The sequence below is a fragment of the Muscardinus avellanarius genome, assembly GCF_963383645.1.
Source record: "Muscardinus avellanarius genome assembly, chromosome: 2".
NCBI lineage: Eukaryota > Metazoa > Chordata > Mammalia > Rodentia > Gliridae > Muscardinus > Muscardinus avellanarius.
In genome coordinates, this window is record NC_137787.1 from 119,723,981 (window position 1) to 119,868,159 (window position 144,179).

Here is a 144,179-nt window from a genome sequence, read left to right on the forward strand (position 1 = left end):
CCAGTGTGCAGGAGAAGGCCCGTGGTGGTTGGTCTTTGAGTGCCAGGGGTGGGACCTGCTCTCATTCCCAGACTCTGCTGCAAATGAGCCTGAGCGCCGGCCCATGCTGCGGCGGTGTGTCTGCGCGCCCTCTCTGTGAGGACATGACTGATGCATCTCTCAGGTAAACAGCCAAGGACACGTGTGGATGGGAGAAAAGACACCTCACAAGTGGCTTGGTCTTGACTGGAGGACTTAATTAGACTTGGCGCAAATGCAGACTTCTATTCTCTGTACTTCTCCAAAACAAACACTGTTGGGTAAGAGGGCCTTCCCTCAATACCTTGAGGCTCAGCTCCCCTTTTCTTCCTTTTCAGGGAGGTCTGGGAAGCAGCCATCAGGGTGGTTGGTCCTGGCAAACACATCACCAGGTCAGCAACGCAGACAGCTTGGCCACCCAGGGCAAGGGCCAGATGGTAGGTTCAGATATGAGAGAAGACATTAGGAAACTCAGCAGTTTCCTCAGGTCACTCTCCTCAGCCCAGGGGAAAAGGAAGAGAAGGCAGCTGAGCCTGCTTGCTAATATTATAACAAAATACCCGAGGCTTGGTAAGTTATAGAGAAAAAAGTTTTGTTTGCTCAAAATAGCTCCGAGACTCAAGAGCATGGTGCTAGCATCTGGCGAGGGCTTCAGGGTGGACGAAATGATGTATGTGCACCCCTTGCAGAAGAGCTGGTATGATAGAGGCGAGAGGAGGTGCCTGGCTCACTGCGCCCCTGGTTTCAATCCCCAGAACCAAAAAACAAAACAAAACAAATCAAAAACACACATTAAGATCTGGGTGTGTTGGGGCACACCTATAATCCCAGTACTTGGGAGGCTGAGTTAAGAGAATCACAGGTTTGAGGCCAGCCTCAGAAACTTAGTGACCTTCAATCCTCCTATTTCAGCCTCTCAAGTACTGGGATTATAGCCTTGAACCAACTAACCTAGCAAAATGCATACATTTGAAGCATTTTAAGGTGGAAGAGGAGGAGGCACTCAGTGCATTGCATTAGAGTTGAGTATGTTGAAAAATTTCTTCAGTTTACACGGCATGCCATCAGCTGGTTAGAAACATCTTTCAAAAAGGAAAAAGTAGCTAGATATGGTGGGACACACCTGAAATACCAGTACTTGGGAGGCTGAGTCAGGAGGATCACAGGTTTGAAGCCAGCCTCAGCTACTTAGCGAGGCCCTCTGCAACTTAGTGAGACCCTGTTTCAAAATAAAGAATAAAAATAATAGAGCTGGAGGTATAGCTTGGAGGTAGAATGTTCCTCGGTTCAATCCCCAGTTCCACACAGACACAAAAGAAAAGACCCTGTTTCAAAATAAAAACATAATAGATCTGGGGATGTATCTCAGCCTCTGGGTTCAATCCTCAGTACCACCAGATAGGTAATAATAATAATAATAATAATAATAATAATAATAATAATAAATGATGATAGATAGATAGATAGATAGATGATAGATGATAGATAGATGATTGATGATGATGATAGATAGACAGACAGACAGATTCAGGGCATGCTCGCCAGGGAGCTCAGCATACTACCCCCTCACCCTGCCCTTTCACCACTAAGCAGAGAGCTGGCTCGTCCAGAAAGGGCGCCACGTGTTTCTTAAATCAAACTCACTTTATTTGCTCATCCACCAACCCTCACAGGCCGCTCCTAAAGTCAACACGGGGAGGAATCACGGAAAGGTAATTGCGCACAGGTAAACACCCAGCTGGCCTCGGCGACAGTCGCAGTGGCCGTGGCTCCGTCCCGGCACCTGCCTTGCTCCACGACAGCTGTGAGCAGTGCGGACAGGGACACTCTTTCCTCTTCCAGCCGCTGCCTCTTACCAGGAGCCCACAGGCAAGGGGACCGTGGGTTCACATTCCAACAGACAGGTGAGGCTCAGGAAATGTGATGTCAGTCATGGGAAAGACAGGCTAGAGATCACGTGCTCAGGTTCTTATTGGGGATTTCAAATCAAAACAATGCCCTTGCTTACCACACAGTGACACATTCCCCACAGATACTCATGCCCACCATTCAGATACATTGCAGAAGGTCCCCAACAATATGGACCCAGGTGTGTGTTTTTTTAAGTTCCTATCTATTGACCAACTCCTGCCTCTTCTAGTCATCTATCCTAAGTACATAATTAGAGATTTACTTAGCTTCACTTATAAAATAATTCATGTAAAATAATTTACAGTAACCCTGGCACAGTGGGAAAGCTCTATAATCCCAATACTAAGAGGACTGAGATATGAGGATTGTAGGTTTGAGGCCAGCCTCAGCAATTTAGAGAAAACCTCAGCAACTTAGTGAGACCCTGTTTCTAAATAAAAAAAAATAAAAAGGGCTGGGATATAGCTTAGAGGTAGAATGCCCTGGGTTCAATCTCTAGTACCAAAAGAGAGAGAGAGAGAGAGAGAGAGAGAGAGAGAGAGAGAGAGAGCGCAAGCGAGCGAGGGGGGGTCAGACAGACAGACAGACAGACAGACAGACTGAGAAGACAATAGAAAAACATGATGAATGATGAGGGAAAACACAAAATCAGTGTTAAACTTCTCTTTGACTCTCAGCTCATTTGTAAACCTCACATGTATATAAGGAGATGTCCAGGCGTCCAGCAGAAAGCAGACACCCGCGGGCCAAGAAACTGCATGGTGGCTGTATAGAGCACTTGGTTCTGAGTTCAAGTCGATCTTAGGATCTGGCAGACACTAGAGGCTTTTCCTGAAAAACTAGACCGATCACATCTTTGGAGAAAGAGCCAAATCCCTAGACTAAAGGCGTTGGCCCAGGATTAGGCAAAAAGCCAAAGGGCAAGGCACCGTCCCAGTTATGGCAGAGCTCAGAGGTCCATGGTAAGTCAAGAGCTTTGCAGAACAAAGCTACATGTTCAAGTCTCCACAACTCCCCAAAACATACTTTAAACAAGAAAGACAATGGACAGGCAAAAGCCAAACAGAAACAGGAATTAGACCCCAAATCAAGATAACAGAAACAGACCTACGGATAATTCACCTAGAGGTGAATTTAGCAGACAAGAAATTTAAGGCAGCAATTATAAATAGGTTAGGGGGCTTTACACAGGCGCAGTGTTCACGCCTGGAATCTCAGGACTTGGGAGACTAAGACAGGAGCATTGCAGGTTTGAGGCCAGCCTCAGACACTTAGAAAGACCCTCAAAAACTTAGCAAAACCCTGTTTAAGAACATGGGTTGGGGTGTACAGTGGAGGTAGAACATGTCTGTGTTCAATCCCCAGTACCAAAACCAACAAAAATAAATACATTAGGGAACTTACAAGGGGTGGGAAGAAGTAAGGAGAGAGGATTTCAACGGAAAAAAAGAAATGTTAAAAAATGGAAATTCTAGAACAGAAAAATACAGCACTGGAACTAAAAGTTCATTGGCTAAGCCTCACAAAAGACTACACAGCAGGCAAAAAGGACCGCACACTTGAAAACATGTCAAAAGTCTTTTTCTGAAGCAGAAATTTAAAAGAAAAAAATTATTATTTTTGTGGGTCTGGGGATGGAACCCAGGGGCATTCGACCTCCGAGCTACACCCCCTGCCCTATGTTTTATTTTGAAACTGGGTCTCACTGAGTTGCAGAGGGCCTCACTAAGTAGCTGAGGCTGTCCGTGAACAGCGATCCTCCAGTCTCAGCCTCCCAAATGCTGGGATTACAAGCGTATGCCACCACGCCCGGTTAAAAGAAAAAATTTTTAAAGCTGAGCAGGACATTTAAGTCCTGTGGAATAGCAAAGAGTTGGTCTAATGCATGCAGGCACACTGGACACCAGAGGAGAGGGCAACGAGGGTGGAGTGGAGGAAGTAGTGGTTGACAGAGTGGCCACTGTCCCCAAAACTGAGGCACAGCTCCCACAGCCGGCCGCAGCTGTGCTGAGGACTCAACCCAGGAGCCGTCTACCTTCCACACACCAGCGGCACTTTTTATTTTGAAACAGGACCTTTCGGCCGGGCGTGGTGGCGCACGCTTGTAATCCCTGCCCTTGGGAGGCAGAGACAGGAGGATCGCACAGGTTCGAAGCCAGCCGCGCTGGCGTAAGAGACCCTGTTTCCAAATTTTAAAAAGTATAAAAACTGAGTCTGGGGGTGTAGTCTGGAGGTAGAAGGGCTTCCAGGAACCCCAGTACCACCAAAAAGAAAGAAAGAAGAAAGGAAGAAAGAAAAAAAGAAGGGAGGGAGGGAGGGAGGGAGGGAGGGAGGGAAGGAAGGAAGGAAGGAAGGAAGGAAGGAAGGCAGGCAGGCAGGCAGGCAGGCAGGCAGGCCTTTCTAGTTTGCTAAGGGTCTTGCTAAGTTGCTGAGGCTGATCTGGAACCCAGATCCTCCTGTTTCAGCCTCCCAAGTATTAGGATTACAGGTGTGTGCCATTGTGCCCAGCTCTGGATAAATACCTTTCATTACTGAAAAAAGAAATTAATGCCAGTTTAGAATTCCACTTTTAAAAGCCGAGTGTGGAGGTGCAAGCTTGTAATCCTGGTACTTGGAAGGCTGAGACAGGAGAATCGCAGGTTTGCAGCCAGCCTCAGCTACTTAATGAGACTCTCTGCACCTTAGTGAGACCCTGTTTCAAAATAAGGAATAAAAAATAGGGCTGGGGGTGTAGATCAGAGGTAGACTGTCCCTGGGTTCAATCCCCAGTACTGCAAAAAAAAAAAAAAATCCACTTTTTTTTTTTTTTTTTTTTTTTTTTTTTTTTTTGGTGGTACTGGGGTTCCTGGAAGCCCTTCTACCTCCGGGCTACACTCCCAGACCTATTTTTACATTTTTTTTTGGAAACAGGGTCTCCTAAGCCAGCGCGCACGGCTGGCTTCGAACCTGCGCGATCCTCCTGTCTCCGCCTCCCAAGCGCGGGGATTACAAGCGTGCGCCACCACGCCCGGCAAAAAAAATCCACTTTTAAAAATAAAACTGCTTTGAACATAGTGTTTATTTAGGCTGTCAAGTGAATGGATTGCAAAAATTCATTGTAATGAATCGATTACAACAATGTGGTCTATGCACACAGTGTAATTTTGCTCAGCCATAAAGAAGCCCAAGATTTGCAGAAAAATGGACGGAGCTGGAGAGTGTTCTGCTGGTGAGATCAGCCAGTCTCATAAAGCCAGGGCTCATATGTTTTTTCTCATATGGGATGCTAGAGAGAAAGTAGAAGACAAAAGGGATTTCAGATCAATGGGGAGAGACCAGGAGAAGAGTGGCAGGGCTGGGGAGGGAGGTGGGGGAGGGAGAACTGAGGAAGGGAGCAGTTCAGTACTGCTGTGTCCAGACACGAAGGCATCGCCACCAACCACACGACGTGTGCGGTGGGGAGGGGAGCCGCCGGGCCAGGAAAGCACACCGTGTGCTGTGTGTTTGCACCACATTTAACCTGGCTGTTATGCACAAGCACGGCGTACCTATAAAAGTACAATGCAAAGGGAAAATATATTTTTTTCTCTATTATCCAATCTACCCAAGAAAAGACTTCCTAAGTCGAGGTGACCCAGGCGGATGCACCTTGTCTCTGCAGAGATTTCTGGAAGAGTATTACATGGATGTTGGACTAGAGCATTTTCTGGCTGCATGCTAACATTTTCAGGAATGCTTGTTTTATTTATTTATTATTATTATTATTATTATTATTATTATTATTATTATTATTATTATTATTTTGGTGGTACTGGGGTTCCTGGAAGCCCTTCTACCTCCAGGCTACACTCCCAGACCTATTTTATATTTTTATTTGGAAACAGGGTCTCCTAAGCCAGTGCTCACGGCTGGCTTGGAACCTGAGTGATCCTCCTGTCTCTGCCTCCCAAGCGCAAGGATTACAAGCGTGCGCCACCACGCCCGGCAGGAGTGCTTGTTTTAAATACAAATTTCTAGCCGCTGGCTGGCGCAGGCCTGTAATTCCAGTACTTGGGACGCTGAGACAGGAGGATCACAGGTTGGAGGCCAGCCTCAGCAGTTCTGTAAGACCCTCAGCAACTTAGTGAGTCCCTGTTTCAAAATAAAAAATAAAAAATAAAAAACAAGGGCTGAGGGTGTATCTTGTAAGCAGGACACCCTGGGCTTAGTCCCAAGCACCCTCCAGAAAGCCACATTGGGGGAACCGGCCCTGGTGGTTCCGTGGAAGAGGGCTGGGAAACAGGAACGCTTTTCACTAGTACCAGGCGGATGTGGCTCCTGCCAGAGTCGGTTTCTAGCAGCTGCATTTTGTCTCCACCTTTGCAGATGTGAGTTCCCACTGGCGGAAGGGCTGGGAGAGTGCGGTACTGAGGCTGGCTGCCAGGAGCTCCTCGCTGCCGAGACAAGGGCACAGGCCTGGTGGAAGACCCCACCCAGGACAGCAGAATGGGCGCCATGGAGCTGTCAGCGAGGCCAGGAATCTGGGCATGGCCTCTCAGTGCCAGCTTGGTGGCGAAGCTTTAGCCACAGAGCCAACGATGGAAATAACAGCCCTGACTCATAGCCTTTGCTAAAGCCTGGAGGGCCCGTAAAGCACACGCAGCATAGCACATATCATGACTGATCTGGCACGCACTCGTCCGTTCTTCCTTCCTTCCTTTCTTCCTTCCTTATCTTTTTTTTAATACTAGAGATTGAACCCAGGAATGTCCTGCTTCCAACCCTTTTTATTTATTTTTATTTATTTATTTTTATTTATTTATTTTTATTTATTTATTTTTTTTGTGTGTGTGGTACTGGGGTTCCTGGAAGCCCTTCTACCTCCGGGCTACACTCCCAGACACCTATTTTGTATTTTTATTTGGAAACAGGGACTCTTAAGCCAGCACACGCGCCTGGCTTCGAACCTGCGCGATCCTCCTGTCTCTGCCTCCCAAGCGCGGGGATTACAAGCGTGCGCCACCACGCCTGGCTTTATTTTTGTTTTGAAACAAGCCTCACTAAGTTGCTAAGGCTGGTCCCAAATCTGGAATCCTCCTGTCTCAGCCTCCCAAATACTGAAATTACATAAATTATCTGGTCTCTGGTATTTTGTTATAGCAACAGAAAGCAGGATGAGATAGTGAAGAGTTGTATGTGTTGGTGTTCTAATGTTAACCAGCCTTACCTCTATGGTACAATGCCAACTTGGTGCTGATGTCTTACTCTGTTCATGAAGCATTGGCTGAGTTTGCTAATATTTTTGTTCTGAGATTGGTAAAAAATTTTTATTTTCACAGTTTTTTTTTATCAACTTTTGCTATAAATTTAGTTATAAAATTCCTCCAAAATTAAAAATAATAATTTCAGAAGTATTGATACAATTCCCCAGGAAGGCCAACTGGGCTTGGTGTTTCTAATTTAGAAAAACTTTTGATGGCTCGATACAGTTATTTTTAATGGTTAGAAAGCAATTTAAGTTTTAAAATTTTGTCTTTTAGAATGAATTTTGATTAAATTTATCTTGATTTGATTTTCCTAGAAAACTATTTTATTCCCCAAGCATTCCAGGTAGGTGACATATATAAGTTGTTCATAATATTGGCTTCTTTTTTTCTTTTTTCTTTTGTGATGATAGGGATTGAACCCAGGGGCATTCTACCTCTGAGCTATACCCACAGCCCATTTTATTCTTTTATTTTGAAACAGGATCTTGCTAAGTTTCTGACACTGACTTTAAACCTATGATCCTTGGCTGGAAGGGTCATAGATTTGTCGCCTTGGGGACTCCATCTGTCCTTGGTCCCCTTGTCTCTTCCCTCTGCTCCTGGCTGCTCAGAGCAGGCTTCCTCTGCCCCATCCTGCTGCCATCCTGGGAGCCAGCCAAATATGGACTGCACCTCTGAAATGCTGGGCCAAATAAACTTTTTTTCCTCTAAGTTGATCTTGTCATGAATTTGGAAAAGACTGACTAATACAAGAACCTACTTCATGCTGGGGAGAATAAGAATGCATTCAGTTCTAGCAGAATTTCAAAGGCACTAGCAGAAACAAGGTGAGCTTCCAGAAGGAGGTGACCGTGGGAAGCTAGGAAGGGCTCAGAGGAGCCGAGATGGGACAGCAGCCCCTTCTTCCCTTCGGCGGTACTTAGATCCACTTACCAGATGAGGCTAGGAACGCCCTAAGCTCTGAACGAACCCCCCTCAAGCCATCCCAAATGAGAGACAGCCTCAGAAAGGGTGTGGGCCTCACGTTCCAAGCAGAACAACAGTAACAAGAGCAGCAGCAACAACAACAAAACAACCAGGAAAGGTAGCATGTTCATCAGAGGACACAAAACTAAAGGACAATTTTTCTAAAAAAAAAAAAAAAAAAGGTTAAGGGATCACTTCGGAGCCTGTGGGGAGGGAGGAGAACACCAGGGCTGAGCTGGGCGTGGGCAGGAGCCTGGGCTCCTGTGGGCCTGGCTGGCTGGAACCTCCCTCTGTGGCCCAGGGTGCAGCTGCAGGAGCTGCAGGGCCACAGGGCACCATGGGGCAGGCAGAGCTGGGATTCTACGTAGGAAGATGAATTCCATGTCCGTGTGTGTGTGTGTGTGTGTGTGTGTGTGTGTTGGAGTGGGGGGACTCAAAATGCTCTGGCCTCGGGGTCTCAAAAATGCAGAAATGCTAAGGCCAAAGTACAGGAATAGGAGGCTGACCACTGCCAGGTGCAGATGACTCTGAGACCTCTGCTCAGGGGGTCACTTTTCCCCCAGGGAAGAAAACAGAGGGGTCAGGCATGGTGGCTCACACCTGTAACCCAGGTGCTTGGGGAGCTGAGACAGGAGAATTACAAGTTTGAGGCCAGCCTCAGCAACTCAGGAAGGACTTCCGCAATTAGGAAGACCCTGTTTCAAATTAAAAATAAAAAATGGCTGAGGTTGTAATTCAGAGGTAGAATGATCCTGGATTCAATCCCCAGCACCACATGGAAAAAACAAAACAAAACAAAAAAAAACAAACAAAGGGGAGAAGCTCGGCAAGATGGCAGTGGCCGCAGTTGCAGTGGCGATTGCAGCTGCTGAAAAGAACATGCATTCCTCGAAGAGGCCCTGGACATGAGAGTTTGGTTTAATATCTGATTGGGACAACTTAAGGAGACATTTCCAGCCATGACTTCCTATCTAGAATTTGAGAGAACGGTGGAATTAGAAGCAAGATGACAAGGAGGTGCATGCCACGCAAGAAAAGTGATTTTTGGAAGAACACCCCAGAAAAGATTAGAGAAAAGACCGCTTCAGCCACGCATGCTGGGGACTCTTAACAACATACCTTGTAAGAAAAATGACCCGGGCAGGGTGGAGTGAGCTGAGCAGTGCCAGGCAGGAAGCTGAGCCGTGTGTTCCGGGTAGCTCAGTGCCTCTAGGCTGCGCTGGGGCCTGTGGTGCACTCGGAACAGCAGATCCTGCTCTATGTGGTGAGGCTGTGGGCCTCTGCTCTTGGAAGGGAGATAAAATTCATTGCTGCTGAATGCTCGATCCCACAACCTCTTCAAAACACATATACTACTATCTTCTCTTATTAAAGAAGAAGAAGAAGAAGAAGAAGAAGAAGAAGAAGAAGAAGAAGAAGAAGAAGAAGAAGACGACGGGCATGATGGCGCACGCTTGTAATCCCCGCGCTTGGGAGGCAGAGACAGGAGGATCACACAGGTTCGAAGCCAGCCATGTGCACTGCTTAGGAGACCCTGTTTCCAAATAAAAATATAAAAATAGGTCTGGGAGTGTAGCCCGGAGGTAGAAGGGCTTCCAGGAACCCCAGTACCATATATATATATATATATATATATATATATGTATATGTATATGTATATGTATATGTATATGTATATGTGTGTATATGTATATGTATATGTATGTATATGTATATATGTATATATGTATATATACATATATATGTATGTATACATATACGTATGTATGTATATACGTATATACGTATATATACATACACATATACACATATACACATACAAACACACACACACACACACACACACACACACACACACACACATATATATATATATATATATATTGGAGAGGGGTTAAGATGGCCGCGGCGGCAGTCAGGATTCAGGAGATGCAGACAAATCCTATCCAATTAACCTGGAACTTTTGGGAAAGGGTTTAGGGGGTTTCAGAGGGAGCCCAACATGGCTGGGATGGGCCACCTTGCTGTGTGATCTTGGAGTCATCAGTCCTCATGGCTGCTGTGCTCCTCTGCGCAGCAGAGCCTGCTCTCCAAAGTGAAGCTGTGGACCTCTGCCTTTGGAGGGAAGACAAAATTCATTGCCACTAGTTATTTGGGGTCCCAGCTTTCACAAAGACATGTACTGCTCTCTCATATTAAAAAAAAAAAAAAAATTGAAGAACGCCAGGCATGGTGGCACAAACTTGTAATCCCTGTACTTGGGAGGTGGAGACAGGAGGATTGCACAGGTTCAAGACCAGCCTTGCTGGCTTGAGAGACCCTGGTTCCAAATTAAAAAAAAAAAAAAAAAGTGGGTCCCTGGGAGTAGAGTCTGGAGGTGGAAGGGTTTCCAGGAACCCTAGTACCACCAAAACTAAATAAATAAATAAAATAAAGAAAGAAAAAAAAAGGGAACATCTGTAGGCTCATAGTAGCAGAGAACAGAGCCCAATGGACAGCAAGACAGCAAGGTCCATGCTGGGGCCTCTGAGACAAGGATAGGAGCCTGCCGGATGGCTAGGCTGGTGCCGGGGCCAGTGTGAGGCCAGGATCAGAGCCTGCCATGAGGCAAGGCCAGTGCTGGGGCCTCCAAGGCCGGGATTAGAGCCTTCTGAGGGGTGAGGCCAGTGTTGGGGCTAGCAAGGCGAGGATTGGAGCCTGCCGTGAGGCAGGGCTGGTGCTTGGGCCTCCGAGGCCAGGATTGGAGCCTTCTGAGGGGTGAGGCCAGTGTTGGGGCTAGTGAGGCCAGGATTGGAGCCTGCCAAGAGGCAGGACCGGTGCTTGGGCCTCCAAGGCCAGGATCAGAGCCTGCCAAGGGGTGAGGCTGGTGCCAGGGTCAGCGAAGCTGGAATAGGAGTCGGCCATGAAGCAAGGCCAGTGCTGGGGCATTGGAGGCTGGGATCAGAGCCTGCCAAGGGGTGAGGCTGGTGTCAGGGCCAGCGAGGCCGGGATCAGAGCTTGCCATAAGGCATGACGGGCTGGGGCCTCCGAGGCTGGGATCAGAGCCTGCCAAGGGGTGAGGCTGGTGCCGGGCACAGCGAAGCCAAGATCAGAGTTGGCCATGAGGCAAGGCCGGGGCTGGGGCCTTGGAGGCCGGGATCGGAACCTGCCAAGGGGTAAGGCTGGTTGGTGTCAGGGCCAGCGAGGCTGGAATCGGAATCTGCTGTGAGGCAAGGCCAGTGTTGGGGCCTCCGAGGCCAGGATCAAAGCCTACCGAGGGGTGAGGCCGGTGCCAGGGCCAGCAAGGCTGGGATCAGAGCCTACAGTGAGGCATGGACAGGGCTGGGGCCTCCAAGGCCAGGATCAGAGCCTGCCGAGGGGTGAGGCTGGTGTCAGGGCCAGCAAGGCCAGGGTCAGAGCCTTCCATGAGGCAAGGCCGGTGCTGGGGCCTCCAAGGCCGGTATTGGAGCCTGTCAAGGGGTGAGGCCAGTGCCGGGGTCAGCAAGGATGGGGTCAGAGCCTGCCATGAGGCAAGGCCATCGTTGGGGCCTCCAAGACTGGGATCGGAGCCTTCTGTGAGGCAAGGCCGGGGCTGGGGCCTCTGAGGCTGGGATCAGAGCCTGCTGAGGCGGGAGGCTGGTGCCAGGGCCAAGGAGGCCAGGATTGGAGTCTGCCATGCAGCGAGGCCGGTGCTGGGGTCAGTAAGGCTAGGATAGGTGCCTGCCATTTGATGAAGCCATAGCTGGAGCCAGCGAGACCAGGATAGGAGCTTTCCTAAAGGCAAGGCCAGTGTTGGGGACTCCGAGGCCGGGATCGGAGTCTGCCACAAGGCAAGGCTGGTGTTGGAGCCAGTGAGACCGGGATCAGAGTCTACTGGGTGGCCAGGCCGGTGCTGGGGCCTTCAAGAGTGGGATCGGATCTTGCAATGTGGCATACACAGAGAAATATCACAGCAAGTAAAAAAATCTGATGCTCTCCCTAATATGTAAAAACTAGGAAGAAATGGGTAATAGGAGGGAATCTAGTAGAAGAAGGGGCCCTATGGAGGAGCAATTAAGGTGACCAATCAGAGGGGGTGAGATGGGAGAAGATGGAATCTCTTTAAAACACATGATGTATGTAAACAAATATATCAATGTTAAACACTAAATCAAGTATGGGCTTGAGGGAGGGGGAGGGTGTGGGATGGGGATTGGATAAAGGCTAATTGGATGATGTGTACTTGGATATCCTCACAAGTCTTGTTTGTATTCCATTGTGATGTTTGACTACAATGAACCAATAATATTAAAAAAAAAAAAAAAAAAAACAAAGGGGTTGCCACCATGAATGTAAGGGTGGCCAGCCACAACCACTACACGGTTGCTGGAGATTGAACCCAGGAGCACTCAGCCTCTGAGATATACCCCCAGATGTATTTTATTTTTCATGTTGAAACAGGGACTCACTAAGTTGCCAAGGTCCTCACTAAGTTGCTGAGGCTGGCCTCAAATCTATGCTCCTCCTCTCTCAGCCTCCCAGCTATTGGGATTACCAGTTTGGGCCACCACACCTGGTTTTGCTGCTGTTCTTTAAAGTACAGGAAGGCTTCTGAGGCAGTGCTCTAGGGTCTTTGGGACACTGGGAGTTCTACTTGCTCAGAGCCACCTGGACAGGGTAACGTGTAAGGGGGCATGAAAGTTTTCCATTTGCTTTAATGCAAAGGTAGGGCATTTGTAAACTTGGTTAATTCTTTTTCTGTACTGGGGTTGAACCCAGAGGCATTCTACCTCTGAGCTACACCCCCATCCCTATATTTTATTTTTTATTTTGAAACAGGGTCTCACTAAGTTTTAGAAGGCCTAAGTAGCCAAGGCTGGCTGGGAACTCACGATCCTCCTGTCTCAGCCTTCCAAATACAGGAATTATAAGTGTGCGCCACCACACCCAGCAAACCTGGTTAAATTTAACCCTAGAAAATCCTGACATCCTGCCCCCAGATCTATGAGAAATAAATACTGATTAGGTCTCCCAGTGTGAAGTGTTTTGGTGTAACAGCTCACGCTAGCTGAGACAACAGGCAAAACCATAATCAAGACTTCCTTCAAAGCTGGGCACAGTGGCCCATACCTGTAATCCCCTTTAACCCCCTGTAATCTTGTGGAGACTGTGGCAGGAGGATCCTTAACAACCTAGCACAACTCTGTCTTAAAATTAAAAAATAAAGCCGGGCGTGGTGGCGCACACTTGTAATCCCTGCGCTTGGGAGGCTGAGACAGGAGGATCGCACGGGTTCGAAGCCAGCCTCAGCTACTTAGTGAGGCTCTCAGCAACTTAGCGAGACCTTGTTTCCAAATAAAATATAAAAAAGCTCTGGGAGTATAGCCCGGAGGTAGAAAATCCCTGGGTTCCACCCCTAGTACCACAAAATAAATAAATAGGGCTGGGGGTGTAGCTCGGTGGTAGAAAGCCTCTGTGTTGAATTCCCAGCACCAAAAATGTTGCGGGGGTGAAATGCGTGGTGTGTGTGTGGGGAGAAGTAATTCCCCCCCCCACCACCACACAGACAGACAAACAGAAAAACCGTGGATTCTTGTCCTAAGCTAAGAATAAGTATTCATCGCTTGGACCGTTGCTGAAGATTTAAAGGAGTTTATTAGAAAGATAGAAATACAGAAATAGAAATACAGCCCCATGCCAAGATGGCATGAGGGGATGACTCGAATGAGTACACCAAAGGGCTTACACATGGAGTTGGCCTTTTATACCCATGACCTCCATCTTGTTTGCGTGACTCTGACTTAGTGAACGTCCCTGTAAGGTACCTCCCCTAGCAAGGTGTGGTGAGGTGTCTCCTTTCATGAAGGGCAAGGTCAAACCCTGCCTCATCCTCCCTAGATCATCATGTAGATCTGTCTTTAGAAAGAGGAGGCCCTCGCTCTCCTCTATGCTCTCCTCTATTGACTTGCTAATTACTTTGAGCTAGGTTGATTTACATTGTAATAGCTGCCTGTTTTAGGCAGAAACCAAGTCCTTTCTTTATCATGTCTGCCGCCATTTTGACACAACTATTTTGAAATATACCAATTATTTTCTTTTGAAATATATTAATAATCAGAGCTTTCCCAAATCTTCCTAGGCCATTCCAAATACGGGCACAGAAAAGAAAAAAGAAAAGAGCAAAAGAACTTCTCTTCCTTTATTATCTAGGGTCCAGCCCACCAGGCAGCACCGTAGATGGCATGGCCCCTGCCTGGGTCTTGCTCAGTCTTCAGCACCATTAGTGGAGCTCTGAGGGGCCTGAAGGGTGCGGTGCTTCACGGGGGAGCCCTGCCGCAGGGACGGGGTGGGGCAGCAGGCCTCCTCTATCATTTCTCAGGGTGGCAGATGCTCACACCCAGGCCCCGCATGGTCTCAGGCCTCTTGCCGCACTGCGGCGCTCACTCTGCTTAGGCTATCCCCTGTCCAGGGCTGCCGCTTACCAGGTGTTGGTCATGAGCCAGACAATGCAGCAAAGACCCGGTTGCCATGTCAGGGGGGCTGATCCCTCAACTCGGGAACTCGGGGTTTGGGAGGGCCCTCCACTTCCGTGGCAGAAAAGAATTTCAGCACGTACCTGTCAGAGACAAAGACAGAAGTTTATTTAGGGAAGTGGGGGACACGTGTTCAAAGAAGAATGTGGGCCATCCTAAGAGGAAGAGAGGCCCTTGGGGGTCTCACAGTTCTTCTTTTATAGGGCAGCTGTGTGAGGGTGGATAGGGGCACACAGCAGAGATGGGGTCTGGCTTTTTTCTTTTAGAATTCTCAGGTTCCTAACATCCTGCTGGTGGGTGTTGGGTGCTGGGTGATGCCTGGGCTTCATCAAAGGTCAGACCAATTTTTAGAGATCCTTTGTTTACCAAATAGCTGAGGAATTTTAGCTGATAGATGAGCCACTGGGATCAGAGATGCGGCCTTTGGGGTATGCTTGCCTGTGAAAGAACAGACCCTGGAGGGTGAAGACAAGGATCCCCGGGAGTTTCTAGATTTAAAGCTGGTCTTTCTCTTCTTCCCTGTCTCCTTTCTACCTAGTACTTTTATTTCTCTTATTCTTCCTCAACCGGATCACTTCAACACAGGGTGCCGAGATCACAGGGGGTTGGGGGGAGCAGAGAGGTGGGGTAACTCCCCCAAAGGCGCAAGGTGAGGGCCTCCCCAACCCCTGGCTCTGGGCTTCCTGTGTGTTTTGTCTCCTCAGAGCTGCAGGATGCTTCTTTCCAACCTGTGGACATGCTGCGGCGCTCTCCTGTCCCTGGGCCAGCAGCCCTCTCCTGCTGTCTCAGAGGGGGACTGGTTGGACCCTGGCCTCGCATCAGAGCTGACGGCCGGCTGGCCGTGAGAAGAGAGGGCGGGACGTGCCCGAGCCCAGTGACCAGCCCCAGCCTGTCTGCGTGACGTGCAGTCTGCATATGAGGTGATGGAAATGCTCACCTGTCCCTAAGGCCAAGGCGCTCAGGGGCACCTCACCCTCTTTCCTCACTTGGGGGGAGCCAGTGACACCCCGGCTGCCTCTGCTTCTGTTTGGGACCCTCTGCACCCCTCCCCAGCCCACCCAGTTCCAGCCTGGGTCACCTCAAGCCTCATCCTCCTCCCTGGCCCGATCCAGTCCGTCACACCTGCTGCCTGCCTTGGTGCATCTGGAGCTAAGAATGGGCTTTGCAAAGTGGTTGGGGAAAGTCAAGTGCTGTGTTAAACGCCTATAACCCAGTACTGGGTTAGGTTGAGACAGCAGGATCCCAGGTTGGAGGACAGCCTCAGCAACCCAGGGAGACCCTGTTTCAAAATAAAAAAATAAAAAGGGCTAAGAGTGTAGCTCGGAGGTGGAATGCCCCTGGGTTTGAATCCAGAACCACCGTACGTACATGCATATGTAAATAAAATAAAGAGTTGGGGAAATATCAAAAGGGCATTTCATGACATATGGACATTGTATGAGCCTGGGGTCCCACTGTTCATAAGCAGCACCCCTGGACACAGCGCGCTCTTTCCCAGGTATCACCTTGGCGTTGGGTTTGACAGACTCTCAGGAACACAGTGTGGCCCACAAAGCCTGACTTGTTTACCATGTGGACTTTTACAGGAAACCTTTGCTGCCTCTCCACAGCAGAGGAATCAATAAGATTATGTCACTCGCACGGCTTCCCTCTGCATTCAAATTAAATTCTGCCAAATCTTACAAAAGCCAGTGTGACCTGGCCCCACCCCCCCTCTAACCTTCCCTCTGTCCATTTCATGCCCCAGCTTCACGTTGCCTTCTGGCTGCTGCAGGGCCAGCAAGGCTCCCTCCCTTCCCAGCCTGGGCTCTAGCTGCAGTGTCTGCCTGAGAGGCACCTGCCCAGAGTGGCACAGAGTTCGGTCCTCCTGATCATTCACAACCCAGAGTTGTCTTCCCAACTGTGCTAGTTGGCTTTTGTCACTGAGACAAAATACCCCTGAATAAGAACTTAGAGGAGGAAAGACTTATTTTGCTCATGAGTAAGTTTCAGAGGTCAGTCCATGGCCAGCCAGCTCCACTGCTCCAGCCTCAGGTGAGGCAGGAAAGCTACTCAGTTCATGACAGCTGGGATGCAGAGAGAGAGGAAGGTACTGGGGACAAGACATAGCCTCCAGGGCATGTCCAGGACCCCCTCCAACTAGGTCCCACCACCATGGTTTCCACCCCCTCCCAGTAGTCCCTTCAGCCTGGATCTCAGAAGGGATTCATCCACTGGTAAGGCCAGAGCCCTCACAATCTGGTCTCCTCCTAGAATCTCCACCTCTGAACACTCTGTCCTGAGAGCCACGCATCCCACACATGGACCTCAGGGACATCCCAGCATGGAGGCGACATCTGTCACTGTGCTTCCTCACACTCCACTGCGTCCCTGATCAGTGCTCTTCACTCGCTGCTGTGTGTCTTTTTAGTTGTTCTTTTTACTGTCTCCCTGCTTTAGAGCATGAGTTCCACTGAAATGGGGATGCAATGCTGTTCGATGCAGTATCCCTGGGAACAAGGATGGCAGAACCTTGGTAACTGTTGGAAAGCAGGTGGTGGTGGTGGTAGTGGTGATGATGGTGGTGGTGGTAGTGGTGGTGAAGATGATGGTGGTGGTGATGGTGAAGATGATGGTGATGGTAGTGGTAGTGGTGATGGTGATGACGGTAATGGTGGTGGTGGAGATGATGATGTGGTGATGGAAGTGATGATGAAGGTATTGATAATGATGATGGTGGAGGCGGTGATGGTAGTGGTGGTGGTGGTGGTAGTGGTGATGGTGGTGGTGATGATGGTGGTGTTGGTGGTGATTGTGGTGGTGGTGATGATGGTGGTGGTGGTGGTGGTGATGGTGGTGTTGGTGTTGGTGATGGTGATGATGGTGGTGGTGATGGCGGTGACTGTGGTGATGGTGATGGTAGTGGTGGTGATGATGGTGGTGGTGGTGATGATAGTGGTGGTAATGGTGGTGGTGATGGTGGTAGTGGTAGTGGTGGTGGTACTGGTAATGATAGTGGTGGTGATGGTGGTGGTGGTGGTGGTGAGGATGATGATTGTGGTGATGGTGATGTTGGTGATGGTGATGGTAATGGTGGTGGTGGTGGTGATGGTGGTGTTATTGTTGGTGTTGTTTATGGTGGTAATGTTGATGGTGGGGGCAATAGTGGTGATGGTGATGGCTGCTGATGGTGAAGGTGGTATTAATGCTGTTGCTGATGGTAGTGGTAGTGATGATGGTGGTAATGTGGTGGTAGTAATGATGGTAGTGTTGATGGTAGTGGGGGTGATGGTGGGGTTTGGATGGTAGACATGGGATGGTTAGTTAGCAGATGTACAGTCAGATCTTGGGAGGGTATCCTGCACTCTGTGCAGTGGAAGCATGCACTGTGCACCAAGATGCTTGGGCTCTCCACAACACACAACTAGCTCCAGCTCTACTGGATCACTGCACAATTACAAATCCTGAATTCTGTCAAACACATGAAGCTAGTTGGCAGAAGATTTCAGAAGTCATCTACTCCATACTCTAGTCTCCAGAGCCACCCAGAAATCACAGCAAAGAATTCAATGTTAACAGAATAAAGATTTTTATTTAAAAATAACATATGCTTATGGTGAATACCAGAAATAAAAACTCATAAAGAAGAAAATTAAAACCATGTCTAAACAAACATTGTAATATACTTTCCTCCAGGTGTCTGCTATGTAAGTATCCAGATGCGAGCTAACAGTCCATTGTCCTTACTTCCTAGATTATATAGATCCATATTGACCTATTTTAAAGGTCTGGGGAGAACAGCCTATAATCCCAGTACTTGGGAGGAGGAGACAAGAGGATTGTATGTTCAAAGCCAGCCTCAGCAACTTAGTGAGATCCTGTTTCAAAATAAAAAGGGCTGGGAGTATAGCTCAGAGGTAGAATGACCCTGTGTCCAGTCCCCAGTACCACACAAAGAAAAATAACAAAAAGAAAGAAGAAAAGGAAGGGAAGGAAATTCAGCCCAGGAGATGGATACATCTCTTCCTCTACTAAGGGCTCTTGAGTTACCACCTTTTACCACTTGAAAACTCCTTCCTGTATGATGCAGCCTGTGTGTACAGTTCAAGCCTCTGTAGTACTGCAGGTGGGAGGTGCCCTACTGTGCTCACCAAGCTTGGCAGAGGACACGCATCAGGACGCCCATGCCAAGAGGACAGCAGCAGACTCATCCCTTAGTCAGACTTCCTGATACTAGAGGCCCAGAGTTTGGAGGTTGCCTGGTCTTTTCTAGACATCTTTGCTAGATAAATATGTATCACCAATACATATTTTTGGTGCTTTTTTTGGTACTTGGGATTGAATACAGGAATATTCTACCTCCAAGCTATACCACAACCCTGTTTTATCTATTTTTAATTAGTTAATTAATTAATTAATTAATTAATCCTGGTACTAGAGATTGAAACCAGTGATATTCTACCTCTGAGCCATACCCCCGTCTCTATTTTATTTTTTTAAACAGGGTCTAAGTTGTTGAGATCATCTTGCTAAGTTACAAAGGCTGGTCTCAAACCTGATTCTATCTCAGCCTCCCAAATAGTGGGATTACAGATGTGCGCTACCATGCATGGCACCAACAGTGCCATTTTGCACCATATTTACAGATGTAATTAAACTTGCTAAGTTGCCCTCTCACTTTAAAATTTTTTTTGGAACCCAGGGGTGTTCTCCCTCCAAGTTATCCCCAACCTTTTATGTATGTGTGTATGTGTGCATGTACTTACTTGCACATTTTGAAGCAGGGTCTCACTAAGTTGCTGAGGCTGGCCTTCAACCTGTGATTCTCCTGTCTTAGGCTCCAAGTATCGGACTATAGACATGCACCTCAGCACCCACCTCTGTTTTATTCTTTTACAACAAAGTTCCCTCCTGAAAGGCAGGAGGGACCAGCACAGTGGCTCTGGGTGTGTTGAGAGAACAGGGGAGTGTGGAAATTGAGTCTGTCACACGGGCGAAAACGACTGCTGCGTCGGGGACGTGATTGCACCACGAGCCTGGCTGGGAGAGCGGCAGCTCTCTCCCGGGTGACACTGGGACACGTCACAGGGCACTGCAAGGCTGGTGCACTGCCAGGGCTGGGGCTGCAGGCGGCCCCACGGGGGCATTCAGTGATCAAAGTTCCCGTGTCGCCTGTGGCCTTGCCGGGGTGGGGAGGGAGTCTGTGCATTAGTATGTCACAGAATGTTCCAGAAATTAATGCTAGGAAAGACCCATTTGGAAGATGATGATGGAATGATAGGTTCAGGTTAAACAGGTTTTTTCCTGCAGTACTCTATAGCCTTTGATTGCTACAGACATGGGAGTCCCAGGGTCTGGGTGGCCCATGCTCCCCAAATACATCTGACCCAAGAGCCACGTGGTCCCAGGGAGACTTTAGACAACACCGGCCCAAACTAGTGCATATTTTATTTTTGGTACTGGGGACAGAAGCCAAAGTGTTCTACCTCTGAGCCACAACTCCAGCACTATTTATTAAGTTAAGTATTGGGGATTGAACCCAGGTGTGTTCTACTTCCGAGTTATTCCCCAGCCCTTTTTATTCTGAAACAGGGTCTTGCTACATTGCTGAGATTCTTGCTAGGTTGCTGAGGATGCCCTTGAACTTGGGATTCTCCTGTACTGGGAGCCTCCCAAGTACTGGGATTAGAGATGTGTACCACCACATTGGCTCCTTTTTTGGTTTTGTTTTGTTTTTTTTGAAACAGGGTCTTATTAAATTGCTGAGTCTTGCTAAGCTCTGAGGCTGTCCTTGAACCTGTGATCCTCCTGCCTCAGCCTCCCACGTACTGGGATCACAGACATTAGCCCCGTGCAGGACTAAACTGGTGGGTCTTGACAATATGACAGGGCCCCGAACAAAGTCCTTGCTTACTTTTCATTAATCGTGGCCACTGCAAGAATATGTCATCGGGATTGAACACTGTTGTTTTCAGAAAGACTGGGAGAAAAGGAACCTTTTTTATGGAATCATGAAATTTTTATTCAGAATAAACATTAGCAACATGAAGGCAATTGCCTCCTAAGGGCAGGGACACAGTGCTCAGAAAGGATTAGAAAAGAATCACAAACATATTTATGATGTAGATTGAAATAACAGGTAACCACAATCATTGGCTGTAAAAAGCAGCCATAACATGATTGAAATGAAGAGAAATCTTTGGACCAGGTGGCGGGGAACCCACGCCTCAGAACCCAAGCGCCACAGGGCATCCCGCCTGGGGTCACTAGCACAGAGGCAGAAGACGCTGGGCCCCACCTGCGCCTGTGTGGAGCGAGCCACGCGCCTCAGCCAGCACCTGGGCTGCTTGGTGCTCTAGAGACCAGGTCAAGTGCTTCTGATTTTCCCAGCTAGGACTTGCGAAGCGGGGTGCAGCGGCGCGGCCGGCGCTCACTGGGGCTGCAGCTGCCTCTTGAGCTTGGACAGCCTCATCAGGCACTGGTCCCTCCACTCCCTTCTGGCCGCCAGATGCCCTGGGTCGTCAGGAACCTTCGTGCACATGGCCTGGGGGGAAGAAGAGGGTGGAGAGAAGTGGTGTGCGAGGAAATCATTTGCCAGGAGCACAAATGTTTGTCCCACACAGGCAAACAGTGCAGACCAACTTCAAAGATCCAAGAAGGTAGAAACCCCCGATAACACACGTTTCGCCAGTCTTGAGAGAACAGAAACAAGTCAAATGCGCTCTGAGGTCACTGGCTACCTGCTCTCACTGTCTTCTGGACACCAGGACAAAACTCTGAGCAAAGTCAAGGAAAAGGCGCATCACCATTGAAAGCCCAGGCCTGCACGGTGTGCACACCTGCAGTCACGGTATTTGGGAGACTGAGACAGGAGGATCATGGGTTCAAGGACAGCTTCTTCAAGTAGTGAGACTCTCATCAACCTAGTGAGACCCTGTTTCCAAATAAAAATAAAATAGGGCTGAGGGTGTGGTGTGGAGGTAGAATGCCCCTCGGTTCCATCCCTAGGACTAAATAACTCAATAAAAAACCTGAAAGCCAGGCATGATGGCAAATGCTTGTAATCCCAGCATTTGGGAGGCTGAGACTGGAGAGGGTCGCGGTTTGTGGACAGCCTCAGCTACTTAGTGAGGCCCTCTGTAAATTAGTAAGACCCTGTTTCAAAATAAAGAATAAAAAAATAGGGCAGGGGATATAGCTTGGAGGTCAAATGCCCTGGGTTCCATCCCCAAGCCTGCAAAGAAAAAAAAAAACAAAAAACAACATGAAAAGGGTGCTCGTCACAGGGCACAGGAGCTTCCTGATCCTAGTGCTTGGGAGACTAAACAGGAGGGTTGAAGGTTTGAAGTTAGCCTCAGTAGCTTAGTGAGGCCCTGTTTCAAAATTAAAAAATTTAAAAGAGCTGGGCTATAACTCAGAGGTAGAATGCCTCTGGGTTCAATTCCTAGTACAACAAAACAAAACATATAGAACTGTTTGGAACATGGACGAGAGCCAGGCTTGGTGGCACACACCCGTACTGTCATTATTTGGGAGATTGAGACTGGAGGGTTGCAGGTTTAAGGCTGGCCGGGACAATTTAGTGAGACACTTTCAAAATAAAAAATAAAATAGGGCTAGGGGTGTAGCTCAAAGGTAGAATACTCCCAGGTTCAATCCCCAGTATCAAAACAATAAAAAAGCCGGGCGTGGTGGCGCACGCTTGTAATCCCAGCATTCGGGAGGCTGAGACCTGGAGGATCGCGGTTCGCGGACAGCCTCAGCTACTTAGTGAGGCCCTCTGCAACTCAGTGAGACCCGGTTTCAAAATAAAGAATAAAATATAGGGCAGGGGGTGTAGCTCGGAGGTCAAATGCCTCTGGGTTCCATCCCCGGACCTGCCAAAAAATAAAAAATAAATTTAACCCCTCCCACACACACACACACACAGCAAGGGCCAAGATTCCCAGTACAGATAAAGCCACGCAAGAGGGGAGGTGGACATGCTTCTCTCTCACAGTGAGTGCAAGTACCTGATGAACTTTCTCCACTGTGGCACCTGAAAACTCTGGAATGGGCCCAAAGGTCTTCAGGACACGCTTCATGCCTTCGCTGTATCTGTCGCAGTAGCTAATCATACCTGAGACGGAGTGAAAGCAAAAAACCATAGCGTCAGCAAAAGCACTCCGTGACTCCAAATTTCAACATGAATGCAGGGTTTGCCCTGAGGACAGAGTAGCTCTGTCTCCCCTGGGAGGTGCACGGCACCTGCTGGCCCTGGGTGACACGCCCCATCGGTCACTACCTGTGACCGCTCCTGGACCTGAAAACCCTACAGATGCTCAGCTACTCTCCCTCCAGGAGGCTCGGCGGCCAGCATCTGCGCCCCGACTTGTGGCGCACCCCAGCTTATCCTCATCTCTCAGGCAGCATCTCCCTCAACAAGGGATGGCTGAGGTCACCTGTGTGTGGGGATCTATGAACCACAGATCTTACACTCAAGTTAATCCCTTACTCATCTTGCTATGAATCCTTTGGCTTCCGTCCCACTTAATTGGGCATTAACGCGGTGGTGGGTGCTCGCGTATAGGTTGTAGTGGTAGGGGTTAAACCCAGGGGGATTCTGCCTTCAAGTACACCCCAGCCCTGTCTTATTTCTCATTTTGAAATAGAGTCTCACTCAGTTGCTTTAAGTAGGGAGAAGCGCAATTGCTGTGGTTCCAGGTGGACTGAAGCCAAGACTGGATTTAGAGCCAGACAGGCACATTTGATGGCGGGAGCCTGGTCCAGCCCCAGCCACCCCGTGTGCAGCAGCCTGCCGCCTGCCTGGCCCGCGCGGTGCCCTTCCCTGCCACACAGGGGCCTGTGTGAGAACACAGTCAGAAGCTCAGCCTAGGACCGTGGAGATGCAGATAACTCACAGAGGTAGAACTCCCCTGGGTTCAACCCCCAGTACAAATAAATAAATAAATAAATAAATAAATAAATAAATAAATAAAACATTCCACCTACAGGTAAAAGCCCTGCCCACTGTTCCACCTTTGGCCTGTTTCTTTTTTTCTTTTCTTGTAGTGTTGGGAATCAAACCCAGAGTCTTGTGGATGCTAAACTGAGTTCTACTGAGCTACACCCTCAAGCCCTTTTCCAACATCTTCCCAACCACAAAGCCTCACAGTGGTCACCTAGCAAATGTGTACAGACCCCAGGGCTTGGTTGTCACCTCCACGAAAACTGTGTATGATTGGAAATAAAAATGGTCAAGACCAAAAAATAATAATAATAAAATAAAATAAAATCTAAAAATGGTCAAGACCAGGCATGGTGATACATGCCTGTAATCCTAGTACTTGAGAGGCTGAGATAGGAGGATTGCAGGTAAAGGCCAGCCTCAGCAACTTAGTGAGTCCCCATTTCCAAATAAAAAATAAAAAAGAGCTGGGAATATAGCTCAGAGGCAGAGGGCCTCTGGGTTCAATCCCCAGGACCCCACAAAAATTATTTGGATAATTTCAAATGTTTTTTCCAACCAGACATTATAAGTGACGCACACATTCTAGCACTTGAAATATATACACACTGCTTGATAACCACCATATTTTCGTTTCTTTTTTCTCAAGAAAAATAAGATAATTGAGGTATCATGAGAAATTGATAGAAGAGAACTAAGAAAACCTTTGAGCCTCAATCAAATAGAAACAGGAGCCCATGACATCAGAAACTCAAGAATCGAGCGAGGCAGACAGAAAGGGGACCTGCAGCGACTTTTCAAAGGAAGCCGGTACGATAAGAAAGCCAAAGTGGCCGAACGTGATAGCGGGAGAGTCGATGCAGTGTTCAACTTCAGAGCACTCCAGAGCCCAGCCTCAGATGCCCACGATCTGGCCAAGACCCAGGGGCAAGGCGCTCTTCTTCACGGGCTACCGGGATACATCGAGATTGGAGTGGGAGGAGCTTCTGGGTTTTGTTGATACTGTTTCTCAGGTTATGGGGAGTTCTTGGTCTTAAAAGCTACCATTTATCTAGAATGCGTGTAAATATTTTAGGATTTGTTTTTAATCTAATAAGATAGTACCTGAAAAATAAGCTTTTTTTCATTCTTTATCTTTTTTTTTTTTTAGTTTGGCGATGGCACTCAGGGACAGTCTACTTCTGAGCTATACCCCCTTTTTATTTTTATTTTATTAATTAAAAAAATTTAAAATAGAGGCCTGCTAAGTTGCTTTGGGTCTCTATAAATTGCCAACGTTAGACTGGGCCCTGTGATCTTCCTATCTCAACCTCCCAAATACTGGAATTACAGGCTTATACCACCATATCTGATTTGCTCTCCTATTTAGATACAGTTTTTTGGTACTCGGGAAGGAACCCAGGAGTTGTTCTACCTCTGAACTATATCCCTAGCCCTTTTGTTTTTTTTTATTTTCAAACAGGGCCTTGATAAGTTGCTGATGCTGTCCTCAAACCTGTGATCCTCCTGTCTTAGCCTCTCATGTACTGGGATTCCAGGTATGTGCCACCATACCTGGCTTACTTTGCCTTTGTGGCTACTTTTTAAAGGCATATGCAAAAGACAAGCTCTCAGAACAGCAACTCTGGCCTGAGGAGCCCACCAGCTGGGTATGATCTTGGGTAGGTTTAACTCAGTGCACCTCAGTTTTATCACCTGTAAAATGGAAATAGACAGTAACCAACTTGCAGGCAGGGGTGGTATAATGTAAGAATCACACCAGACAGAAGCACTTAGTTGGTGGCTGGCACACATTAGGTCCTTTGTTTTTTTTGTACTAGGATGAAACCCAGAGCCCTTTTTATTTTGAAACAAGGTCTCACTAACTTGCTGAGGCTGCCATCCTCCCCACCTGGCTACATTAGATCCTTGATAAATGTCTTTATACAATTTTATTTAATTTACTACTTATTCAGTATTTTTTTTAGTGTGCGTGTGTGTGTGTGTGTGTGTGTGTGTGTGTGTGTGTGTGTGTGTGTGCTGGGAATTGAACACAGAAGCATTCTACTGCTAAGCTATATCCCCCAACCTAATTTATTATTTCTTTTGAAGCAGGGTTGCTGAGGCTGGCTGCAAACCTGTGATCCTCCTGTCTTGGCCTCCCAAGAGCTGAGATTATAGGTGAAAGCCACCATGTCTGGCTTTAGTGTTTGTTTTTTTTTTTAATTCCTTTAAAGATTTACACCCCCGTCCCCATGAGGACTAGACGCTGAACCCAGGTGGGCGCGTTCGCCAGTTGCCTAGTCTGGCTTGTTTTTCTGCAGAGCCCGGCTGTCCCATTGCCCCAGTGGCTATTTGGTCTGTCCTGTGTTTTCTTCTCTCCCTGAAATGACGTTATTTCAGAATCTGGCACCCTTTGGAATTCTCCAGGTGGAATGTGTGTTTACCATTTTGCTCACAAATTTCTTTTTCTTTTTTTCTCTCTCTTCTTCTCCTTCTCCTTCTCCTTCTCCTTCTCTCTCTCCCTCCCTCCCTCCCCCCCTCCCCCCCTCTTTCTCTCTTTCTCTCCCCCCCCCTTTTGGTACCAAGGATAGAACCCAGGGCAATTCTACCTCTGAACCATATCCCCAACCATTTTGAAACTAAGTTGCCAAGGGTCTCAGTAAGTTTCTGAGGCTGGCCCTCAAACCTATGATTCTTCTGTCTCAGCCCACTTGCAATGCCCAGTTGAAACCTTTTCTTTTTAAGAATTATCTACCAGTTAGGGGTTTTTCCCTCTCGGGGACCCCCTCCCCTTTGGAGAACGTTTCTCTCTCTCTCACAGGTCGTGTTAGCCTTGAGAGAAGGTGGAGTGTAACTGAGGGCACGTGGCTCGGACAACTCTCAGGTAGTGACCTGAAGGCCTCTGCTGGACATCAAGGCCGACCAGGGCCCCTAGGGGTGACCTGCACCTCCTTTCTGGTCAATCACGTAGACTCTGGAAGAAAGCAGCCTGTAATTGAAGGCATTTGGCTTGGGCTACTCTCAAGTATTGTCCTGAAGGCAGCTGCTGGACCCCAGAGTTCCGACAGCCCTTTTGGGGTGTTCAGCTATCTTTCCTTATTCCCTGCTGCTTCCAATAAACCATTTACTCCCCTTCAAAAAAATAAAAAATGAATAAAATAAATAAAAATTATCTACCAGTTAGTTGCAGGTGGTAATGTCAGAAAAATTGGTTGTTTAAATATTCTAGGGTTCAAAACAATGAATTTTCTCAGGGATTTTTAGCACAGTGAGAGAGAAGAAGATCTAGTGAAATTAGCCGGCCATGGTGGTGCATGCTTGTAATCCCAGTACTTGGGAGGCTGAGACAGGAGGATCGCGCAAGTCCGAAGCCAGCCTCAGCTATTTAGTGAGGCTCTCAGCAACTTAGTGAGACCCTGTTTCCAAATAAAATATAAAATAGGTCTAGGAGTATAGCCCATCCCTAGTTACACACACACACACACACACACACACACACAAATCCAGTGAAGTTAGGTTACCCATAAGTATAGATCAATCAAAACTAAAACAAAAAGGAGATGTTTCTTGTCTTTTTCTAGCACTGATATGTGTGTGTGTGTGTGTGTGTGTGTGTGTGTGTGTGTGTGTGTGGTACTTGGGACTGAATCCTGGAGGGTTCTACCCCTGGACTACACCCCCAGCCCTATTTTTTATATATTTTGAAACAGGTCTCACTAGGTTGCCGGGGTCTTGGTAAGGTGCTGAGCTGTCCACATGCCTGCGATGATCGGCCTGTCTCAGCCTCACACAATGGGATCTAAGGCGTGCAGCCCCACACCCGGCGACCCGAGACAAAGTGCACACTGCTCCCCTGCTCGCCTTCCGCTTGCGGTGGGGGCGTCTCCACACTGTCCCCGTGTGCGCTGGGCCTAGGAGCGGGCCAGCCGTTCTTCCCTTCAGCGGCTTTTGGCAACGTTGCCGACTTTAGGAAAAGCCGACGGCAGTTCCTGGCAGGAGTTTGTAGGGTCCGCACGCCAGTGCACGCACAAAACCATCAAGTGCACCTGCTGTGTACAAAACGTCGAGGAAAACTGCCTCCAGGTAGTCACTGGGAGGTACACGCCATTAACTGCTGTGCTGAGAACTGAGCTAGGGGCAAAGCGAAGCAGGACTTTAGGACCCAAGTGAAACCGACTCAGGAGGCCGCCGCCCCACCATACTGTGCAGCCCCCTGGACGGCAGCTCCAGGACCCAGCACCGCCCACCCGCCTGCCATTTCCAGTCTTTATTTATTTCCAGCTCTATACCCTACACACACACACACACACACACACACACACACACACACACACACACCTTTCTCTGGATAAGCCCCTCTCTCATTATTCTTTGTTAAAACTAGGCCGTGCAGATCCAGCATGTACATATGAAAGCAGCACTGGGGATGGGTTTTTATTAATTTCTACTGGGAGTTGAACCCAGAGGGCATTCTACGCCCAAGCTAGACCTGCAACTTTTTTTATTTTATTTTGAAACATGGTCTTGCTAGGTTGCTCAAAGCCTTACTAAGTAGCTGAGGCTAACCTCAAGCCCACAGTCCTCCTGTCTCAGCCTCCCAAATGCTGGGATTACAGGCGTGCACCACCATGCCTGGCTTCAGTCCAGTTTTGGTCTGCATTTCCTTGATTGCTCAAGATGTTGGATATTTTTCATACATTTCTTGGCCATTTGTATTTTTTTTTAGAAGTGTCTATCCAATTTAATCAGAGGAATAGGGGAACAGGGTGAGGAGTAGGGGAATTTAATTTAATCAGAGGAATAGGGGAACAGGGTGAGGAGTAGGGGAATTTAATTTAATCAGAGGAATAGGGGACAGAGGGAAATACACCGCCTGTTTTGTGGATACATAAATGTGTCACTTTGACTTTCATTGTGACGGGTAAGTACAAGCAACCAATAAAATTATTTTTAAAGAGAAAAATGTAGAAGATCCTAAGAATCTTTCTGTTCTGTCCCGGCCTACCTTCGGCATTGAGGTGCATGGTTTCCAAGGGTCCAATGAAGGCGTAGCGCATGCCTAGCCCTTCTGACATGACGAGGTCCAGGTCGCCAGGGGACACCACTCCTTCCTGCTCAGGAAAAGGGGCGGCACACAGTGAGTCCTCTAGAAAGGCAACCTCGTTATCAATATCTGATCTCACTTTGTGTGAGAGAGAGAGAGTGTGTGTGTGTGTTGCTAGGGATTGAACACAATGGCATCCTACCTTCGAGCTATACCCCCAGCCCTTTTTTATTTTTTATTTTGAAATGGGGTCTCGCTAAGTTGCTGAGGCTGGCCTCAAACCTGTGATCCCCCTGGCTCAGCCTCTAAGACTGGGATTACAGGTATGCCCCACCATGCCTAGTCCCATCCTAACTCAGGACAATATTCCAACTCTCCAATACACTATGATATTGTTTTGATGGAATTTTACACATCAAAGTTATCATATAAGCCAGACATGATGGCACACACCTGTATTCCCAGTACTTTGGAGGCTGAGACAGGAGGATCGCAAGTTTAAGGCCAGCCTCAGCAACTTAGTGAGGCCCTCTGCAACTTTGTGAGACCCAGTTTCAAAATTAAAAAATAAAAGAGGGCTGGGAGTGTAGCTCAAAGGTAGAATGCCCCTGGGTTCAATCTCAATCCCCAGTATCACACACACACACAAAGAAAACAAAATTTTTAAAAAACTAGCATATCTATCTATCTATCTATCTATATATCCATATATATCAGGATGGATATATACACACAATATATATCAATATCGTGTGTGTGTGTGTCTATCCTGAAAAGAGACTGTGGTGTGAAATGGTCAAATCCCATTCTCCTTTTTCACGCCTGCATCCCCCTCCCCACAATTCCGCCCTGCAGCCTGAGACAGGAGAGGACCCGGGGCAGGGAGGAGCGCCTCCGCCTAGCCTCCGCCTCGCCTCGTTTTGGAGGGAGTGGGGGTCTTTCTGGCTCTTTGCTGGGGGGCGGGTGGGGAACTGGAAGGCGCTCTCAGACTCAGCGCCTGCAGGTCTAAGCCTTGTTCTGCGTTTAATAGGTTTGTAAGAACTGCCGCTCTTGAATGAAATACCACTTAAGAACCATGGGCCTGTGTACCATGGAGGGGCTCTAGAATCTTCTGCAAATCTGAACGGCAAAGCAAGAGGCAAGCCCTGTGTGCTTAGCTGGCGGCTGATGCCACCACCTGTGTTTCTGGGCCTGTCCTATTGTTTATTGTTGTTTTTTACTTTTTTGTACTGGTGATTAAATCCGGGAGCCTTCAACCTCCAAGCTACAAACCTTTTTCTTTTTAATTTTGAAACAAGTTCTTGCTAAGTTGCTGAGGCTGGCCTCAAACCTGAGACCCTCCTGTCTCAGCCTCTCAATGTTGCAATTACAGGCACGAGCCCCCACGCCCACCTGTCTTCTATTACAACCACGTCTTGGCTTTTGAGACTGGCCATCTATGTTTGTATCCTCTCCAGAAGTTTCCTTCTTGCTGGTTTTAATCTTCTATCGGGTAGACTCACATACTGCACATTTTGATGTGACCTGCTTCTGTCTCTCAGTATTGTGTTTCTGTGATGCTCCCGGAGCCGGGGTGCAGCTCAGTGGCGGGGCACCTGCCCGGCATGTTGAGGATCCCACATTACAGAAACAAAAAAGCTGCCCCTATGTTGTGTGTGGCTACAGCCTGTCCATTCTGTTGGTGCATAAAAATCACACGTAGCTCACTGGTAAATTCCACGGCTCTAGTGTGCAGCTCCTGTACACAGGGAGACAGAATGTCCCCAGCAGGCAGCTGAGCAGACATGCGGCCTCCAGGAGGCCGTCCTCTACCTTCTGCTTTATTAGAAAATGCCCAGCTGCCCCCAAAGCCCTGCAAGGTGTCCCTGGCCTCAGACACCGTGTCGGAGGCCTCTAGGGCTCCCAGCAGCGTGCCCTTCCCAGTCATCGCGCCTGCGAGTGCCTGCTAACCTGGCAGCTGACCTGGCAGCGTGCAGTGGCCTCCTACTGGCTCCCCGTGAGTTCTCAGTCACCCTGTGCACTTGGACGGCTGAGGGCAAGCTACTGCTGCAGGTCAGATGCCAGCAGGCACCATCATCTCCTGTCCCTGTTTTTTGCACTGGGGACTGAGCCCAGGGGTGGTCTACCTCTGAGTGACACCCCCAGTCCTGTTGATTTTTCATTTTGAAACAGAGCCTCCTTAAGTTGTTGAGGGTCGAAGTTTCTGAGGCTGGCTGGAAACCTGTGATCCTGTCTCAGCCTCCCAAGCACGGGATTCCCTGCATCAGCCAGGTTTCCTTCACTCCTTCACGTGTGTGTGTGTGTGTGTACGCACGCGCGCGCGCACGGTACTGGGATTGGAAGCCAGGGGCTTTTCTATCTCTGGGCTATACTCCAAGACCCTTTTTATACTTTATTTCGAAACAGGATCTCACTAAATTGCTGAGAGCCTCACTCAGTAACTGAGGCTGGCTTCGAACCCGTGTGATCCTCCTGTCTCAGCCTCCCAAGCGCTGGGATTACAAGAGTGTGCCACCACGCCCGGCTCTTCCTTCACTTCCGAAAAGAAAGCTATGAGGACGTGGGGCATCCAAGCAGGAGGAAACTTTCACAGAGGCCCACACAACGCCCAGAACCACTGAGAAGCCCATTGGGTGTGGAACTGTCCCTCCCGCCGCACCTCCAGGCTCCGCAGCTCTGGAGGAGAGGCTGCGCTGGGCCGCCCGCCCCGCCGCCCTAGCTCTGGGTTCCTGCACCCTGTTGGCTCTGGAATGCTCTGGAAGGGAGCCAGGCAGGCCCAGGACACTCCCTTAGCAGTGTTTCTACATCAACATTCCAAAAAGCCTTAAGTTTCCATTCTAGCTTTCAAACTGTGAAGGATGCACATATGGCAGCCACCCCACACTGGCGGTGCTGTTTGGCTTGGCTCTTTCTTCTACAACTGAGCTTAGAGCTGATTTTAAAAGGATTTCAAAATACACAAGAAGGGAGCCACCCTGGGTGGCTCCATTTGTTTTAGCTGGGGGATCAAGCCCAGGGCCGCAGGCCCTCACACACGCGCGCACGCACGCACGCACGCACTCACGCACGCACGCACAGGCATACATGCACACATGCAGGCAGGCTGCCCTTCCCCTGGCAAGCTCCATCCCAGGCCTTGAGCGGCCAAGCGCTGACTCACACCTGCACCCCAGCTAAGCCAGGGGTGGACTGTGCTCAGCACCCGCAGAGCTGCACGCCCGCCAGCTCCCAGGCTCCCCTTCCTTCCCATCACCTATGCTTAGTCACTCTACACCAGGAGAACAGGTCTTAACGGGAAGAGCCTCCCCGTCCCTTCCCTCTCCCACTCCCTGTTGCCCTGTTTGCAATTTCTAAAGAAGCTTTGCTAAGCTGATGTTTACCCAGAAGCAAAATTCAGAGAAGGGAAATGACCACAGGTAATTCTCTCTAGTCCTTGCTGGCTGAACCTTTGTGATGCGGAGAGCAACGTTTGCTTTCTCCTTCTGCGTTCAGCGTTAAAGTAGATCTTCATTTCACTCAGAGCTCGATTCCACCCCAAACCTGTGACATCCGTGACCTAAACTTAGCATGCCAGGTGCAATAAGCAACTCAGATGCAGGAGAGGCAGAAACCAGTGCTTACTGTGCACCAGATGCGCCGCACCCCGCACTGATTTAGCTCAGCACTAGGCTGCACCACCGCACGATGAGCAACGCGCGCCACACCCGACCTCAGCCAGCTTTAACACTCACAACAGCGCTCAGCATCTCCGTTTCTCAGTAAAACTGTCAAGTCACATGTACAGAGGAATATCCCAAGTGCTTAACAGAGTCCTAAAAACTCCTACAGAGCAACGGACAGTAAGATCACTGTTGGCTCAAACCCTGGCTCTGTACCAGATCCTGAGGAGTCAGGGACCCAGGCAGAGCGGTGAGGAGCGCCCTTTGTCCAAAAGCTGCTTCCCCAGCTGGGCAGTGCGCATGCCTGTCATCCTGGTACTTTGGGAGGCGGAGATAGGAGGATTGCGCAAGTTCGAAGCCAGCCATGCTGGTTTAAGAGACCCTGTTTAAAAAAAAAAAAAAAAAAAAAAAAATATATATATATATATATATATATATATATATATATATATATATATGTCTGTCTGTCTGGGAGTGTAGCCTGGAGGTAGAAGGGTTTCCAGGAACCCCAGTTCCACCAAAAAAAAAAATGTGTGGCATAGTAATTGGGCACTTAATTTACTAACATGTATCTTGTTAACCCCCTACCCTGGCATTTATCCCCAGCACACCAGGTACAAAGCACATCTTGGGGCCATGCCTAGATGCTCGTGGATTGTGGCGATTCTCAAATGTTAAATAAAGAAAGTAGGAGCCAGGGTTGTGCACACCTGTAATACTAGTACTTGGGAGGCTGAGACAGGAGGATTTCAGGTTAGAGGCCAGCCTCAGCAACTCGACAACACCTTGCTTCAGAATCAAAAACAAAAAAAGCCCCTGGGCTTAATCTCCAGCACCAATGAATGAATGAATGAATGGGCAGGACGAGGACAGCTACTGGTGCAGACAGCACTGGCGCGGGGTGGGCACTGCACTGCTGCCTCGGCCATGCTCCTCGCTGAGTTCTTGTCAACAGCCTGGGGGGGCAGAGTGGCGGCGGTGGCCCAGGTCCCAGGGCCTGCGGGGCGGGCGAGCCAGTCCCCGCGGGCACCTCCCAGGGCACTGTCTGCTCCTCCCGGAGTCCACAGCTGGCAGCGGGGCGGGGCGGGGCGGGGGGATGGCGAGGGGATGGCGAGGGGATGGCGAGGGGATGGCCCCGCGTGCGCGTCCGCACACCAGCTCCCATCACAGGAAGAACCAGGCGGCCAAGCGCCGCCTGCGGGCTCGGGACGCAGTGACTGCCGTGGAGTCGGCTACCCCGGGGAGAGCTGATGGTTGCCATGTTTAAGTGATACTACCAAGTCCTAGACCAAGTTCACAAAACACCTGCCCAGCTCAGGGCCTCGGAGAGCACCCAGGGAGCCAGAGCTCGGGAAGGAGATGAGAAATGCGGGGGGCCCTACGGCCAGGCTGTGGGGAGACCCCGAGCGGCAGGGTGGTGGGGCTCGCCAGGAGTTGAGGCTAAAAACTCCCCTCTCTGAGAGGACAGCCTGCTCCTGGGAACCATCCCATGAAAGACTCCAGAGGAAGAGCGGACAGGGCCGTCACTGCAGGGCCACACTTGAAGGCTGAAGTGGGAGGACCCGAGGCTCCAGGCCAGCTTCACACCTACAGAGACCTTCGGCAACCCAGGGAGACCCAGTGTCAAAATAAAAGGGGCTCAGGATGTAGCTTGAGAATAGAATGCTACTGGATACAAACCTTAGTACCAATAAGTAAGTACAAAAAAATAAATAGGGAAGACAAATAAATAAATAAATAAATAAATAGGCAAGCCAGGCAGCCCCAAAAGCCGTGCAGCTGAGGGTACCGTGTGGCAGGCGGGGGCCTGGGCTTTCTTAGCTCCTCTGACTTCCCCTCCCTCTACATGACTCCCCTTGCCAGGCACACAGATGGGTGCCGCCAATGTCTACGCCGTAATACTTAACTCGAGCCTCAACTCTCCCCCAGCAGGCACATTCCTGGTGAGCCCCAGAGCCGAACCTACCCCCCCCCCCCCGTTTCCAGAGTTTTCTCCACAGAAGTTCCTAGCACAACCGCACCTTCCACAGCTTTCAAGCCGCTGCCCGCAGCAAGCTTTCTCTCATCAAGCCGCAAGACCCTCCCAAGGCTGGGAAACAAGGCGTTTGGCCTGAATCTCCTACTGTCTCCCCAGGAGGCCCTGCTCCGCACCGCTGCTCTTCCAGAGAGAGCTGAGTCACAGCATGAGGGCGCCTCGCTCCATCATCGCAGGGCGCCTGTCCAACTGGCTCATGGGAAAGACAGCGGGGATGTGCGGCATGGTGGCGCACTCCTGAAGTCCTGGGACTTGGGAGGCGGAGGCAGGAGGATGGCAGGTTCAAGGCCAGCCTCAGCAACTTAGCAAGACCCTCCATAACTTAGTGAGAACTTGTTTCAAAATAAAAAATAAAATAGGGCTGGGGGTGGAGTTCAGAGGTAGAATGTCCCTGGGCTCAATCTCTAGTGCCATAATAATAATAATAACAATAATAATAACAACAACAACAACAACAACAACAACAGCTTAGCCTAGAATAGATGAAACCCCACAGGCCAAGACTTTGAGGCCCAGGCCTCAGGGAAGGCCAATCACCAGGGCCTCTCAACCTTCAAGTGCAGAGCACCTCCTGGCTTGTTGGAGTGCAGACCATGCCCTGTGGTGGGCCCACGCTGCCCTGGGGACACCGCTGTGCAGACAGGCCGCGAGCACTTCAGCTCAGAGCATCATCTATGACGTGGTCGCACACAGGGAGAACTACAGGTGCGGAAGTCAACACCTGCCCAGTGGATGTCCCCAGAGCCTGACGACAGCAGGCCCGGCGTCACCTCTGCTTCATGAATGGGGACAGTACAAGAGAGAAGGGGCGCAGGCCTGAACTTTTACCACCCTGCAGAGTGCGGCCGGACCCTCACCGGCTCGCCCTTACCCCTTCCTTCCTTCCTTCCTTCCTTCCTTCCTTCCTTCCTTCCTTCCTTCTTCTTTTGGTGGTACTGGGAATTGAAGCCAGGGGTATTCTACGTCCAAGCTGCATCCCCTAGCCCTTTTATTTTTTATTTTTAAAATGGGGCCTCACTAAGTTGCTGCGAGGTCTCACCAAGCTGCTGAGGCTGGCCTCAAATCCGTTATCCTCCTGTCTCACTCAGCCTCCCAAGCACTGGGATCGCAGGCACGCGCCACCAGGCCCAGGTTCTTGGGTGGCTCCTGAATGCACAGAGGGAAAACATCAATGTGTCTCTCCGGGTCTTGAGGAGATTTAAAAATACCTGAAAATCACGTGAAAGTATCTGGCTGGAAAAATGTGGAAATCCCGTGGAATGGAAGGGGGCCCATGCGACTGAGGTGACCAGGAGGAGCAGGCTGTTCCCCGCAGGCCCCCGCGGCACCCTCTCCTACCCAGGAAGAAGTTTCCAGAAACAGCTTCATTTGACCACATGATCTGTGTGCGTGTGTGTGGTACTGGGGATGGAAGCCAGGGTATTCATTCTACCTCTTAGCTCCACCTCCAGTCCTTTTCATTATATATATATATATATATATATATATATATATTTATTTATATATATTTATATATTTATATATTTATATATTTATATATTTATTTATTTATTTTTGGTGGTACTGGGGGTGGAACCCAGAGGCTTTCTACCTCCAGGCTATACTCCCAGATCCATTTATATTTTATTTGGAAACAGGGTCTCACTGAGTTGCTGAGAGCCTCACTAAGTAGCTGAGGGTGGCTTCGAACCTGTGCGATCCTCCTATCTCAGCCTCCCAAGCGCGGGGATTACAAGCGTGCGCCACCACGCCCGGCCAGTCCTTTCCATTTTGAAGCAGGGTCTTGCTAGGTTGCTGAGGGTCATTGCTGAGGGTGACCTACAGCCTGTGCTCCTCCGGCCTCAGCCTCCACAGCACTGGATTCCAGGGAGGTGCTGCTGAGCCTGTCTTAGGGGTCACTGGATCCCACTACGCTGTGTAAGAAGGGCTCATGCTCACACTAACTTCCTGGCTTCTTGGGTTCTCGCTGTCCTGCGGTCTTGATGGTGTCAACACATCTGCCGGTCTTGGCTCCCGTCACCCCGCTACCATCAGCCCATCCAGTAAACCTACCCAGGGCAAGGTGGAAGTTGCCCCATAGAGCTCTGGGAACAGAGAACCCTCTCAGGAATTACTTCACTCTGAAGGATGGATAAAAACCGGAGGAAAGCGATGTCCAAACACGCCAGCGGTGGGAACGCGCCCGTGGCTTCGGCTCCAGGCCCGCCGCCCACCCTGCCAGCGGTAAGGACTGCTGGGCAACACACTCGGCAGCTATGCAGCCTCGGGCGTGAGCCTGAAATCCCAGCACGTTCCGTCACCCTCTGACGTGGCCTGGAAGGAAGCACTGCAGCATGGCCAGGCACGTCTGCTGGCAGCTCCCAGTTCCCCAGGATGCGCCCCCTACCATCTGAAGTCACGCGGAAGAATCGGTGAGCTCCTGGGACAGCACCCAGCAGCCCGGCCCGAGCGCCGCGTGCCCACAGGCTGTGCAGGCAGCTCAGACGCGGCAGGACAGGACAGCGCCGCCTGCACCCAGCACTTCTACTGGCCTGGAAATGAGGCGGCAGTCTGACTTCCTGGGTTCTTGTCCTCGATGTCCTGCGGTCCCAAGCCCACGGTGGACGTGCTTTCTAGGGCCGCCCTCTTGCCCTCTCGCCCTGCTCCTGCCTTTCCTGGGATTTCTCTTGGACTGTTGCCTGCGAGTATTCAAATATACCCTTGGGAGCTAGCAACTGAGATTAAACCCAGGAAAAAGGTAGAGAAAAATCAGTGAAACAAAAAAGGTTTTGCTGTCGGGTGTGGTGGCTCACACTTGTAATCCCAGCATTCGGGAGGCAGAGACCAGAGGATCGCAGTTTGCTCTGAACAGCCTCAGCTACTTAGCGAGGCCCTTTGCAACTCAGTGAGACCCTGTTTCAGAAATTAAAAGACTAAAAAGGAGGGCTGGGGGTGTGTTGCTCGAAGATACAATGCCCCTGGGTTCCATCTCCGCAAAAAAAAAAAAAAAAGTTTTGCTATAGTTTGGAGCTAAAAATACCACAAAGGCCTGTGTGGTAAAAGACTTAGTTCCCAGCTTGGCACAACTGGGAAAGTGGAAGAATCTATAAGAGGCAGAGAAGGAAGGATGGAAGGGCAGGAGGGAGAAAGAAAGGCAGGCAGGAAGGGAACAGACAAGCTGAGTGGCTCCACGACCAAGGAGCTGAACTGCTGAATCATTTCAGTGGTACTGGGGATGGAGCCCAGGGGCATCTGACCTCTGAGCTCTGCCCTCAGCCCTATGTTTTATTCTGAATTTGAGTCTGTAGCACCAACCTTACTATTATTCTAGGCAAGGCTGGCTTGACACGAACCAGCCAACTTTCCCGCTGGCATTGGGTAGCATCATGCTGAGGATAAACAGGCCCTGGTTCTGGCCAGGCCCACACAGACCCCAGGCTGGGGTCAGTGGCACAGCGCTCGCCTCCACACTTGAGGGGCCAGGTTCCAGCCCCGTGGCAAAAACCAAACAAACAACAATAACAACAAAAGCTCTGTCAGGCCCATGTTTCTCCTAGATATTCTAAACTTAACATGTGTACCAGGCTTTGGTCTTAGTGTAAAACGCGCCCCGGTTCTGCTCCTAAGCATCTTGAGGTTCACTTGGACTGCCTCCAATCTAAGTTCAAGTTCAACTGTCGAAACACCCAGAAATGTACGTTCAAGTTCAACTGGCTTTGAAGCTGTGAATCAGAAAGGAGTCACTACTAAACCTCACCTGGACCCCGGGCAACAGCAGCTGCAGAGTTACAGCAGGAAGGCAGGCCTGGACACACACTCTCTCTCTCTCTCTATCTTCTCTTCTCTCTTCTTTTCTTCTCTTTCTCTCAATCTCTCTCTCTCTCTCTCTCTCTCTCTCTCTCTCTCTCTCTCTCTCTCCCTCCCTCCCTCCCTCCCTCCCTCCCTCCCTCCTTCCCTCTTGCCCTTCCCCCCCTTTTGTTGTACTGAGGATGGAATCCAGGGGCATCTATCTCTGAGCTACGCACCGGCCCTTTTAATTTTTTTTGTTCTGAAACAGGGTCTCAGTAGGTTGCAGAGGGCCTTGTACTGGCCTCATACCCGCGATCCTCCCATATCTGCCTCCCAAGTTCTGGGATTACAGCTGTGCCCCACTGCGCCTGCTCTGCCATGTTTCTCTAACGTGAGCTGACTTACAGTATCTAGAGAGGAAATGGATCCTAAGCTGAGTGGATTTTCAGGCAAGAAATTCATATAGTCATCAAGTGCCCTTAGACCGATCTCTGTGAAGGGTCCAGCGCTGGGCAGCTGCAGCCTCAGCTCAAGGTGGCCAGGGCAGGAGTATCCGGGAGCTCTGTCCCCGGCCCCACGTGCTCCAGGTCCCGGTGGCCAAGCACAGAGCCGCCACCGAGCAGAGGCAGTGGAGTAATCCAACAACACAGCCTGACATCCTCCACCCAGAGACACCTGCCGGTGTTTAGATCTGCCCCATCCTAACTGTCACAGATCACCTTTGTGGTTTCTTTGTTTGGTTTGGTTTGGAGCCGGGAATTGAACTCAGAGGCATTCTATCTCATACCTCTTCCTTTTTCCTTTTTTATTTTGAGGCAGGATCTCACTAAGTTGCTGAGATTCTCGAAAGTTGTTGAGGCTGGCCTCAAACCTGAAAACCTCTTGTTTCAGCCCCCAAAGTGCTGGGATTATAGGTATGTGCCACCATGCCTGGCCTGTTTTGTTTTGTTGGTACTAGAGATTTGACCCAAGGCCATTTTACCTCTGACTTATACCCTCAGGCCTATTTTATTTTATATTTGGAGACAGGATCTTGCTAAGTTGCTGAGGCTGTCCTGGAACCCATGAACCTCCTGTCTCTGCATACCAAGTACTGGGATTACAGGTGTGCACCACCATACTCAGATCACCTTTGTCTTTGAACATAGATTATTCCTAAAAGGCCTTGAGACATACGTGGTAGTGCACACCTGTAATCCTAGTACTTGGGAAGCTAAGACAGGAGGATTGCAGGTTCAAGGCCAGCCTCAGCAACTTAATGTGACTATGTTTTAAAATAAAAAATATCAAATGGGCTGGGGTGAGGCTCAGAGGTCAAATGCCCCTGGGTTCAATCCACAATGTGTTTATGTATGTATGTACATACGTACATACATACGTACATATGTACATATAAATAAATAAATGGCAAGCCTTTGGGTCTTAATCACACTTCCTTAATCTCCCAACTTCTGCCGGCTTCTTCACATTTGGCGCCCACTGCATCCTGCTGGGTTTTCTTAGGAGATATATTATCCTTAAAGCCAAGAGTTCTCCAGAACATTCCAACAGCAACAACTGACTCCTGATCTACCATGAACCCAAGGACACAAGACAACCCAAAGGAAGTCTGGTAAATCGAGCTGGTAAGAGCACCCACAGCAACAGGCTTGACAAGCCCCCGGCTGTGAAGGGAGCCATCGCCGCCTTGCCTGGGCTTTCCAGACTGCAGCCAGGCCCACTGCGGTCGACAAAAAGATGCCGTCTCACCGCAGAGTCTCCAGATTCTTCTCAAGTTGGCTCACAGCCTCCAGACTGCAGGAGGGGACGCTGCATTAAGAGCACTATAATATCTACAACTAAAAATGTTAAAGCTGCCAGCCACGCACAGCGGCACACCTGTAATCCTAGTACTTGGGGAGAGGATCGCAGGTGTGAAGCCAGTCTCAGCAATTTAACAAGACACTTGGCTACTTAGCAAGACACTGTCTCAAAGTAAAAAACACACACATAAACATGCAGGGCTGAGGGTAGAGCTCAGAGGCAGACCCCCCCCCCCCCGCTTCAATCTCTAGTACAAAAAAAAAAAAAAAATTGCCAGTGGGTGATGCATACCTGTAATCCCAGCACTTGGGAAGAGGAGAGCGGAGGATCATAGCTTAACAAGATTCTCAGCAGCTTAGTGAGAATCTACTTCAAAATAAAAAATAAACCAGGGCTGGGGCAGAGCCGGAGTAGAGCTTCCCGGGTTCAGGTGACAGTCCCTTGCCACACTTTCCCCCACTGTCCTCCTGCGGTGTTGAGCTCTTGCCATCTATTAAACTGTGTTGCCTATTCTAGATAACTGGAAACATTTTAAGTAGATTTCAAAGGCGGTATGTGAGGTTCAGTGTTTCTTTAAAATGCCCCGACACTGACTGAAACTTGAAAGCACCCCAGGAGTCCTGAGAACCCGAAGCTCCCAGCATGTAGGGGCGCCCCGGCACGCCCGGCAGGCGTGGGGCGCTGGGTGAGCGGGCTGTGAGCTGCAGCACTGGGCCTGGGACACCGGGGCCAGGAACCCGAGGGTCACGTCTGCCACGCACACCTGCGGGTTAGGGGGCCACGCCCAGGCCCACGGGGCTGAGGCCCGGCAGCTTCCTTTGGCTTCCTTCGGGCTTGTTCCGGGCAGGCGGGTGGGGGAGGCTGCTGTGCGGCTGGCCGGCATGCCCAGGCCAGGTGAGGCGCTTGGAGCCGGCGCCACCCTGTGCTCTGCGTGGGCGCCCTGCTGCCTGACCCCAACAGAAGCTGGGCAAGAGTTAGGCAGGCTTACCCAGCCTCGCTCCATGTCCCAGCCACCTGACCGCTCTCCTGATGGGGACAGCTGTGAATAGGAACGTACCAGCCGGGTGTGTGTGAGCCCACACGTAAAATCCTTGAATTACAAGGTGAGGCTGGGTGCAAGCAGACCTCAGCAGCCATGGGGGCTGGCGCTAGGACCTCTGAAGACACCTAAGTTCATGGGTGCTCAAATCCCTTACGTACAGTGGCACAGTATCTGTAGGAGTCCATGCACGTCTTCCTGTTTCTATTTGTTTTTGGTACTAGGGATGAACCCAGGTCATTTTAACTATAAGCCACACCCCCAGCCCTTTTTATTTTTTATCTTGAGACGGTCTCACTAAGGCGCTGAAGCTGGCTTGAATGTGTAATCCTCCTGTCTCAGCCTCCCAAGTATTGAGATTACAGGCATGCACCACTGCACCAGGCTCCTCCTATTTAATGTAAATCACCTCCAAATGATTTATAACACAATGTAAATGCTATGTAAAGAGCTGTTTACCGTATCATTTAGGAAATAATGATCAAGAGTCTGTATGTTTTCATTACAAACACATTTTTAAAATATAGATATCTCTTGTGGTACTGGGATTGACCCCAGGGGTTCTCTAATTCTGAGCTACACACCAGCCCTATTTTATTATTTTTATTTTGAGGTAGGGCCATGCTGAGTTGCCAAGGCTGGCCTCATCTGCAATCCTCCTGTCTCGGCCTAAGTAGTGAGTACGGGCATACAGTACTGAACCAGTTTTCTGGTTTTGTTTTTGTTTTGTTTTGTTTTTGGTGGAACTAGGGTTCCTGGAAGCCCTTCTACCTCTGGGCTACACTCCCAGACCTATTTTTTTGTTTTTTGGAAACAGGGTCTCTTAAGCCAGCGCAGCTGGCTTCAAACCTGCGCGACCCTCCTGTCTCCGCCTCCCAAGCGCGGGGATTACAAGTGTGCGCCACCACGCCCGGCAGCTGTACCAGTTTTTAAAAGTATGTTTGATCCACAGTTTGCTGAAGCCAGGAAGTTAGAACCAATGGACACGGATGGTCAACTATGTATAAGAGCGGGAAAATGGGCAGAGCTAGAGGACACTGCGAAGGGAGATCGGCCTGTCTCAGAAATCCAAGGGCCGCGTGTTCTTTCTCACAGTGGAAGCTTGACAGAAATAGGAAGCAAAAGGGACTTTAGCTAGATGAGAGGAGGGGCCAGCAGAAGAGCGGAAGGCGTGGGGGAGGGAGGCTCGAGGGAGGACACAGTTCAAGTCCTGCTGTGCCCATATATGAGGTATCACTACCAACTCACTACCGTGTACAAGACAGGAGGGGAGCGGGGTGGGACGCAGAGAGAAACACACCAAGTGTGTGTGCGTGTGTGTTCGTATCATTTTTAATCTCACCATGATGTACAATTACGATGTACCAGCTAAAGTGTAATACACACACTTCCTATTTGTATGTAAGGCAAGCCTATTACTAACAAGTTTAATGTTTATTCATTATTTCTTCTCCCCAAATCTTGAAATGAGTTGGCTTCCTTCAGGGAATACAGGTTTGCTTTATGTAAAATATAAAATTTGTAGTTGGGCGTGGTGGCACACCCTTGCAATCTCTGTACTTGGGAAAGCTGAGACAGGAGAGGCCTCAGCAACTTAGTAAGGCCCTGTTTCAAAATAAGGAATAAATAAATAGGGCTGTGGGTATAACTCAGAGGTAGAATGCCCCTGGGTTCAACTCACAGTCACACACACACACACACACACACACACACACAGAAACATTCTCCTCCTGAAAAATGTTCACACTGGGGAGGGGACACTTGAGCCGGTGTCACACCCAGGCAGCTACGGGGAACTGCTCCGAGGGGGGCAGGGGTCTGCCCTGGAGTCCCGCTGCCAAGGGTGAGCCTCAGGAGAACCTCTCCGACAGACAACCATCGTGGCATTCCGTTTCCAAAGCTCAGTGCCCCTGCCTTCCCGGCTCCCAGGCGCCAGGGAAGTGACCTCACTGTTCCTCCTCTGCAGGGCACACACCTCCACCAGCCTCCAGGCCTCGCTGATGATGGCGTACTGCAGACGGTTGAGCACGAAGCCGTCCACCTCCCGCAGGACTCGCACTGGGGACTGGCCGATCTTCCTCATCAGGCAGTGGGTCCTGTCCACCGTCGCTGGGGCCGTCTCCGGGTGAGGGACCAGCTCGACCAGTGGGACGTAATAGGGCGGATTCACCTTAGAAGGAGAGGGGAGGAGGTCACAGAGCTGGCTCTGGGATGTGGTGCTCTGGTCTGGCCCACCTGGCCCACCTATCCCAGGTGATTGGGTTAGGTGAGGTGGGAGGCACCCACACTCCCTGGCTCTTTTGACTTTGGTGGGGGAGTATTGGAGGTTAGACCCGGGCATTCTACCTCTGAGCTACACCCCCTGCCCTATTTTTTATTCTTTATTTTGAAACAGGATCTCACTAAGTTGCAGAGGGCCTCACTAAGTAGCTGAGGCTGTCCGCGAACCACGATCCTCCGGTCTCAGCCTCCCAAATGCTGGGATTACAAGTGTGAGCAACTACACCCAGCTCTTTTTTTTTATTATTTTGAAACAGAGTCTTACTAAGTTGCAGAGGGCCTCACTAAGTTACTGAAGCTGGCTGTGAAACTTCATCCTCCTGTCTCTCCCTCCCAACTACTGGGATTACAAGTGTGCACTCCCATGCTTGGCAGTGCTGGGGATTGAAGCCAGGGGCATTCTACCTCTGAGCATATCCCAGCCCTATTTTCATTTTTTATTTTGAAACCAGGTCTTACTAAATTGCCGAGGATCTTGCTAAGTTGCTAAGACTGGCTTTGAACCTGCGATCCTGTCTCAGCTTCCCAAGTACTGGGATTACAAACTTGCTCCACCATGCCCAGCTCTTTTGACTTTTTTAAAATTCAGGATTATAGGGCCGGAGTGGTGGCGCACGCTTGTAATCCCTGCGCTTGGGAGGCAGAGACAGGAGGATCGCTCAGGTTCGAAGTCAGCCTCGCTGGCTTAAGAGACCCTGTTTCCAAATAAAAATAATAAAAAATAGGTCTGGGAGTGTAGCCCAGAGGTAGAAGGGCTTCCAGGAACCCCAGGACCACACACACAAAAAAGTCAGATTATAAAAACTAGAGGCATGCCTGCCTATAGGATGACCTCTGTACACAGGGATGCGGGGCTCGGGGTCTTCTCAACATGGTGAGCATCACAGGAGCAAAACTAGATAACACAAAAGCAAAGGTGAGGCCCTGAGCCGAAGCATGTGTTTGAGCACCAGGCTGTCCCGGCCTGGGCATCGCAGAGCCGAGTGGAGTAGAGTGGAGGGAACAGATGCAAACCAAGATGCCATGTTGTCGCCAGGCAACACGATCTCAGGGGAATAGCATAGGATATGCATGGGAATCGCATAAAGTGCATTTTTATGCCCGGTGCAATGGCACACACCTGTAACCCCAGGACTTGGGAAGCTCAGACAGGAGGGTCAAAGGTTTGAGGCCAGCCTCAGCAACTTAGCAAGACCCTGTTTCAAAATGAAAAGATAAAATAGGGTAGGGATATAGATTAGTGGTAAAATGCCCTTGGGTTCAATTCCCAATAAAAGAGAAAGAGAGTGAGAGAGAAAAGAGAGGAGAGAGAAAAGGAAGATAGGAAAGGGAGGGAAGGAGAAGAAAAAGAAAAAGGTAGTGGACAGCAAAGGTGACCTTAAATTTCAGGCTGCAGAGATTGAACATGAGGTAGGATAGAAGAAATAAAATGTTAGGTAGAAAGGAGACAAACTGGGAAGAAAAGGAAAAATATAGTTTCTTTTTTTGTTTATTTTATTTTGTTTGTTTGTTTGTTTGTTTTGGTGGGTTTTTTTGGTGGTGGTACTGGGGTTCGTGGAAGCCCTTCTATCTCTGGGCTACACTCCCAGACCTATTTTATACTTTTTATTTGGAAACAGGGTCTCTTAAGCCAGTACGGCTGGCTTTGAACTTGCGCAATCCTCCTGTCTCCGCCTCCCAAGTGCAGGGATTACAAGCGCGCGCCACCACGCCCAGTGAAAAATATAGTTTTAAGATCTAGAAACTTCATAATCCTTAACATCACCTTATGGGAGCTGCTCTTTCTTAGGTGAAAGCCCTTAACAGGCCACACTTGTAATCATAATGGCCCCTCTGGCCAGTCCTTTTCCTTAGGCAAAGGCCCTCAATAGGCCTATATTTTTAAATCATAATGGACTATCTTCACTCCAAAACAAGCTGGGATGCTTGGAAAACAAAATTCCCAAAGGAAGTCTCACCATTTGTCAAGCCCAGGCATCACTTGGCACCCACCAATGAAATGGTGAGACCCTACGGATGCAAAGTAAGTGACGGTCACCTGCTCACCCCATCCTTCCATGCGTCCCTAGCCACCCCCTCTCGGGGTCCCCTGTAGAGGAGGACTGGAAAGACTCCAGGCACTCTCCCTCTGGAGATGGCCCATGTTCTTTCTCCCTTGAATGTGTAGCCCCCAATTTCCCAAATAAACCTCTGTCTTTGTCTCTGACAGGTAATTCTTTTCTACCATGGAAGCCAAGCCCCCCCCCCCCGAACTCAGAGTTCTGGAGGTGAACACTGAACCTGTCCAGCCCCTGACTGACAGACAGACCAGCCAAGGAAACCCTGCGTGACAGGCTGACGGACCCGAGCAAGCAGCGAGGCGGGATGGCGCTCGCTCCCAGGGCAGGCTCTGCGGGAGCTGGGAGCCGGGCTGGCCCCGCACAAGAGGAACATTCTTCCTCCCCTCGGGGATCTGAACTGGAGCAGGGCATGTGATCCATGCAGATAGCACAGTGGCCAACAGAGGCGGCCTTCACCTCTGCGGGCAGATGGAACCAGGCAGCCCCACTGGGAGGTGGCCAGCCGTCCCAGGAGACAGCGGGCCATTGGCAATTCATCCCACACTGCACAGGGGCGGCTCCTCTTCCCCTTCCCCGAGGAAGGGTGGAGAGGATTGAATAACTCTGTGAGCTTTTTGTTGTTTTTATTCTGTTTTGTTTTTGTGGTACTGGGGACTGAACCCAGGGGTGTGTTCTACCTCTGAGGTGCACCCCAGCCCTTTTTATTCCTAGTGCTGGGGACTTACTCTATCACTGAGCTACACTCCCGGCCCTTTTAATTTTAATGTTTATTTTTATTTATTTGTTTAATATTTTTGTGGTACTAAGGCTGAACCCAGGGGCATTCTACCTTCCAGCTACACCCAGTCCTATTTATTTTTATTTTGAAACAGAGTTTCGCTGAGTCTCACTACTTGCTGAGGCTGTCCTTGAACCTGCAATCCTCTTGTCTCATCCTCCTAAGTACTGGGTGACAGACCTGCAGTGCCCCCAGTGTGAGAACGAGCATTCGACTTTGTACATGGTGCTCCAGGCTCCTCTTCCGGGCATGTGAAATCTGCAAGCAGGCCCCTGCCCATGCTCAGAAGAGGAGCTGCCCTGTTCTCAGTCCCAGCATGGCCGCTCCCATTGCGCTTCGCTCCACTTCGAGGACTGCCTGTGTCCTGTGCCGTGGCTGTGCCCTGTCTGGCCTGCTGCCCTCCCGAAGCAGCCTTCTGGCCACACCTGCTGTACTGGACACCGAAGCCGTCCTGACTCTTCCAAGTCTATCTCATGATTCTCCACAGCCCGGCGAGGGCAAGTATCCTTGCCGGTGACTGCAAGTCTGCAATGGCTTGAAAATGGCGTGGTGCTGAAGTTTTGCTTTCTAATGTGTTTCTGATTTTGGACTGTTTTGAATTAGGGATGTCCAACCAGAAGTCACGCAATATCCCCAAATCCAAAAAACTCCAACCTCCGGAACACTGCTGGTCCTGAGCATTTCGGATGAGGGATTCTCAGCCTGTACACCTGAGCCTCCCGACCTTCTCCTAGTGCTCCCCAAAGCACAGGGGCTCTGCGGCCCCTTTGCTCCCACCCCGTCAGGGTCTTGGCTGATGCCCTTCTCAGCCTCAAACCCAGGTCCCATTACCAGCCCAACCGGATCCCTCAAGGCTGGCCCACCATCCCTGGCTTCTTCCGAACCCTAACCTCTGATGACCCTGGAGGCCCAGGGTCACCACTGCATCCCGACATCTCTATCTTGGTGAGTTCACGTCCCTGTCCCCACAGGCTGTGCTGCTCCCTGAGGTCAGGCTGAGTCCACAGTCACTCAACTGTCCTTCAGGGAGAGATCAGTGGACCTCTGCTCTCGCCCTCCTCTCCCCTCATTAACATGTTAACCTCGAGAGGGTTCACCCAGCGCCCGCGTCAATGGGAACTGTTACCCTGCCTGCCTCGTGACGCAGTTCCCAAAAGGAGCCCTGCCCGGTTAACCACACTGGCTGGGTGGGAGGGAATGGAGAGCAGGTTCACAGCCAAACCTCCTAAATCTTAGTCTCACACGTAGAACTGGAGCCGGGTGCTCTGTTCTGGTATTGCAACTATAATAGAAACATATAGAAGTATAATAGAAATGTAAAAAATGAGGATGCTAAATCTGAAAAAAAAAAAAAAGAAGCAGAGATAGAGAATGCCTTTGAGTCAGTGGGGTGATACAGCACACCTATACTCCCAGTACTTGGGAGGCTGAGACAGGAGGATCGCCAGTTCATGTCCAGCCTCAGTAGCTTGGTGAGGCCCTCAGCAATGTAGGAGACCCTGTTTAAGAATAAAATAATGAGAAAAGGCTGGAGATGAAACCAAGAGGTATCCAAAGTGGAGAAAAAGCCAGGCATGGTGGCGCACGCTTGTAATCCCCGCGCTTGGGAGGCGGAGACAGGAGGATCGCGCTGGTTCGGAGCCAGCCTCGCTGGCTTAAGAGACCCTGTTTCCAGCCGGGCGTGGTGGCACACGCTTGTAATCCCCGCGCTTGGGAGGCAGAGACAGGAGGATCGCGCAGGTTCGAAGCCAGCCACGCGCGCTGGCTCAGGAGACCCTGTTTCCAAATAAAAATGTAAAAATAGGTCTGGGAGTGTAGCCCGGAGGTAGAAGGGCTTCCAGGAACCCCAGTACCACTAAAAAAAAAAAAAGTGTGTGTGTGGGGGGGACTGGAGCCAGGCGTGGTACCACACGCCTGTAATCCTAGTACTTGAAAGGCTGAGACAGGAGGATCTCAGGTTTGAGGACAGCCTCAGCAAGTAGTGAAACTCTCATCAACCTAGTGAGACCCAGTTTCAAACTAAAAATAAATAAGTAAATAAAATAGGCATGATGCTGCCTGCTTATAATCCCAGTTCTTGTAGGCTGAGACAGGAGGATCACAGGTTAGTAGCCAGCCTGAGTATATTAGGGAGATTATCTGCAACTTGGTGAGACCCTGTTTCAAAATAAAAGAATAAAACAGGGCTGGGGTGTAGCTCAGAGGTAGAAGCCCCTGGGTTCCATCCCACACACACATACAGAAAGAGTGGAGCCAGGACCTATAATTTAACACCGCGGAGCCTGCTCCGCCTGGCGCTCAGGAAACCACCCGGGACAAAGGACGCAGCTACAAACTCCTCAGGGCAGACCATTTTTATTTTTATTTTTTTGTACTGGGATTTAACCCAGTGGTGATCCATCTCTGCCCTATACTCCCAGTCCTATTCAATTATGAAACAGATCTTACTAAGTTTCTAAGGATCTCCCTAAGTGGACAAAGGTGATCTTACACCTGTAATCATCTTGTCTCAGCCTCCCACATAGTGGGATTACAGGTGTGTGCTACCACATCTGGCTAGTGTGCGTGTGTGTGTGTGTGTGTGCGCGCGCGTGCGTGTGTGTGTGTAACTGGGGATTGAACCCAGGACATTCTACCTCCAAGTTCCACTTCCAGTCCTGTTTTTTATTCTTTATTTTGAAACAGGGTCTCAGTAAGTTTCAGAAGACCTCACTAAATTGCTGAGGCTAGCCGCAAATCTGCAATCCTCCTGCCTCAGCCTCCAAAATCCAGGGATTACAAGTATGTGCCGCCATGCCCAGCAGTAGGGTGCATGTTTTTAACATAGTGGTTTTGCCTGTGTGGCAGAAGTTCTTGTTTCAGAGTCATCTCCTTGGATACAAGATGAGCTGCCCAAGGGCCAAAACCTCAAACGCTGCTCACTGCGTGCCCTGATGCCTTGGTGCGCATCCTACCTCCAAGCCACATCCCAGTCCTATTTTATTTATATTTTGACACGGGGTTTTGCTAAGTTACTGAGGATCTCACAAAATCACCCAGGCTGGTCTTGAGCTTGTGATTTTCCTGGTTCAGACTCCCAAGTACTGGGACTACAGGCATGCATCACCACACCTAGCTTATTTATTTTACTTCCTTGGTACTGGGGATTGAAGTCAATGGAATTCTACTTTCTAGGTACACTCTTAGACCTTTTTAGTTTTTATTTTGAAACAGGTTCTTGCTGAATTGTTGCAGGTTTTGCTAAATTGCTCAGGCTGGCCTCGAACTTGTGATCCTCCTGTTTCAACCTCTCATGTACTGGGATTACAGGTGTGTGGCACCATGCCAGGCAGGATCTCTTTTTTTTTTTTCCTAAAAAGTGCCAGTTTTGCACTATTCTAATACACTAAAAACTGTGGAATTGTATAATTTCAATTGGCAATCATGTGGTATGTGTATTATATCCCAATGAGCCCATTTAAAATGCTAGTGGAAGCCAGGCATGGCGGTGTATGCTTGTAATCCCAGCATTTGGGAGGCTAAGACAGGACAATTGCAGTTTGCAGATAGCCTCAGCTCCTTTGTGAGGCCCTTTGCAACCCATGAGACCCTATTTCTTAAACTAAAGAATAAAAAAAAATAGGGCTGGGGGTGTAGCTTGTAGGTAGAATGCCCCTGGGTTTCATCCTCAGTACTGCAAAAAAATAAAATGAAATAAAGTGCTAGTGGAATTTATAAACTTTTTGTGTTTGTTTTTGAGGCAAGATCTTGCTTGAACTTGTGAACTCATACAATCCCCCTGTCTCAGTCTCTCTAGAGGCTGGGCTACAGCCTGAGCCTCCACAGTGGCTCCCCAGCACGGTCCTCACCGGGTGGGCCACGATGCACTGCTTCACATGGCTCAGACCCGAGAACAGCCTAGAGGGCAACAGGCAGGAGCTGGAGCTGCTCAAGATGACTCTGTCGTCCACTATGCGGTCCAGCTGAGCGAAAATCTTCTTCTTCAGGTCTAGGTTTTCTGGAACACATTCCTAGAAAAGACACACTGATGTGACTACTCACGACCACTACACAGCCTTGCTGGTCATGTCTCGCGTGCCTGCTTCCTGTAGTGAGCCAATCCGGGAAACTATGGTGTTCAAGACACACACCCAATGTCTGGCATCTTGGCATTTGAGAAAGGGGCGTCACCCTGACTCTTCCACCACTCTTCCCAGAAGCAGGCTGTCAAAAAAGCTCTCTGCTGCAAGGTGTGGTGGCACACACCTACAATCCTAGCAGCTGGAAGACTAAGACAGGAGGATTGCAGCTTCAAGCCAGCCTCAGCAACTTAGCAAGACCCTGTTTCAAAATAAGAAATAAGATAGGGCTAGGGTTGTGGCTCAGAGGTTGAATGCCCCTAGGTTCAATCCTTAGTACCACAAGAAAATAAAATTAAAAAATAAATATGAAAAGGGCTTGGGGTATAGCCTGAAGATAAAATGCCCCTGGGTTCAGTCTCCAGTATCCTCCCACCAAAAGTTCTTTGCTTATACCTGAAGCAAGTCCTAAGCCTATCATTCTGTAAGTACAACTGAGACTCTCAGCAAATAAGCTAGACCCTGTTTCAAAATAAAAAAGAAAGAAAGAAAGAAATGAGTGGAGCATAGCTTGGAGACAGAATGTCCCTAGATTCAATCCCCAGTTAAATAAATAAATAAATAAATAAATAAATAAAATGAGTGAACAAGGCTCCTGGGAACACAGGAGAAACCTTGAAAACTCTGAAGAAGAAATGACAAAGGGGCAGGAGCCTGCTGTACTTCCTGGTGTTGTGCAGGTCTGAGAATTCTCGTTGTAAGAAAGCGTGATAGAGGGCCGGGGTGTAGCTCATTGACAGAACATTTGCCTGGCATGTAGGAAGTCCTGGGTCAGATCCCCAGGAAGAAAAAAGAAACCAGCCTGTCAACTGAACATCCTCACTGAAAAAGGTCTGTCAGTAACACGGGCAGCCAGCAACAGAAGCCACAGCAGTACTCAGCCGTGCCCCGCCAGCAGCGTCCTCACCACCCTCTTCCCGTCTGTTCTGATCATCAGCTCAACTCATCTTCAAAGGAAAACCCACCTTCACAAGATGCACAAACGTGCTGACACCTACACTCCCAGAAAGTCTTTTGAGCACTCGTTTCTAATTTTGAAAAAGACCTTGTTCTTAAGGATTGAAAATTACTGTAATGGGGCAGGGGAGGGGGCAGAGAAGTCGATTTGGATTAATTACCACAGATAACAACTGGCTCTGGAAGTCTAATTACAAAGCTGGGTGAGAGTGAGATGAGATCCTCAGATAGCCTCCTGGTGGCCTGCAGGTGAGGTGTGTCCCTGGGGCCTGGAAGAAGAGGGGGCTGCCACCCTGCCCTGGGGGGCAGTGCAATAGGAGGGGCATATTCAAGCTGTTTGGACACCTTAGAAATCCTGGAGCTCTTCCTCCAGCACCTCTCGGGATCACACCAGCAGTCACTCCTACATAGTGGGTCCCTGCTCACCTATACGCAACAGGTGCTCTAAGGGAGGCAGTTAGACTCCCAACATCCCTGGTGACTTAAACATCATGATTTTCACTACCATTTAATAATCACCAGTTAGTATTGTCTAGGTGCTTGTTAAAATGCAAATTTTAAAGCCCCTATCACAGACTGTGGTCTAGTAGAGTTCAGGCACCTGTGTGTGTGTGTGTGTGTGTGTGTGTGTGTGTGTGTGTGTAGTACTAGAGATCAACCCCAGAGGTGGTCTACTATTGGGCTGTACCCCCAGCCCCAAGATTTATTTTGTTCCTTTGATTGGGCCATGTTTCCCTGACTCTCTATTTGTACGATGGGGAGTAGAGGCCTGTAATCCCAGTACTTGGGAGGTTGAGACAGGAGAATTTCAGGTTTTCAGCCAGCCTTAGAAACTTAGTGAGGCCCTGTTTCAAAAGAAAAAAAGAAAAAACCAGGCATGGTGGCAGAGACCTGTAATCCCAGTACTTGGGAGGCTGAGATAGGAGGATAACAAGTTCGAGAGCAGACTCAGCAACTAGTGAGACTCTCATCAACCTAGTGAGACCCTGTTTCAACATAAAAAATAAAATAGGGCTGAGGGTGTAGCTCAGAGGTAGAATGCCCCTGAGTTTAATCCCTAGCATTGCAAAATAAATAAAGGAATGAATGAATGAATAAATAAGGCTGGGTATAGCTCAGAGATAGAATGCCTCCGGGTTCAATCCCCAATACCACAAAAAATAAAAATAAAGCCCCTGGGGAATTTAGTCCCAGTACCCCCAAAATATTATTCCAAAAGGAGGGAATCAACATTATGTTTGTTTATACTTTTAAAAAATTTAACCAAGCCCCATGAAGTTTTACTAAGAACAAAAAGGTCATATAAGTTCTGCATCTCAAAGACTGAAGGAAAAAATGAAGCCATTTAAGAACTGTGAAGCTCATTGTGTGAAATGTCCTTATCAAAAGGGGAAACCAAGCTGGAGTAGCTGGCTGCCCTCCCTCAATGGTTCCTGGATCAGTTAAGTCCAGCTGGGTTAAGTTTAAATGGAGCCTTGTAGCCAAGCCAGAGGCCGAGCCCGACACAGAACCCCGGGAAGCTAATAAAAGAGCTGTGGTCAATGGTGCCCTTGTTCCCGCGCCTGCAGACTCTCCCATGAAACTCGAAGCCTTTCTTCAGATCCTCTGATTATCAAAGAGGCAAGAAAACTCGAGCCGGAGGAAACCCAAGCCTGCTGCGGTTCTGTCAGGGATTTCAGTGGCGCACTGGCTGTACTGGTGCTGTAGCCTTGCCTCTTGCCTGCAACGAGAGCCAGGGTTGCAGGGTCCCCTGTGTGCACTGCTCCCTTCCCTTCCCTGCTGCTCACGGGGGCCCTGTCTGAGAAAGGGAGTGGAGCGCTGCTGGCCCCTCTGGAGCTACCTGGCTCCCACGCAGCTGCAATCTCTCCACGCCTTTCTTGGGGGCTTCTCAAGGGAAAGCCTCCAAGGCATTATTATCACTGCACTGCAGGCAACCAGCTTGCCTTTGCCTGGTTAAACCTGGCAACATTCTCAAAGCACTGATGGTTGTTTGGGTCTGTTGATTTTGAGGGAGGGAGATGTACTACTTACATTATGTTATCATAGGTTCTGACAAAACAAAACAGAAACCTCCGTAGACAAGATCAACAAAACTCCAATTAGCCCAATTATTAATGGTATATCTAGCATGCCTGTAATCCCAATCCTTGGGAGGCTGAGAAGGGATGGCAGATTCGAGGCCAGCCTCAGCACCTTAGCAAAACCCTGAGGAACTTAGTGAGACCCTGTTTAAAAAGGGGGGGAGGCTAGAGGTATGGCTCAGAAGCCAGATATCTTTGAGCTCAATCCCCAGTACCACCAGACTGTGGCGGTACATGCCTAAAATCCCAGTCAGCACTTGGGAGACTGAGACAGTGGGATCGCAGGTTGGAGGCCGGTGCGTGGCAACTTAGTGAGGCCCTGTTTCAAAAATAAAATAGGGTTGGGGTGTAGCTCAGAGGTAGAATGCCTCTGGGTTCAATCACCAGCACCACACACACACAAAAAAAAGGTGCTTCCTCTTGCCACTGGTATGGATTCAGGCTCTCACAGTAGCTAACAAGAGAGGTTAAGTTTCAACCTGCCCTTTTTTCCTTCTTTTCTTAAAGAGAAGAAATTAAGTGATAGTATTGTAGATATAACATTCATTTTCTCTTACTGTTTAAGTAAATCACATATAAATGTCAGTGTTCTATTATTAGAGAAAGTATGATTAGTAAAAGTAGTAATAGAAGTCACCCAGGTGATTCCAGGTATCTTACAGCTCTGGAAACCCAGCCCAGCCCAGCCCGGCCCAGCCCAGCACACCAGCTTGCCGGCCTCCCCAGGGACAGGGAGAACAGTTTTGGGGAGCCTAACAGAGGTCCCCAGGAACAGTTCCCCCAAAACCGTAGCAGTGAGGATGCCCTGGAAGCCCAGCCACCCGTCATGGGATGTGCACTTCCAAAATGCAGGCAACAAACAGGGAAGGTTTTTTTGTTTTGTTTTGTTTTTAGTACTGGGGATGGAACCCAGGGGCACTGTACCTCTGAGCTACACCCCCAGGCCTATTTTTTATTTATTTTGAGACAGGGTCCAAGTTGCAGAGGGTCTCATAGCTGAAGCTGGCCACGAATCTGTGATCTCCTGTCTCAGCCTCCCACATACTGGAAAGGTGAAATTTTGTTGAGTTTTTCTCCCAATCAACCTGAGCGTTTATTGATTGGTTGATTAATTATACTGGGGACTGAAGCCTGGGACAGTCTCCCTTCGAGCTATACTCCCAGCCCTGTTTATTGAAACAGGGTGTCCCTATGCTGCTGAGAACCTAGGCTTTTTAGATAGGCATCCTGACACTAGGGAGAAAACAAAGTGTTCAACAAAGTGTCTGGAAGCCACGTTCCATGTGCTTTCTAAACTTCAGTACTGAAGGTGCTTTACATGGGAAGAAGTTCTAGTAGCAACTGTGAAGGGGAGGGGAGGGCAAGAAAAGAGAGGCGCCACCAGCATGCAGGCCCCAGACCTCCCTGCAGGTGAGCCCCTGTCCCTGCTCACCCCCTGCTGCCACCGGCCTAATTAGCACCCCAGCCTCTCCTCAGCTTCTCCCACAATCCCAAACATCTCTCAGAAGAACAGACTGCTAACTCCATACTTTTGCCAGTATAGACAGGAGGATGGGCAGGAGGGGAGGGGCCATTGTCACATTCTAAGAAATAGTATATATCATAAAAAAAGAGACGAGTTTTCCAAAATAGTCAATCAGGGGTGCTATGCCCTAACCAGGGTTTCCTTTTCTTCTCTTTAAAAATAAAACTAGGCTGGGCGTGGTGGTGCACGCTTGTAATCCCGGCGCTTGGGAGGCAAAGACAGGAGGATCGCGCAGGTTCAAAGCCAGCCTCACTGGCTTAAGAGACTCTGTTTCAAAATAAAAATAATAAAAAATAGGTCTGGGAGTGTAGCCGAAGGTAGAAGGGTTTCCAGGAACCCCAGTACCACCCCCCCCAAAAAAAATGCTGTGAATGCTATGTCTCCATAAAAATAAAACTAAAATTTATTTTTAATCCAGGTGCCATGGTACACACCTGTAATCCCAGTACATGGGATATTGAGATAAGAGGACTATGGGTTCAATGCCAGCCTCAGCAACTTAGTGAGACCCCCATTTCAAAATAAAGAACAAAAAATAGGGCTGGGGGTGTGGCTCAGAGGCAGAATCCCCCGGGGTTCAATCCACAGTACAGCAAAAAAAAAAAAAAAAAAAAAGGCTGGGAGTGCAACTTGGAGAGAGAATGCCCCTGGGTTCAATCCCCAGTAACACACACACACACACACACACACACACACACACACACACACACAGAGTTATTTTTAAAAGGCTGTTATAAAACTTAACTAGATCTACAATCATCCAGAGCAAATTATTACACCAAATCAAGAGGCACCTTTCCAAAATAAAAACCTGTGCCATGTATTTAGATGCTGACTTCCTGGGGCTTACGTGTTCTGCCTGCGAGGATCACTGCGGTTTGCTTTTCTTTGCATTATTTTCATTTGTGTGGCTTGCTCTAAAGAGCAGTCCTTTCTCAGGGTGACACACAGAACCCCCAGAGACCAATGTGGGCAGGCAGGGGTGCCAGCCTGCTGTGCGTCTCTTCCCATCCTCATTCCAGGGATTATGCCGTTGTCGCTCCTTTTAGAAAAGCATTTATTTAAAACTTAAATGTTTGACATGAAAAAATAACTCAACTAAAAATATTTCAGCCCGGTAGGTGGCTCACATCTGTAATCCCAGTACTTGAGAGGCTGAGAAAAGATATTGCAGGTTCAAGGACGGCCTCAGCAAGTAGTGAGCCTCGCATCAGTCTAGCAAGGCCCTATTTTAAAACAAAAATAAAGAATGTCTGGGCGTGTAGTTCAAAGGTAGAATGCCCCTGGATTCAATCCCCAGTACCAAAAAATAAATAAATAAAATCAAACTAAATCCATGCCAGTCCTACTCTTCTAAGAGAGGAAAGAGTTCCCTTCACACCGAATGTTTTGAAGGGCTCCTTTTGCACCAACTCTCCCCCCGTCCAAGACTCCAACCCAGGGAAACTCATCGAGGCACAACAGCTGTGACAGCACACACCTAAAGGGTTGTGCGTGGTCAGCATTCCCCAGAGCAGCTGCCAACCTTCTGAGGCGTATGAGTCACAAGTCTTCAATTAAAGGGGATCAGTCCTTTCAGGGAGCTTAGGTCAACAACTTTCGCCGCCTGCAGGTCACCGAGTGACTTGCTGATCCCATCAGCTTGGCCCTCTCTGCTCTGTTGGGGAAGCCTAATTCCATCAGCTGAGAATAAGCCCTCTTGTTTCAAAAGTGTGCAAGGACAAAGTAGTCAGGGGGGTCTCCCCCCTCCTTTTTGTAGTACTGAGGATGGAACCCAGGGGCACTTTACCTCCAAACTACACCCCACCCTTTTTATTTTTTGCTTTTGAAACAAGGCCTCACTAGGTCACTGTCAGTCTCACTCCTTGCTGAGGCTGTCCTCGAACATGCGATTCTTCTGTCTCAGCCTTCCAAGTACTGGGATTATCAGGGTGCAACACCATGCTCATCCTTGTTCTTCATTTTATCCAGCTATGGGATATTAGTCAAACTGGTCCACTAGAGAACTAAGAACAAAACAAAATCTATTGAATATGCTTGCTTTAAAAATAAATGAACTGTAATCCCAGTATTTAGGAGGCTAACACAGGAGGATGGCAGGTTTGCAGCCAGTCTCAGCAGCTCAGTGAGACTCTGTTTCAAAATAAAATAAAATAGGCTGGGGGTGTGGCTGAGGCAGGAAGGTCGCTCGTGGCCAGCTCAGGACTGTAGCACACTATGACCACTGGGTGCTCCCAGTAAGTCTGTCATCTTGTTAACTTCCTGGGAGGACAGACTGCCAGGCTGCACACGCTCATCAGTACTGAAATGCTGTCTGTGATTCTCAGCACTCCAGGCTGGGGAATGTGGCAAGACCCTGCACAATGTAGTAAAAGCTGGGTGTGGTGGTGCATGCCTGTCATCCCAGTACTTGAGAGGTTGAGACGGAGGCTCACAGGTCTGCGGCCACCCTCAGCAACATGAGGCCCTCTGCAACTTAGTGAGACCCTGCTTCAAAATAAACAATAAAACAGGACTGGGAATGTAGCTCAGATATAGAACACGCTGGGTTCACTCCCAGCACACATGCACACACACACACACACACACACGCAGAGATGTAGTATATACCCACAGTAGAATTCTACTCAGCCAGCCGGGCGTGGTGGCGCACGCTTGTAATCCCCGCGCTCGGGAGGCAGAGACAGGAGGATCGCGCAGGTTCGAAGCTAGCCCTGCGCGCTGGCTTAGGAGACCCTGTTTCCAAATAAAAATGTAAAAATAGGTCTGGGAGTGTAGCCCGGAGATAGAAGGGCTTCCAGGAACCCCAGTACCACAAAAAAAAAAAAAAAAAAAAGAATTCTACTCAGCCATAAGGAAGAACAAAATTTTATCATTTGCAGGAAAAATGGATGGAATATTCTGGTATGTGAGATCAGCCAGTCTCAGAGTCAAGGGCCATATGCTCTCTCCCATATGTGGAAGCTAGAGAGAAAACAGGAAACAAAAGGGGCTTCAGATAAAAGAGAGGGGCCAGAAGAGCAGCGGGAGGGAAACAGAGGATTAAAAAAGGAAGAAAACAGTTCAAATAAGGCCTGTCCGTACACGAAGGTGTCACCACCAAACTCACTAAGTTGTCTGGGGAAAAGTGGGGTGCCAGGAGACACCCCAGCGCTGTGTGCAGGTATGTTCAAATCCCTTTACACCTCACTATGGTGTATAACCACAATGCAGAAATACAAGTGTATTTAAAAGTGAAGCCAGCCGGGCGCGGTGGGCACGCGAGGATCGCGCAGTTCGAAGCCAGCCTCAGCTGGTTTAGGAGACCCTGTTTCCAAATAAAATATAAAATAGGTCTGGAAGTATAGCCCGGAGATAGAAGACCCCTGGGTTCCATCCCTAGTACTACCAAAAAAAAAAAAAAAAAAAAAAGCAAAGCAGCGGCCACGCCCAGCCTTCATCTTGTCTTCCTGTGTGGCAGCACGGGGGTGTTAAGCCGTGCCCTGCACTGTGCCCACTTGCACAATACCCCTGGCTAAATGTCTGTCAGAAGTGAGTCCAAGCAAGGCCAGCGGAACTGGTCAGTGGCGTCCACATCTCTGCCCATGCCCAGCGTCTACCCGATGCTTTCAGGAGAATTTGCTCAAGGCAAAACCATTTTAGACAAGTTTGGAACGTGTTTACCAATCATTTCATTCAGATGTGTGTGTACATACACGCACATGCCAGGTTAAATAGGGTTAAACAGGAGCCGCAATGTTCTCCTGTCCCCTCTGCAGAAGCACCTGGTGCTGAGAACAACAGACCTACAAGACAAAGCCCACTAGGCCAGCCAGGGCAGCCCTTCGCTACAGAAATGAAGCCCGCTGGGTTCTGCCCAGCTAGGACTAGGAGTAGACATAAATCGCTCCAAGTATGAATGTTAACAGAAAAAAAAAAAAAAACACTAAAAGCTAAAGGAAACAGGAACAGCTAAGATTCTTTGTGACCTCAATATGTGATACGCGTAAGTTGCGGAGAGTCTCGCTAAGTTGCTAAGGCTGGCCTCAAACCTGTGATCCTTCTGTCTCAGCCTCTGAAGTGTCAGGATTACAGATGTGTATCACTGCACGTGGCCACAAATACATATCAACAGATGGAAGTAACTCCAAACTCTCATCACTGTAGTCTCCAAACTCTCATCATTGGGTCAAAATAAAGGGAGCTGAAATAAGGACCCATATCCCCGGAGGAGCAAAAATGGAGGCCGCCTGCCCCGTGCCCAGGAGCCTGAGCAGGCCCTCCCCGGCCCAGGCCCAGGGATGGACACCTGCCTAACACCGTGACCAACCCTGAACCTCCCCAGGCTGATGGGCACCGAGCAGCAAGTAACAGAAGAACATGTCTAGACCAGCACAGTGGCCACGCTTGTAATCCCAGGACACAAGTGGCTGAGACTGGAGGATGACAGGTTCAAGGCCAGCTCTTGGCAACTGAGACCTTATCTCAAATAAGAAATTAAAAGGGCTGAGGGTATAGCTCCAACATAGAATGTCCCTGGGCTCAATCCCCAGTGCCCCCTCCCCAGAAAAAAAAAAAAAACACTTAAAACATGAAAACAGAGCTGGGCAAGGTGGCACACACTGTAATTCTGGTACTTGGGAGGCTGAGTCAGGAGGATTGACGGTTCCAGCAGCCTCAGCTACTTATGAGGCTATCTACAACTTAGTGAGACCCTGCTTCAAAATAAAAAAAATTAAAAGGGTGGGGGGTGTGGCTCAAGGTGGAATGCCCTTGGGTTCAAACCCAGCCACTTCATTCACCCCCCCCCCAAAACACCATTTCTGGGAGGAGGACAAGGAACAGGATCCTTGGGTGAGACCCCTGCAGGGAAGAACAGGAGCTAAGGGTGGAGTCCACAGAGGGGCAGCCAGCGCTTCTCTAAACACTGGCTTTAGGAGAGGGTCTGCAAACCTTTGGGGCACCCCAGGCAACCATAGCAACAGACTCTGATCTCCTCAGTGAGCTTGGCTGAGGGAGCGCCAGGCCTCACACATTAACAAGGGAGTCCTGCACTCCACTCTCTGGCTGAAGATGGCCACTCTAAGAACCAGAAGCTGTGAGGTACACAAGCGAGAAAACAACCCACACCCAAAGAGAAAGGCTCATCAGAACCGGACTTAGGTGTGACTCAGGTATTGGAACCACCCAGCAGTAAATTTTAAGTAACAGTGATTAATTCACTACTGGCACATGAGAAGTGCGGATGAGGAGATGAGGAACAAAACCACGCAGATAATTTCGACAGTGAATACAGACTACACAAAAGTACCGTGAGATGCTAGAACTGAACGACAAAGGGGCAGAGACAAAGACCACGTCTGAAGCCGGGGGTGGTGGCGCACACGTGTCATCCCAGGACTTGGGAGGCTGAGACAGGAGGGTCGCAGGTTCAAAGCCAGCCTCAGCAATTTGGCAAGAACCTGTTTCAAAATAAAAAATAACACAGGGCTGGAGGTGTAGCTCAGAGGTAGAATGTACCAGGTTCAACCCCCAGTACCACAAAACATAAATAAAAATTTAAACTTAAAAGTACATAAACACAAGAATGGACTTTCTTCAGGTCTCTAAGTAGGCCAAGTTTTGTTTTGAAGTATTAAATGGTGTTTAGAAACAATCTACTAATATTTAATAAATGAATTTGTTAAATAAGAATAATTTAAAAAGAGGCCTCGCCGGGCGTGGTGGCACACGCTTGTGATCCCCGTGCTTGGGAGGTGGAGACAGGAGGATTGTGCAGGTTCGAAGCCAGCCTCGCTGGCCTAAGAGACCCTGTTTCCAAATTAAAAAAAAAAAAGTATAAAATAGGTCTGGGAGTGTAGCCCGGAGGTAGAAGGGTTTCCAGGAACCCTAGTACCACACACACACAAAAAAATAAAAAAATAAAAGAGGCCTCCAACAGCCCATCTTGAAGCAGATGGTATGAGGTGAACACAGCTCTCCCAGAGGAATGCCCTGCATGTGTGGAGGAGGCAGCCCGCACAGGGAGCTCTGAGGAAGGCGAGGGGAGGAGGATGCAGGAAGGGGGCATTCACAGAGGCCCCTTGGAGCCCCACTCCAGAGAGCCGGCCTGCATCCTGTTGCAGGTAGGAAGGACGGAGGACTGATCAGAACAGCCATTAGAAGACCTAAGGTGATGGCGGGAGAGAAGAGAGAAGCACCCCAAAAGGAACCAGTGGTGAGACCCACCCCCGTGGCTGGTTGCACCTGGGGGTCCGGAGGCAAGGACAACTCCTGGCCTGGGTCAACTGGCAGGTAGTGGCTATGAGGCGTGGACACAGGTAACTACCTGGGAGAAAGTGGACATTAGGGCCTGCTCCAGCTCATGCAGGAAAGCAAGACTGCAAACACAGCAGCAAAGTAAACACGGCAGGCCTGGTCACTGCCCTCCAGAAAGCTCTGGGAGCCGCCAGTCTTCCCACGAGAGGCCCGCCGGGGCCTGGCAAGGGGAAACGTCTTCTTGGCAGCAGCCATCTCCCAGGAAGCTAGCACCAACCTGTGCTAGCCATTTAGCAGCCACTTCTAAAACAACACCTGAGGGTGGCTTCACTCTTGGCCATATTTTCAAGAGGAGATCACAGTTTAAATATGCAAGGCTTTGTTGAGGCCTGTGGGTGCTGCCAAAACCCAGGACTCTCGGCCAGGGAGCCCTAGGTTTGGCAGTTCACTTGGCTCTGGTGACCAGGGGGCGGCTTCCAGCTCCATCACTGCCCAAGCCAAGAGATGCCCTCAGACTTCTCATGTGGGAGGACGCATGCCTCCCCTCAGCCTCAGGCTCTCATAATAATAATTAGAGCCCGCAGTGCCCAAACTGCACTTCAACTTGAAAAGGCATAAGTCAAACTGGTTGTGTAGGTTATTACCAATATTTCCAAGCATTTTAAATGCACCTGGTATGTTGTTAAGTACTTCGTGCACCTTTTCATTCAATTCAGAGAAATCATCTTGCCATTTGATTCTGAAATGCCCCCACAAAGGCTCTGTGTGGTCAATGCTTGGTCCCCAGTTGGTGTCACTACTGGGAGGAGGTGAAGCCTTTAAAGGAGGGGCAAAGTGGAAGGTCATTGGGGGCATGCCTGTCAAAGGGGCAGCGGGGTGCAACTCTGCTCCTGTCTGCTTCAGGACCCCAGGAAGTGGACAGCTCCTCCTACCCTGTGATCCCTCTGTGAGGTGCTGCCCAGCCACAGGCCCAAAGGCATTGGGGCCAACTGACTATGGACTGACATCTCCCAAACTATGAGCCAAAATAAAACTTTATTCTTTATAAGTTTACTGATCTCAGGTATTTGTTACAATTATGGAAAACTGACCAACACAAATTATATATTTACATTACCCACATTCCGTAAATGAGAGATATTTCACAAAGCTCATGGACTTAAGGAATAAAGAGGACTGAGACTTGAAGCCCTATCTGTCCGGTCCTCCTTCTGGTCCTCAGCATTCTCCAGCCTCCTATGAATGAAGCCAAAGGCACAGAAACCCACATGATGTCCACCCAACCAACTGCACCGAGGCCCTTACAATGTAAGCATGCATTCAGCTGTGCTGGTGCACAACAGTAAGACCAGTACTTGGGAGGCTGAGACAGGAGGGTCGCAGGTTTGAGGCCAACCTCAGCAACTTAGACTTGTTTTAAAATAAAAAATAAAATAGGGCTGGGGGTATAGCTCAGAGGTAGAATACCACTGGGGCAAGCCCCAGTACCACAAAAGCAAATAAAAATGTAAGCATACTTTGATCCTTGAAAAAGTAATACATGTTCATTGTTATAAATAAAGACAAACCTCATGCAAATCTACCTCCAAAAGAGGATTACTGTGGACACTTGTGTTCTTTCCTTGAAAAGCACATCACACGTAAGGTTGTAACCTTCTACTCCCCTATGATTAAAAAAGAAATGGTTCACTCCAAGTGAAGTTTAGTTAAGACTCAAGAAAAACATATATGTAAAGTAGGCATGATGGTGCATACCTATAATCCCAGTACTTGTGAGGCTGAGATAGAAGGATTGCAGGTTCAAGGCTAGCCTTAGCAACTTAACACGATTTTTAGCAACCTAGAGAAACGCTGTTTCAGAAAAAAAGAAAGAAAGAAAAAAAGAAAGAAAGAAAGGAAAAAAGAAAGAGAGGGCAGAGATACACTGTTCCTGGGTTAAATTCCCAGTACACAAACATGAAAGAAAGGGGGGAGGACACAAACCCTCTTCTCCTTGCGTGTCACTCTGAAGAAGCAAACCATCACGTGCCAGGGAGCACACTCCGCACCCAACACAGAAAAAAACAGAATCATTATTGATGCCAAGTGTTAATGAGGATATAGAGGCTGAAAACTCACAAACTCTACAAGCCAGATGTGTTAACTCCTACATGTGTGCAGAGAAGAACTTACCCTGCAGTATTAAAATGCCAGAAGGCAAGAAAACCATGTACACAAAACAGAATGTCTAACTTGCAGCTTACTCGTATTAACTGCCATTTAGACAAAAAAAAGGAGCCCAGTGCTGTGCACACCTGTCATCCCAGGACTCGGGAGGCTGAGACAGAAGCTTCGAAGGTTCAGCAACTTAGCAAGACCCTGTTTCAAAACAAAAAGGGCCGAAGGTGTAGAAGGTGTAGACTGCCCTTGGGCTCACTCCCAGTTACACACACACAGCAGGTAATTTCATATCATAATACTATTTGGGGGTAGAAAAAGAAAACTTCTCAACATCTTTTAGCTTGTCAAGAATATTATGGCCCCCTAGTCCCTATCCTTCAGAGATAACTACTACCAATGGTGTGATGTTTCCCCCCGCTTGGGAGGCTGAGACAGGAGGACCGCGCAGGTTCGAAGCCAGCCTCAGCTACTTAGTGAGGCCCTGTTTCCAAATAAATTATAAAATAGGTCTGGGAGTGTAGTCTGGAGGTAGAAGGCCCCTGGGTTCCACCCCCAGTACCACCAAAAAAAATAAAGGTATGATATAGATTTTTCCTATGATTGAACATAACACAGATATGGCCTGTGCATATGCCTACATGTACATACACACATATGCATGTACACATGCACACATGCACGTATGCAATGGGTCCAGCCTTAAAAACAGTAGCATGCCAATTGGACAACACAAAGGTACAGAGGAAGCCAGTCCTTCTGTGCACTGAAGTCAGTACAGATAGGGCTTGCTCCCTGTTATAAACTATATACCACTAAGTGACTATCCCCTAGATTCTTACTATTTTTAATACTTTCATTGGTACACTTTAATTGTACACTATAGTGAGGTTCAAAGTGACAGAAATGGCCGGGCATGGTGGCACACGCCTGTGCTCCCAGTACTTGGGAGGCTGAGATAGAAGGATTGCAGGTTCAAGGCCAGCCTCAGCTATTTAGTGAGGCCCTCTGCAACTTAGTGAGACCCCTTTTCAAATTAGACCTGAGACTGTGAGGTTAGTAGAGGAGAGCATAGGTTCAGCACTACAACATATTGGCACAGGCAGTAACTTTCTCAACAAAACCTCCAAAGCTCAGGAAATTAAAGCTAGAATTAACAAGTGGGATAGCATCAAACTAAAAAGTTTCTTCTCATCAAAGGAAACTATCAGTAACCTAAAGAGGAAGCCTACAGAATGGGAAAAGATCTTTACTAGCCACCACTTTGATAGGGGGCTAATATCCAGAATATACAAAGAGCTCAAAAGACTCTACACTAGCAAAACAAACAACCCAATCAAGAAATGGGCAAATGAACTAAATAGACACTTCACAAAAGAAGAGATACAAAGGGCCAATAGATACATGAAAAGATGTTCTACATCACTGGCCATCAGGGAGATGCAAATAAAAACTACACTGAGATTCCATCTAACCCCAGTCAGAGTGGCAAGCATAAAGAAATCAAATAACAACAAATGCTGGCGAGGATGTGGGGAAAGAGGAACTCTTTTACACTGTTGGTAGGAATGCAAATTAGTTCAGCCACTATGGAGATCTGTGTGGAGATTCCTAAAAAAGGTGGGAATAGATCCACCATATGATCCAGCTATACCACTCCTGGGTATCTTTCCAAAGGGGTTGAATTCAGAGAAATACAGCAACATATGCATACCTATGTTCATAGCAGCACAATTTGTAATAGCCAAAATATGGAACCAACCCAGATCTCCATCAACAGATGAATGGATAGCAAAACTGTGGGAAATACACACAATGGAATTCTATTCAGCCATAAAGAAGAACAAAATTATATCATTTGCAAGACGATGGAAAGCCCTGGAGAACATTATGTTAAGTGAGATCAGCCAAGCACAGAAGGAGAAGATACATATGTTTCCTCTAATATGCCCAAACTAGGAAACACAGAGGATACCAGTGGGACTCCAGATAATGGAGGGGAAATATCAGCAAAGTTTGAATGGAAAGATAGGAGAGGAGGAAGGCTGATCTTGATTAATGAGGGTCTACATCTGAATATGTGTAAAATTATGAATATGGCATGGTTACCCTGGACAATCATTGGTGGGAGGGGGGGAAGGGAAAACAGGGGCGGGGGGGGCACCAAGTATAATTTAAATGTATACCACTTATGTTCAATAAAGAAAAAAACTAAAAAAAAAAAAAAAAAAAAGGAAAGAAATACGGCAAGGGGTGTAGCTGGAGGAGAATTCCCCGGGTTCCACCCTCAGTACCAACAACAGAAGTGATGGGACGCACATGCACGGCCCTGGCGCGCTGCCGCCGCCTCCCACCCACTCCCCTCCTGCCTCACACACGTGAGATCGCCAGTGACACCTTCACATGTGAACATGGCCTTGTTCGTTTTCTTTCTCAGTTCTCCTTCGCCCCTCCCTCCCTCCCTCCCCTGATCCTTCCCCTCTTGTCCTGGTCTCTCTCATTTATCTAAGGTCCCCTTGGTTTCCTATTTTCTCTCCAGCTTCCGCATAAGAGAGAAAACATGACCTTTGACTCTGAGACGGGCTGGTCTCGCTGAGCAGAATGTTCTCTAATTCCACCTATTTTCCTGCACATGACAGCATTTTGTTCTTTCTGGCTGAGTGGAATTCCAGTGTGTGTCCCACACTTGCTTTATCCATTCATCTGCGGACACTCGGTGGTTCCATAACGTGGCTACTGTGAGCCATGTTGCTATAAACACGGGTTCACATGCCCCGCTCTGGTGTTCTGGCTTCAGACCTCTTGTAAAGGCACCGAGGAGTGCTATGGCCGGTCGTGTGGCTTGATGCCTAGTCTTGAGGAACTTCCATGCTGACCTCCATAACGGCTATACTAATTCACACTCCTACCCACAGGGTATAAGAGTTTCTACTTCCCCACATCTCCCGCCCTACTCTCCAACTAAAAAATCCAAGATTTTTTTAAATCACTACAAACAATGCTGGGATAAACACCTTGACTGGATACTTTTGTGTAACTGGAGACCATTTCCACAGGGAGAATCCTGGAGATGGATTACAGTGAGGGCCATGTAAAATAAATAGGATGCTGTGAGCAGACTTAGATCCCCCCAAACCTGCTGAAACTCCTTGCTCCTGACTCCTGAAAATGTAAACTTAGACACAGGCCTTTGTGGATGCAATCAAGTTAAGGCAGGTTTTTTGTATGTTTGTTTTGGGTATTAGGGATATAACCCAGAGGGCTTCTACCTCTAGGCTACACCCTCAGCCCCTTTTATTTATTTATTTTTTTTTTACTTTTAAAACAGGGTCTTACTAAGTTGCAGAAGACCTTGCCAAGTTGCCAAGGCTGGCCTTGAACCTGCGATCCTCCGGTCTCAGCCTCTCCAGTGCTGGGATTCCAGGCATACACGACTGTGCCCAGCTAAGATGGGGCTCACGGAGTCATGGTTTAGAGTGGGCCCTAAGTCCAATGGCTGGTATCTTTACAAGAGAAAGGAGAGGGAGAGTCGGACACAGAGGAGACACACATGGAAGAGACTACATGAAGTCACAGGCGGAGACTGGAGCAAGCCACGGAATATGAGGGCTGGAGCTGGGCATGGTGGGGCACCCATGTAGTCCTAGTACTTGGGAGGCTAAGACAGGAGGATCTCAGGTTTGAGGCCAGCCTCAGCAATTTAGCAAGACCCTCAACAACTTATTGAGATACTATTTCAAAAATAAAATATAAAAAGCATTGGGGATGTAGCTCAGAGGCAGACTGCCTCTGGGTTCAGTCCTCAGTACTAAAATAAATAAATAAATAAATAAATAAATAAATAAATAAATAGGGCCCACAGGAGGAAGTTAGGTCACTAGGGCATGTCCTTGAAGGGGATGGCCAGCCCCTCCCTGCCCTCTTTTTGTTTTGCGTGCAGCAGGTGAACGGGCCTGCTCTGCCTGTGCTCCAGCAATGGCACCTTGGGCTGGGACCAGCCCAAAGCAACCGGGCCACACTACCTTGGACGGAAAGGAGAAGCCAAAAGCAGCCTTTTCTCTTTTTAACTTGATCGTCTTAGGGGATTCTGTCAGGGACAGAAAGACACCAACACCTCCTACACACAGCCTGAAGGTGACTTTAAGAAGTATTTTTAATAATTCCCTGCACGAGGATTAAGATCCCACATTTTAGCCCCACAGTCTCCTGCCGTGGGGCTTTCCAGCTGCGGCAGCATAGCAGCCCTCAGAAAAGCTTGCAGTTTGGGATAATTCCAGATTTGAGATTTTTTCAGATGAGGGAAGTTCAACCTGTACCGAACACCGAAGAGTGGAGGTAGAAGAGGAGTTGTTTCTTAATAGTCCTTCACATCTGAAGTCTGTGTTTACAACATAAAGCACGTCAGATGTAGGATTTACCTTGGACAGTCACCACTCCTATTTTTTTTTTAAACAGGGCCTCACTAAGTTGCCGAGGCTGGCCACGAACCTGTGATCCTCCTGTCTCTGCCTCTCAAGTCCCAGGAGGACAGGCGGACACCACCGTGCGCCGCTGAATAGCAGACTTTTAAATACTCCAGCTATTCACCAAGTTTAGCTGAAGAACAAATAAACAGTGTCTCAGCGGGAAAGGGTTTGGACACAGCGAAAGCCTCCAGTAGGAGTCACAGAAATCTACATCTCCCCACTCCCCGCTGGCCCGCTGTGCGCCCCGCGCGCCGCTCCACCTCTCTGGACCCCCAACATCAGAGAGGCGAGCATGGAGTGACAGCAATGAAGGAAAACACATCGTGTCAGAGGTGCTGGGGCTGGGCCGCTGCAGAGCTCCTGGGACCAACTTGGGAGGGACGCCATGTTGCGCTGCCTTTGCCCTTTCAGGAAAGGCAAGAACGGTGGGCCGGCGGGGAACATCCCTGGGCCTCAGAGGGCACAGCAAGCCCCAGCCGCACCCCAGCCTGCCCAGGGAGGCCCAGGGGCGGCCGCACCCCCTCCCTGTTCCGCAGCATTATTCTGAAGATCCTCTTCTCAGCAGAGACCTGGGCGTTCACCCAGAAAGAATTCACCAGAATACTGATGGCCACCATGTGACGGCCTCCCTGGAGCCCTGGCTTCGAAGTTTCCAGATGCCTGTCTTAGCAGGGCCAAGGAGGTCTTAAGCAGCAAAACACCCAGAGATAAAGAGGGGGAAAAATGGAAATTTGACTACACTGAAAAAAAAAAAAAAACTATGTGTGCAAAGAGACACCACAAACAAAGCAAGACAGCTCGCAACAGGTGATCAAATATTAAAACAGGATTTAGTTCGTAAAAGTAGCACACCTGCAATCCAGTACTTAGGAGGCTGAGTCAGCAATCTCCAGGTTTTAGGCCAGACAGCAACTTAGCAAGATCCTTTTTCAAAATAAAAAGGGAGCCAGGCATGGTGGTGGACGTTTGTAATCCCGGTACTTGGAAGACTGAAACAGGAGGATTGCAGGTTTACAGACAGCCTCAGCAACTTAACAAAACCCTCAGCAACTTAGCAATACCCTTCTCAAAATAAAAAATTAAGAGTTGCGGGTATAGCTCAGAGGGAGAATGCCCCTGGGTTCAATCCTCAGCATCAAAAATAAATTCTTTAGCACCAGGCATGGTGGCGCACACTTGTAATCCCTGCACTTGGGAGGCGGAGACAGGAGGATCACATAGGTTTGAAGCCAGCAGCGCTGGCTTAAGAGACTCTGTTTTCAAATTAAATATATATATAAAATAGGTCTGGGAGCGTAGCCAGGAGGTAGAAGGGTTTCCAGGAATCCCAGTACCACCAAATAATAATAATAATAATAATAATAATAATAATAATAATAATAATAATAAATGATTTTTTAAAGACCTGTTAAGTCCCCTTGAGGAAGTTCCTCCCCCCTGCACATTGGTGTGTTGGTCCTCTGCCCTCTTAGCAGTTCCTAAGTATCTGGTCTAATTTCCGGGTCTCTGATCCATCGTGAGGTGACTCCTGTGCAGGGTAAGAATTTGGTATTTAATTCCATTCTTCTAGGAATGGATAACCAGAAGTCCATTAATGTTAAGAGGTTTTGTTTAAGAAAGCAAAGTATACAACGGGCATTGTAAGAAAAATACTGAAACCTTTCCAGTGACCCAGGAAAGTGATTAATCAGCCCCGCACAACAGCTGGCAGCCCTGAAATGTTTCTCAGATGGTCCTAGAGAGAAAAACTTTCCTGATAAACTCTGTGTGCGTGTGTGTGTGTGCGTGTGTGTGTGTGTGTGTGTATGAAGTAGCACTTGCCGCGCAGGCAGAGGCCACTGCTGAGGGACACGCTGGTCGTGCACATGGACAGGAGAGAACCACGACTCCTCGGCAGCATCGCCGACAACGTTCTGTCACTGGGGAGCAGACACGCAACGCGTGGATGGCTGTTTTAAACACAAGAAGGAAGGGTGGCAGGCTGCAGTGGAAATCACACAGGCAGAAAACACGTGACGTTTGAAATCACAGCACAAGGCTGTCCACTCTTCCCACTGCGTCTGCAGGATGCAGTCAGCATGGGCTAGAGCGTGGTACAGAGCATTTGCTTGGCATGCACGGGCCCTGGGCTTAAGCCTGGTTCCACAACACGCACATGCACAAATACACAAGTGACACATTTCATACGATAGGGTGAAGGCAAGAGACAGCGAGAACAGGGACCTGTGTTTGTGACCTTTGGCTTTTTTCCCCCTTATGTTGAGTAGATACTCAGCGGTCACCATGACATCATTTGGTATCTTTTTGCATGTTTAAAATATCTCATTAAAAATGGACAAGTACGAGCTGGGCATGGTGGCATGCGCTTGTAATCCCAGCATTTGGGAGGCTGAGATAGGAGTCACAGTTTGCAGACAGCCTCAGCTACTTAGTGAGGCCCTGTGCAACTCAGTAAGACTGGCTTTAAAATAATAAAAAATCGGGCTGGGGGTATAGCTGAGGTAGAATTCCCCTGGGTTCCATCCCCAGGACTGCAAAAACAAACAAACAAAAAGGACAAGACTGCTGGGCATGGTGGTGCACACCTGTTATCCCAGTACTTGGGAGGCTGAGACAGGAAGATTGCAGGTTTGAGGACAGAGCCTCAGCAAGTAATGGAATTCTCATAAATTTAGCAAGAACCTGTTTCAAAATAAAAATAAAATAGGGCTAGGGGATGGTATAACTCCAAGGTAGAAGACCCTTGGGTTCCATCCCCAGTACCCCCACTGTGACAACAAAATGTGCAAGACCCACCTGGAAATACCCAGAGAGAGACATCAATTCCTAAACAGGGTTGTTGTCTTGTATCTACAATGAAACATGTTTTTTTTTTTTTTTTTTTTTTTGGTCTAGGGGATGGAACCTAGGGGCATTCTTTTTATTTTTTTATTTTGAAAGATGGTCTCACTAAGTTGCAGAAGCTGGCCTCAAACCCGCAAGCCTCCTGTTTTAGCCTCCCTGGTACTGGGATGACAGACATGAGTCAGTTCACTAGCTGCAACTTACTTCTCATGCTGAGGTTGTGCCTTGGCTATTTAACAGCCTCCAGTAAAGACCAGGGAGCAGGGTGGGGTTCACTCTGCAGCCATCAGGGTATCACGTAAGAACTGGCTCTGAGGACACATGCTAGAGACACCAATATCCCCTCTTCCCTGCCCCTTGTTTCCCAGTTTCTAGTGTGCTGTGAGTCAGAGAGCTATAGATGAGGGTCTAGAAACATTAATGTGAAAGATAAAAGTGGAAGACTGCCGGCTGTCGCTCCACTCCCGGGGACAGCGGCTCTTTACACCTGTCCCCAGCAGCGCGGTGGTGCATGCCCAGAACCTCAGTACTTAGGAGGCTCAGAGAGGAGGACTGCAGGCTGAGGCCACCCTAAGCAACTTAGACCCAGTTTTAAAACAAAAACTAAAGAGCTCAGAGGTAGAACTCCCCTAGGTTCAACCCCTAGTGCCAGAAAAAGCCATCTTTAGGGTCTGCCAGAGACACAGCAATGACCCCGCTCTGCGCTCTCTCAGGGGCCTCCTGCCTCAGATGGCTGTGAAATCTTTAAACTTATATGTCATTTGCATGTTCAAAATCAGGAGCTTTATTTTTAATCCCTGTATTCATATCACTCAAGTATAGGCCCTGTGGTCCTTTGTGTGGGGGAAGCAGGGGGTACTGAGGATTGAACCCAGGAGCATTCTACCTGAGTCACACCTCCAGCCCCTTTCACATTTTTGTTTGTTTGTTTGCTTGTTACAGTACTGGGGGTTGAACCCAGTGAATTTCTACCTCCAAGCTATAACCCCCAGACCTATTTTTTATTCCTTACTTTGAAACAGAGTCTAAGTTGTGAAGGGCTTCACTAAGTAGCTGACACTGGCCAACAAATAACTCTCGATTCTCCCGTCGCAGCCTCCCGAGTATTAGGACTACAAGTGTGGTGCACCACCACACCTGGCTCTACATTTTTATTTTGAAACATGGTCTTGCTAGATTGCTGAGAGTCTCGTTAAGTTGTCGAGGCTGGCCTTAAACCTATGATTCTCCTGCCTCAGCCTCCCAAGAACTGGGATGACAGGTATGTACCACCATGCCTGATTCTTACGGTCTTTTTAAAAATACAGCTTTACAGCTGGGCATGGTGGCGCACGCTTGTAATCCCCGCACTTGGGAGGCAGAGACAGGAGAATCGCGCAGGTTCGAGGCCAGCCGCGCTGGCTTCAGAGACCCTGTTTCCAAATAAAAAAGTATAATAATAGCTCTGGGAGTGTAGCCCAGAGGTAGAAGGGTTTCCAGGAACCCCAGTACCACCAAAAAAAAAATAAAAAAAAAAATACAACTTTACAAGCCAGGCGTGGTGGCGCACATTTGTAATCCCAGCACTTGGGAGGCTGAGACAGGAGGATCATGTGCAGTCTCAGCTGCTTAGTGAGGCCTTCTGCAACATAGTGAGACCTTGTTTCAAAAACAAAGAATAAAAAATATACATATAAGGCTGGGAGTATCACTCGGAGGTAGAATGCCCCTAGGTTCTATCCCCAGTACTGCCAAAAATAAAATAAAATACAACTCTACGTTAATCTGCCTTATACGAATCTGCAGGCAAAACAAGCAAAAAATACCAGGAAGCCTGTCCAAAGTTCAAGTCTGGGCCAGTGCATAGTTTATCGTATTTACCAGTTAGGATTCTTTCGGTTACAAGTAATCAAACACCTAATTCCACTACCTCCCCGACGCAGACGCAGATGGGCTCGCAGCACAGAGGCCATGGCAGGGTGTGACTGGGACCCCTCACCTGGCCTCTGTTGCCTTCACTCTCCCTCCTCCTCCGCCTGCCTCAACCTCAGGCTGGTAGCAAGATGCACCCCCATTCCTTGTCCTGATGGCCAAGTGACAGTGCTCTACTTCTCAAGGATTTCTTAGGAGAAAAAGACCCCCAAGTCCCAGGATTCGGGGGTGACTCGTTCGCTCTCCCTCCACCCATGAAGAGAGAGAGCTCTGCTACCAAGGTGCTGGGTCTCCTGCTGGACACAGACCAGCGAAAGCCCTTCCCTAGAGCCGAGGCCAGTCCTTCATGCCCAGTGGGACAGAAAAGCCAGGTCAAATGAACAATGACAGATGTCTTAATACGTCTTCTATTATTAACATACAATACCACAGAGTGGATGAGTAATAAAGAAGTTTAATTGTTTTCGCAGTATATTGGAGATTAAACCCTGAGGCATTCTACCTCTGAGCTACACCCCCAGCCATATTTTTCATTCTTTATTTTGAAACAGGGTCTCACTAAGTTGCAGAGGGACTAAGTATCTGAGGCTGGCCTTGGACCCGCAATCCTCCTGTCTCAGCCTTCTAAGTACTGGGATTATAAGCATGCACTACCACATTCTGCTAGAAAATAGGTTTAATTTTAATTTTATTTATTTATTTATTTGGTACTGGAGATTAAACCCAGGGATGTTCTATCTCCAAACTATACCCCCAGCCCTCTTTACTTTTTATTCTGAGACAAGTCTTACTGAGAGTCTCACTAAATTGTTGAGGCTGACCTCAAACCTGTGATCCCCCTGTCTCAGCCTCCCAAATACTGGGATTACATGCATGTGTCACCATGCCCAGCTTCAAATCTAATCTTTAATACCTAATGCCTCTGAGAAGGCTTCTGGTCTGTGAGAGCGCCTGGAGTGTAGGCATAAAGCTAAACCTATTTTCCCCATGTCACTAAGTTCCTTCCTGTCTCAATATCTCAAAAACAATACTATTCAGCAGCCCATTGTCACCAAGATCAAAGTAGCCGCAAGAAATGGAGGCACGTGAGGGTCTCATTCTGATAGTTGGAAAACCTTCCTCCTGAGATCTCAGGAACAGCCCAGCCCTGAGGCAGCACAGAAAAGATAAAAGAAATAGGTAGGAAGAAAAGAAACGTGGAAGGAAAGAGGGACTGTAGCTTTAAATCCAAGACGCCATGACCACCTCACCTTTACCGTGAAGGCCTGTTTCCTCCAGGCCTGGGTTCTCCAAAGGCCCGTGAGTCTTAGGTACTAAAGGCCAGCTAATCAGTGCATATACAGTGAACAATGGCCACTTTTAGACTGGTCAAAAGAAGTCGAGAGAAAGGTACAGTTCGAAGTCAAACATGAGGTGAGTCCACGTGCTGTCCACCAGCCAGAGGACGGCAGGTGGGAGGTTCTGAGAAGGCAGACCGCTGTCGCCGACCCCCCCCCCCATGCTCAGTCCGCTATAAAGGAGAGCCACGCCCCAAAAGTGCCTCTCCCTCCCTCCAGTGTGTTTCTTGCTTTGCTACATGAATCTGTGCTGAAATTCCTTTCAGTCGTGTAAGGCAAGGACTCAAGGGCCCTCAGCTGCAGCCCCTCTGTCCCCCTGGGAAATGGTCCGCACCATCAGGGAGGCCCCTGTCCTGTGACAGGCACAGTGCAAGCTCGCCGGGCTCCGGGCAGGCGCAGGGAAGCTCAAGCCCAGGCCGCGGTGCCGGGGTGCACGGCCGCCTTGGGACCGGCCAGCCCGCAGCAGGCGCAGCGGCAGCAGCCAGGGCTCCGCCAGCCTCCTGGGGGTCCATCTGCTACTTTTCCAGGAACTGACACAAAAAACAATCCATTGTTCTCACTAACAGATGGGAACAGAAAGGAACGGGGAAGCACTTAGGACGGTTCCATCTAGACCCAGTGCTGAGACCAAGACAACAGAACATCACACACAGCCCCTCGGAGAGCAAAATTAAAGAGTCTTTTTTCTCACCAAAAAATAGCTCATATTATACGTTTCAATACAGATCCCTCCTAAACAAAATTATCCTTGTTACACAAATGTCTCAGGCATCAAAAGGGCGTCAAGACCTCCAGGAATGGGGCGCATGCCTAGAACCCCAGTACTTGAGAGGCTGAGACTGGAGAATCAAAGGTTTGAGGTCAGCCTCAGAAACTTAGTGAGACCACTTAGCAAGGCCCTATTTCAAAATTAAAAAGCAAGTGGGGCTGGGGGTGTAGCTCACAAATAGAGTACCCCTGTGTCCAATCCCCAGCACCCCAGTACCAAAAAAAAGTGTCATAATTATGAAGTAATGCCAAAGCAAATGTACCGCAGTACCGGAGTGGCTGTGTAAGTGAGGGCCAGTTCTGTGAAAGGGCACACTGTCTGGCCAATACAAACACGGCTACGAGAGTTATAAAGCAACATAAACATTTAGAGTCAATGATGTGTCCATGTTGATGAAAACTGCATACAAATACAAAAAAAAAAAATGCAAATGAAAAAAAAGAAAAGAAATCCCAAACCCACATGAAGGGTTATAGATTGAGTCCCCCTGTCCTGAAGGCCAGGAACAAAAAGAGTTTCAGATTTCAGAGTTTTAAGGGTTTGGAATATTTTCATAGACTTCATACACTGGGCATCTCTAATCTGAAAATGCACAGAACTGAAACGCTCCAAAACCTCAGATTCCAGAGCAGGTCAGACTTTGGGGTGTGGGGCATTTAAGGTGTTGGGGTGTTGGGGTTAGAGATGATAGGCCTGAATTGGGAGGAAAGCCCGTCTACTTAGCACCCCTCATCCCTTCAATGATGCTGGCAACACAGCTAACAATGTCTACCCACCTGCGCTCCCCGGGCACCGACCCAGCACCACGCCGCCCACTGCAGCCCTGTGAGGAGCACCTGCCATCTCTAACCTGTAGACAAGGACGTTTGTGTCTCTAAACTTCCTGCAAAATTGGTAGCCATGTTCTACCTAGCGTGGGGCTGGCTACTTGCAGTTGAAGCTTCCTACCCAACCACTGTCTGCACATCTAGAAGGACTGGGCGTGGTAGTACACGCTTGTAATCCTAGTACTTGGGAGGCTGAGACAGGAAGACCACAGGTCTGCGGCCAGCCTCAGAAACTTAGCAAGACCCTGTTTCAGAATAAGAAATAAAAAAGAGTTCGGCTTGTGTGTGAGGGGCCGCCTCCCTGCCGTGCAGGGAACCTCTCAGGCAGGAGTCGCCGTGCCCTCCGCCCTCCTCCTCTCGGCCCCACTCTCCCCACTTCCCCAATGTGCTGTCCTTTTTGCCCCCGTTAAAATGTCCAATAATCCGCCGGGCGTGGTGGCGCACGCTTGTAATCCCCACGCTTGGGAGGCTGAGACAGGAGGATCGCACGGGTTCGAAACCAGCCTCGGCTACTTAGTGAGGCTCTCAGCAACTTAGTGAGACCCTGTTTCCAAATAAAATATAAAATAGGTCTGGGAGTATAGTCCGGAAGTAGAAAGCCCCTGGGTTCCACCCCCAGTACCACCAAAAAATAAAAATCAAAAAATAAAATGTCCAATAATCTGCAGAGGGTCTTCCTGAAACCCGCAGAAGAAAATTCAGGCAACGCCTCTCGCTGATTCAGAATGAGATGACATCAACATTAAGGGCAGCTTCTCAAGAAAGAAACGACAGGAAAGATTCTCAAGGAAGCAGTAATAAGCCATTATATCTGAAGAATGATGCTGAATTAAAAGAGATATTTGGTCTCACGAAGGATTAAAGTGTGTGCCTTACTCGAATTCCTGACCATTTATGCTCTGGAAAAGGTTTGATTCCTTTAGCAGTTTGGCAAAGAGTAGTACTTATAAAGAAAAGTTTGTGGTGAAAGAAGAAAAAAGAAAACAGAGTTTGGATAAGAAAAGAAAAGCAAAATTTATTAAGAAGATGAATCACACAAAGAAGAGAAAAACGGAGAACGCGTTTAACACAGTCATGGATGGGGAACTAATTCCCTCAGTACTTTACCCACATCAGGTGCATTAAAAAGCAACACTGTAACAAGCCGCATCAAAACCGCAGCAGAGAGCTGAGAGGGGACATTATTCCCAAGAGAAGCAGCAGAGAGGCACCTGGGGTTCATATGGGGCTTTTGAACAGTCATTCCTTTAATAAAAATTATACTGAACATGTTTTCCCAGTGACACCACCAGAATGAGAGATACTGTCTGAGATGAAAAAATAAGACTTAAGCAGGTGCTGAGAAAGAAGGCAGCAGCTCTAGAGGAAACGAGCAAGAAAATACACCAAAAGTAATAAAATGTCCCCTATTTGAAGACTTCACTGTAATAACTTTTCAAATAGACTTTTGTATAAATACAGTAGCCCCCCCCCTTATCTGCCAGGGATACATTGAGACCCCCAAGTGAATAACTGAAACTGGAGACAGGGCTGACTCCTGTATGGCGCTGTAATGCCACGACGGCCACGCTGATGGCTGAAACAGCTACTGAGTTGCAGTGGGGAGGCGGCATGTAAAGCAGGGGGACGCTGAGCAAAGCGTCACTCCGCCTGAGCAGGGCGAAACCATACTTCATTGCACTACTCAGAACGACAGCTTCAAACGTACGTACTATTTCTGGGGTTTCCCACATAATAATTTTGGATACCACTTGGCCATGGGCAAATGAAACCAGAGAAAGCAAAAAACCACAGATAATGAGGGACTGTAAGTTAATTACAGATGTATTCTGAAAGTAGACTTGAATATGAAACTTGCTTTTCCATCAATTATAAAATTTTATGTAAGGAATTCAGAAAAGTTGGGTTTATATCTGACCTATATGGAATATCTGAACTGTTGTATTAGATAATTTTCTCTGGAAGGAAAATGTTTATATTTTTCTCTGATTTTAACTGAAATTGCCCAAGTTTGAATATTTGTACAGGGTTTTTGTTATCGTTGTATCTGTAGGCAAACTGCTCAGGTGTCACTCCACAATATATAACTATTGTGTCCTACTGGAGTGCTGTAATCCAAGAGAGAAACTGATCTGCAAACACTACCACTGATTTTGGGTATGTACTTACTTGGTCTACTTTCCATAAAATGATACCTTCTACTCTCTCTTGTTATTTGTATTTCATAAAAAAATGTATTACAGCCTTATACTTTAAGTATTTAAGCATTTCACAAGAGTGAAAGACACTTGTTTTACAAGGCCACAAAGTTATTTTATGTAATACAAAATGGTATTTAAAATTCAGGTTATCTGATACATTCTTGGTGTAAAATGATGTGTTATAGACAGCAGTGCCCACTATTATTCCCCCCACCCAATATATGTATGTACGTTAAATAGATTGTTTAAAAAATAGATTTGAAGCTGGGCGTGGTAGCGCACGCTTGTAATCCCCGCGCTTGGAAGGCTGAGACAGGAGGATCGTGCAGGTTCGAGGCCAGCCTCAGGTACTTAGTGAGGCTCTCAGCAACTTAGTGAGACCCTGTTTCTAAATAAAATTATAAAATAGGTCTGGGAGTATAGCCCCGAGGTAGAAAGCCTCTGGGGTCCACCCCCAGTACCACCGAAAAAAAAAATAGATTTGAATAGTAGTCACAGTTAATACTTTTTAAGTTGTAAAATGTAGTTTTTCTTAATAGAGGCATAGAATTTTCTGTGTTTCTATCTTTACTTTGGGTGAGTTTGAGAGTAGTGTGGGAATATGGATTTAGAAAGAATAGGTTATTAAAAATGATTAACAAATCCATGGGGGGGAAAATGAGAAGATGTACAGTGGCAACAAAAAACAATTTGAGAAAATACTGAAGAGTAGTGAAATCAATTAGATTCTGCTGGCTTTTAAACAGTTTTAATAAGCAGTTACTTAATTAAGATATAATTCACATATCATAAAACTCCCCCTTTAAAGTAGTTTTATTATGTTCTTTAGTGCGTATATATTGATACTATTAACTTTAGAACACGTTCAACGTTCCCCAAGCATTCCCTTCCCGCTGGCAGTCATCCAGTCCCTCAACTAAGCAATGCCATTTCTACAGAGTTGTTTGTGATTTCAGATATATGAAATCATGCAGTGTGCTTTGTTTTCGTCTTAGCCTAATGTTTTCCAGATTTTTCCGTGTGGTAGCATACATCAGCATTTCATTCTGCATTGCTGAGTAACAGTCTATTGTGTCACTATACATTCACGAATACAGACCATCAGCTCCAGGACCCCCACCCCAAGGACACCAAAACCTGTGGACATTCAAGTCCCTAGCATAAAATGGCACGCAGCGTGTGCATGGAAGCTACTCGTGTTCCTCAAATCCTAGGTTACTTATAATGCCTAGTGCAATATAAACTCTTTGTAGATAATTTACTGTATACCCTAGGGGATAATGACAAGAAAAAGAAGTCTGTACATGTTTATTGCAGACACGGGTCATTTTTTTCCCCAAAGTATTGATGTATGGGTTTTGTTACAAACAGAGGTCAACTCTGCCACAGTTTTTTCATTTACCTATTATGGACATTTGGATGGTTTCTGCTTTGGGTACTAAAAATGTTGATATGAATGTTGTGTAAAAAAAAAAACAAAAGAAATAAAAAAGGGGCTGAGAGCTGGGCGTGGTGGCACACACTTGTAAACCCAGCATTTGGGAGGCTGAGCCGGGAGGATTCGGGTTCACGGCCAGCCTCAGATACTTAGCAAGGCCCGCTACAACTTAATGAGACCCTGTTTCAAAATAAAGATTAAAAAAATAAGGCTGGGGGTATAGCTTGGAGACAGAACACCCCTGGCTTTCCTCCCCAGTACAGCAAAGGGGGGCAGGGGGACTGAGGCATAGCAAGGAGGTAGAATGCCACTGGATTCAATCCCCAATACTGAGAAAAGAAAGAAGAGAAAAGGAAAGGAAAAATTGTTCTTTTTGTTTGAATGTCTGATTTTGGGGTGGTACTAAGGGATCGAACCCAAGGGCACGCTACCTCCTTGTGACATCACCAGACTGACTTTAGTTTTTATACTGACACAGGGTCTTGCTAAGTTGCTGAGACTGGTCCTGAACTTGCAATCTTCCTGTCTCAGCCTCCTGAGATCACAGGCGAGCGCCACCCTGCCCACTACACATGCCCCAGTTCAGCTCTCGGACCTGGCTGTGGGCTCTGACCTGGCCTGAAGCTGCCAGAGCTGACGGGGCGAGTCCTCGCTATCTGTCTACCTCGGAGGCAGCCTACGGAAGCAGCAGGACGGGAGGGACCAAAGCCCACCCTGAAGTGGAAGGTGCCTGTGTGAGGCTGCTGTCCTGGGGCTGCCAGCGCCTCCCGGCAGGTGACAAGGTCTCTATTCTAAAGAGTCATGGCAGGAAAGCCTGCTGGGTGGGCTGGGCAGCTGTGTGTGAAGCTTAGTAAAGAATCAAAGGAGACCGGATGACGGCTGACAGGCCGCACACGAGGGCAGAGGACTCAGCGGCACTCCGGCTGACCGTGGTCACTGTCTACGCGTGAAGCCGCCGCGCTGTCCGGCAAGGCCCAGGGCGGGTGGGCGGCTTCAAGACCCGGCGTGTGTCGCCCGGTGAGGCCGCGGTCCTGGCTCCCGGGCTCCGTCTCTGGCAAGACGGATTCCGTACCCATGGACAGCACGTGCCACAAGTGCAGGGCCCCGCACTCCTCAGGACGGTAGGCATCCACTGCCGCCACTGAAAACGGCTCCACTTAAGGCCACAGTAGACAGAGCTCTGAGATGCTCACCACACTGGTTCCATAATTTTTTCCACTTTCAGCCATAAGAGTGACTTATTTGTTTATTGGTACTGGGGATTGCATCCAGGGCCATTCCACTCCGTCTCTGAGCTACACAAGCCCTATTTCCATTTTTATATTGAAATAGGAGCCTGCTAAGTTTTTGAAGCTGGCCTTGAACCTGTGATCCTCCTGCCTCAGCCTCCAGAGTAGCTGAGACTACAGACGCAGCTACTGTGCTCAGCTGTCTCCCCGGCTGTGAGAGCAGCCCCGCGGCAGCAGGAGGGTGGGAGGAAAAGGGCTTTTCTAGGCGGTCCCAACCTAGTGCACTCACCTGCACCAAGCAAGAGGTGGCCTCCCGCCACACCACACGTGCCCTACTGCCCTCAGAGGACACTGCCACCACTGCCCTCCATGATGACAGCGGCCGCTCCTGTGTCCAGGACGGGTGCCCGCAACAGATGTGAGCCCAAGCCTGCTCCCATCGGGGCTCTCCAGTGGCACCCGCCCTCCTCAGGGCCCCCCCAACTGCAAAGCAGCTTGACCACCCCACCACCCAGTGGTTCAAAGAGATGCACTGTGCGGCAAGCCTCTGGATATTGACTTTCAAATGAAAATAAACAACCTCGGCAGAGCAGAGTCAGCAGACACAGTCCCCGGGTGCACCCCAAAAGCCAAGAAAGCAAACAGAAGACCGGAGGGTTTCCACAGCACGCGCCCCAACGCCACGACCCTGCGCTTGGTCTTTTGGACCTGCAGACTGAACCCAGGGGCTTTCCATCTCTGAGCTACGCCCCCAGCCCTGTTATACTTTTATCTTGAAACAAGATCTTGCCAAGTTGCTGAGTCTCTTCCAAAATTGCTAAAGACCGGCCTCAAAATTGAGATCCTCCTGTCTCAGCCTCCCAAGTCCTGGGATTATAGGTATGTCACACACACACACACACACACACACACACACACACACACACACACCACTGGTTGATACAGTTCACTCGGTCACAATACAATACACGTGCTTTTCCATTGTAAGTTAAATATTTACCCAAATAGGTCATATGCTGGGTTATAAAACACACTGTAACAACCTTAATAGAATAAAAATTACACCAGGTATGTTCTTAGTCCATAATGGAATTAAACTAGAAATCAATAATAGAATTATACCTGGAAAGCACCGAAAAATTGTAAACTAAACAACACATTTCCTATGAACTTATCTATGCACGAAAGAGGAAGTCAGAAGGAAATTAGGAAGTACTTTTTAATGCACTAAAAATGAAAATACACTATCAAAATTGATGGAATGCAAGTACAACGTTTGCATTCTTATATCAGAAAGTAGCCTCACACCAACTTTCTCAGGTTATATTGTTGGGAGCTAGAAAAGGACCATAAATTAAACCCAAAGCCAACAGAAGGAATAAAGCTAAGAGCAGAAAAATCAGTGGAATGTAAAGCAAAAATAACCACCGAGAAAACCAATATAACCAAAAGCTAGTTCTTTGAAAATATCACTAAAACTAATAAACTACTTGGAGGAAAAACAGAGACAAAACACAAATGATCGGTATCAGAGATGAAAAAAAATGCCAATATAGAATATTAAGTCAGGTACAGTGGCAACACCTATAACCCCAGCACTTGGGAGGCCGAGACAGGAGGATTACAGGTTTGAGGCCAGCCTCAGCAACTCAGCAAGACCCTGTTTCCAAATTTTAAAAAAGGGTGGGGAGGTGCAGTCTGGAGGTAGAATGACCCTGGGTTCAGGCCCCAGTACAAAAAAAAATTCTAAATATTAAAATGACAATAAGGAAATGTTATCAATAATGTTATTTCCACAATTGAAAATATTTGGGTGACATAAACTTCCGAAAATTTACTGGGTGGAAATAGGTTTGCCATCATCCTATATCTACTAAAGAAACTGAATTCATTAAGATCTTCCAACCACCAAATTCAAGGCCCACACAGATCCGAGGGCAAGCTGTACACAGTTTTTTTTTTTTTTTTTTTTTTTTTTGGAACCCTTCTGCCTCCGGGCTCCACTCCCAGACCTATTTTAGATTTTTAAATTGGAAACAGGGTCTCTTACGCCAGCGCGGCTGCCTTCGAACCTGCGCCGTCCTCCTGTCTCCACCTCCCAGGCGTGGGGATTCCAAGCGTGCGCCGCCACGCCCGGCTGTACAAAATATTTTTTAAAAAATAGAATCAATTCCACACAAGCACTTCCAGATGATTGAAAAGGAGAGACCATTCCTACCTCACTTTATGGAATTAGTATTATACTAATATGAAAACCAGCCAAAGAAATGGCAAAGAAACCAAACTTCAAACCCAAATCCCTCATCATTAGAAGAATCTTCAACATACACCAGGAAGTTGAATCCAAAAAGAACAACTCTCCATTAGAGAGGGAGTCTTTTTCTAGGCATATAAGGTCGGTCTGGCATTCTAAAATAAGTAAAAAAAAAAAATCATCATAAGCCGGGCGTGGTGGCGCACGCTTGTCATCCCCGCGCTTGGGAGGCTGAGACAGGAGGATCGCGCAGGTTTGAAGCCAGCCTCAGCTACTTAGTGAGACCCTGTTTCCAAAGAAAATATAAAAAAGGTCTGGGAGTATAGCCCGGAGGTAGAAAGCCTCTGGGTTCTACCCCCAGTACCACCAAAAAAAAAAAAAAATCATCATACACATTAGGCCCAGGTTTCAATTGCCAGCACCACAAAAATTAAAATTAAAATTAAAATTAAAAAATTAAGCCAGGTTTGGTGGTGCGCACCTATAATTCTAATACTTGAGAGGCTGAGACCAGAGGATCGCAAGTTCGAGGTCAGCAAGACGTAATACTCTCAATCAACCTAGTAAGACTCTGTTTCAGAATAAAAATAAAATAGGACTGGGGGTGTAGATCGGAGGTAGAATGCCCCAAGGTTGAATCCTCAGTATCACAAAAAACTTAAAATAAAAAAAAAATATTATAACAACAGGTTTAAGAAAACTTACATGGTCATCTCAGAAGACAAAGAAGACGCATTTGCCAAAATTCAAAGGTTAGCATCTATTCATGAATCCAATTCTCAGCAAACTAGGAATCAAGGGGACTTCCACAACCTGATAAAAGACACTGACTGTTTTTTTTAAAAAAAAGAGGAACTCCGCCAGGTGTGGTAGAACAGGCTTATAATCCCAGCATTTGGGAGGCTGAGATGGGGGGATCGTGGTTCGTAGTTCGTGGACAGCCTCAGCTACTTAGGCCCTTCGCAACTTAGTGAGGCCCTATTTCAAAATAAAGAATAAAAACTAGGGCTGGGGGTGTAGCTCAGAGGTAGAATGCTCCTGGGTTACATCCCCAGTACCGCAAAAAAATAAATAAATAAACAAAGTAAAAAAGAGGAACTCTAAGCCCAGTGTGGTGTCACAGATTTGTAATCCCAGCACTTGGGAGGCTGAGACAGTAGGATCACAGGTTCAAAGCCACCCCTGGCAACTTAGTGAGGCTCTCAGCAACTTAGTGAGACCCTGTTTCCAAATAAAAAATGAAAATAAAAAAATAGGGCTGCCCCTTGTTTCAAAAATAGGACTACCCATTGGCTCAATTCCAGTACTGCAAAAAGAAAAAAAAAATGCTTGAATTCTACAAAAAAGTTTTTTAAAAAAGTGAGTTTAGAGCCGGGCGTGGTGGTGCACGCTTGTAATCCCCACGCTTGGGAGGCGGAGACAGGAGGATCGCGCAGGTTCGAAGCCAGCCGTGCTGGCGTAAGAGACCTTGTTTCAAAAATATAAAATAGGTCTGGGAGTGTAGCCCGGAGGAAGGAGGGCTTCCAGGAACCCCAGTACCACCAAAAAAAAAAAGTGAGTTTAGTAGGCTCACAGGATACAAAGTCAATATATAAAACTTCCCTTTTCTTCTTTTTTGTTTCTTCTTTTTTTTTTTTTTTTTTGGTACTAAGGATTGAACCTGGAGTGTTCTACTTCACCTCCAACCCTTTTTATTTCTAGTTTATTTTAAAACAGGGTCTTACTAAGTTGCTGCGGGTTTTGCTATGTTGCTGAGCCTGGCTTGAACCTGCAGTCCTCCTGTCTCAGCCTCCCAGGTACTGGGATTACAAGCATGTGCCACCACGCCCAGCTCCTCAATCGCATTTCTATATTCAAATAATGAACACCTAGAAATTGAAAAAAAATGATAGGCATAATGACAATGGCATCAGAATCATTAAATACTTATTAAGAGAAATAAATACTTATGTATCTAACAAAACATGTGCCAGATCTATGTGATAAAAATTATATAAACAGGTGAGAAATAACTTGAAGACTAAATAGATTGAAAAGTTCAATTTTATCAAGATGCCAATTTTCTCCAAAACTGATAGACAGATTCACTGAAACTCCGATCAAAATCTCAGCAGAAGCCAGGAATGATGGTGCACGTCTGTGATCCCAGTCCACAGGAGGCTGAGACAGGAGCATTGCAGGTTCAAGACCAGCCTCGGCAACCTAGCAGACCCTCAGCAACTTGGCAAGACCCTGTTTCAAAATAAAAAGGGATGGGGTATAGTTCAGAGGTAGAATGCCCTGGATTCAATCCTCAGTACCAGAAAAAAAAAAAAAATCATCAGAACTTTTTTTTAAGAACTTGACACACTGAGCCAGACATGGTAATCCCAATAGTTAAACAAATACAAGGTCTGTAATTCTAGTAGTTGAGAGGCTGGTACAGGAGGATCGCAGGTTCAAGGACAGCCTCAGCAATGTAGAGACCCTGTTTCAAAATAAAAAGGGCAGAGAATGAAAATTCCTTTCATTTATTGATACCTGTAATGCAAAGCAATTGGGTGTAGTATTTTTATATTGATGCTGATTAATTGAACTCAGGGGCATTCTACCTCTCAAGTACATCCCCAGCCCTTTTTTTAAATTTTGAAACAGAGTCTCACCCATGTGTGGTGGCCTGTAATCCTGTAATCCCAGTACTTGGGAGGCTGAGACAGGAGAATTGCAGGTTCAAGGACAGCTTCAGCAACTTAGTGAGACTCTCAACAACCTAGAAAGACCCTATTGGGCTGGTGACAATAGCTCAAAGGTAGAATGTCCCTGGGTTCAATCCTCAATTCCACACACACACACACACACACACACAAAGGCAAGTTTATCTAAAATGTAAAGCAAAGAAATTAGAATAGCCACAACAATTAGAGAACTCACTCTCTGGTTTAAGCATTTACTATAAACAAAGTACCATAGACATGCAGATCAGTCCAGAAATAAGCCCTCAAATATGACAATTGGTGTGTGTGTTTTACTAAGGATCGAACCCAAGGGCATTCTACCTCCAATCTCCACCCCAACCCTTTTTAACTTTATGTTTTGAAATAGGGTCTTCCTAGGTTGCTGCGAGTCTCTGTAAGTTGCTGGGGCTGGTTTCTAACCCTCTATCTCAGCCTCCCAAAGTCCTGGGACCATCGGCTATGACCACAGCCACTCAACTGCCTTGCTAATGGCAACTGATTCTGACAGGGGTTCAAGACATTTCAATGAAAGCAAATGATAGTCTTTTTAAAAAATGATACAGAGGGGAGTGATGAGCCCCCCTCATGCCATTTTGGCATGGGGCTGTAACTATTTTCTGTATTTCTTTTTTCTGTATTTCTATTTTCTGTATTTCTATCTTTTTAATAAACTTCTTTAAATCTTCAAAAAAAAAAATGATACAGAAAAACTCAATGTCTTTTTACTCCGTATAAAGTGAAAGCTCAGAGCTTTAACTTCCAGAAGTGAACAGGAGAAAATCTTTGTGCCCATGTGTTAGAAAAAGATTCCAAAGATAAAGCAGAAAAAAGTTTCACGAAAGACACAAATTAACTTAGATTTCATCAACATTTAAAACTGTAGCTTTTTATTTTCACTGTTGAGAAAATAAAAATAAATGCTTTCAAAATACATATCTAATTAAGGATTTGTGCATGATATTAAAAAATCTTTAAAAACCCAATAAGAAATAACCCACTTTTTATTTTTTTAAACATTTTATCTTATTTTTATTTTTGCAGTACGAGGGATTGAACCCAGGAGGCATTCCACCTCTGAGCTATACCCCCGGCCTTTTATTCTTTATTTTGAAATAGGGCCTCACCAAGTTACAGAGGCTGGCCGCAAATCTGCAACCCTCCCACCTCAAACCGCCAAATCCTAAGATGACAGGTGTGTGCCACCATGCCTCTTGTTTTCTTTTCAGTACTGGGAGTGGAACCCAGGGGCATTCTACCTCTGAGCTACATGCCCTGCCCTGTTTTTATTCTTTATTTTGAAACAGGGTCTCCCTGAGTTGCAGAGGGCCTAAGTAGCTGAGGTTGTCCGCGAACTGCGATCCTCCCATCTCAGCTTCCCAAATGCTGGGATTACAAGCCTGCCCACCACGCCTGGCTTAGTTTTACTTCTAGATTTCTACGGTTGTCCTTCTATGGAAGCAAACTCAGTTTCAGCTTCACAGCTCCATAAACCGTTCCCGTGGCTCCTCCAGCAGCTTGGCCTCAAGCCTTGAGACCCAGGGGTTAGATAGAGCGCCACACTGCAGCTAATGGGCCGAGTGCTCTTTAAGAGGTGACGCCTTCACACAGGCTTTTCAGAATAAACCTATTTTTCCAGCACAGTCAATTTTCTTGCCAGGCAGGATTTGATTTCTAAATTGCAATCGGTTCTAGAAATTCAGGCTTCTTGCATGCTCCCATACTTCAGCAGTTAGCAAACCTCATGATCCACGCTTCTGCCTTCTGGGGTTTGGCTGGAAGATAATCCACTGAGGACAATTACACTTACAGTGCTGGGACGGGTATCTGCAGGGACTCTGCACACCCTGAACACACGTCTGGTTGAAAAACGACCAAAAGCTTTCTGGTTGTGTATGTGTGTTTGTTTTTCTTTGTGTGTGTTGTGTGTGTGTGTGTTGGAGAGGGTACTGGGATTGAACCCAGAAGTGTTCTACCTCCGTGCTCTATCCCAGCCTGGCCTCCAACCTGGGATTCTCCTAGCTCACCTTCCCAAGCATTCTCCTTTTTTTTTTTTTTTTTTTTTTTTTTTGCGTGTCTGGGGATGGGACCCAGGGGCATTCGACCTCTGAGCTACACCCCCCTGCCCTATTTTTAATTCTTTATTTTGAAACCAGGTCTCACTGAGTTGCAGAGGGCCTCACTAAGTAGCTGAGGCTGTCCGCAAACCGTGATCCTCCGGTCTCAGCCTCCCGAAAGCTGGGATTACAAGCGTGCGCCACCATGCCCAGCTTGCGTTGCATTCTACTTTTAAACAAGTCCCTAAAGTAACAATTACACACACGCGCGCGCACACACACACTTCTTGGAGTACTGTGATTACACGTCATGGTGAGGTCAAAGTGACATACACAACCCGCACACAGGCTCTGGAGTGGTTTCCTCGGGTCCCGCCCTGGCTCCACCCCTCATGCACGTGCAGTGAGACCTTCACACGCAGGCATGACACAATTTGAACTGTTTCCTTCCTGCGTTTTTCCGTTTCCCCGTCCTCCTCCCTCCCTCACCGTCCGCTGCTCCCCGGCCCCTCTCCTCTCCTATCTGAAGCCCCTTTTGTGTCCTATTTTCTTTTTTTTTTTTTTTTTTTTTTTTTGGTGGTACTGGGGTTCCTGGAAGCCCTTCTACCTCCGGGCTACACTCCCAGACCTATTTTTACATTTTCATTTTGGAAACAGGGTCTCCTAAGCCAGCGCGCGGCTGGCTTCGAACCTGCGCGATCCTCCTGTCTCCGCCTCCCAAGCGCGGGGATTACGAGCGTGCGCCACCACGCCCGGCTTGTGTCCTATTTTCTAACTCCCACAGATGAGAGAACACGCAGGACCCTAGACTTTCTGAGACTGCCTGGCCTCAGCTTAGTGTTTTCTAGTTCCATCCATTTTCCTATAATTTGTCATCATTGTCTTTGGTGCTGGGGATTGAACGCAGGGACATTCTACCTCTGAGCTACAGTCCAGCCCTATTTTCTTTTTATAATTTTGAAACAGGGTCTAATTTCCTGAGGCTGGCCTCAAACCTGTGATCCTCTTGTCTTGGCCTGCCAAGCACTGGGATTACAGGGCTGCACCACCGTCCCCAGATCAATGCCACGATTCTGTTCTTCTTTATGGCTGAATCGAATTCTACTGTGTGAGCTGGGCATGGTGGCACACACTTGTAATCCTAGTACTTGGGAGGCTGAGACAGGAGTCTGGGTTCTCGGCCAGCCTCATCTACTTAGTGAGGCCCTCTGCAACTTAGTGAGACCCTGTTTTCAAATAAAGAATAAAAAATAGGACTTTTTTGTGGTGCTGAGGATAGAACCCAGGGGCATTCTACCTCTGACTACAGCCCCAGCCACCGCACCCAGCTACAAAACAGAATTCTATTGTGCGCCTACCCCACATTTTCTTTATTCATTCATCTGCTAATGGGCACCTAGGTTGGCTCTATATTTTGGCTACTGTGAATTGTGCTGCTATAAACACAGATAAGTGTGTTTCACTACAGTATCTTTTAAAAGAACTGTCTCTAAACCGGGCATGGTGACATACACTTATAATCCCAGCATTTGAGAGGCTGAGGCAGGCGGATCTGGGTTCACAGCCAATCTCAGCTACTTAGTGAGGCCCTCTGCAACTCAGTGAGACCCTGTTTCAAAATTTAAAATAATAATAATAATAGCCGGGCGTGGTGGCGCATGCTTGCAATCCCCGCACTTGGGAGGCGGAGACAGGAGGATCGCGCAGGTTCGAAGCCAGCCGTGCGCGCTGGCTTAGGAGACCCTGTTTCTAAATAAAAAATATAAAAATAGGTCTGGGAGTGTAGCCCGGAGGTAGAAGGGCTTCCAGGAACCCCAGTACCACCAAAAAATAAAAAAATAAAAAAAATAAAAAAATAATAATAATAAAATAGGGCTGGGGGTGTAGTTCAGAGGTAGAATGCCCCTGGGCTCCATCCCCAGTACTGCAAAAAATAAAAAATAAAAAATAAAAACCTGTCACCAAGTAGCCTACATGGATTTTTGTATAAGGAGAATATTTCCTTGTACAAATCAGAAAAAGAGTTGTGAGAAGCATTAAGAGGTCGGAAGCCCTCAGAGGCCTCTGGAGCTTAGACGGCTCAGGAAAGCACTTGCCTGGCATGTGCCAGGCCCTGGGTTCAACCCTAGCACCACCAAGAAAAATCTATGGGCACTGAGGAACTGCGACAGAGCCAGGTGACCACGTTCTCATGGGCTTTTATGGAAATTCAATTTTAATGATATTCTTGGGTGGAAGTTTCTTCAAGTCTGACAATTAGTGATAAATATCACAAAGTTGTTTCTTATTTTGTTTTGGTGCTATGGATTGAATTCAGGAGCACTTGATCCCTAACTATACCCCCAACTCATTTCCTATTTTTATTTTGATAGGGTCTAAGTTGCTAAGAGTCTCACTAAGTTACCAAGGCTAGTGTCAAACCTGTGCTCCTCCTGTCTCAGTCAGAGGCATTCCCTTCCCTTTTCCTCTCTGTGCTACTGGAGGAAGATTTTCCTTTATTTTAGACAGGGTCTCACTAAACTGCCCAGGGTGGACAGGTGGCAATCCTGAGGCTCCTGGGGAAGTGGGGTCACAGGCGTGCTCCACCACGGCGGCCAGGAAAGACCGCCTCCGAAGAGTGCAGTCTCCTGCAGCAGCAAGAGTGTGCGTCCTCTGTGCCTGCCTCCTACTGCTGTTCTACACAACAGAGGCTGCTCACACGCACACATTCACGGAACCTAGACAATAGAGACAGACCTTGAATACAGTGTCCAGGCCCGCTGTGATGAAGCCCACACCGCTCTATAGCATTTCTTTTCTTTTTTTTTTAACTGGGAATTGAATCCAGGGGCAGTCTATCTCTGAGCTATACCCATATCCCTATTTATTTATTATTTTTTGCAGTACTGAGGATAGAACCCAGGGGCATTCTACCTCCGAAACTACACACCCAGCCCTATTTTTTATTCTTTATTTTGAAACAGGTTCTCACTGAGTTGCAAAGGGCCTCACTAAGTAGCTACGGCTGGCCTTAAACCGCAAACCTCCTGTCTCAGCCTCCCAAATGCTGGAATTACAAGATTGCAACACCATGCTTGGCTTTTTTTTTTTTTTTTCCCCACGACTGGGGATGAAATGCAGGGGTATTCTACCTCCAAGCTACACCATTTTTTATTCTTTATTTTGAAACAAGGTCTCACTGAGTTGCAGAGGGCCTCACTAAGTAGGTGAGGCTGGTCGCAAACCAGTATCCTCCTGTCTCAGCCTCCCAAATACTGGATTATTTATTTTGTTTGTTTATTTTTGAAACAGGGTCTCACTAGGGTGCTGAGGCTAGCCTCAAACCTACAATCCTCCTGTGTCAGCCACCCAAGCACTGGGATTGCAGGCATGCACCACCGCGCCCAGCTCCATGTCATTTCTTTTTTTTTTTTCTTTTTCTTTTTTTTTTTTTTTTTGTGGGTCTGGGGATGGAACCCAGGGGCATTTGACCTCCAAGCTACACCCCTGCCCTGTTTTTTATGCTTTATTTTGAAACCAGGTCTCACTGAGTTGCAGAGGCCTCACTAAGTAGCTGAGGCTGTCCGCGAACCACGATCCTCCAGTCTCAGCCTCCCGAATGCTGGGATTACAAGCATGCGCCACCACGCCCGGCTTCCATGTCATTTCTTTATTGCCAAAATCTGAACATTTTTAATGTACCAAGTACCATGCCAAGCACTTTTTTTATAAGGCAGCACATCTACCTCTGAAATCATCCCTAAGAGAAGAACTCAGTTTATATCCAAGTCATTCGTTACAATGTTTTCATGTTATGAAGGGTTCTCCGTGTTTTGTTGTTGTTTGGTGGCACCAGGAATTCTTTTTTTTTTTTTTTTTTTGGTGGTACTGGGGATGGAACCCAGGGGCCTTCTACCTCCGGGCTATACTCCCAGACCTATTTTATATTTTATTTGGAAACAAGGTCTCTTAAGCCAGCTGAGGCTGGCTTCGAACCTGTGCAATCCTCCTGTCTCCGCCTCCCAAGCGCGGGGATGACAAGCGTGCGCCACCACGCCTGGCCCTACACCTCTACTACTTCTTATTTATTATTTTGTAAAAGGATCTTGATAAGTTTCTGTGGCTGGCCTTGAACCTGCAATCTTCCTGTCTCAGTCTCCCAAGTACTGGGATTATAGATGTACCTGGCTGGGTTCTCCGTGTTTGGAAAACAAGATACAGGTGTAGTGGCACATGCTTGTCATCCCAGTACTTGGGAGGCTGCCAGACAAGAGGGTCAAGGCGCAGCTACTTAGTGAGACAGTGTCTCAAAAATAAAGAATAAAAAATAGGGCTGGTAGGTAGTGTAGCTCAGAGGTAGAATGCCCTTGGTTCAATTCCCAGTATAACGAGAGAGAGAGAGGGAGAGAGAGAGAGAGAGAGAGAGAGAGAGAGAAGAAAAAAAGCAGGATTCAAGGAAGACCCATTAGCCTGAACTAAGCCTGAACTAATTAAATCATGCTAGCTTCAAATGGTTATAGAAATCATCTGATAGACATTTTTTTTTCAAAACTGGGAACGGAATGGAAGGGCTGGGGATATGGTTCAGTGGTAGAGCACCTGCCTCACATACGCAAGGCCCTGAGTTCAATCCCCAGTATCGGAGGAAAGAAAAAAAGAAGAGAGAGGGAGAGAGGACAAAGAAATATAACAAAAGCCAGGCATGGTCAGTGACACACACCAGCAGGCCCGGCACTGGTGAGGCAGGAGGACCGCTTGAACCCAGGAGCTCAAGACCCGCCCAGACTGGAGCAAGATCCTACCTCAAAAAAAAAAAAAATTAAGATAGATCTATTCATTACTTCTGGAACATAACTTATTTCACACCTGCTAGTGCTAGAAAAATTATAAATAAGCTTTATAAAGATAAAAGTTATAAAAAATGAAAGCAACATAGAGTCATCATGTTGTGGAACCATAAGAACATGGTTACAGAGGGGAGTACTTAGAGATGTGCCTGGCTCGGTGCACACACCCGACACCGGTGGCTGCAGCCTCGGGAAGCTGAGCAGGAGGGTCATGGGATGGACGGCAGCCTCCGCAACTTAGCCAGGCCCCGCTTCAAAAAGAAAAAAGGAAAAGGGGCTGGGGGTGTAGCTCAGAGGTAGAATGCCCCAGGGTTTAATCCCCAGCACCACACACACACACACACACACACACACACACACACACACACAATCACTTTTAATCTCTCACCATGATGCATAAAATGTACCAATAAAATTAATTTAAAAATAGATCCTATGCTTATTCCTGTATGTCCATATCTATGATAAAGTTTTATTAATTATTTATTTTTTGTGGTACTGGGGGTAGTACCCAGGGGCTTTCTACCTCCAGGCTATACTCCCAAACCTATTCTTTGATATTTTATTTGGAAACAGGGTCTCGCTAAGTTGCTGCGAGCCTCACTAAGTAGCTGAGGCTGGCTTCGAACCTGCTCGATCCTCCTGTCTCAGCCTTCCAAGCGCGGGGATCACAAGTGTGCGCCACCACGCCCGGTTTAAAGTTTAATTTATAAATCAGGCATGGTAAGAGATGAACAACTGTAACTAATAAAAAAAATTATCCTGTAATAAAAGTTCTATGAATGTGGCCTCTGTTGAAAGAGTCTGGCAAATACTATTTACAGACCAAAGTAGCCAGAGCTGCAGAATGTCAAACAGCAGGTGAGGGAGCCTGCCCGGGAGAGGAGGGGGTCGCAAGCGGTCCTCCCGCCACCTCCCGATGGAGACAGCCTGTGGAAGGAAGCAGAGGCTCCGCGCCGCCCAGCCCAGCCCTGGGTCCCGGGATCCGCTGCGGCCACTCTGAGGCACGCGGCCCATTTGACCGGGTCCAGGACTCAGCTTAGAGCAACGTGAGACCCCGAGAAGCAGAACCGATGATGACTCCTCCAGCAGCCTGGAGCCCGGGGCAGGCTGCCTGCGGCGGGCGCTGAGCTGCAGAGGAGGGGCTCTGGGAAGGCTCGGGCCACCCTAGCCTGCTGGCATCTCCAACCTCTCTACGCTCGGAACAGTGCTTGGGAGGAGTCTTCTTTTTGTGGGAACCCAGGGGCCCTCTACCTCCGCGGTACACCCCCAGCCCTTTTTATGTTTTATTCGGAGACAGAGTCGAAGTTGCTGAGGCTGGTCTCAAACTTGCAATCCTCCTGTTTCAGCCTCCCCAGTAATGGGATTGCGGGGGGGGGGGGGGGGATTAAGTGAAGTTGTTGGAAAGACTCAACACAAACGACAGGTTATGTTTTAAGTGATTTCTTTACGTTTTTACTTAAGTATGAAAACAAGAATATCATCTCTCACCCTGGTACAGTAGCCTATGCCTATAACCCTAGTACTTGGGAGGCTGAGACAGGAGGATCTTAGGTTCAAGACCAGCCTCAGCAACTTAGCAAGACCATTTCAAAGTTTTAGAAATGTATAAAATAAAATGTGCTGGGAGTGCAGCTCAGAGTAGAATGTCTCTGGATTCAATCCCTAATACAAATATATATATAATCACCTCTTGTTTAAAAAGTGGATTAAAAAGTGTTAGCCATTCAGAATGTCTAATTTTGCTCAAAATGATACCACCTATAAAGTCGTCGCAGGTGTTTAATAAAAATCTGTGGAGGAGTGGTTGTGAAGACCCTCTTTCCCCAAACAGAACTGACCTTGCAAGCCCTGTCTCCCGGCCTCTCGGCTCTCCCCAGGCTGGACTCACCTGCACGTGCACAGCGCCCTCTACCGCCGCGGCGAGGTCGGCGCAGCCGCTGATGAGCGACAGCTGCTGCTGGGCGCCCAGCGCGCCTTTCAGGGAGCCCTCCTGCTCCAGCAGCCGCAGCTCCTTCCTGGGAAGAAGCAGAGGGGTCAGAAACTCGCAAGCGGGCCCACGCTGAGGGGCCACCCACCCAGCAGGATGTGACCATCAAAAAACGGGAAACAGCCGGGCGTGGTGGCGCGCACTTGTAATCCCAGCATTCGGGAGGCTGAGACAGGAGGATTGCGTTTGCGGACAGCCTCCGCTACTTAACGAGGCCCGTGGCAACTCAGTGAGACCCTGTTTCCAAAAAAAGTAAAAAAGACTGGAAATAGGGCTAGGGGTTTAGCTCGGAGGTACAGTGCTCCTGGGTTTCATCCCCAGTACCAAAACAAAACAAAACAAAACAAAACTACACGTGGCCTTGCGGATTCCAGGAGCTAGAAGCCTCCCCACTGCTGGTGCGGTTGAGAGCCGTGCAGCTGCACGACTCAGCAGGAAGTTAAAAACTGCGTCACTGCCCGTCCCACAATTCCATTTCCAGGCATATGCCCCCGAAGATTGGAAAGCAGGCTCTTAAATTTTCATATGGCTGTGTTCATAGCAGGATCACACACAATTGCCAAGAGCAGAAGCAGCATACAAAATTGAAAAAAACGAGAGGTTATACGTACAAACATGGAAATATCACCCGGCCCTGAAGAGGAGGGAAATTCTAATCCATGCTACAGTAGATGAACCTTGAGAGCGTCATGCTGAATCAGGGGGGTGGAAAAAAGCCCATGATTCCACTTCTCTGAGGAGCCAAGAGCGGCCAAGCGCGGCAGCCAGGATGTAGAAGGGTGGGTGCCGGGCTGGCACTAGGAGGATGAGGAGCCAGTGCACAATGGTTGAGTCTCGGTGTGAGAAGATGGAATGTTCTGGGAGTGGATGGCAGTCACGGCCGCACAGCGACGGGCGTGTACTTAATGCCACTCAACGGGCACGGCCGGCGGCACATGCCTGTGACCCCGTGTGTGGAGGCTGAGACAAGAGAATGGCAGGTTCAAAACCAGCCTCAGCAACTCAGTAAGACCCTGTTTGAAAATTTAAAAAATGAAAAGGGACTGGGGTATAGTTCAGAGGTAGAATGCCCCTCGGCTCTTTTCTTTCTTTTTTAAACAATTAATGTGGGTGTGGTGGCGCACGCTCTAATCCCCGCACTTGGGAGGCGGAGACAAGAGGATCCTGCAGGTTCGAAGCCAGCCGCGCTGGTTTAAGAGACCCTGTTTCCAAATAAAATATAAAAATGGGTCTGGGAGTGTAGCCCGGAGGTAGAAGGGCTTCCAGGGACCCCAGTACCACCAAAAAAAAAAAAAAAAATTAAATGCTCATTTTGAACAAACAAAACATCAAAATTAGAAGTATAAAAGGTAATATGTCACCCATAGTCTACTTTACATTGACAACATTTTCTTCCCTCTGACTTTAAATAAAAATCTAACTTTGCCGAAGCTAGACTGCAGTGTTCTGCTGACCTCTAGAGGTCTACCTGGGTGGAGCAGTGCAGCCGCTTGCTAGCGAGGGTTCACACCAGTGACAGGGAGGCCAGCTTTCTCAGTACTGAGAAAGAAAAGACCAAATAAAAGACAATGAGCCACATTTCAGCCTTCCAGAACTAACCACCATCAACGTTTGCTTTTTGTCCTTTGGGGACTGAACCTACAGGCGTTCTACCTACAAGCTACATCCCAGCCCTCCTTAAAATATTTATCTATGGTACTGGGGGTGGAACCCAGGGCATTCAACCTCCAAGCTACACCTCAGCCCTTTTTATTTTTTACTTTGAAACAGAACCTAAGTTGCTTGGGGCCTCACCAAGTTGCTGAGCCCGGCCTCAAACCTATGACCCTCCTTTCTCAGCCTCCCAAGTACTGGGATTACATGTGTGCACCACCATGCCTAGCCATTTATTTATTTTTACTTTGAAACAGGATTTCTTTTTTTTTTTTTTTTTTTTTTTTTTTTTTTTTTTTTTGGTGGTACTGGGGTTTCTGGAAGCCCTTCTACCTCCGGGCTACGCTCCCAGACCTATTTTATATTTTTGAAACAGGGTCTCTTACGCCAGCGCGGCTGGCTTCGAACCTGCGCCATCCTCCTGTCTCCACCTCCCAAGCGCGGGGATTACAAGCGTGCGCCACCACGCCCGGCAAAACAGGATTTCACTAAGTTGCTGAGAGTCACAAATTTGCTGAAGCTGGTGTTGAACCTGTGATCCTCCAGTCTCAGCCTCCCAAGTACTAGGATCACAGGTGTGTCACCACGCCTGACTAATTACAATTTTCTGACCAATTATTTTGGAGGAACTTCTGCCTTGAACTTTGTAGATCACATACATGGAAAATATATGATTATTCACCTGGATTTTCTTTTTCACTTGTTTATATTTATCTTATTTTGTGGTGCTGGAGATTGAACCCAGGGGCATTATACCTCTGAGCTACATCCCAGTCCTATCTTATTTTTTATTTTAAGACAGGGCCTCACTGAATAGTGGAGGACCTCACTAAGTTCCCAAGGCTGGCCGCAAACCTCCTGTCTCAGCCTCCCAAGTACTGGGATCACAGGTGTGTGTCACCACACCTGTCTCATTCTAACACATTAATGGGGGGGGGGCACGTGTGGCCTGCACAGGGCTGGCCTCCCTGTCACCTGGTATGAACCCTCCCTAGCAAGTGGCTGCACTGCTCCACCCAGGTAGACCTCTAGAGGTCAGCAGAACACTGCAGTCTAGCTTCAGCAAAGTTAGATTTTTATTTAAAATCAGAGGGAAGAAAATGTCAATATAGACTAGAGGTGAAATACTACCTTTTTATACTTCTGTTTTTGATATTTTTTTCAAAATGAGCATTTATATGTTAAAAAAAAAAAAAAGGCAGCCAGGCGTGCTGGCGCACGCTTGTAATCTCAGCATTCTGGAGGCTGAGACCAGAGGATCACGGTTCAGGGACAGCCTCAGCTACTTAGTGAGGCCCTCCGCAACTCAGTGAGACCCGGTTTCAAAATAAAGAATAAAAAATAGGGCAGGGGGTGTAGCTCGGAGGTCGAATGCCCCTGGGTCCATCCCCAGACCCGCCAAAAATAAATAAATAAAATAAAATAATTTGTAAAGTTCCTGGTGAAGCACCTAAACTTGGGTGTGCAGTAGGAGACATCCCCCAGCACCCCGTGGAAGCTGACCGCGAGCAGGACCGGCCTCTTGTTGCTCCCTCTTCTCCTGGGCACCCAGAAGTTCTCCCTCCTCCAGGCAGGTGATGGTGGGACTCAGCACACCTCTGTCTAAAGGTGTGCTGCTTGTGATACCACAGCCCAAAGCCAGCTCTGCCTCCAGACTGTGAGCTAAGTAAACCTCTCTCCTTTATCAAAGCACCCCCTGGGTATTCTGTTACAGCCACACAGAACAGACTAATAACACAGACAGCAGTGAGGCGGGAGTCTCACCATGCCTGAGCCCCCACCCTTGACCCCACCTAGGCCTCTACAGCCCAGCGCTGTCAACATGCGGGCCCACAGACAAGGAGGCGCACAGCAGGGTCGTGACAGAAGCATGCTGCTCAGAGTGGTCACCAAAAGTCACTCCTAACCCTGTCATCTGACACGGCCAAAGTGTTGTGACTTCTCCCCAAGCAGTCTATGTGCGTCCGTGCGTGTGTGTGTGTTTTACTGGGGCTCAAACCCAGGGCCTCCTTCGTGCCAGGCAAGCGCGCTACCCCTGAGCTGTGCCCTCCCCAAGTGTTTCAGCCTATGTAACCCTTACCAATCAGATAAAGCAGTTATTTCTTTTGGGGAAGACAAACAAATAGGGGAGTGAAGCAATCGTTTGAGCAGTGCTATTGACAGCCAAGCAACAGCAGGACCTGTGAACACAGACAATCAGCACCGGTGAGCGACCTGGCCGGGCCCAGAGCCCACTGCTGTGACCGTGCCCGAAAACCGGGTCACTCCTGACCGGCTCAGGCCAGAGAGGCTTCACCAGCCCTCCCTGCACCCTACTCCCAGGAAGCTAGACGACGGATGGCAGGTCTTTACTATCCTTCAATACAATTGAAAAAAACTTGTAATCCCGGCACTTGGTAGACGGAGACAGGAGGATTGTGCAGATTCAAAGCCAGCCGCGCTGACTTAAGAGACCCTGTTTCTAAATTTAAAAAGTATAAAAATAGGTCTGGGAGTATAGCCCGGAGGTAGAAGGGTTTCCAGGAACCCCAGTACCACCAAAAAAGAAAGAAAGAAAAAAATTCTCTATGAATGTCTTCTAAATTGTTCTTATATTTATACTCAGATTGCTTATGTTTGTTGATAGTTATAGTAAATTTTTTTTTTGCAGGTCTGGGGATGGAACCCAGGGCCATTTGACCTCCAAGCTACACCCTCTGCCCTATTTTTTATTCTTTATTTTGAAACCGGGTCTCACTGAGTTGCAGAGGGCCTCACTAAGTAGCTGAGGCTGTTCACGAACTGCAATCCTCCGGTCTCAGCCTCCCAAATGCTGACAAATGTGTGCGCCACCACACCCAGCTATAGTAAATTTTTTATTGTCTTTTAACTTGTGTGTTGCCAATTTATAGAAATATGAAGTGTCAAACTGGATGTGGTGGTGCACGCTTGTAATTCCAGTACTTGGGAAGCTGAGACAGGAGGATCGCAGTTCACAGACAGCCTCAGCTACTTAGTGAGGTCCTCCGCAACTTTGTGAGACCCTGTTTCAAAATGAAAGATAAAAAATAAGCTGGGGGTGTAGCTGGAGGTAGAATGCCCCTAACTTCTATCCCACTACCACATTAAAAAAGGAAGAACTATGACTTATCATGGCTTGGACATAGATCATCCCTGGGCAGAGCGCACATACTGTCAGGCAAAAACTTCAGAAGTAAAAAGATTGGACCACATGGATTCTAAGCACATCAGCAAACAAATCCTTTGTGAGTGAATAGTTTGAGTGGATTTACTGGGTGGTAACATATAAAATGAATACTGATTTATTCAGCCTTAACAAGAAAGACAAAACTGGGTGTAGTGGTGCACACTTGTAATCCCCGGACACAGAAGGCTGGGACAGGAAGATTGCAGGTTGAAGGACAGCCTCAGCAAATTAGTGATGCCCTGTTTCAAAACAAAAAATAAGAAGGCTAGGGGTGTACTCAGAGATAGAATGTCCTTGGGTTCAATCCCTGGTACCACCTACACACACAAAAAAATAAAGGTGTGTGGGAGAATGAAAAGAAGTTTCCAATCAGAACACAAGAGTCATCCATAGGAATCCAGATCCAGATCCGAACAGAAGAGAAGATAAAATTTAGGCCAGGGCAGGAAAGATGGGGGTAAATCAAAAACAAGAGACTGGATGTGAGCCGAACCTGGGTTCAGAAATAAGTTCAGCTACTTAGGAGATGGCCTGCAGGGCAGCTACCCTGTTTAAGAGATCACTACCGGTGGTTCATTAACTTCTCTACTTAAAAAGCTGAGTCATGCCAGGGATTACGTCTGTCATGCCAGGGATTACGTCTGTCATGCCAGTACTTGGGAGCCCAAGACAGGAGGATCGCAGGGTCAAGGCCAGCCTCAGCAACTTAATGAGACCCTGTTTCAAAATAAAAATAAAATAAGGCTGGGGGTGTAGAATGCCCCTAAATTCAATCTTCAGTACCAAAAATAAAACAGTAAAAAGCTGAGTCATTTTGAGATGGACCCAAGTACCACGGTGACATCTACAGTGATGGCAGGGGAGAGCCTGCGATGGAAGAGGAGCGGTACCCAAAACAGTGATTTCGGATGCAGCTCGGTCCTCCCTGGAGTGGGGAGGGTAAGCCCCCCACCCAAGATGCCACACGGCCTCTGCCTGAGGGTGACTCTCTACCTGGTCTAAATCATAAGATTATGTAAACCACTCTAGACCTGCGGTCAGACCAAAACTTTGTTCGCTCAATTTCTGTTCTAACAAAAATGCATCGTTTCCTCCTTTGAAACCCAAGAGGTGCCACACACTGGGCACACGAGGGGACAAAGACAAGGTGGGCAGGAGACTGCGCGTCCGTTTCCCACGCTAGCTACCCTCGGCGGAGGCGCGCGGGCCAGGCCCGGGTGGCTCGTGTGCCTCCTTGTGAGGAGACCAGTCTCTGTTATGGCTGAGTGCAACTCCGGTGTGCGTACAGACCACATTTTCTCTCTCCACTCATCTGCTGAGCTACCCGAGTTGGTGCCATAACCTGGCTACTGTGAATTGCGCTGCTGTAAACATGGGTGTGCCTGCATCGCTGCAGGATTCTAACTTAAATTTTTGTAGGAAAATGAGCGGGACTAGGGAACGTTGTGCTAAGTGAGATCAGCCAGTCTGAGAAAGTCAACAGTAGAATGTTTTCTCTAAAGAGAAAATAGAAAACATAACGAGCTTCACCTAGATGAGGAGAAAGGAAGGGACAAGGGACAGAGCATTAGGGAGGAATCTAGGAAGGAAACAGCTCAAATGAGGCCAGTTCACCTACGAAGCCACCACCAGCCTCAGGACCGCGGGGCTGAGGGGGGGGGCGAGGGAAACACACCCAGCGTGTGTTTGATACATCTGTAGCACTTTCAACCTCACTATGCTGCATAATTACAACGCATCAACAAAACATAAATAACATAAAAGAAAAATTAGCCTTGTATGACAGCTTTTCATTGTTTTTAATTCATTGGGATTCCTTGGCATGGTACCAGTTGTGACAATAATTTCTTTAATTTTCTAAGGTCTTTTTTTTGTACAAGGGAATATACCCAGGGGCATTCTACCTCCAAGCTATACCCCCAACCTTTTTTATTTTTTCATTTTGAAACGGGGTCTTGCAAAGGCGCTGAAGGTCTCATTAACTTGCTGAAGATGGGCTTGACGTCTGACTTAATATTTTTAAAAAATCAACTTTATATTCTTTTTCCAAATTTATATTCTTTTTTTCTTGTAGTACTGGACATGGAATCCAGGGGCATTCTACCTCTGAGCTCTGCCCTCAGTCCTATTTTGGCTTTTATTTTGAAACAAGGTCTAATTTGTAAAGGGCCTCACTAAGTTGCTGAGGTTGGCCTTGAACCTGAGATCTTCCTGGCTCAGGCTCCCAAGTGCTAGGATTCCAGGTGTGCACCACCACACCTGGCCTTACTTTTTTTTTTTTTAATGAAATGAATCATATATCAAGAATCAAGCCGGGCGTCGTGGTGCACGCTTGTAATCCCCGCGCTTGGGAGGTGGAGACAGGAGGATTGCGCAGGTTCGAAGCCAGCTGCGCTGGCTTAAAAGACTCTGTTTCCAAATAAAAATATAAAAATATGTCTGGGAGTGTAGCCCAGAGGTAGATGGCTTCCAGAAACCCAGTACCACCAAAAAAAAAAAAAAATCAAGATGTGTCACTTGCATTTAAGAAGAATAGCGGTTAATAGTTCTAATTTATACTCAGTATAAAAGTAGTGAAATTGTCAGCTATAAAATGTGGGAAGTGAATCAAGTTGCAAGGGTGGATAGATGGCAAGAGAAGAGCCTATGACAGATGCAGCCAGAGAGACTCACTTTCTGAGACCCTACAAAGTGCTCCAGTGACTCAGTGGGAAGAATCTTGGAAGCCAGGCGCGGCGCTCACGCTGGGGTCTCAGCACCAGGGAGCTGGGGCAAGAGCGGCGCAGCGCGGAGGCCAGTGCACCGAGATGTAGTGAGACTCTGCTTCCAAGTTAAAATTAAACAATGCTGGAGACACAGTCAGAAGTAGAAGGTCCCTGAGTTTAATGCCCACAGGTATATATATATATATATATATATATATATATATGTATATGTATATGTATATGTATATGTATGTATGTATGTATATGTATATACTCTTTTATTTAATTAGTTGTGTGTGTGTGTGTGTGTGTGTGTGTGTGTGTTACTGGGGAACCCAGAGGCATTCTACCTCTGATATACACCCTAGCCCTATTTTATTTTTTATTTTGAAACTGGGTCTAGGATGAGTTTCACACTTGAGACTGTCCTCAAACCTGCAATCTTCCTGTTTCAGCCTCCCAAGTACTGGGATATAGGTGTGGGCCACCACACCCAACTATCTTTGAAACCCCCCAACCGGGGATGAACCTAAGGGCATTTGACCTCCAAGCTACACCCAAAGCCTATTTTTGTTCTTTATTTTGAAACAGGAATTCACTAAGTTGCAGAGGGCCTCACAAATCGCTGAGGCTGGCCATAAACCTGGATCTTCCTGTCCCAGCCTTCCAAGTACCGGGATTACAAGTGTGTGCCACCACGCCCAGCCATCTTTGCACTTTTAAGAGAGACCACATTCAGCCAGGCTAGTGGCGCACGCTTGTAATCCCCGCGCTTGGGAGGCGGAGACAGGAGGATCGCGCTGGTTCGGAGCCAGCCTCGCTGGCTTAAAAGACCCTGTTTCCACATAAAAAAGTTAAAAAATAGGTCTGGGAGTGTAGCCCGGAGGTAGAAGGGCTTCCAGGAACCCCAGTACCACCAAGGAAAAAAAAGAGAGAGAGAGAGACCACATTCACAAAATTTTATTACTGTATGTTGCTATACTTATTCTGTTTTATTAATAGTTATTGTTAAATGTGTACTAAGCCTAATTTATAAACCAGACTTAATGATGTGTATGTACATGTAGAAAAGCTAGTTATTTATACAGTAGTCCTATTTGTGATTACAGACACCTACTGGGGCCCTTGGAATATCATCCACAGATAAGAGACAGATACTGTTAATAAAAAGTATAAAGTTGGTTCCTTAAAATCTTGTGAGTATGTGTGTGTGTTTTACCAAGGACTGGATACAGGAGAATACTACCTCCAAGTTATACCCCCAGCCCTATTTTTTTTTATTTTGAAACAGGGTCTCACTAGGTTGATGAATCTCATTACTTGCTGAGGCTGTCCTCAAACACATGATCCTCCTATCTCAGCCTCCCAAGTACTGGGTTACAAGTGTGCGCCACCAGGCCTGGCTCCTTACATTATGTTTGCATAAGGTGGTCAGGGGCCATTTTAACCTTTGGTCTCTGCACAGCGAGGGACCGAGGGACCGTGGGAGCAGTGATGTGACACTGACAGTTCACAGTCACTGTTAACCAGTGGCTGGCATACTGCGTGTACTGCGTGTACTGCGCGTACTGTGCGTACTGAGAGAAGCAGTGATACTTCTTCGCTGGATGAAAACATTTGGCAATGCAGAACTCATCTCACTGAAGAAAACATTTGCAAACACATGGTTAGGTCTCAGTCCTCTGAACTCCATCTTTCTACACAGGAATGGAGCGTTTGAAGATCAAGAAAGAAAAGGGCCTGGAGAGCTTGTAAGCCGCTTCTGGTAGAGAATGCAGCGCTCCCAGGTGCTCTGACTTTCCTGCCAGCAGTAATTTGAGGAGAGAGAGGTAGGAGGGCACAAACGCCCCAGGATCCCAGGATCCGCTGCTTCCTGCCCAAGAAGAAGAACCAGTTCTTCCCAGCTCAGGTAACTCGCTCCAATGGACAAAAATAAAGGCTCAGCTCCAGAGGAAAGATTTGCATGTGTCCTTTTAAAAATCTTAGATGCGTAACAATTCAGTACATTCGCTCCTCTGGAATATGGCTACTAAGAATAATCAATTGTTTTCATTTTTCTCCTTCAAAAATTTTACAGACCGATATCGAAAAGTTCAATCAATTTGGACACTAATGATAAAGAAACATGGCTCTTCTGTGGGGTAGGGATTAAACCCAGAGGCATAATACCTTTGAGCCACACCCCCAGCCATATTTTGTTTTATTTGGAAGCAGGGTTTCATTAAGATGTTGAGAGCCTTGCTAAGATGCTGGGACTGATCTTGAACCTGTGATCCTCCTGTCTCAGCCTCCCAAGTACTGGGATAACAAGTGTGCACCACTGCATGCAGCTACTCCCAGCGGTTTTAATCTTTTATTTTAAAACAGGATCTCGCTAGGTTGTGGAGGCTCTCACTAAATTGCTGAGATGGCCTCAACCCTGCTGGCCTCCTGTCTCAGTCTCCCAAGCACTGGGATTATACACATGTGCCGCCATATGTGGCAAAACATAGCTCTTAACTAAGTAAAGTAGTAAGATCAAAGGAGAGCCTTTAACCTAGTTTTTAAAAAGAAAAATAGGAGTTTGTCTCAGTGGTAGAACACTTATAGGAGGCCCTGGGTTTCATTCCCATCCTACAAGAAAGGAAAAAAGGAGCCGGGTGTGGTCGCCCAGTAATCCCAGTATTTGGGTGTCCAAAACAGTAAAATCGCAGGTTCAAGACTAGTCCCAGCATCTTAGCAAGGCTCTCAGCAACTTAGTAAAACTGTATTTCAAAATAAAAATAAAATAGAGCTGGGGTGTAGCTCAGAGGCAGAATGCCCCTGGGTTCAATTTCTAGTACCACAAAAAAAAATAAAAGGAAAGAAAATAAGAGGTAGAATACATCCAAGGAAGTGGTTCCAGAAGCCCAGGCTCAACGTGATTCTCTGGGCATCAGACACAAGGTGCTGGGTGTGTGTCCTCATGTTACCTATCTGTGCCTGACAGGCCTTCTGGATGGATCTGAACCCCCAGCAATTCCCAGTGCTCTGGCCTGAGCCCAGGGAGTACCCTGAGGAAGGCTGTAACAACAAGGAGCCTCAGAGCAGGAGGACAGACACCCTGTGCTGTTCCTGGGAGGCACTATGGCCACTCACAGCCAAGAGTAGAAGTTTAAGGTTTTCTCACTCAGTCATACTTTTCTTTTCTTTTTTTTTTTTCTTTTTTTTGACACTAGCTATTAGACTCGGAGTATTCTATCTCCAAGCGATAGCCTCAGTCCTATTTTATTTTTTGTTTTGTAATAGGGTCTAAATTGCTGAGGTTGGCCTCAAACTTGTGATCCTCCTATCTCAATCTCTCAAGAGCTGGGATTACAGATGTCCCCACCATGACAGTGCTATAGTTAAATATAAAATTGTCCCTAAAGAGCTCATCTGTTAATGTTGGAGCTGACGTGACTGTATTGAGGGTTGTGATCCCAGCGCTGGCTATTCCATTGTACTGGATTCCCCTGGTGGTAGCGTAGGGGTGGGGCGGCAGGGTGTGCTGGAGGAGGGTGGCGGGGCTGCGCCCTGGGGGTTATAAGTGCTTCCTCCTCCCCTGCTCTCTCTTGCTTCTGGCCTCCGGGGTGCTAGGAGCACAGCTGGTGAGTGCTCTCTCTCTCCACCTCCCACCACCATGCCCTGAGATTCGCAGTCCCCACCTCATGTGGACTGAACCTGAATCCAGAAGAAAACAAACCTTCCTCCCTCTAAGTTACGTGGTCAGTCTTTAGATTATAGCTGCAAGAATGCTGACGGGAACACCATGATAGTCGTGTTTTGAAGGTAAGGAAAGTGTTAAGCACAACACAATAAATGTTTGTTGCTCTGGCAGGAACAGGTGAGTGAGGTCCAAACGGTGCTATGAGGCCCTGGTGATGCTACAGAGCTTGGGTTGGGCAGGGCCATAGACTTTCGTTTCATTATTAGGCCTCCTAACCTTAGACGCATGATCTAGTATTTGTTTATGTCAAACACCATGTTATGGTTCCAGCTGAAGACTCTCTTAAAGTGTGTAATACAAACAGCAACTTCACATGTCTTCAAGGTCAGACAGGCCAGAGGGGCGGCTTATGTCTTGTGTCTTACTGGGAATCCTAAGTCAGCTGAGCAGGTTACTAAACATTCACAGACCCAGGTTTTATCATAAAATCATGGCACTAATATCCACCTCAACAAGGTTTATTGTGAGAACTTAATGTATCGCAGTTACTAGGCCCAAGCAGTGGGTGTGGCTCGGTGTGAAGCCCTTGCTCAGATGCTGAGGTCCTGGATTTGGTCCCCAGAAATGCTAAACAAAAAGACAAACTTTACTAGGGTATAGCCAGGCATGGTGGCACATGCCTGCCAGACCTTGGGAGGCTGAGACAGAAGGATTCCATGTTTAAGGCCAGCATCAGCACTCAGTAAGACTCTCAGCAACTTAGTGAGATCATGTTTCAAAATGAAATTTCAACAAGAATGGGGATGTAACTCAAAGGCAGAATGTCCCTGAGTGTAATTCCAGAATCAGAAAAAAACAAAAAGAAAAGGTGCGATGGCAGATATTTCTAGGCTCTACCAATCGAGAGTAGAGTAACCGAGAGCTGAGGTGTCCCTCCCAGCCCCGGACACGGCCAGGTACCTGATGTCCTCCAGGGCCTTGGTTATCTGCTCCTGCTCGATGTCATACAGCTTCACCTTGAAGCCTCCACTGGCGAACAGCATGGCCCAGCTCCGCCCGATGAGCCCACTGTGGGAGAGAAAGCCAGGAGGGCACCAGTCAATGCAGCACTCAAAGGCCTCGCCTCCGCCCAGGAGGAAGGACTCTTAAAAACTACAGGAGCCCAGCTTTTTTTTTTTTTTTTTTTTTTTTTTTTTGGTAGTAGAAACTGAATTAGGGAAGTTCTACCTCTCTGTGCTATACCCCAACCCTATTTTATTTTACTTATTTTATTTGGTACTAAAGATTGAACCCAGGATCATTATACCTTCAAGCTATACTCCTAGCATTATTTGTTTATTTATTTACTTATTTATTTATTTATTTTTGTGGTACTGGGGATCAGGGGCATTCTACCTCTGAGCTATACCTCCAGCCCTTTTTTATTCTTTATTTTGAAACAGGGCCTCACTAAGTAGCTAAGGCTGGCCATGAACCCACAATCTTCCTCTCTCAGGCTCCCAAGTACTGGGATTACAAGTGAGCACCACTATAACCCAGCATTTATTTTATTTTAAAACAGAGTCTCACTAAGTTGCTGAGGGTCTCATTAAATTGCTGAGGCTAACCTTGAACCTTGATCTTCCTGTCTGTCTCTCGTACTGGGATTACAGACTAATCTCTTAAAAGTGCACACCTTGGTCACTATCTTTATTTAAAATGTTATGTTTCCACCTAGGAATTCCTGAGCCCCGGACTTGACTGTGAACATCAAGATTCCCCAAGGAGTGTGGCAGTACATCAGGTATTCATCGCGTGCTCACACACAAAAAAATATAGCCGGAGCCTGTTATCTAAGTGCTTGGGAGGCTGAGAAAGAAGGATTGCAGGTTCAAGGACAGCCTCAGCAAGTAGGAAGATTCTCATCAAGCTCCTAAGACTGTTTCAAAATAAAAATAAAGTAGAGGGAGAATGCCCCTGGGTTCAATCCCAGTAACTAACACACACATACACCAAAAAAAAAAAAAGAGAGAAAGAAAGAGAGAGAGAAAGAAAGAAAGAAACAGACAACTTAGGAGGAAGAAAGGTTTCATTGGGAGCTTGTAGTTTGGCAGTTTCAGAGGTTTTAGAGTCCACGTTAGGCCAGGCCATGTCTGCAGAGCTCAGAATAAGGAAGCAAGAACCAGAGAGAGGGGAGGAGATGGGGCCTGTGCACTTGTCTATGGACCCCAAGAGCACACCCCGAAGTCATGCTTTCTCCTATCCATCCTACCTGCTACGTTACTACCCAATAAATCCACCCAAAGTTTTGTGTGTGTGGTAGTATGGGTGGAACCCAGGGGCATTCTACCTCCAAGCTACACCCCCAGCCCTATTTTTTATTCTTTATTTTGAAACAGGGCCTCACTGAGTTGCAGAGGGCCTCACTAAGTAGCTGAGACTGGCCGTGAACCCATAATCCTCTTGTCTCAGCCTCCCAAGTACTGGGGTTACAATCATATGCCACTACACCTGGCTAATCCACTCAAATTATTAATTCCATTGGTGGTAGACAAGAGAACACTCATGATTCAATTATTTCATTTCTGAATATGTGTGTGTTGTCAATATGTGAGCTCTTCCAGGGGATGTAATGTTCATTTGTTCATTTGTTTATTTATAGTGTGTGTGTGTATGTTACTGGTGATGGAACTCAGAGGCATTCTACACCTGAGCTACAATAATAGCCCTAGTCCTGTTTTTTTTTTTTTTTTTTTTTTTTTTGAAACAGAGTCTCACTAGGTTTCTAAGGCTAACCACAAACCTTCAATCCTCCCAGCTCAGCCTCCCAAGTACTGGGATTACAGATGTGTGCCACCACACCTGGCTTTTCAGAGGATATTCTATATCAAACCCCTAAAATAAAAAGATGAGGCTAGAGCAATCTGTAGCACCAGAAAGTAAGAAAATATTAAGACAAACAAACCGAACCCTACATTAAAAGAACATGATGTCAAGTGATGCCCTAGAGGACTCCCAGTGGCTGAGGCTAGCAACCTCTGGGCTATAAAACAATGCTAGGCTATAACTCAAAGTATACAAGAAATAGCCATGAATCCACACTGACATAAGTGAAGCTTGAATAAACAAATAAGTGTTGGAGAAGGCAATTTTACCTGCAGGAGAACTGCAAATAATCGACGCAGCTACACTGCTCTGAAGGGTGGAACATTACCTCCACCCTTTAGGTGTGGGCTGCCCAGAGCATCCTCCTTCCAAGAACAATCTGGAAAGGGGAGACAGGAGGAAGCCGAGTGGGGACACCGACGCACTCAGCAGGAAGGAGTCACACTGATAGTGAGTCATCTCAAGAGGAGGGGGTGAGAATGAACTACATTCCCATAGCAGTCATCCCGGAACCCCAGTCGGGTCAGAAGCACTAGGCAAGGCTCAATGTGGGGACCTTCTGCAGCTACATGACCAGTACTCCTCAAAAGAGCCATCCCACTCCTCGGTACCTTTCCAAGAGAATTCACATCAGAATCCTCCAGCAATCCGTGTATACCCACGTTTACCATAGCAACACATAACCAGTGATGCATCCAACCTAGGTGTCGACAGATGAGTGGACAGAGAAAATGTGGTTCATACACACAACGGATCTCTGTCCAGACATAAAAGAACAAGATGTCATTTGCAGGAAAATAGATGGAGCTACAGATTATGCTAAGTGAAATCAGCCAACCTCAGAAAAGCAAGGGCTCTATGTTTTCTCTCATATGTGGAAGCTAGAGAAAAAATAGGAAACAAAACAGACTTCAGATAAATGAGAAGGACCAGAAGAATAGTGAAAGGGGATGGGTGAGGGAGGGAGGAGGGACGGGAAAAGGGGGACTGAGGAAGAAAACAGTTCAAATGATGTGTCTGTGTATGAAGGTATCGCTACCAGTCTCACTATTATGTGTGGGGAAGAGGAACAGGTGGGACGCGAGGGGAGACCCACCAAGCGTGCGTGTGTGTTGGATCACTTTTAACCTTCTATGATGTACTAATACAAGTACAAAAAATCAAGGTCATCAAAAAGGAAAGTCTGAGAAACTGTCATAGCCTAGAGGAGTCCAAAGAGATTTGGCAAGCATAGTCAGGCCATCAGCACCAGCTAGGGGTCAGTCCCAGGACCCACCTAGCCCCTGGGACGCCCCAGCTCCTTACATAAGCAGGCAGAGCACTGCACGCAGCCCGTGCACCGCCCTCCTAGGCTTCAAGTCACATCTGGGTGACTCTTGTGACATCTAGTATGAGGCGAACACAGTGGACATACTGTGATGCTGTGCTGTCAGCAAAGGGTGACCAGAAAAAGTCTGTGCATTTTCAGTACAGACACAAGATATTTTGCAAATATTTTCAGTCCACGGTTAGTTAAAGCAACACATGTGGAACCCAAGACACAGAGGGCCAGCTATAAACATAACTTGCTGTCCTGGGTGGGTTTCTGGGACAGAAAAGGGCATTGGGTAACAACTAAAGAAATCAGAATGAAAGTGACATTAGTAAGTAATAATGTGTTGGCTCATTAATACCAGTAGTATTGCTAATAATAACAAATCTATTAATACTGTTAATAAACAACAGTATTAATAAATATGAATATGTTGGTAAATATTGGTGGCTAGTGTTTATTGATGTCAATATTTATTAGTGCCATTAATAAGTGATCATGTGTTACTTAATTATACCAAATTATACCATATAAATGTGAGACTTCAACAATAGGCTAGGCATGGTGGAACCCGCCTATAATCCCAGTACTTGGGAGGTTGAGGAGTATCGCGGGTTTGCGGCCAGCCTCAGCAACTTAGAACCTCAGCAATTTAACAAGGCTGTTTCAAAATTTAAAAATGAAATAAAGGACAGAGTTGTCACGTGAAGGCAGAACACCTATGGGTTCAGATCTCCAGTACAACAAGATTCCAACAATAGGGGAGGCAGTATATGGGGGCTCTCTATACGATCTTCACAATGGTTCTAAGATCTGAAACTGATCTGAAAGAATGAGCCGGACATGGTAGCACACACCTATAATCCTAGTACTTGCGAGTCTGAGACAGGAGAATCACAGATTAAAGGCCAGCCTCAACAACATAGCAAGTCCCTGTTTAAAAAACAAAAACTTAGCCGGCCATGGTGGCGCACACTTGTAATACCCGCACTTGGGAGGCTGAGACAGGAGGATCGCGCAGGTTTGAAGCCAGCCTCAGCTACTGAGTGAGGCTCTCAGCAACTTAGTGAGACCCTGTTTCCAAATAAAATATAAAATAGGTCTGGGAGCTTAGCCCGGAGGTAGAAAGCCCCTGGGTTCCACCCCTAGTACCACCAAAAAAAAAGTAAGCCGGGCATGGTGGCGCACATTTATAATCCCAGAGTTTGGGAGGCTGAGACAGGAGGATCACAGGTTCAAAGTCAGCCTTAGCTACTTAGTGAGGCTCTCACCAATTAGAAACAGCAACTGTTCCTTTTTCTTTTCTTTTCTTTTTCTTTTTTTTTTTTTTTTTTTTTTTTTGTGTGTGTGTGTGGTACTGGGGTTCCTAGAAGCCCTTCTACCTCCGGGCTACACTCCCAGACCTATTTTATATTTTTATTTGGAAACAGAGTCTCTTAAGCCAGCACTGCTGGCTTCAAACCTGCGATCCTCCTGTCTCCGCCTCCCAAGCTGGGGGATTACAAGGGTGTGCCACCACACCTGGCAACTGTTTCTAAATAAAATATTTTAAAAACGGTCTGGGAGTGTAGCCAGAGGTAGAAAAGCCCCTGGGGCTCCACCCCCAGTACCACACACACACACAAAAAAGTAAAGAGCTGGGGGTGCAGCTCAGGGGTGGAATTCCCTGGGTTCCATCCCTGGCATGACACACAGGAAGAAATGACATCTGCCTCTGGTGATAATTGTATGCAGTAGCAATCTTGACCCAGGTGTGCACCAGCAGAAGTGAAAGCAAGAGAGCCTGCACAAGGATGCTCAAGGCAGCAGGACTCATGATAGTTGAGTGGAAAGACATAGTGTCCACCAGCCAGGGAGTGAAGGAGTAAAATGTGGTCCTTTCATACAGCAGAGCTGTCTGCCCGTGAGAAGGAATTAAACACCCACACCTCATTCACATTGCGCACATGAAGGCTGAGAACATCGGCAAAGTGAAAGAAGGTCTAAATATTCCATGAGTCCAAGCGCTGCCTGGTGGTGCACCCTTCTGACCCCAGCATTTGGGAGGTTGAGAAAGGAAGATCGCAGTTCGAGGACAGCCTCGGCTACTTAGTGAGATCCTTTGCAACTCAGTGAGGCATTGTTTCAAAATAAAGAATAAAAATAGGGCTGGGGTGTAGCTCAGAGGTAGAATGCCCCTGGGTTCCATCCCCAGTACTGCAAAAATAAATAAATAAATAAATAAATAAATAAATAAATAGTTACATGAGTTCAGAGTTCATTTATATTTAGTGTCCCACCTCGGCATGGTGGCATACACCTGTAATTTCAGTACCTGGAAGTCTGAGACTAAAGGATTGCAGGTTGGAGGCCAGCCTCAGCAACTTAGCAAGATCCTGTTTCCAAATAAAAAATAAAATATAAAAATAGCTGGGGAGCCAGACGAGGTGGCACACACCTATAATCCCAGTACTGGGGAGGAACTGAGGAGACAAGAAGGTCCCAAGTTCAAGACCAGCCTCCACAACTCAACCAGACTCTTAGCAACCTAGCAAGACCTTCTTTCAAAACAAAAATAAAAAGGGTTAGGGGTATAGCTCAGAGCTAGAACACTCCTGGGTTCAAGACCCAGTAACCAAAAAAGAATGAAAGGACAGACACACGATCATTATGTATATGAAATATGACTAAGGCAGGCATATTGGTACATGCTTGTAATCCCATTAATTGGGAGGCTAAGGTAAGAAAATCACAAGTTCAAAGCCAGCCTCAGCAACTTAGTGAAGTCTTAGCAATTTAGTAAGGTTCTTGGCAACTTAGTAAGACCCTATTTCCAAATAAGAAATAAAAGCCGGGCGTGGTGGCTCACGCTTATAATCCCCGCGCTTGGGAGGCTGAGACAGGAGGATCACACGGGTTCGAAGCCAGCCTCAGCTATTTAATGAGGCTCTCAGCAACTTAGTGAGACCCTGTTTCCAAATAAAATATAAAAAAAAAAAAAGTTTAGGAGTATAGCCCGGAAGTAGAAAGCCTCTGGGTTCCACCCCCAGTACCACAAAAAACAAACCAAAAAAAAAAAAAAAAAAAAAAAAAAGAAGAAGAAATAAAATAGGGCTGCTGCTGGTATAGCTTGGAGGTAGAAGACCTCTGGGTTCAATCTCCATTACAAAAAACTACATACACACCTGTTGAAAAGGACAACAACTGTATGATTTTACTGATATGAAGGACCTAGGGCAGTGAAATTCACAGCAGTAGCAGGTGCCAGGACCCAAGGGAAGGAGCAATGAGCAGAGTTTCAGTTTTGCAAGAAGAAAATGTTCTGGAGAATGATTTCACAACAATCAGATGCACTTCACTGAACCGCACACTTACAAACTGCTCAGATGCCCAACTTTAAGTGCATTTCACAATTAAATGTTTAAAAAATGTTAAAGAACACTAACTTATCCTGCAAGCAGCTGAGACTGGGCAAGGTTTGCCTGCCCCACCAGAATGCAAGTGGGCACTTTCTCACTGACCGGCAAGAATGAATTAATACTTTTCTTGCTGTGCTGTATATATACATCCTAGTGAGGTAATACAAACACACACGCACATACACTTATGTGTTTCCCTCCGATGCCACCCTGTTGCCCTCCTCTCTCACATGTTAGTGACATTGGTAGTGAGACCTTCATACACGGACATGGCCTCATCTGAATGGCCTCCTTCCTCGAGCCTCCTGTCCCCGCGCCAGCCCCTCCTCTGTCCTGCTGGTCTCTCTTGTTTCTCAATTTCTCCCTAGCTTCCATACATGAGAAAAGCTATGACCACTGACTTTCTGAAACTGGCTAGTTCCATCCATTTTTCCTGTAATTGACATAATATTTGCCCTTTTTGTGGCTGAGTGGAATCCCGTTTGTGTATACACCATGTTTTCTCCATCCACTCATCTGTCAGTGGACATCTAGGATCGCTCCGTAGTTTGGCTAGTGTGAGTCGTGCTGCTATAAACATGGGTGTGCAAGGATCACCAGAGGACTGTGACCTTAATTCTTTTGGAAAGATACCCAGGGGCTGGGTCTTATGGCGGTTCCATTCCTTGTCTTTGGAGGCCCCTCCACATTGGAGATGTACAGTCCCAGCAGCGCCAGGAAGGTCCTATTTCCCTGCATACTTGCCAGCACTGGGTACTGTTTGGAGAATGATGCTGCACGTTCTTCCAGTCTCAGCTCTAAGTCCCCTCTGCAAGCCTCGCCACCTGCCCCTTTATTCTCCTGCAGATCAGATTTCCAAAGATGATCTTGGTGCACCCAAGGTCTACCTTCTCAAGACGGCCTTTCCCCTGGACCAACCCTGGGCAGATTCCACCACTGCAACCCATGTCCCACATACAGGTATGCCTGGGCAACGAAGGGAAACAGGGCAATGAGGGCCACCACCTTACGACTAGGTCAGAAGGTTAAACACTCCTGTTTGTTCATTGTGAACTGTTACATCTTGCATAACAGGTAACTAAAAGCATCAATAAAAAAACACATTAATGGCTGGGCGTGGTGAAACACACCTGCAACCCCAGTACTTGGGGTTGCAGGAGGATAGCGGTTAGAGGACAGGCTCAGCAAGTACTGAGACTCTCATCAACCTAGTGAGACCTTGTTTGAAAATAAAAAATAAAAAGGGCTGGGGGTATAGCTCAGAGATAGAATGCATGCCTAACATGTACAAGGCCCCAAGTTTCCCAAGTTCAGTCCCCTGCACTACAAAACATAAAATCAAAATTAAAAGGCTGGAGGTTCAACCACAAGTACCAAAATAAATAATGTGTGTGTGTGTGTGTGTGTGTGTGTGTGTGTGTGTGTGTGTTACTAGGATACTAGGATCGAACCCAGGGGCATTCTACCTCCGAGCTACATCACTAGCCCTATTTTTTTTCTTTATTTTGAAACAGGGTCTCACTAAGTTGTGGAGGGCCTCACCAAGTAGCTGGGGCTGGCCTTGAACAATAAATAATAATTTTTTTAAAAGCCAGGGGAGCCAGGCGTGGTGGCGCACGCTTGTAATCCCTGCACTTGGGAGGCAGAGACAGGAGGATCACGCTGGTTCAGAGCCAGCCTCACTGGCTTAAGAGACCCTGTTTTCAAAATTAAAAAAAAAAATTATATATATATATATATATATATATATATATATATATATATATATATATATATATAGTAGGTCTGGGAGTGTAGCCTGGAGGGAGAAGGGCTTCCAGGAACCCCAGTACCACCAAAAAAAAAAATAATAATAATTAATTAACTAAAAAAAAAAAGCCAGGGGTGAGCCGGGCGTGGTGGCGCACGCTTGTAATCCCAGCATTCAGGAGGCTGAGACCTGGAGGATCGCAGTTCGCGGACAGCCTCAACTACTTAGGCCCTCTGCAACTCAGTGAGACCTGGTTTCAAAATAAAGAATAAAAAATAGGGCAGGGGCTGTAGCTCGGAGGTCAAATGCCCCTGGGTTCCATCCCCAGAGCTGGAAAAAAAAAAAAAAAAAAGCCAGGAGTGGTAGTGAACATTTAAAATCCCAGTACTTAGGAGGCTGAGACAGGAAGATCACAGGTTCGAGGACAGCCTCAGTAAGTAGTGAGACTCCCATCAACCTAGTGAGACGTTGTTTCAAAATAATAAAATAGGACGGGGGCAGGGGTGTAGCTTGGAGGTAGATCCCCTGGGATCAATCCCCAGAACCACAAAAAGTAAAAAATAAAAAGAAATCTGGTATGGTGGTGCATGCCTAAAATCCCAGTATTTGGAAGGCTGAGATAGGGGATGACAAGTTCAAGGCCAGACCTTGTCTCAAAATAAAAATTAAAACAAATTTTAAAAGGCCAGAGGTGTAGCTCAGTGGTACAGCACCCCCAAGTTCAATTTCTAGTACCACAAAATCCATAAATAAATAAATAAATACATAAATAAAGAAGTAAATAAATCATAAAATAAGGGCTGGGGACTCTAGCTCAGAGGTAGGGGAGCCCTGGGTTCCATCCCTGGCCCCACACACACGTGCACATGGTGACTTCTAGACAGGGCAGTGGGGAGACAATGGCTTCCAGTAGCGTGGATTTGGTTTTGTTTGTTCAGCAGGTACATTCTATGCACCAGGAACCATCTTTCTCACCTTTGTATTCCTGGCACACCGTCAAGCCTGATAAATGTGAGTTGTTGACAACAAGAAAGCTGGCACGCATTAGTGATAAACACCGGACAGTGGTCCGCAGGTTCTCCTGAGATCTGACTAAAGGCAGCAGCAATTCACTGAAGAGACAGGTAAGGCATGCCTACTGTGTGCCAGGCACTACTCCAGGACCCAACCCCAAGGAGCCACAGTGGGCAGGCAGCCAGTAAACTAGGTAAGTACAGGTGCCAGGGAAGGAGGGAGCAAGCAGGAGAGGGAAGCGGACACTCTCAGCCAGGCACACATGCCTGCAACCCCAGTACTTGGGAAGTGGATACAGGAGGATCGCAGGATCAAGGCCAGTGTGCATCAACTTACGAGACCCTTAGCAACTTAGTGAGACCCTGTTTAAAAAAATAATAAAAAGGGCTGCCGGGCATGGTAGCACACGCTTGTAATCCCCGCACTTGGGAAGTGGAGACAGGAGGATCGCGCTGGTTCAAAGCCAGCCTCACTGGCTTAAGAGACCCTATTTCTAAATTTAAAAAATATAAAAATAGGTCTGGGAGTGTAGCCCAGAGGTAGAAGGGTTCCATTCCCAGTACCACTGATTAATAATAATAATAATAATAATAATAATAATAATAATGGCTGAGGGTGTAGCTCAGAGGTAGAATGCCCTTGGGTTCAATCTCCAGTTCCACCAAAAAAAAGTACAGCACATACAATTATGTACAATACCACAATACCTAATTCTTAATCATGATACTCAAATGACTGTTGCTGGTTTATGTATTTAGTGTACTATGCTTCTAATCATTGGAGTGTACTTATAAAGAGTTCACTGTAAACTTTAGGCCTCATGGCACTAGCAGCAGCTTTGTCCGTCTCATGCTGACCATGTCTCCTGACTGAGTCACCTCCTCCTGTACTTGATAGTGCTCCACATCATTTGCTCATTGTGGTCCTCCGAGGAAGAGGCTGTGCCGTGCACACAAGTGTGTGTGTTTACATATATGTGTATATGTGCACACACACCCTCTGGACCACACGTACATTTAGTGTGTATATGAGCACTCTACCGTATCCCCAGGACACATCTCCCTGCATGCCCCATCATGCGCACGGCGTACAGACGCTGCACGTTCACAGTGAGTGTTCTTCACTCAGGCTGTCTGGAGTCACAGCCACCACTCACACGGAACAGGTTTGTCATTTTACACTCTGACATCAAGTTGGCACTCAAAGGATTTCAGATTTTGGAGCATTTCGGATTTTTGGATTCGAGACGCTCACGCTGTACAGCAAATGATGTTTCTAACAATTGTTGAATACAGATGTGAATATGTGCCTCATCTTTCATCCTCTTTTCAACTTTTTTATGTTAGAGAATTTTTATAATAGAAGGGGGGATTAGTAACAGGCAAAGGGGAGCAGGGTATGCTGGGGCACACCTGGAGGCTGAGACAAGAGGATGACAGGTTCAAGGACAGCCTCAGCAAGTAGAGAGACTGTCAACTGAGAAAGACCCTGTTTCAATATAAAAGCAAAATTGGGCTGGGGATATAGCCTGGAGGCAGAATGCCCCTGGGTTCAATTCCCAGTGCCAAAAAATAAATAATAAAGGCAAAGTCAACCATATCTTCCTGCACCAGGCTCCCTGCCAGTAACAGACAGCTGACTCCTGGGGGTGGGTAGCATGTGTGAACCCCTGGACTCAATCCCCACACCAGAAAGAAAAAGAAAAGAGAGGGAGCTGACTCCTGGGAACTGGCTGGTGTCCCCACACAGTCAGTGACGACTGCACAGGAAACTGACTCCTGAGCCGCAGAGGCCTGGTAGAGGCTGTTGGCATGCTGCACGTTGGTTGCCCAGCCTACACAGAGTGAAGCCAATCGGGTTTCCTCCCTTGAAAACTAAGCCTCAAATGTGAAAACTATATTTGCAGGCACCATAGCTGAAATCCTACAATGTCAGGGTCATCAGCTTTGTGCAAGATAAAGGAGGAGGAGACAGCCAGGCCTGGTGGCACATGCCTATAATCCCAGTTCTTGGGAGGCTGAGACAGGAGGATTAAATACACACATGTGGATATGTGGAGAACAGAATGAAACTCAAACCAGGTATGGTGGCACACGCTGTAACCCCAAGTACTTGGGAGGCTGAGACAGGAGGGTTGCAGGTTTAAGGCCAGCCTCAGCAACTTAGTGAGGCCCTGTTTCAAAATAAAAAAATAAAATGGGACTGGCAATGTAGCTCCAAGGTAAAATGCCTCTTGCTTCAATTGCCAATACCCCCAAAATTAATTAATTAATTAATTAATTAATTAATTTAAAAAGAATGAGCTAGACATAGTAGTGCATGCCTGTAACTCCAGTTCTTGGGAGGCTGAGACAGGAGGATCCAGGTTCGACGACAGCCTCAGCTACTTAGTGAGGCCCTCTACAACTTAGTGAGACTCTATTTCAAAAAATAAAAAGACAAAAAAATAGGACTGGGGGTATAGCTCGAAGGTGCAATGGCCCTGGGTTCCATCCCCAGTACTGCAGAAAAAAACAAAACAAAAAAAAGAATCAAAATCAGGCTGAGGGTGAAGCTCAGAAGTAGAATGCCCCTGGGTTCAATTCCAGCATCACACACACACACACACACACACACACACACACACACACACCTAATAAAAGGGCTGGGGGCATATCTCTGGGGGAGAGGGTAGGATGCCCCTGCCCTGGGGAAGATGCATCTGCCTCTGATATCTCCCCCCCCCCAAAGAAGAGTGAAATGCAACCAGATTTTTTTTTAGGCTGACTTGATGTTTATTTATTTTTTATTTTTTATTGGTGCATTATATTCATACATCATAATGGGGTTGCAACCACATTTTATCAAATTAATTTACATTCTGAGCACTGTTTATTAGGTGGATGTGTCTTGGAATCACTGATGGGGTCAGGAAAGAAGACAGAGAGTTAGAGACGGGGAGGGAGGATGAAGAGAAGATATCAGAGCTGCCCAGAAGCAAAGTGGAATGCTTGTGGAGGGGCTGAAGGAGGAGGAAAATCAGGACCTTTATGTTACAACAAAACAAAGAAATGAGCTATAATCCCCATGGCTAGGAAGGCCGAGACAGGAAGATCCAAGTTTGAGGCCAGCCTTGGCAACTTACCAAGACACTGCCTCAGAATAAAAACAAAAAGGGCTGGGAGTGTAGTTCAGTGGTAGACTGCCCCTGGGTTCAATCCCCAGTACCAAAAAAAAAGAAAAAAACAAACAAGCTGAGGCCCCAGATGATTCCTGTTGTCCTTAGAGTTTGCCAGCCTTCTTCTAGTTCCTTACCCAAGGAACCAGAAATACACTGACTACCAAATGCAGACTTTGAACCACCCACAAGCAGGTCCTGTAGATCAACTCAAAAATGTCCTTATCATCTGTCTACTGGGGGGCAGGCAGAGCACCACTCCAAGGCATGATTCGACACAGGCAGAACTCCAGCTAGCCCTTGACCTTCTAGAACTAAAATACAAGGTGAGTGATTATCACCAAGAGTGCAAAGTGCACCTGTTTTATACTCCTTCACTATTCAACCACGTGAGGAACAGGCCTGGACAGGGCAAAGGCACAGTTAACTCCATGGTTATGTGAGGAGGAGGAGGGGAGGAGGAGGAGGAGGAGGAGGGGGGGGGGAGGAGGAGGAGGAAAAAGCTGACAACAGCATCCCCGCAGTCTTCCTTTAACAGGCTCTACATGAAGAATCCTGACCTTGGACTGGCTGTTCTGCTAGGGCTGCAACTGACTGGGGACGGCAAGAGGTTCAGATGGGCCAAAACCTCAGAAGTGTATACAAAGGTGGCTTTTTGTGTGTGGTACTGGAGAACCAGTATGATGAACCCAGAGGCATTCTATCTCTGATATGCCCCCCATCCCTTTTTGCTATTTTATTTTGTTTTATAGCAGGGTCTTGCTAAGTTGCTGAGGCTGGCCTCAAACCTGGAATCCTCCTGTTTCAGCCTCACAAGTACTGAGATTATAGGCAGGTGGGTAAAAGAGTTGTTTTTAACCACCAACTACAAGCACTGATTTGTTGATGAAATTGCTACTGAAAGCTACACCAGTAAAAAAAAAAAAAAAAAGTACATATATATGTCTCTCCCTTTTTAACTAAAAACAAAAAGCAGTAGAGAGACAGGGGGGGAGTCGTCGTTGTGATGACTCACGCTTGTAATCCCAGTAATTGGGAGGTTGAGATAGAAAATTCACAGGTTCAAAGCCAGCCTCAGCAATTTAGCGAGGCTCTCCGCAATTTTGTGAGAGCCTGTTTCCATATAAGAAATAAAACTGGGTTGGGTGGCTAGCTCGGGGGTAGAATGCCTCTGGGTTCAATACCCAGTGCCACAGGAAGAAAAATAAATAATTTTTTTTTTAAGTATCTGGGAGCCAGGTGTGGTGGCCCACGCTTGTAATCCTAGCATTCGGAAGGCTGAGACCCTAGGATCGCGGTTCGCGGACAGCCTCAGCTACTTAGGCCCTCCGCAACTTAAGTGAGACCCTGTTTCAAAATAAAGAATAAAAAATAGGGCGGGGGTGTAGCTCGGAGGTTAAACGACCCTGGGTTCCATCCCTAGACCCGTTTAAAAAGAAAAGAAAAAAAAAAAAAAAAAAGGACATGGAAGCACAAACCAGAAATCAATAAATCAATTAGGAAGGAAATCCGGCTGTTAAGTTGACACAGCCTTCACTCTCTAGAAACTCAGTTTATCCAAGAATTGGGAATGCCAGAGAGTGCCTGGACACCTGTGCCCGCCTGCAGGCACCGCCTCGCCCACTGGCCCGCGCCCGGAGGCAGCCTACTAGGTGTGCGTGCAAACCCTCGCGACCGGACTAGTCCCGTCTCCATCACTTAGCTGTGACTTTGGGCACACTGCTTCATCTCAGTCTTTTCATTCGTAAAATGGGAGTAAGAACCAGGTTCTTGCAGGACGTTTGGACTGGCAGGCAGGCCGGCACAGCGCCCGCAGTCCGCGCGGGCACCTCTGGGGAAGTCAGCCCCCCACCCGGGCTCCGACACCGCCCCTCCCGGCACTGCCGGGTCAGCGGAGAAGCCGCGTGCTCCGCATCCCCCAGAGCCGCGCCTCGGAGTTCTTACCTGCCAACAATCACCACCGCGCCGGCCGCTGGAGACGCCATGGCCAGCCTGGATAGAGACCTCACTGCTCGCGCAGGACCCAGGCGCAGCCCTGACGGCGGAGCGCGGAGGGCGGAGCCAGGCGGGTCCCCAGGGAGGACGAGCCTGCTCCCATTGGCTGCGCACTGCGGGGGCGGGGACGGGGCGGGGGAGGAGCTGCACTGGGGGGGACGGGCTTGCGCCCATTGGCTGTGTGCCGTCGGGGGCGGGGCCAGTCCAGGGGGCGGGGTCGGCGGACAGCTGGCCTCGCCGTCTTCCTGCCGCCTCTCCCTGCCCCAGTTGGCTCCAGTGGTCTGCGTGCTCGCCAGCTGGCGGTGGCGCAGGACCAACCCGTCCGCCCTTCGAGAGTATGGAGAAAACGGGAAGACCAGTTGCTTTGTGTGTGGTACTGGGGACTGAACCTCCAGGGGAGCTACTTTCCCAGCCATGTTGAGGTGGATACTGGATATTGAACCCAGGGGCGTTCTACCTCTGAGCTACACCCCTCAGCGCTTTTTATTTTTTTACTTTTTTGTGGTACTAGGGATTGAACCCAGGGGTATTCCGCCTCTGAGGTATACCCCCCAGCTCTTTATTAGTTTTTGTTTTGACACAGGGTCTCACTAAATTGCTGAGAGTCTTGTCTTGCCAAGTTGCTGAGGCTGTCCTTGAACCTGTGATCCTCCTGTCTCAACCTCCCAAGTACTGGGATTACAGGCATGTATTACCACTCTGGGTTTCCAGCCCTTTCGTATTATTATCATTTTGTGCTGGAGATTGACCCCAGGGGTGTTCTACCTTCAATCTACAGCCCCAGACTTATTTTATTTTTTAACAGGGCCTCCTTAGATAATGAGAGTCTCGTTACTTGCTGAGGCTGTCTTTGAACCTGCAGTACTACTGTCTCAGCCTCCCTGTAACTGGGATTACGGGTTCACACCACCATGCCCAACTCCTTTTTATTTTTTATTTTGAAACAGAGTCTCACTAAATTGCTGGGGATCTTACTAAGTTGTTGAGACTGGCCTTGAACTTGTGATCTTCCTGTTTCAGCCTCCCAAATTCTGGGATTACAGGCATGCACCACCTCCTCCTGGCTAAGACCAAACACTTCAACCAAGGGAATTCATTTGTTTATTTTTTCAGTTTTAACTGTGCACTGAAATCAGTGTCTGCAGGAAAGAACACTGCCAGGGTGATGCAAAGCTCAACCGCTAAGTACACCAAAGAAACTTACAAAAGAACTTCTCTTCAGTACATGCCGAAATGTGTTTATTGCTGGGTTAACACGAGTGACTTGTCTCTAGAAAGATCCCTACATTGCTTCACAAATGAGAACTGAAGCTCCAACACCTTGGGACAGGAGGAGGAGGGAATTCCAGGTGTGTTCCTCTGAGAACACAAGACATGTTTGAATTCCATACGGTGTGCTCCTTCAGACAGTAAACTGCACTTCCTTCTTCCACAGGCCAACTTATTTTTGTTTTTGTTTTTTTTATAAGAAAAAGGAAATATTGCTGGTGAGAATGTGGCGGTGATGAGGACACGTATACACTGTTGGGATTGTAAATTAGTACAACTACTATGGTGGTCTATGGAGGTTCCTCAAAATACTAGGGATGGATCCACCATATGACCCAGCTATACCATTCTTTGGGATCTTTCCCAAAGAACTGAAGTCAGAATACTGTAGGGATCCACGCATGTCCGTGTGTGTCGCAGAACACTTCACAATAGCCAGATTATGAACCAACTGTAGGTGTCCGTCAACAGATGAGAGCATAAAGAAAATGCGGGGTATAAAGTCAGGCAAGGTGGCGCTTGACTTTAATCTCAGTACTTGGGAGGCTGAAACAGGATGATCAACGCTAGCCTCAGCAACTTAGTTAAACTCTCAGCAACTTAGTGAGACCCTGTTTCAAAACAAAATAAAATTAAAAGGGCTGGGAGTAAAGCTCAGAGGTAGAGTGCCCTGAGTTTAAACCCCAGTTGCGAAAAAGAAAGAAAAAAAGTGGTATGCAGACACAATGGAGTTTTACTCAGCCATAAAGAAAAACAATTTATGAAATTTGCAGGAAAATTGGATGGAACTAGAGACTATTAGGCTAAGTGAGATCATTCCATCTCAGAAAGTCAAGGATCAGATGTTTTCTCTCATATATGGAAGCCAGAGAGGAAATAGAAAACAAAAGGGACTTCAGATAAATGAGGAGAGAGGAGCTCAGAAGAAAAGTCTAAGAGGATTGGGGGAAGTAGGAGGGGAGGGGAAGAGGAAGCTTGAGGAAGGAAACAGACCAAAGAATATTATGTCCATACATGGAAGCAGCACTACCAGCCCCAATAGCATGTATGTGGAGGGAGGAGGGGGGACAGGCCGGGGTTAGGAGGGTTAGATGCCATGTGCCATGTGCATATATGAATGTATCACTTGGAATCTTACTACAACATATAATCATATCATTCCACTAAAGTTCTAAAACAAGAAAATGTCTAATGCCATGATGCCTGGTGCTTTTTAGAACTGAGAACAAAGATTAAGAGGGAAGATCCTCTTACATGACATGACAAACATTTGTGTCCACACAGCACGAGCAGGAGGGGAAATGCACACTCATCCCACTCGTCCCACTCAGATGATCGGACGACACTCGGGCCAGAGGCTGCCCGCCGGCCAACGACACTGACTCATTTAGAGGGTGAGCCAGCTTGTCTTTCCGTTTGTTTCTCCTGAGTCAGATAGAGAAGTCTCAGCTGGGCATGGTGGCGCATACTGGTAATCCCAGTACGTCAGAGGCTGAAATAGGAGGGTCGCAAGTTCACAGCCACCTTCAGCTACTTAGTGAGACCCTGTTTCAAAATAAGAAATAAAATCAGCTGAAGATATGAGGATATAACTTGGAGGTAGAAAATGCCCCTGGGTTCAATCCAGTACCAGAGAGAGAGAGAGAGAGAGAGAGAGAGAGAGAGAGAGACAGACAGGCAGACAGACAGACAGACTTGCTGGGTGCAGTGGCAACAGACATAATCCCAGTACTTGGAAGGCTGAGACAGGAGAATCACAGGTTCAAATTAGGAAGATCCTATTTCAAAGTAAAAAGTAAAAATAAGAAGAGCTGGGGGTATAACTCAGACATAGAATATTCATGGGTTCAACCCCCAGTTCTAAAAACTTAATAGAGAGACACCTCAGGGAGAGGGATAAGGTTTTAAAAAGCAATTATAAACCAAATGTGGTGGCTCACGCTTGTAATCCAGTACTTGGAAGGCTGAGACAGGAGGATCACAGGTTCGCAGCCAGCCTCAGCTATTTAATGAGGTCTCCACAACTTAGTGAGACCCTGTTTCAAAATGAAGAATAGCTGGGCATGGTGGGGCACACTTGTAATCCCAACATTCAGGAGACTGAGACTGGAGGATAGTGGTTCGAGGACAGCCTCAGCTACTTAGTGAGGCCCTTTGCAACTCAGTGAGACCCTGTGTCAAAAATAAAGAGTAAAAAATAGGGATGGGGGATGTTGCTTGAAAATTTTATTTTAAAAACTGCCAGGCATTGTGACACATGCCTGTAATTCCAGTATTTGGGAGGTTGAGATTGAAGGATCACAGATTTGTGGCCAGCCTCGGCAATTTAGTAAGGCCTCCAGCAACTCAGTAAGGACCTGTTTCAAAATAAAAATAAAATAGGGATGGGAGTATAGGTTGAAGGTATAATACCATGGTATCAATCCCCAATACTACAAAAAATAAATAATAATAAGGTATGTAGGTGTAGCTAAGAGGTGGAATACCCCTGCATTCCAACCCAGTACAAAAAAATTTAAAAGAAAAAAAAGTAAAAATGCACTTGGCACAGTATGGTGCTACAGGAACAATAACAATGAGCAAACATATAAAAGAAAAAAGAAAAGCACATAATACTCCTCCAATGTCCAGGTGAGAGATAGGCCTAGGGAGATGACAACAGAGAGGAGGGAGAACAGATGTCCATGTGCACATTAGAAGCAAAGTCAGAGCCGGGTGGTGACATAGGCCTGTAATCTCAGTAGGCTGAGACGGGAGGATCACAGGTTCAAAGCCAGTCTCAGCAACTTAGTGAAGCCCTCGGCAGCATCTCCAAATAGAAAAGGAAATAGGGCTGGGGATGAAGCTCTGAGATAGATTGCCTCTGGGTTCAATCTCCAGCATCACACACAGAAAAAGAAGTCAAGTAGGCATGTACACTCCCAGTACTTGAGAGGCTGAGACAGGAGAATTGAAGATCCCAGGACATCTTCAGTGACTTATCAAGAACCTCTGCCACTTAGTGAGACCCTGCTTCAAAATAAAAAAGTTAAATAGGAGGCCGGGCATGGTGGCGCACGCTTGTAATCCCTGCGCTTGGGAGGCGGAGACAGGAGGATCGCGCAGGTTCGAAGCCAGCTGCACTGGCGTAAGAGACCCTGTTTCAAAAATATAAAGTAGGTCTGGGAGTGTAGCCCGGAGGTAGAAGGGTTTCCAGGAACCCCAGTACCACCAAAAAAAAAAAAAAAGTTAAATAGGGAAATAGGGCTGAGGGTGTAACTTGAAGGTAGAAAGCCCCTGGGTTCAATTCCTAGTACCAAAAGTAAGGAAGGAGGAGGAGAAGGAGAAGGAGAAGGAGGAGGAGGAGGAGGAGGAGGAGGAGGAGGAGGAGGAGGAGGAGGAAAAAAGAGGAAAGAAAAAGAAAGGCATTAAACCTTAAGAGGAAAGGTTTAATGTGTATCAAGATTATCTCTTGTGTTTACTGTGCCTCATATAATTAACAAGAAAGAACACCCAGGAAAACTGGACTGGTTTTGGAGGAAGTAGATGACCCATGGATATTACCTGTAGGTGCTGCAACCTCTGATTCAGAGTAATAGTGAAAGTTTGAAAAGACCACTGGCTTTTATTCATTTTATAAACTGGTGAAATTCATGTTACTAATATATCTTATTGAACCTGATCCAAAATGTTACTGTTTCTTTCTTTATGATTCTCACTGGTGTGCTGCAATTGTGCATGATAGCAGGCTTCACAGTGATGCAATTGTACACACACACACACACACACACACACACACACACACACACACGATGTGGTCGGGGCTCTTTCCTCCCTCTGCCTGCCATACTCCTTTTTTGCCCTGTTGCTCTCTCTCCTAATATTAATGATGTCCCTTTTCTTTCCTTTTTTTTCCTCTACCTTCCACATCAGAGAGAGAACATGAGGCCTTTTGTTTTTAGAAAAGTCCGTATTAACCAAATTTACCACACACAGCAACATTACCCTTCAGATCAATAGCTCATTGTGCCACGCTCCAGATTTCCAATTATGTTTGAGTAAGTTTGTTATTGTTGCTGTGGTTTATTTCTCTTTTTTCCTTGCAGCACAGGGTTGAACCCAGGAGTGCTCTGCCACTGAGCTAAACCCCAGTGCTTTTGATTTTTATTATTATTTTGTGGTACTGGGATTGAACCCAGGGGATTCTACCTCTGAGCTATACCCCATGCCCTTTTTATTTATTTATTTTTGTTGTTGTTATTTTGTGGTACTGGGGATTGAACCCGGGGCCTTTTACCACCCCCTAGCCTTTTTATTATTTATTTTGAAATAGAGTCTTGCTAATCTGCTGATGATCTCGATAACTTGCCCAAGATGGCCTCAAACCTACAGTCCTCCTGGTGATGTAGCTCAGTGGCACAGCGCTCTGGGGTCAATCCTTAGCATTGCAAATAAAATATAATAAAAAAACTTCCCATAAAAACAAACAAACAAAACAGAGAGCTGAAGCAAACAGCTCACGGTAACTCAGCTAGTGTTGAGCCAAGGACTCTGATTGGTTTGTGCATCTTCCAAGTATCGATCCCTCTTTGCCATTCCCCTCCTCCCTCCTCCTCCTCTTCCCCTCCTCCTCCTCCTCCTTCTTCTTCTTCTTCCTTTTTTTTACTGGAGATCAAGATCAAGCCCAGCAGCATTTTACCTCAGAGATATACACTGTACTGGTATTGGAAAATGACTTTGGTCTTAATGTACTGGAAATTAATCTTTTTTTTTTTTTTTAAGTGCTAGGGATTAAGCCCAGGGCCTCAACCATGCATAGGCATGTACTTTACCACTGAGCTATATCCTCAGCCCTGAAATTAATCTCAAATGTAAAAAATGTAGTCAGGGCCTGGTTGCTGCTAGGCATTCAGGCAGCTTGTTATAATTCAAAGTTCCCTCACCAAAAGTGATTAGAAAGAACACAGAAGAGTTGGGACCCAGGGCCTTCATATTTTAAAGACAGGTTTATGTAATAAATAACTTCTAGCAGATAGGTTAAAATTCTTCAAGAATGCGGGAGGAGGGTGCAGGCCTCTGTCAAGAGGAGGCAGACACCACCTGACCCCTGACTTTGTTAATCATTCCGATCTTAACAAAGACCTGGGCCTACACCTGCATCAAGGCAGGAAGAAGGCTTCTGGTTGAGCAAGAAAGCCCCATAATCATAAAAAGGGGCCTGCACAGAGTTAATGGGTGGGCTCACACAGGATCAAAAGACTATTGGCTGGGCAAGATGAAGGATAATAGATCTTTATAAAAACTATGCGGTATTCAAAACCTTCAGTGACTTATTTTCAAGTCACTCCACTGCAACTCAAGTGTAGCACTTCCTATTTCTTTTTTTCTGCCTTTGTAATAATAAAAAGTATTATTTCTGCAGCAGTTCTGGCCATTCTTTTCTACAAATAGCTAAGGACAAGAACCTGAGCCGGGCGTGGTGGGGCACGCTTGTAATCCCTGCGCTTGGGAGGCAGAGACAGGAGGATCACGCAGGTTCGAAGCTAGCCCCGAGCGCTGGCTTAGGAGACCCTGTTTCCAAATAAAAAAAATGCAAAAATAGGTCTGGGAGTGTAGCCCGGAGGTAGAAGGGCTTCCAGGAACCCCAGTACCACCAAAAAAAAAAAAAAAAAAAAAAAGAACCTGAGGCTACATCTCACACCATTACAGTTTCAGCACCCAACAGGGACACGATTACAGTTTTGGTGTGGCACTGTAACACACACCCTCAGTATTCTTTTTTTTTTTTTTTTGGTGTGTGTGTGTGTGTGTGTGTGTGTGTGTGTGGTACTAGGGGTGGAACCCAGGGGCTTTCTACCTCTGGACTATACCCCCAGGCCTATTTTTTTTTATAATCTATTTGGAAACAGGGTCTCACTAAGTTGCTCAGAGCCTCACTAAGTAGCTGAAGCTGGCTTTGAACCTGTGCGATCCTCCTGTCTCAGCCTCCCAAGTTCTGAGATTAGAAGTGTGTGCCACCACACCCGGCCACACCCTTAGTTTTTTATATTTTATTTTATTTTTTATGAAAAACTAGTTTAAGAGGAAAGGTTTAATGTGTATCAAGATTATCTCTTGTGTTTACTGTCATTGTTAGGCCTTTGGTTATGTAGCCAACTACATTTTTAGCAGAGTCAGGGATTTAATGTCTATGTTTTATGTGCCAGTATTGGGAAAGGGCTTCAAAATGTATTTGAAAATAGCTTTGGTATTAATGTATTGGAAACTGAATTTGGAAACTGAATTTGATAGTAATGTATTGAAAATTGGTTTCAAAATGTAAAAAGCATTCAGGGCCTGATTACTGCCAGGCACTCAGGCAGCTGTTATAATGTCCCCTCACTAAAAGTAATTAGCAAGTAGATAGAAGAGTTGGGACCTAGGGCCTTCATATTCTAAAAACAGGTTTATATAATAAATGACATCTGGCAGAAAAGCTAAGAATTTCCCAAGAGTGCGGGAAGAGGGTGCAGAGTGTGGGAGGAGGGTGCAGACCTCTGTCAAAGAGGAGCAGATGCCATGTGGCCCCTGACGTTGTTAATCATTCTGGTCCTAGCAAAAAACCTACACTTATACCCGCAGTAAGGCAGGAAGAAGGGTTTTTTTTTTCTTCTACCAAGCTAGAAATCCCCATAATCATAATCCCCATAATCATAGAAAAGGGCCTGCACGGAGTTAATGGGAGGACTTACACCTAGGTCAGAAGATTATTGGTAGAGCAAGATGAAGGACCAGGTATCTATCAAACTATTCTGTATCCAACAACTTTAGTGCCTTATTTTCAAGTCTAACCTCTATACCCTTTAGGGGTAAAGGGCTTTAAATCTGTTTCTATCTTTTCATCTTTGTGATAATAAAATCACTTAGGCTTACAGAGTTCTGGCGAGTGTTTTCTACACATAGCTAAGAACAAGAACCCGTGGCTGCATTTCACCGTTACAATTCCCAAGACCAACAGGGCCTCTGTAACAGTTCCCACCTTAACATTTTACAGCCTGTTAGTGACCACTTTATAACTCAAGATGTTACAAGGTGGGGGATCTTAAAGCTATTTTGCACAACCTCAGTTTTTGCTTATCAGCTTTATAAACATTTAAACAGAAAGCACAAATTGGGAATATATGAGTTTTATTTAGAGAAATGGAGGCACCATATGATAAAGGCCATAAAGAGAGGGGAAAGGGTCATGCTCCAGGGAAAACTTTCCTGGAATGGGTCATGCCCAGGAATAGAAAGCGGCCTGGGGCAATGGTCAACTCCAAAGATGGGTTCTGGAGTGGTCTGTTTCTGGGAAAGGAAAGTAGCATAGAGTGTTTCATCCACAGTACCACACAAAAAAAATGTAGAGTGGGTCAATTATTTATATTACAATAGCAGAGATTTGTACCCAAAATGCCATCAAGGGGAGGGCAAACAACTAGATGCCACCAGTAGGATGTCCTGGGGAAATCATTTAGCTCTAGATATCAGCTAGTTGAGGGTGCTGGAGCTGATGACAGCTTTGAGAGCAAAAGTTACCATAATTTTTACCATACCAGCAGAATTTGAAGAAAAGAGTAGTGATGTAGCCAAGCATGGTGGCACATGCCTATAATCCCAGTACTTGAGAGGCTTCGACAGGAAGATCGCAGGTTCGAGGACAGCCTCAGCTACTACTTAGTGAGCCCTTTGCAACTCAGTGAGACCCTGTTTCAAAATAAAGAATAAAAATCAGGCCTGGGAATGTAGCTTGGAGGTAGAATGCCCCTGGGATCCATTCCCAGTACTGCAAAAAAAAAAAAAAAAAAAAAAAAAAAAAACTACATTCTCTCTGCCGTTTGTTCTATACAGTAAATGCACCTGTTGAAAATATTTATGGTTTCAGGAAAGGACTCACAAAAGAATGTTTACAGAGAACACCCAAGATTAAGGGAAACAACAGAAAATGAAAAAAAAAATTACTAAGTAATAGGCCACGCAATGGCGTTATTACAACCTCCATCTAAAGAGGAAAGAAAGGCCGAGTACAGTGGTGCACACCTGGAATCCAGTACTTGGGGGACTGAGACAGAAGAATCCCAGGTTCAAGTCCTGCATTAGAAACTTAGCGAGACCCTGTTTCAAAATTTAAATAAATAAATAAATAAAAAGGGCTGGGAGTGTAGGTCAGAGGTGGAACACCCTGAGTTCAATCCCCAACATGACAAAAAGGAGAAAAGCAACATTTTCTGCCTCCTGGTAGACCCCAGCACGATAGTCTTCTCCCAGCCCATAGCCAAGCAGTTGCCAGCAGTTCCTGCCCCCGGCCCCCCCACTTTCTAGATTCCCTGGGCAGGAGTCAAGTGCTTATCCTGAGTTCTCTTTAGCTTCCTTTCATCTCAAGACCTGAGGTAAAGTGAACACTGCACAACCTTCTCGAGGAGAAGTAGAGCATTCAGCAGCTCTCCTCAGATCTTGGCCTTCTCTTCTAAGTCCCAATTCCCCATTTTGTATTCACTACAAGCAAAAATAAAAAATTCTAAACCATTCCTGTCATCCTACATGAAAAACTACACCCAGTCTGATTTCACATTCAATATCTTCATCTGAATATGGGCCATGACTCCCAACTGAGCTTTTTTGTTTTTTGGACTGGGGATTGAACCTGAAGGGGGTCTGGGGGTCTTCGGGACCAATGAAGGGGGGGTCAGCGCAGGAAAGACCCAAGGCCAGCTGTCGGAGATAAGCAAGCAAGCAAGCAAAAGCTTTATTAGACAGCCCAGCTCCCTTTTATATCAGGCAGCTGGGAGGAGGGGGCTTCCACTCACAGCGGAAGATCGCACAAAGTACGGGGTGTTTACTGATTGAGTGGCTCATACCCCAGTGGGTGTGTTATCGGGGCACTGATTGTTGGGCATCCCGTGGCCCCTTTGGCAAGCTATGAGGTAATCAGCACAATCCGGAAGAGAAGCCGGAGAGGCGCCATCTTTGGCATGACTGGGCTGCGTATCCTAACAGAACCTAGGCACATTCTACCTCTGAGCTACACCCCAAGCCTTTTTATTTTTTATTCTTTTTTTTAAATAAAATTTTTATTGGTGCATTGTATTCATATATCTCAATGGGGTAAGAAACTTATGGAGATACATATGCACACATCACCCATTTAGCCCTTACCCAATCCCTATCCCCTCCCCTCCTTCCCATGCTTGGTTTCATGATTGACTTTGATATGTTTAAGTACATCACATGCTTTAAAGAGTTTCCCTCTTCCCCCCTCCCATCCCCGCAGGTCACCTTCATTGCTCCTCTATAGGATCTCTTCTTCATCTAGAGTTCCTCCTGTTACCCATTTCTCCCTAGTTTTCACATATTAGGGAAAGCATCTGATTTCTTATTTTTGTGACATTTCCCTGTAAATGCCATAATTTTGTTCTCCTTTATGGCTGGTAAAATTCCATTGTGTACATAGCCCATAGTTTTGTAATCCACTCATTTGTTGAAGGACATCTTGGCTGGTTCCATAGTTTGGCAATGGTGAATTGGGCAGTTATAAACATAGTTACTCATGCATTAGTTTGGTAGTTTGTTTTTCATTCTTTTGGGTAGATACCCAGAAGTGGTATTGCTGGATCATATGGTAAGTTCGTTATCATTCTTCTGAGGATCTTTCATACTGTTTTCCAAAGTGGTTGCATTAATTTGCAATCCCACCAATAATGTATTAGAGTTTCTATTTCTCCACATGTGATTAATTACAGTTTCCTTCTTCCTTGGAAGTTCTTCTTTTATTTTCCACACTGATTCCCACTACTGAATTCCTGAAAGCCAGAAGGTGAGTGACTTTGACAAGATGATCCACTCACAACCAATTTTTTTAATAGAGGTCATTTGGATCTGGGAATCTGCTGAGAGATAAGGTGAAGCAGCAGCAACATCAGGTGTTTCCTGACTGCAGTTGAAGAGACCCTCTGGCCCTTTTCTGTGGAGCAGGCCCCGGTCCTGGCCGCGCTGCACATCAGGCTCTGGTCCTGTCCTCACTGAGCACAGGCTCCAGTCCCAGCCTCGCTGGCTCCAGGCCTGGCCTTGCTGGCTCTGGTGCCAGCCTCACCATTCAGCAGGCTCCAATCCTGGCCTCACTGACTCTGGTCCCAGCCTTGCTGACTCCGGTGCCAGCCTCACCATGTGGCAGGCTCCGGTCCCGGCCTCACTGTTTCTGATCCCAGCCTCACCAGGGAGCAGGTTCCGGTCCTGGCCTCACTGGCTCTGGTGCCGGCCTTACTGTGCAGCAGGCTCTGGTCCCCGTCATCATGGGCATGATGTCTTTAGAGGTTCCCATTTTTTCTTCCATATTTTTTTAAGTAGAAGAAAACAGTACGCGTCTTTTCAGAAGCTGGAAGCCTGAATAATGAGCAGCAATGGATTTTATTTCCCCACCAAGAATGGAGGCCCACAGCTTCACCATGGAGAGCAGAATCTGCTATTCAGAGTGTACAACAGCCCCCAGCGCAGCATAGATGAGCGTGGTAGCCAAGAGTGCCAAGGTTTCCGGGATGTGTAGCTGGCCATCCCAGCCTGGCCATGCTGGGTTCCTTCCAACATGCATGTAACATTTTTCTTATAGAGTATGTTGTTAAGAATTCCTGAGCATGTGCAGCAGGAGCAGTCTATTTTCTGATCTCTTCTGGAATGTTCTTCCAAAAATCACTTTTCTTGCGGTGGTGGGCACCACGCTGCCATCTTTCCTCTAATTCTGCCATTTTCCTCTCCTCTCTCTCTCTCTCTCTCTCTCTCTCTCTCTCTATTTTAGATAGGAAGTCATGACTGGAAATGTCTCTGTATATTATCCCAATCACATATTAAACCAAAATCTGTTGTCCAGGGTTTCTCAGAGGAATACATGACCTATTCAGCCGCTGCCGACCATCGCCACTGTGGCCAGAGCCACCACCATTTTGGCTAGAAGTCTATTTTTTTATTCTAAAACACAGTCTCACTAAATTTATGAGGTTGATCTCGAGCCTGCGATCCTACTGTCTCAGACTCCCAAGTACTTGAATTACAAGTGTGCACCACCATGCCTGGTTTACTGTTTATAGTTGTTCATTTTTTAAGCAGTTGAGAAGAAATCTTTTTGTGTGGTACTGGGGGGCAGATCCCAAGGGCTTTCTACCTCCAGGCTACACCCAGCCCTATTTTATAATTTATTTGAAAACAGGGTCTCACTAAGTTGCTGAAAGCCTCACTAAGTAGCTTAGGCTGGCTTCAAACCTGTGCGATCCTCCTGTCTTAGCCTCCCAAGTGCGAGGATTACAAGCATGCGCCACCACACCTGGCTGAGAAGAAATGTTATTAATCAGATACAATATTTTTCTCAGGAGGCTCAAATTTAATAAAATTCTATAGGATACTTGCCAACTATAATGTTATTATATAAAAATCAGAATTAATTAGACTTATGTTCATTTTTAAATTATTTACTGGTGCTTTATAATTATATGTCATAATGAAGTTCAAATTAAGCCGAAAGTAGTGGCACATGCTTGTAATCCAAGTATTTGGGAGGCTAAGACAGGAGGATTACAGGTTTGAGATCAGCCTCAGCAATTTAGTGAGTCATTCAGCATCCTAGCAAGTCCCTGTCTCAAAACAATAAAATAAAATAAAATAAAATAGGGCTGGGGGTGTTGCTTGGAAGTACAGTTCCCCTGGATTCAATCTTCTGTACCAAAAATAAATTTTAAAATGAAATTCAGCCGGGCGTGGTGGCGCACACTTGTAATCCCCGCGCTTGGGAGGCAGAGACAGGAGGATCGCGCAGGTTCGAAGCCAGCCGCGCGCGCTGGTTTAGGAGACCCTGTTTCCAAAATGAAAATGTAAAAAATAGGTCTGGGAGTGTAGCCCGGAGGTAGAAGGGCTTCCAGGAACCCCAGTACCACCAAAAAAAAAAAAAAAATGAAATTCAAAATGATACAAACACACATGCACACAGCACTGAGTGTGTCTCCCTCTGGACACAGTCTGCTCCCCGCCCTTCCCAGTACAAGGTCTTGCTAAGTTACCCAGCATTGGACTCAAACCTGTGATCCTCTGGTCTCAGCCTCTCAAGAACTGGAATTATAGGTTTGTACCACTGTGCCAGGCTAGACAAACCTTGGTTTTATGTATTTATTTATTTATTTTGTGTTTCTGGGGGTGGAACCCAATGGCTTTCTACCTCCGGGCTAGGCTCCCAGACCTATTTTTTATATTTTATTTGGAAACAGGGGCTCACTAAGTTGCCAAGAACCTCACTGAGCCAGCTGAGGCTGGCTTCGAACCTGTGCGATCCTCCTGTCTCAGCCTCCCAAGCGCAGGGATTACAAGCATGCGCCACCACGCCCGGCATTAAGCCTTGGTTGTAAAAACAAAAAATGATGATTCTCAAAGTAAATAAACCACCTTGAAAAGACAAAAGCCTACTGCTATAGTCCAAATGTTTTCCCAATGTTCATGTGTTTTTCCAACACAACAGTATTGAGAGCCAGTATCGGGGGAGTGGGTTAGTTATCTGGGGAGTGGGTTCCTGATGAAAGAATGAATTCAGCCTCTTCCCACTTCCCCTCATCCTCTGTGGCCCTCTCTCTGCCTTGCACTGTGGGGACCTCGCAGGCACCCCCTGTCCACCTGGGGCTTCCCATCCTCCAAAAGCACGATGCAAATAATCTGCTACGCTGTATGAACCCTCCAGGCTCAGGTACTCTGTTAATTGCAACACAAAATGGAGTAAGACACCTACTGTCCTTCCAAACCATTCCCCCTTGTCCCTAGTCTCAAAGAAACTCACCCTGTCAGGATGAATGGGGGGACTTACAATATTTCAGAGAAAGGACATCTCATTCTTCATTGAGGAGGATTTTGAACAGTACACATGTCTTTTACTTGTTATTTATCGGCATTCTACCTCCGATCGACACCCCCAGTACTTTTTATATTTTATTTTGAAACAGGGTCTCACTAAGTTGTTGAGGCTAGCCTTAAATCTGCGATCCTTGAGCCAAGCATGGTGGTGCAGGCTTGTAATCCCAGCATTTGGGAGGCTGAGACAGGAGGATAGGGAAGGTTTGAAGCCAGCCTCCGCTACTTAGTGAGGCCCTTTGCAACTCAGTGAGACTCTGCTTCAAAATAAAGAATAAAAAATAGGGCTAGGGATGTCACTCAGAGGTAAAATGACTCTGGGTTCCATCCCCAGTACTGCGAAGGAAAAAAAAAAAAACCTGCAATTTTCAAACCTTCAATCTTCCCAAGTGCTATGATTATAGCCATATGCTACCACACCCACTACTTCTTTTAAAAAGAGAGCAATTGTGGATTCACATGAAAAACTCTCCCTATCTGATCTGTGATGTAACACAGACAGGGCTAAATGTGTCCATTCTGCAAAGGATAGGTGCACCTCTAGGTTAAACCTAGGGTTGGAGCAGAGTTGGGGGTGGTAGCCACATTTGTCATCCCAGTACTTGGGAGCCTGAAGCAGGAGGATCACAGGGTCATGACCAGCCTCACAACGTAAAGAGACTTTCAGCAACCTAGCGATCCCCTGTTTCAAGTGAATAGAACATAACGGACATGTTACACTAGCGAATAGGGTCTTCTATAAGCAAGTTCACGCGAAAGCAGAAAAAGGAAAGCTGGAGTGAAGGAAGTCACTTCCCACCAAGCCCCACAGGCTGCGCTTTCAGGAATGGCTTCCCCTCCAACAGTGCAGTGTGAGTCCCGAGGGCACAGTGTACAGAGACAGAGAAACTCCTTCGTGCAGGCCCCAACCACAGCCACAGGGACCACAGGCCAAAGTCTAAGATTTTCTACCTGGAGAAGTGGCTGGAACGTTCCCCACTTCATTTGTCCTTTTGCCCCACTCCTGTGTTTTAATCAGTAAGCTTTTTTCCACACTGGATACAGACAGACAACCTTAATTCTAGAGCTTCCTACTGGCTATTAAACCAGAGATTTGGCTGGGCGTGGTGAGGCACACCCACAATTCCAGAACTTGGGAGGCTTAGACAGGAGGACTGCAGGTTTGAGGACAGCCTCAAGCAACTTAGTAAGATTTTTTTTTTTTTTTTTTTTTTTTTTTTTTTTGGTGGTACTGAGGTTCCTGGAAGCCCTTCTACCTCCGGGCTACACTCCCAGACCTATTTTTATATTTTTATTTGGAAACAGGGTCTCCTAAACCAGTGCACCCGTCTGGCTTCGAACCTGCGCGATTCTCCTGTCTCTGCCTCCCAAGAGCGGGGATTACAAGGGTGCGCCACCACGCCCCGCTAACTTAGTAAGATTTTGCTATTTAGTGAGACATTGTTTCAAAATAAAATATAAGAAGGGCTAGGATATAGCTTAGAGGTAGAAGGTCCCTGATTTCAATCCCAGTAAAACACACACACACACACACACACACACACACACACACACACACGTCAGAAGTGAGCTGGGTGTGTTGGCACATGCCTGTAATCCTAGTACTTAAGACGCAGACAGGAGGAGTGCAGGCTTGAGGACAGCCTTTGCAAGTAGTGAGGCTCTCAGAAACCTAGCAAGATCCTGTTGGGGCCCACTCGGCAGGACCGAGGTGGCACCCAGGCTTGTTGCCAGCGTGGACTCAAGATGGCGCCTGGGCTTGCAGCCAAGTCACGAGGCTCACAAGGCTGGCGGTGCCCTGAGCCTGCGCAGTGAGCCCTATCAGGCGCCTTACGGATAATTAGTGACGCAACGCCTCGTGCTACCACCTGCCCGCCCAGGAGAAGGTTAAAAAGCGCGCATGCCCTAGCGGGAGGAAGGAGGAGAAGGAGCTAAGAGGGTTGGTGGACAGGAAGAGCAGTTCCTTGGCGGACTGCTCCGGGCTCCGAGCTGGGACGGACATGTTCACAAAGCCACCTTTGTGACCGGTGTGTGCTGCAGCAGAGACGTAGAGTGCCAGAAGGAGGGTTGGTGGAGTGATGAGGGAGAGGATAGAAGACTGATGTTGTTTTTACCTGAGAGGGCGTTGAGAGAGCATTAAAGAGGAATGGTAACTGTACAAGAACCTGGGGTAATAAAACTGCTTGAGGAAGATCGTGTCTTTGATCAGAACCTCGGCAGTCCAGGGCAGCTGGCTGGTAAGTACTCCTTTGACTCCAAAAAGGGAGGAGGAGGCTCCATTAAGGAGGATATTTTTTAGTGTTTTCCCCGATCAAAGGGGGCTCCATTAAGGAGGATATTTTCCCCGATCAAAGGGGGCTCCATTAAGGAGGATATTTAGTAAATAAGGCTCACGGATAAGCGAGGCTCGCGGAAAAGCGAGGGACAGCGCTGTATTTTCCCCGATCAAAGGGGGCTCCATTAAGGAGGATATTTAATAAATAAGGCTCGCGGATAAGCGAGGCTCGCGGAAAAGCGAGGGACAGCGCTGTATTTTCCCCGATCAAAGGGGGCTCCATTAAGGAGGATATTTTTTAGTGTAAGCAAGTTATTTCCCCGATCAAAGGGGGCTCCATTAAGGAGGATATTTTCCCCGATCAAAGGGGGCTCCATTAAGGAGGATATTTTTTAGTGTAAGCAAGTTAGAGAATCGGGCTGGTCCTGATTCGACTCCCTCTCCTAATCCGCCACCATAGATGGAAGACACCTGAGGTTAGTTGGAAAAGGCGCCTAATGTGTAAAGGATAGGTCAGAAGATTAGTTCCTAACGTAAGAGTTGTAAACTGCTGCTTGGTACTGTAGAGATGAGTTGTTTTCTTTAAGATCTTTGGGGAATTATTTCTACTTTCCCTCTTCCTTTACCTTGGTTAATGATAGTTTAGGTTGTTTTATTGATACCTGTTTTCTGACTTTCTGCTATGCTTCTATGCATCCTTGGAGACTTTGGAATTTCTGCTCTTATTGCTGTAATTGTGGCCTCTGTGGCCGTGGCAGTTATTGCAACCACTATAAATGCTCTATTCTCACATGTGGCTGCTGGCATGGCTCAGCAAGCTCAATTATCTGGACTATATGTATAACGTATGTGCAGTATCAGAATTTCTCCCATGCAGGCAATTTGTTTCGTCAATTAAGCAAGACGCTTCTAGGAACTTGGAGCCGTGAATTTGAACACACCATGATTGAGCTATGAGCATCCATCGCTGCAATTAATTCTACCCGCGTGGAGGTCGCCACGGTGCAACAATGAATGGACTTAATACACGGAACATTGGGTTTTTTAAAAGACTGGGGTGGCATGGCGTTCTGGGCATTCTTGCTGATGGTAGCATGATGTTTCATGGTTGGATATATCAGGCGAACTCGACAACGCACACTGCAACAGCAGCGCATATTGGTGCAAGCTATGGCAGCCCTTGAAGCTGGCTCATCTCCCCATGTATGGCTCAGTATGCTGGATCGGTAGTCAGTGACGGGTAAGATCGTCCCCGGGACCTTTCAACCTAAGACAGGGAAACAATCATGCTATTGTTCTCCCAATGACGGGTAAGAATGGTCCTTGAGGGTCGGCAACCTAAGACAGGCACGATCCCGAGCCTTATTTTAATAAAACAAAAAGGGAGATATGTTGGGGCCCACTCGGCAGGACCGAGGTGGCACCCAGGCTTGTTGCCAGCGTGGACTCAAGATGGCGCCTGGGCTTGCAGCCAAGTCACGAGGCTCACAAGGCTGGCGGTGCCCTGAGCCTGCGCAGTGAGCCCTATCAGGCGCCTTACGGATAATTAGTGACGCAACGCCTCGTGCTACCACCTGCCCGCCCAGGAGAAGGTTAAAAAGCGCGCATGCCCTAGCGGGGAAGGAGGAGAAGGAGCTAAGAGGGTTGGTGGACAGGAAGAGCAGTTCCTTGGCGGACTGCTCCGGGCTCCGAGCTGGGACGGACATGTTCACAAAGCCACCTTTGTGACCGGTGTGTGCTGCAGCAGAGACGTAGAGTGCCAGAAGGAGGGTTGGTGGAGTGATGAGGGAGAGGATAGAAGACTGATGTTGTTTTTACCTGAGAGGGCGTTGAGAGAGCATTAAAGAGGAATGGTAACTGTACAAGAACCTGGGGTAATAAAACTGCTTGAGGAAGATCGTGTAAGAGTCGTCACTGCGTGCGACAAGATCCTGTCTCAAAATAAAAATAAATAGGGCTGGGGGCGTAGTTTGGAGGTAGAATGTCCCTGGTTCAATCCCCAGTACCAAACAGACAAAAAGTCATGAGTGGCTCCTAGTCGTTACCTACGATTGACTCACTTGGCTAATTCCTTTTTGGCAAACATTATGTTGTACAAGTATATATTTTTTATTTAAAAATAAACAGCCTACTTACTTTTTTTTTTTTTTTTTTTTTTTTTGCGGTACTGGGGATTGAACCCAGGGGCATTCTACCTCCAGTTCAGGGGCTACACCCCCAGCCCATTTTTTAATTATTTATTTTGAAACAGGGTCCCACTAAGTTGTAGAGGGCATCACTAAGTAGCTGAGGCTGGCTGCAAACCTGCAATCCTCCTGTCTCAGCCTCCCAAATACTGAGATTACAAGTGTGCACCACTGCTCCTGGCTCCCAGTTACTCTTTTTATTAAAGTATATTTATGTTATACAATTAATGGTTGGCCTTTAGTGACCTAAATTATAAAATAGAATTAATTAATTAATTAATGCTTCAGATTAAAATTGTGCTGCTGCTGGGACATGTGTAACATTTGATTATCATTTGTACACCTCCCAGTCCTTGCATATTACATATTAATTTCAACGTGTTAGTGGCCATGGTTTTTATGGCATGAATAGACATAGAACTTTTTCATTAATTTACAGTCCAGTGTCCATTTATTTTAGAATGGATTGAAATTACTGGTAGGCTTAAATTAACATGTAATTTGCAAGTAAGAAATTTTGCAGAGCTGAGCTCAAAGTGATGCTTTGGATTATAGTGTGAATACATTTTCTATTCCCAGATTAGGATCTGAAGAGCCTGGCTGAAGGCCATGAGGGGGATGTTTTTGGACTTTACTGGTGCCTATTGGGAAAACTGTATTTTTCCTGCTAAGGCATGTGAATCTCACTTAGGGATTCTGCAGGATACTGCAGTACATTTCTTACAGAGTATGTAAAGTTAATCCTGCTTATGCTCTTTTTTTTTTTTTCCTTTGTGGTACTGGGGATTCAACCCAGGGTCTTTCTACCTCCAAGCTGTACCCTCAGCTCTATTTTATTTTTATTTTGAAACAAGGTCTCACTAGGTTGACGAGAGTCTCAGTACTTGCTGAGGCTGTCCTCAAACCTGTGATGCTCCTGTCTCACCCACTAAACTCTGCTTTTGTGATTCTAAGGCTTTTGATTCTAAGGCTTTTGTAGACTATATCTCCACACCTTTCCAAACTCCTGTAAGCCAGTTTTAAAGACCTCTCAACAACACCATCAGGTTTAGACACAGCAAAGCCTTAAATCCTCAGTAACAGTTTATGCTTTAATCAGATTTTATTTATTTATTTATTTATTTATTCATTTATTTATTGGCTGTGGTCAAAATACCTGATCACAGCTTAGAGAAAGAAAGATTTATTTAGAGCTCATGATTTCAGAGGCTTTAAAACTCAGTCCAGGACTTTTGGGAAAATGGCGACGGAGAAAAGCGGGGCTTACGAGCCCCGCTAAGAACCAATCTCTATTACTACAAAATCAGTGCCTTTCATAGCCAGAAAACACCATCAGCAGAGAAACAAAAAAGGTAAATACCAGGGACAGAGAAAAAGAGGGCTGAAAAAACGAGACACCAGCAAGAAACCAGACTGCAGTGCTGCAGCCGGAGCCGCGTGGATGCCATCTTTCCTTCCAACACCAGGCTCCAGAGAGGAGGGGAACTCAGAACGGAGCTCAGAGCCAGAGAGGAGATATGCTGGCCTCACGGCCGAGGACGCAACAGCAGCACCTTACTGCTGGCGGCAGTGGCGAGTTCACCAGACAGCTACAGACCAATGAACTCAACAGCCCACCAGGCTCCAGAGAGGAGCGGAGGACAGCGAGCCGAGATGAGCCGCTGCAGATCAGCTGGGCAGGATTCGGCAGATTTTTCGGCCCAGGGAGCATCTAAAGCTCCCAAGGGCTGGGCTCAGTGTACCCTGCAGGGACTCGGAGTGGAGCTCAAAAACAGAAAAGAAATACGCCAGCCTCACAGCTGAGGGCGTGGCAGAGGTGCCATATTGCCACCGGCAGCAGCAGCAGCGAATTCACCAAGTCTACTACAGCTCCATCGTCCACTCAACAACAGTGAGTCAAACTGCGGCCACTAGAGGAGAAATCCCAGTACTGACTCCCAGGGACTTGACCCAGTGGGGGAGTGGCGGTGGCAGAGATATCACACTATAGTCACAACTCCATGCAGGTGAACGCCCAGCCTGGCACCCCCCTGTCGCGTCCCTAAGGCTCCGTCCTGCAGAGCCCTGGGAAAGAACACACAAACGCCGAGTCTGTGGATGATGCTTCCTTCCTTTAATGTGCACAGCAGGCAAATATATATCAGTATCATAACCCCTCCCTCATCACCCCACCAACCCCAAGCTTCCCACAGCTAGGGCATGCGCATTTCTAACCCCCTCATAGGCGGGCTGGTGGTAGCACGAGGCGCTGCATCACTGATCATCTGTAGGGCGCCTGATAGGGCTCACTGCGCAGGCTTAGGGCACCGTCAGCCTCGTGAGCCTCGTGACTTGGCAACATGCCTAGGTGCCATCTTGAGCCACCGTCCCATCCTGGTCTAGCCGAGCAGGCCCCGACACCCCCCATGGTCTAAAGCAGCCTCGATTGACTCCCTGGGTCTGAGACTTTGCGATACAACCCAGTAAAGGAGTAGTGGTGACTGAGATACCACAGACTCGAGATCCAGAGCACCTTAAGTGAAGTCGTAGTGACCCAGGGAAGAACCCAGAGAAGGCACAAACTTCTGAAATCATGGGAAAGAGAAATAACAATGAAGCAGTGAATGCCCACAACCCCACAACATCAGAACCTGATAAAACAGAAATTCAGAGGTTTCTAGAAGATCAAATCAGGAAAATAACTGTAGAAATAATAGAGGTGTTTCGAAAAGAATTCAGAGAGACCCAAAAAGAGATAAAGGATGTAATCAATGAGGTAAAGGCCTCAATTCAAAGTATAAACAACCAACAAGACCACATGGAGAATAGAATCTTGCTCCTAGAAGATGATCACTCCAAAAATGAACGCATAGTTTAAATTTAGAAAAAAAAAATCCAACAGCAGGAATCTGACCTTGAAGAAATATGGGTCCATTTTAAGAGAGCTAACCTAAGAATAATTGGAATAGAGGAGGGAAAAGAAGGTGAAACCAAAGAGATCAACAATCTCTTCAAGGAAGTAATAGCAGAAAATTTTCCAAACATAGAGCAAGAGGTTGATACACAGGTCCAGGAAACTTATAGAACTCCCTTTAGACAGGATCGGAGAAGAGGATCCCCACGCCACATAATTGTCAAAATGACCAATGTGGAAGCCAAGCAGAGAATCTTAAAGGCAACAAAAACAAAGGGCCAAGTGACATTCAGAGGCAAACCAATTAGAATCACTCCAGACTTCCCATACCAAGTCATGAGAGCCAGAAGGGCTTGGAGTAACATATTCCAAACTCTGAAAGAAAACAAAAATTTCCTACCCAGCAAAACTTTCTATCAAATTAGATGGGGAAATAAGAAGCTTCGATGACAAACAGAAACTGAAGGAATTTATGTCTTCAAAACCAGCACTATAGAAAATACTCAAAGAGATTAACTACAAAGAAGAAATAGGTAACACACACCAGAACCAGAGAAACAAGATTTTCCATCAAACAGACAACTAAGATTGGCTATCTTTGGAGATTCATTATTTATGTTAGTCTTTTACCTATTTCTAAATTGTATTGTTTGCTTTTATTGTTGCTAATTTTTAGGATTTCTAGTTGGAATATTAATATACCTTCAGATATAGCATTTGGAAATATTTTATCCCATTCTATCAGTAACTTTTAACTCTGTTTACATTGTCTTTGGATATACAATATGCTTTTATTTTTTAGGGAGTTTGTTTACCCTTCTGTTGCCTGTGCCATTGAAATCATATCCAAGAAAACACTGCCAATTTCAATGTCATGAGGTTTTAGGACCTAGATTTTCTTCTAAAAGTTTATAGTCTTAAGATTTATATTTAGGTCTTTTATCTATTTTGAGTTAATATTTGTATATGTGTTAGGGAAGGGTCCAATTTTATTCTTCTTCAAGTAATTATTATTTTTCAACAATATTTAGTTAAAAGATTATTATTTCTTCCACCAAATGTCTGTGGAAACCTTGTCAAAAATAACTTGACAATATAGGGAAGAATTTATCTCTAGGCTTTTATTTAACTCCAATGGTTTATATATCTGCCTTTATAACAGTACTACACTGTTTCAATTATTGTTGCTTTATAACATCTGAAATCAGAAAATATATATCTTCTAGCTTTGTTCTTTTTCGAGATCATTTTGTGTATCTAGAGTCCATATTCCATATTAGGATAGATTTTCTCTGAAAAATAAATACATAAATAAATGTATGATAGTTTTACCTAAAAAAAAGAAAAAAGAAAAAAATATTCTCTGGTAAGAAAGAAAGCAAAAAGAAATATTGAAATGTTATCTTTAAGTCATCAAAAGCTTGGTATCAGACAAATGAAACTGTTATGTGAGATTATCATTGTTAATTTTAGATAAATTGCTATAATACTAGATGTCAACCACTAAGCCAAGCATGGGAAGGAGGGATGGGGAGGGAACTGGGTGGGGATCGGGTAGGGGCTGACTGGGCGATGTGTGCATGTATGTCTACAAAAGTTATTTTTATACCATTATGATGTATGAATACAGTGCACCAAAAAAAAAAAAAAAACTCAGTCCATACTTAAATGGCTTAGGACACTCAGCTCATGATAGCAGTAGCAGAGAGCGAGATAAGGAAGAGGCCAGGGACAGACGCAGTGCATAGACATGTCCCCAGGGATCTACCACCCTCGGCCATGTCCCACCTCCAAATCTGGCTGCATTGTCTAACACATGAGCTTCTCGGAGGATGTTTTAAACCCAGACCATGACAGAGGCCATAGTAGATTGACGTTAGAACTATGTGTCACCTCTAACATCCGACTCTTACATTTCTGTTTTCCTAGGTCACCACCTAGGCTGCAAGTCATTCTGGTCAGCACAGCACCCTGGTCTGACCCCTTTTGAAGCCACCGAAATTTCTACCTCGTAAATAGGAGATTCCCCATGTCTCCACCACTTTCCCATTATTTTCCCC

General features: G+C 47.1%; 1 protein-coding gene and 1 pseudogene across 3 annotated transcripts; one reads left to right on the top strand and one right to left on the bottom strand.

Annotated features, from left to right (window-relative positions):
• Window positions 1-21,020: 21,020 nt before the first annotated feature.
• CRYL1 (crystallin lambda 1) lies at window positions 21,021-120,613 on the bottom strand (the record flags this gene model as incomplete). 2 transcript variants are annotated; one of them, XM_080689823.1, is made up of 8 exons in its annotated part: window positions 21,021-21,134; window positions 22,603-22,709; window positions 28,525-28,630; window positions 42,843-43,037; window positions 49,834-49,995; window positions 93,822-93,948; window positions 106,093-106,200; window positions 120,573-120,613. In XM_080689823.1, the coding sequence occupies 8 exons, from the start codon at window positions 120,611-120,613 to the stop codon at window positions 21,021-21,023; spliced, it is 960 nt and encodes a 319-aa protein (XP_080545949.1). The 2 variants fall into 2 exon arrangements, with proteins under 2 accessions (XP_080545949.1, XP_080545950.1); XM_080689824.1 differs by lacking the exon at window positions 49,834-49,995.
• Window positions 73,690-76,609, top strand: LOC308279855 (ligand-dependent nuclear receptor-interacting factor 1-like; annotated as a pseudogene). The gene is made up of 2 exons: window positions 73,690-73,694; window positions 75,905-76,609. The product of its transcript is annotated as a ligand-dependent nuclear receptor-interacting factor 1-like (transcript).
• Window positions 120,614-144,179: the final 23,566 nt, after the last annotated feature.